Raw genomic sequence first — 136,458 nt, forward strand, 5'->3', positions numbered from 1 at the left:
GTTCTGACCAAGGAATTCCCTGATCTGACCAGGGAAATCTCCATGATCTAACCAAGCTCGTCAAATCACAACCTGGAGCATGTTCAGAAGGGCGAAAACAGTATTTGACAGTACATTTCATGTTTGATAAACGGGAGATGCACAATGATTGAGACAACAGGTCATGTCTGTTTCATGCATAATTCCAACAATACTGCATCTTTGTTTTAATTTATTTTTTTTGTTAATAAGCTACTGAGGTCAAGTTTAATAATTCAATGTAACTTTTAAAAAGAAAAAATCAAAATTTTCTATGGTAAAAATCCTTTACGCAAAGGGTGATTAACTTGTGGATTCCCCCTTTTTTCAGCTTATTTTACCCATCCATCATTCACATTTTCTTTAAAATTGGTGCACTGATTCCCCTTATCAATCATCAAACAAACTTAATTTTTATGTTTCTTGTCCTGAACATGCTCAAGTTTATGATTTAATGAGCCTGGATATGATTAGGGAAATATCCCTGCTAAGATCCTGGATGTAAGAATGGGGGTTAACATGCCATAGACAAATGAAGAAATGCATCAATACTGCAAACTTGGAATGGGCTAAAATGCACCACTGTTACGTAACAGAATGTGTATTCAAAACCGCTGAAGCGCGACCAATGAAATTTTCATAGAAGTTAGATCATGAAATGAGCTTTCTACTCATGAACATTTATTTGAGAATCCTTCCACATTTTAGAATTAATCCAGTCCTATGACAGAGGGACATTTTTTTTGGGACGCGCTGTATATATATATATATATATATATATAAACAAACTGGAAACGTTCTGCTCGGAGTTGGTCCAATAAATGTGTTAAATGGCTAATATGAAAAAAAGACATTTTTTCAACGCTCATTGACAATCGTGAGAAGAAATGACATTTCACTTGAAGCTGTTGTGTCATATCTGCTTGCGATTATGAGGGAGAAGTTGCTGCCTTTATAATCTGATATAGCAGTGTCAGCTTTAAGCAAGAACTGTATTTCTAATACAGTGCATATCAAAGTAAAGGTACTAAATTTAAATGGCTGATATGAAAAAAAGAGATCATTGAATGTTACAATTTACATTTATTGTAGTATAAAAGTTCATCTCCTTAATTTTGATACCTTAAGTGTACAACTGACACCACGCATGGCTCTATAATTGATTTAGCTAAAAAAGGTACATTTTCTATTTTTTCCCCCAAGTTTTGGTAAAATGGGTGAAATTAATTTGAAACTGATTGGTCAGGGCCGAATTTCAACCTTTTCAGCCTTGCGTTCACTAACATATCCAACCAAGGAGCTATTCAAGCTGACGATGTCCAGTGACAAAGAAATCACTCAGGTGAGGAATCAGTTAAAATGTAATCTCAGCCCTTCTTGCCAAAAATTGGAAAAATGGAATTGTACCTGACATTGTTGAGTCCTGAGTCGTCAATGGTGTAAGAGGTACAAGTAGTGTATTAATAGATAGCCGAGGAGTTGATTCTTTCATGTTTTGGTTAAAAGTCAGCCCTAAAAGTAACCTTTTTTTTATATGCACTCTATGTGATAATATATTTGGCATTAGTTGGTCATATTTCTTATTTCGTAATAAGACAGAATCAGGGTTTTACTATTTTTTTTTAGAAAATGGAATATGCAGGTTTAGATATGTGGCAATATTTTCATAATTTGGTTTAAACAGGTCTTTCCTTTTGGAATTGTGAGATGAAAGAAATTTGGTAAGACTTCTCCATTTCATTTCAGGAATGGAGAATCAGATAGAGAAATTGGCTTTAGAAAATGTGATCATTATGATTGATAAAAAAGGGATATTATGCTTATTCAGGGAGAAAATGGGTTGTGACTTCAATAAATTGTGATTGGTAATTTCATAAGGGGTAAAACCCTTGTAAGTTTTATTCTGAAATTTAACAAACAAATTAAAATGCTGTCACATAGATTATTCACTAGTTGAAAACCAAACAAAATGATATGTAGAGGAAGCTTTGTCTTGCTTTTAACTTGTGCATATACGCAAGATGAACTGTAGTTGTGTAGATTACAAACATTTCTATTGAACAAATTAGCAATATTTATGGTGAAAAATTATTTATGTTTTCTTGAAACTGAATTTTTATTTTTGCTTTCATTTTGTCATAGTTCTAATATAGTTAACTTTTATATCACTATGTTTTATATGTCTTTTTGTGTAGTCAAATATGTATAACAATTATGATGATTTATTAATGAATTTGTAGATGAGGGGTATATGTTTTTTTAACCTCTATAAACAGAGGAGTATGCATTTTTTGGTCTATGTTATGTTTAGAAATATAGAATGGAGGATCTGTACAGACTATTAAAGTGTGTTCTTTGGTTATGTTCTTGTTCTTGTTGTTGTTTTAAAAGGGAGAAACTAGACATTGCAAGGGTGGACTGGGAGAAACCAAAAGGTGAGAATTACTGAAGACAATTCAGAGGATTAGTTGTACAAACAGGATTTAGAATTAGAGAGAAAATGAAAAAAAGATGTGAATTTTAAGACAAGCCAGAGATAAAGACAGGGTTGGTGAGAATGATCATGATTTAGAGAGAGATAAAGGAAGGAAAAGAGAGGTAATTGAGTGTGTTAGAGAGACGAGGAGAGAGAGGGGGAAAAGGGGGCAGGAAGAGGGAGAGAAAGAGAAAAAAGGGGGTAGGGTGAGGGAGGGAAAGAGGGAGGGTGGGAGAGAGAGAGGGGGGGGGGGTAGTTGAAGAAACAGGCATAGGCTACACCTGGTGGATGTTTCATAAAGCTGTTTGTAAGATAAGAACGACTGGTTTTCCTTTCTTTTGGTAAATACTATATTGGCGATGGTATAGTGTGTAAGAAAGGTTCACCAGTCATTCTTATAGTTGCTCTTATCTTACCAGGGACCTGGGAATGATTTTTTCAGTGGGGGTGCTGAAATCTCTCCTCAACGGTGGGGGGGGGGGCACCATTGAGTTTTCCATAATTACACACACACACACACATAAATATATATATATATATATAGATTGACTAGGTTGAATACTATATATATGTATATGACAATAACAGTTATTTCTTATCTTTCTTCTTATAAAAGAACATAGATATATAATAAGAGAACTCGAGCGCGAAGCGCGAGCTTTTTTTGGGGGGGGATATTAGGTGTTTTGTCCTGAAAATTGAACATTTTGAGAAATGTTTGTGGTCCTGAACAAGATGCGTTTGTAACAAATAATAACTGCGAACGTGATCAGCGCGAGCAGATATTTTTCATATACGCTCTGGCCTGATCGAAAGGGACGTGTTACAAGGACTGTTTGCAGTTACCCATCAACAATGAAATAATGCGAGCGCGAAGCGCGAGCTGAAAATTTTGACATTCCGACCTAAATACTGGACATTTTAAACACTTTTTGTAATCATGATCAGGATAGATATATAACTATACATTTGATGCGATTGCGAAGCACAAGTGGGAACAAAATTGAGATTTCAGACCAAAAAACCCCGAGACATTCTAAGCATTTTTCTAATTATGAAGAGAATAGGTATATGACTATTCAACTGATGCGAGCGCGAAGCGCGAGCAGAAATAAAAATGAGATTTCAGACCTATAAAAGGGACAGCTTAAGCACGTTTCTAATCATGAACAGGATAGGTATAGAACTATACAATGGGTGCGAAGCGCGAGCGGAAACAAAATTGAGATTTCAGACCAAAAAAGAGACATTCTAAGCACTTTCCTAATCATTAAGAGGATAGGAATATAACTATACAATTGATGGAAACGAAATTGAGATTTTAGACCAAAATAAGTTCTAAGCACTTTTCTAATCATGAAGAGAATAGGTAAGTAACTATAAAATTGATGCGAGTGCGAGCGGAAACAAAATTGAGATTTCAGATAAAAAAACAAGACATTCTATTAAAGCACTTTTCTAATCATGAAGAGGACAGGTATATAACTATACAATTGATGCGAGCGCGAAGTGCGAGCGGAAATAAAATGAGATTTCAAAACTGAAAACAGGACATCTTAAACACTTTTCTAATCATGAACAGAATAGGTATATAACTATATACAATTGATGAATTGATAAGAATAAAGATTTTATCAAAATCCGACAAGGAAATCAAAGTTATTGTATTCTAAAGATTAGCATTATTCTGGTGAAATATTTTTAAGCATGTCTTCATTAATATCCAATGAGCAAACTGGTGATGTCATATCCCCACTTGTCCTTATGTATTTCATTATATAGAATTAGGTTTATTCAATATTTTCCCTTCAAGAACCAAAAAACAGTTGATTGACAACTGATTTAGTCAATTAGATTTTCTTTGCTGCAACTTCATTATAAGGGAGACATATCATTCAGACTGGTTTGAAAAAAAATGAAATAATGTTGATTCTATGTAATAACACAAGAAACAGGATAGTGGGAATGTGACATCTTCAAACCTGGTTTGAAATCCCAGAGGGCACAGGGGGACACAATATCAAATGTCCCCCTCCTATTTTGGGTCTTTCATTATGGAGAAAAATACATCACTTCACAATCGAAACAATACCTGTATTTTTGACTAAATGACCTTACATTTTGGGTGAAAACCTTTTTTAGGGGGTCTTGTCAAATTTTGTTAGGGTTAAAATGACCTAACATTTAGGGTGATAACCTTTTGTGTTTTTTTGCTTGTCAAATTCTCCGGGCCCCCTACATTTGGGGACAGATTTCCGCCCATGTCAACCCACCTTTTAAATATTCATGATGACATGCATATCACCATTTTCATAAAATATTGCTGAAATTTAGAATAAAAAAAAATAACTGAACTATTTGTTATCAGATTTGCATAAAATTTATTCATTTTGATAAAATGTATTTCATATAAATATTTTTCAGCCTGGAGTACCCCCAAAAGCTGCGTATATGAATAAACATGCTTGTGCGTGTTTAGAGATAGACCTAGTATCTGGGCATTCTAAATCAATAATGCAAGCGCGAAGCGCGAGCAGAAAATATTTGATATTCCGATCTGAAAAGGGTGAATCTAAACACAATTTTAAGTACTGTGTCGGAAAATTCTGAAGGGAGGGGTCTACAAAACGTTCATTTTCATTACATTAATCATTTATCATACCTACCACTAGGTTTCCAGGTGCTGCCTATGGAAAATGACATGCATCACCACCAAATTTGGGGGATGCTTCACCCCAGCCCTCCCCCCCTGCAACCCCGCTTCCCAGTACCATGGGACCAGGGTGAAAAAGACTGTGAAATTTGATTTCTATTGTCTGACTTGTAATTGTTTATACAAAACACGGGCGTTCGGGTGCGCAAACACTGAATTCGACATAAAACCGGGAAGTTTCAAGTCCAGCCACACCCATGTGACTCTCCCTGCTATCGAGTAGTGTGTAAACCTTTGGTGTAAACTTATCGGGGTGCCCAGCTTGATTGAGTCGCATTATAGGCATGATATGAGCGATGTTATTGGAATATGTGAAAGACTATGTAAATGATTTGCGATTTTTGGATGTGATAATTATGTACAATTTAACATATTAAAAAATATACAGGGGGAACCTGATTTCGTGGGGGTGCTGCCTATGGAAAATAATACACGCAGCACCCCCAGGAAAATTTCTGGGGGTGCTTCAGCACCCCCAGCACCCCCGCTTCCCAGGTCCCTGTATCTTACGAACAGCTTTAAAAAACACCAACCAAGGGGCCGTTTCATAAAGCTGTTTGTAAGTTAAGAGCGACTTTAAGAATGACTGGTGAACCTTTATTATGCGCTAAACCATCGCCAAGGGTGTATACCATTTACCAAAAGAAAGGATCACCAGTACATTTTCCAAAAGAAGATTTTTATCAGGCTGGTTTTGTCAGCAATGTGCTGTTTTCCAAAGGTCATGAATTCTGTTCTACAATTAAAAATGGAATACTTTTCAAATTTGGGTGATGACTGAAATAAGTGTATTTTTTACTTAAAAGTTTATTTAAACCAAACAAGAGACACATTACAGTGTTTAAAAAAAATAAGAAGACATGATATGTTTGGGACCCCATAGAAGCAGAGCTTGTGAGAGGGCCCCTTATATAGATTATTACAGCAAGAATGTGATGAAAAATACGTACAAAGATAGTCTAGAGAGTAGGTAAGAAAAATACAAAAATAAGTAGGCCAAATTCTGCCTATCAAAAGTGAATGAAAATAATCATTCATTATTTTCTCTGTTGTATAATACGACAGTTTCCGATTATTGATCAATTGGGTCCCTGACAGGCCCTAACCTCGGTCAGCTTATTTTGGATGTGGAATTTCATGTCAAGTCTGGATATATTTTTGGTTAGTAATAACTTTGAAAGTCATATAATGAAGGTGATAGTTGTTCATTTTAAGGTGATCGATTTAACCACCATTCACTGGAAAGTACTTCTCTATTAGAGGAAAAAGAAAGTTTTATGATGTTAGGGTTGAATCATGCAAATCTTCAATTTGACATCTGACAAGTTAGCTGTAGTTGTCAGCAAAGTCTGTTTCTGGATATAACGCTGACGGACCCGCCCACTTTTCCAAGATGATAAAAAATATAATCTTCATTTCATCACTCATGAATAGTGGACACAACCCTCAGCGGGCCCATAACCCATGTTTCTTGTTGTTTTTAATCTCTATTCTTGGGCGGGGAAATGAAGATCATTATTTTCCCCATGAAAGTTGAAAGTGCCCGCCCAAATATAGGTCCCGAACGACGGTAAACGACCGTTCCGCCCACTTTTTATTTTCGAGAGGCGATGCTTAATCTGCCGTTTTTATTCTATCGATCGGCTCAAAATCTAGGAAAAATGGCTGCGCGCAACAAAGCTCTCTGCTGTTTGGTCGTTGTGCTGTTAGGACTAGGAATTTACGATGTTCTTACAAATTTTGAGAGCAACAGATGTGCCATGTCGTTTATGTGGGAAATACCAGAATATATTGTGAGTATGCTGTCTAAATTATTATAAATTTTACCCATAAATAGGAGGAACGAAACGTATTTCACTCTACTTTAGTCCCATTAATACATTTGGACGTAACTGACCGTAACCCATAGCGCCCCTGGAATTCTCGACAACGCCAACGGCTCAAGCCGATAACTCGGGGAGCTCCCCCGCCGAATGTGGCGTAGCTCTGGGCCTAGATGTGGTGAAGTATAAAGTTACTATGTTTCATTGAAAAGATACAAGTTCAACAAAGGACTGGACTGCTATCATCATACCTTCCCATTGCTTGATCAATTCATCAATTCCATGTCATGAATCTGTTTCCCCCCGGCCATGGCCATGAAAAAAACAAAAAATTGGCATCCAACACTCATGGTTTCAAATCGTCTCGTGTGTGAAGGATTCATATGCACCTGGTGCACGTGAATAACTATGAATAACTATGAATAACTATGACTTTACATCATAGCTAAGAACTCTACTTGTTCTATAACACTTACCGAACCATATGGATCGTTCGTTGAATTCTCGTTGCTGTTTTTTTTAATAAAATAAGAGCATTTTTCATGATCTTCACGTAGATAACTTCTGCTCAGCGTGGATATCAATTTTTGCCTAAAGAGGGCGCGCGATATTATTTACCAAGCCGGTAGGCACTTAAGAACCAAGTTTGAAAGGATACTCGTAAAATTATGTCACTCTCGCCGATGAATATTCATTAGATCGTGGTCGTGCGTACTGTTCAATACACACTAAGTGCATGCATGCAGAGAGTTTGTATTGAACACGCACGACCACGATCTAATGAATATTCATCGCGACAGTGACGTAATTTTACGAGTGTCCTTTCAAACTTGGTTCTTAAGTGCCTACCGTACCTTTGTTTACGGTCTTGCAAGCTAGCTGCATTCTAGGCGATCAGCATTATTTTCTTGCTCGTTCAATCCACTTTCATCATCATCTTGTCAAAAGATGGCGAACTTTACCAATAAGTATATACATGAGATGCAACCTGTTGATTTTTGGTACAATTTCCTATTATGCGCTGACGACTTGAATTGAGAATGTTCGATACGAAAAATTGCTTTTCGCTTGTTGTTTGCGTACTTTCCACCGCAGTATTAAGGACGGATCGAACGGAGTATCCTGGTTGAGACTTGGAGGTAAGCGATAAAAACACTTTTATAAACAATTTCCAATTCATTTTTAAAACAAACTTAAATTATTAAAATAATAATACGATAGTGGAGAAATACTGAAACGTTTGGCGTTTTTCATTCCCTCACATTCGTGTGATGAATGAAAACGTCAAAGTTCACTATGAAACCACATGCGTTGTGCGAGGTTAGTAAATACCTCGCATGTTGTGTGAGTGGGCATCCAATCTTGTGTCATGAGTGAGCTGAGCTGAGTGTTGTCTTGTCATTTTTACATTTGTGAGTTGTTGACTGTTTGTAAAATAAAAGTTAGTGTTGTGTTGAATCTGGATCTGGATGTATACGATGCAGGGCCCTCCTGGACATAAACCTATCAGGTGACTTAACCTGAATTTTGCTGGGACCAGCAGGTGGAATAAAGCCAATAAATACACCGGGTGGCACTCATTCAGTGAACAAGGTTATGATATAACCTTGTTCTCAGTTACATCCCCATGTGTGGCAAAATAATGGTGGCAATGTTTGGATTAATTTCTCTTTTTGTATGGGACAAATGCTTGATTTTCTTACACTGTCAGTTTTCATTACAGCTATTCATCATATAGACAGGAATAACCGTCGTTTCTGGGGATTTATTCAACAATTTCTGACATTTTACTGTAATCCCCATTTACCGACGGTAAAGTGTCCGTGTGGGCTCCCATTCGTTATAACACCAGCACCTTTGTCCGACCAGAGTCCAAACTTTGGTGTAATATTTCACATCGAAGTTACAATCTAAGGATGTGAAAACTACACATGCAAAATATTTGATTCTTCAATTTTCAGATTATTTAAACGATATAGATGAAAATGCATGAAAATGATACTTTACCGATGTTTAGTTGAGTACGACCCAGGAAAACAGGTCAAAATGGCAGCCAAACTATGAAATATTTACAAACGAACGGAGAGGGCGTCAACAATGTACGAATGTGATATCGATATTGCATTCCACCAGCACACCTACAAGGCAATAATACGAAGACAAACGATAATAGTTATAATCGCGATATATCGAGACATTAACGATAATGACGTCATTCAAGATGGCAACTTGCAAGATAAACCGTCAGGTCAGGAAAAAATGGCTTAGATGACAGATTTCTCAATCATCCAGTGGATTTTTTTTTATATCTCTGGTCCAAGGTATGCAATTACTTAAATTGTTTGTATTTCCCTGATAATGTATGTCATTATATTATAATTTTCACTCAAAAAACAGTTTTAAATCGCGATCTATAAAACGCTAGTTCACTATACGTTGTCTGTAGCCACGGACCCCGCAGCTTTTCAGTCTATGTATGGTGAGTGGAGCCAACGCAGTTCAGCGGAACAACCAAAATACAGAGACTCAAGCTTTTGGTCTATTCATCATATAACTTGGCACTTATGTAAATTTAATTCTATAAATTATTTTTTTCTTAATTAAAAAAAGAGATTGAAAAATGAAAATTTTCTTGCCATATTACTTTCCACCAATAGAGGGCGTACACAAAAATATGCCCAAAATTCAAGTTTTTGAGCGCTCTTGTGAATACAAAAGTCATTCCCAAGTTACTTATGAAAAATAAATTGCAACTGTATGGAAATTAGTAATTTTGGTCACAAAAGTGATATTTTAATGATTTTTTAAAGTGTGTGTTATGTACAGCATTGGCATACCATAGTCCTACCTGTAGATTCCCCACAGGCAGGATGGTTGCAGTGAACAAGTGCCGGGTGGACACCCTACTCTTTGACGAGTAGAGTATTTTTTAACATGCATATGTTTAACCCAGAGCACTTGTTCACTGCTACCACCCTGCCTGTGGTGAATCTACAGGTAGGACTATGGTATGCCAATGTTGTACAGAGCACACATTTCAAAAAATCATTAAAATATCACTTTTGAGACCAAAATTACTAATTTTCATACAGTTGCGTTTTATTTTTCATTAGTAACTTGGGAATAATTTTGTATTCACCAGAGCACTCAAAAACTTGAATTTTGGGCATATTTTTGTGTACGCCCTCTATTGGTGGAAAGTAATATGGCAAGAAAATTTTCATTTTTTGATCTCTATTTTTAATTAAGAAAAAAATGATTTAAAGAATCAAATTGAAATAAGAGCCAAGTAGTATGAATAATAGGTGTAATGAAAACTGTCAGTGTAAAAAAATCAAGCATTTGCCCCAAAGAAAAAGAGAAAATAAGCCAAACATTGCCACCCTTATTTTGCCACACATGGAGCTATAACTGAGAACTAGGTTATATTATAACCTTGTTCATTGAATGAGTGACCCAGAGCGAGGAATGAAATGTCCAAGGCCCGGCAAGAGTCCAAATATTTTTGCCGAGTTGACATATAACTTTTCATGAGTTAACTTGGCAAGATAACGTATCTCGCCATGTCGACATACAACCTTTTATAAGTCGACTTGGCGAGATAACGTATCTCACCATGTCAATAATATTAATAAGGTTATTATGTTAACATGGCAAGATAAAGTATCTCGCCAAGTCGTCAAGTTGATGGCCCTTTAAAGGCTCCGTATTTTTATAAGTACAAGATTAAAAAACCATTGGAGGTTTCAACTTCAAACTTGCATTAGAAACGCATTAAGATGGGTATGACAATGACCCAGATAGATTTTGGGTCTTTAGGCCAAAGGTCATTATATTCATTGAAATATCTTCTAATTATACTTAAAGAAATGCTTGAGTGATCAATTCCAAACTTGGCTCATATGCATTATGAATAGAGGATTTTTTTATATTTCTTGTCACAGGGTCAAAGGTGACAGACATAACTAGTATTATTTGAAATGTTAGAAGTTAGGTTTGTAATTTATTGTTGGTCTGGCAGTGGAAGACGAGGCATAAATTCTAGTTTCTTTCTGGAACTGTATGAGGTGATGAATAATGAGAATATGAACCTTGGAGTTTGCTGATCATAATTATTTTCAGATTGTGCTGATAAGATTCTTTGTTTTAGTTGTTGGTTGAGCACCAATGATGTATCATTAGGTTTTGATTAAACACAATAAAGTTGATTTGAGTTCTCTGCATGATGGCAGTCCAAAGTGTGATCTTGTTTGTCTAGGAAGTTCTAGCCCAAGTGAACCTGTGAGTGATTAATAAAACTTCATTTTCTGCAAAACGTTGATTGCTTTATCTTAAAGAATTTTGCCTTGTTACAATATCCACTGCAATCTTCTGATTTTGCATAAATTTATATGCCATGGTAGTTAACACATTTGAGATGGGAAAGTAAAAGACAATGAAGAGAGGGCAATCGTTGATTCACAGATCATGAATCTCGTGTAGATCCTAAGCAGGGGTGGGGTCAAAGATGGGAACAGAACAGGGCAGTGGCAACCACAAGTTTGCATAAAAAAGTACCAATTACATTTTTTTTTCAATTGATATCATCATCATCCGTGAAAGTACCGTCTACCAGGGTAAATCGTCATACTTGCAAAATTGTGCAGGAGTATAATTAAAAACAAAACTTAGGGAGAAAAAAAATTGGCATAAAAAACCATGACTAAATGTGGTTTGGCATTCGGATCTTTGAAATTCTGATTGTCTCGCATTCAGGGAAAATAATGTATTTTTAATGACTATTTTATTTTGTAGTGACATTTCTCCCATTGTTTCTCTAGGATGTTCATAATATGAATGAGACTCTACAGAAGAAGTACCCCCACTATTCATTGACTGTGTATGGAGAAGGAAGATATGCAAAGGATCTAAAGTAAGTTTTTTGAATTTCAATCTCAGAAGTGTATGACACAAATTTTTATCTACAGTGTAAGTACATCAGTTGATCTGCTAATTTTTCTGTGGATAAAAAGTGAGGGTTAGAGCCCGGGGGGGCTCAAAATATATTTTGATGGGGGTGTGCCTTACGAAACCCTGAAGTGGGGGTCTAAGGAACTGAATAAATAGGAAAAAAATTATCAAAATTTCATATAAATTTTACAATCTATTGAAAATGAATAAAACCAGCATTAATGTCATGAAGAAGATTTTTTTATTCATTTTCAATAGATTGCAGAATTATATGAAATTTTGATCATTTTTTTTCTTAGCTAATGTGATTAGTCTACAGTTGAAAAGTGGCATTGTGCAATTGTGATGTATATTTGATACATGTCATACATACTGAATATATTTTTTGAATATTGAATTAGGATCGATACTTATGTTTACAAATTCATATTCTCAATAAGCAGAAATTATAGATTGAATAATTTATTTCATTCTGATATTTCTTTTTATTTTCTTTGAATAAATAGGAAAATGAAATTGACTGGCATTCCTGTCTTATTCATTCCTGGGAATGCTGGAAGTCACAAACAAGGTAAGATCATGAAATTGTATTTCAAATACATACCTCAGGGCTCCACACTAATATATTTTTTCTACTGGTCCAACCTATTCATGTCGGACCAGTAGATACCCAGGTTTTCAAATTTTTACTGGTCCAAACGTAAAATCTACTGGTCCCAAAAAATAAAGAAAACATTTAAAAAAGGCGCAAGTTTATTTTTCTAGCCTTTTGTTACCCCCCCCCCCCAAATAAAAAGAAGGAATGAAGGACAAAAAGAAAGCAAGACAGAAACGAAGAAAGGAAGAAACAGAAAGAATAAAAGGAAGGAAAGGAAGGAAAAGAAATAAAAGGAAAGAAATAAACGAAGAAAGGGAAGGAAAGAAGCAAGCAATACAAAAAGAAAAGAGTAAAAGAATAGATAAAAGGAAGAAAAAAGACTGAGAGACAAAGAAAGGAAGGAATGAAAGAATAAAGGAGAGAAAGGAAGCAAGCAGTCAAAAAAAGAAAGGAAAGGTAAAAGAATAGATTTAACAACTTCTAGGGAAAAGGAAAGAAAAAGACAGAAGAAAGGAATGAATGAAAGAAGGATGAAATGAAAAAAAGAAAGGGTATGATGGATGGAAGAAACAAAGAAAGTAACAAAGAATGAAGGAAAGAAAAGGGTAAAAAGAAGGAATGAAAGAAAGGATGAAGAGAAGGGATGAATATAGGATGGATGGACTCAAGAATGAGAGAAAGGAAGGAAGGAAGGAAGGAAGAAAGGAAGAAAGAAAGAAAGAAAGAAAGGAAGAAAGAAAGAAAGGAAGAAAGAAAGAAAGAAAGAAAGGAAGGAAGGAAGAAAGAAAGAAAGAAAGAAAGAAAGGAAGGAAGGAAGGAAGGAAGGAAGAAAGAAAGAAAGAAAGAAAGGAAGGAACGGAAGAAAGAAAGAAAGAAAGGAAGGAAGGAAGGAAGGGAGGAAGGAAGGAAGGAAAAAAAGAAAAGAAAGAAAGGAAGGAAGGAAAGGAAAAGGGAGGAAGGGAGGAAGGAAGAAAGGAAGGGGAGAAAGGAAGGAAGGGAAGAAAGAAAGAAAGAAAGAAAGAAAAAAGGAAAGGAAAAGGAAGGGAGGGAGGAAGGGAGGAAGGAAGAAAGAAAGAAAGAAAGAAAGGAAGAAAGGAAGGAAGGAAGGAAAGGAAAAGGAAGAAAGGAAGGGAGGAAGGAAGAAAGGAAGGAAGAAAGAAAGAAAGAAATAAAAGAAAAAAAGAAATAGAAAATTGTGCTGTTTTCGGAAAAATTACTGGCCCGACAATGATATTTTTTACTGGTCATGTCGGACCAGTAAATCTTCCTATTTCTGAAAATCTACCGGCCCGACAGCAATTTTTACCGGTCTGGGACCGTCGGACCGCCGCTAGTGTCGAGCCCTGCATACCTAGTACTGACATAGATTATTTTAAAAAGATCTTTACTGAATTAAATGTACAGTCCGACCTCTCTTATCCGGACACGTTGGGACCAGCACCAATCCGGATAAGGGATTTATCCGGATCTGGAAGACCCAATATTGAATACACGCAGCTGCTGCCTTCCCGGCCCAACGGCGGTAGCTACACGTTATCTATTGTAGTGGGCGTACAGACAGTATTCACTGCAGTGTCAGTGCAAATTATAGGCGGTATTTTTACAAAAATTAAATCGATCAATGGCCAAAACTGTTGGATAATTTACCTGCTAAAATGATTGAGGTATACATCGAGCATACCAAGAAAGAAAAACTCGAAACTAAGTTAAACAATTAGATCATCGCAGTGGGTATTGCAGCTTCGCAATGTCAGCCATTGTTATACTGACTGTAGGCTCAGACATGATAGATGGCACTGTCCGTATTGATGCCTATCGTAAGCTAGCGAGATATGCGTTGTTTTTCCCGGGAAACAAAAAGAGAACGTGATGAATTAATTGCGCAGCGCCCTGATGTACTCGAAAATTATCCTGCCTAAGTTCTTTCGGTGATTTGGATGGGAAATTTTCATGAAAAATATTGTTGTTGTAGGTAGACTATATTGGAAAATATATGTAATCAAAGAGAGTTTGCGTATAGGATTGAGTTTAGATTGAAATCTCATTTCCTCACGTGAAAGATTGAATTGAAAAAAAAAAATCTCGGCAAGTGTGCGTCCGGATATTAGAGAGATCCGGATAAGGGGAGGCTGGATAAGAGAGGTCGGACTGTAAATGTGTATGACACACTTTCCCATTCCCCATCCCCTCCCCTTCCTCTCCCCTTCCTCTTTCCATCCCCTCCCCATCATTCCAAAAATATTTGAAACAGATTGATTTGAAAACTTTTAAAAGCAATTTTATGATCTCTTTGATATGGAGAATGAATTCAAAGATTCAAAGAGAAAGTATATGCATTCAGTTGTGCACAATTAAAACTGTCAGAAGTGCAAGAGAGGTCATGCACACAATGATCGTAGAACATTTTTCTATGATTGATTCCATTGACTACAATTCACAATCAATCGTGAAAATCAAGCGTACAATGTTTCATAATACTGTTCATGAGTTACGAATGACATCATTTGAATAAAAATGAATAAAACGGCTGATTTGACTTGCCGTAGGGGAAATATAAACTGCAGAATTATTGAGCTGTTTTCTCATGCTTTAGTATTGAGAAAACTCAGTCTAGGACAATATATGAATGATAATTATGATCATGGAGATAATAATGACAATGAAAATAGGAAAATGCTAACAGAAAAAAATAAAAATGACGCAGTATCCCTGCGAAAGGTGGAATAATAATTGAGCGATACTCTATTTCTTTCTCATTTCAAAGAGATGTAAAGTGAATTGCCAGAACATTATTAGAAAGTACAGCTTAGAGAAGGCAGATCTCCCTGTCAACAACTTTACTAAATTTATTAAGTACATTGTTTACACTCTCTACATGTATGTTATTGAAATCAGAATGTTAATTTCTTCCGGTACCATGCAGTCCAATTATTTGAATACATGTCACTTGTCAGATATTCATCACCACATTATTATAGAAAGTCCTTGTGGTAAAAATTTGACATTCTTTGCATCCACCTGCATATTTTTATTATATTTGTCACGTGACTTTAATGGAAGCCATAAAATTCATAGCCAGCTCATTTTATTAAATGACATTTTCAAGTCAGCACAATACTTAATTTACTCAGTTTATTACAATGTATCTAGGCTGTATTACTCTCGTAATAATCTTAATTGATTGAAAGACTAATTTTATTGCCCCTATGCCCTCGATGAATGGAAAAACGGGGACTTTGATGTATTCTATCGATATCAGTACACAGTACTGCTGTGACGAATTTATTTTTCGTTTCGTAGTAATGCAATTTGAATTTGATACTGTTTGTAACATTCTATTTCCTTTAATTGATATATGTAAACCAGTTTGTTTATTTTCCAGCATGAAACTTATATCACTCATAATCCATACCATTTATATAGTCTAATTGTGCTGTTCCCTGTGCCCATTGAATTTGAAATTTAAATAGTTTGATAACGGGTTTATTACATTCATCTTTAATGTATTGAATTTGATATACTATACACCATGTACATGTTTTTTTAGAGCTTGCAATTTAAAATAGATCACAGTGATAATTCTCTCTGTCTTTTTCCTACTTTGGTTCACTGAGCTTCATTGCATTGAGGAAGGCCAACACATTCAAATTCTATTTCAACTAATTTAGTGATTGCTCAATGAATACTGACAAGTACCTAGGGGACAATGAAAGAATAATATTGATGTTCAGGATGAATTTGATTATATTCTAATATCAGGCAACAAAAAAATAAATTCAGTATGCTGTGAAGAACACTATTTTTTTGTAAACTTGTTTATTCCCTGTAATAGTCTTAATTGATTTATATCCTTTTTAGGTCGATTGCTGATCAGTTAAAATTTAAAAATTTAAAATTCAAATAAAAATGTAAAAATTCTATTTGTGAACTATTTTATTACCTCATTCTTAATTTGAAATAATTTTTGTCACCTTGCAATTTGCATCATTTCATTCCATACTTGTATTTCCTAGTTCGTTCACTTAGCTCCATTGCACTGAGGAAGGCCAACAAATACAACTTCCATTTTAACTACTTCAGCGTAGATTTGAATGAAGAACTCAATGCGGTCTATGGTGGCGTGCTAGAGGGGCAAACAGGTACATGCAAGGGGGTGTTTCATAAAGCTGTTCATAAGTTAAGAGTGACTTTAAGAATGACTGGTGATCCTTTCTCTATGCGCTAAACCAAATGCCAATGGCGCATTGGTGCATACCATTGACCACAAGAAAGGATCACTATTTGTTCTTAAAGTCATGAACAGCTTTATGAAATACCCACCAGTTGACATAAAGGATCTTAACATGAGTTTGTATAAAATCCAAGAAAATGTCCACCCAAGTGTCTGTTTGAATAAGTAAAAAATATATGCCAAAGGGCTTTTGGAAGAAACTATGTCATTGCTGAGTAATTAGCAAATTGAGCATGGATATCGTTTTGTTTTGTATCATGTGGAAAGTGTAGTGTTTTTTTCCAAAAACCTCTTCTTTCCTAGTACCATTCCACACAAAGTCCACAAATTTTTATATACCAAATGACCAGTTTAAAACAACAATGGATAATGTTGGTAAGTGAAAGTTAATGCATGTACATTTTTTTGTGTTATACAAGTGGGATTTTTGTATGATTATATTAAACTGTTGAAACTTTCAGACGCCCTATGATGGTGAAGTTAACAGGGTATTTATGAGGCTAATAGGAAGCATACATCCATCAATTTGTATTTTTTCTAATCAAGAATATCTGTTCCAGGGGGCAGCTGAAGTGTATTGCTTTTAATAAACATCTGTATTAAAAGTGTTATACAAAATAATTTCCACTGGTTGACAGGCAATACATATGTGACACATGAAGAGTGTCACAAATATGTCAAGAACGTATAATAGGTCCTAGACAAATTTGTACTGGCACTTTTGTTAGTAATAGTGATCTATCAAATTTACCTTAGATTTGTCATTTTAACACATGTGGATAGATCTTGTCTAATGTTTATACAGATTCCACTTGTTTTATCATATGACAAGGATTCCTTGTCCCTATGTTTCATGCTAATGTATAATTAGGCTTTCGTTCGTGCTTCGGTTCAATTTTCTCCCTTTGAACAGAGTTTGTCCATGGCTGTGTGAAGCACATCCTAGAACTATACAGAAACAACAAGAACAACAAAAATCCTCCCAAACAGATAGTTATCATCGGCCACTCTAAGGTAACTTTATTCATTCTTTACACACGATATTTATAGGATTCTGAGAGTAATCTTTAATAGGATTTTGAATTTTGTCATAGTTATTATCTGGCAAATTCAAAGTTGATCTCAATCTAAGAAATGAAATGGAAAGAAATGGAATGGAAAATATGAAATGGAATTTTAAAAAAGATGAAATGAAATGGAATGAAAAAAAGATGAAATGAAATGGAATGAAAAAATGGAAAGGAATGGAATGGGAAAAATTAAATGGAATGAAAAAAAAAGATGAAATGAAATGGAATGAAAAAATATATTTGTAGGTACTGTAAATCAACTTAGAAAAAATGGGTGACTTTAACAATGCAAATGGAATGTCAATGTTGATATTTGGCACACAAAGTTATTCTTAATCTAGGAGATGAATGAACTGTAATTGAACGAAATGAAATGAAATGAAGTAAATGGCAATGAAATTAATATGAATTCTGGAGCCTAAAATATTTATAAAAACCTTTTTCCATTTCCCCCTTCTTGCCTACTGTAGGGAGGGTTGATAGCTAAGGCTCTCTTTGCCTTGCCTGACTTTGATGCTAGCACCGTTAACACTCTCATCACCATGGGAACGCCACACATGAATGCTGTCATGAAACCTGATATTTACATGGATCAGTTTACTGCAAATGTCAACCAGGTGTGTCTCCTTAAGAATTATTCGGGTTTTTTAAATAAAAAATGTGTAATTTTTTGTACACTGTAAAATCAGTCAGTCAATCAATTGTAGTCATCATGGCAAGCCAGTAGAAGGGCAACGCAAGTTCTGGAAGATTACCTAAACCACTGTTGGTAATAGACCTTATGAATTGATGTCATTGCGCTGCCATCTTAGAGGTCAGTGCCATTGACCTGCATGTGTTGCTGGATCTGCAGCTGGTGCATCACTGACAACTCTATTTATGCATTTTCTTATATCCTCTAAGGGAGGGCGCTCTGATATTTTGACATCATATGCATAAGGTCTCTTATAGTTTGTCCTATCATTCTCATCAACCATGAATATTTGCTTTGAAATATATTAAACTACATTTACAATAAGTATTCAAGTAATGTAGATTATTTTCATCATTTTATTTTTTTTTAAATTGTTTTCGTGTGTAAGTGATTTCCATTTGGTATTTGAAATGCCGAGTATTTTTCTGACTTTTTTTCAGATTGACAATTTTTACACAAAATAAGGCCAAGTCAAGAGAAGGGAAGAGATTTCATCAATATTTTTGAAGCCTGTTGGCAGACAAAAGTGGAAGATTACAAAAAGCTTTATTCAGAACACAATTGTTTATTTTACTTTTTGGAAGTATTCTAAACAGGAATGCTGAACTCTGTTAATGGTGAATAAATAACTGCTTTATAATGATATTTCATTACCCATTTAACAGTTTTGGTCAGAAAATTGGAACTCTGCTATTTTGAGGGATCTGACTGTACTGTCCATCGGAGGTAGTTACCGTGACAACATGGTACGGTCTGGACTGGTTTCTATGAATGGGATGGTGTCACCTGATAGAGGTCTCAGTGTTGTGGTAAGCTGGAGTCAGATTTTAAAAATGATTAGCTAAATTAATTGCGTTCCAGCAAGCAATGTTTCAAATCAAGGTTTATTGTCACCATATCATCATAGATCTAGATCTGGAATATATTTGCATCAATTTTAAGTCATGAAATCTACAAGTGATCTGAAGAACAATCCTACTGAAGATTGCCATTACAGATAAGGACATGTGGGTCAGTGTATTATTAATTTTGATTGGAAAAAGAACCAAGATTTGGTGTCATTGCCATTACTCTTTACTTAAGCAAAAATTCCATCTTTACTCCTTTCAATGAGGAACTTATAATGTGTTTTTGCAATTTTTCTATATTCTTTAGGTTGGTTCTATACCTAGAGTTTGGCTCTCAACTGATCACAGATGTATAGTGTGGTAAGCATGAAAATCCTGAGTTATTTCTTTTACTCTGAAAACGGTTTAATGCTATTAATAAATGGGGCGATTAGGGTTAACCGACTGGGTAAAAAAAAAAAACCTTCTCTAAGTTGAGTAATTTCGCATTTCACATCTTTACATCCATGAAAGAGCCATATATTTTCCATGTTTCCGTGAAATTGTTTTTATTTAGTTAGAAACTGTCAAGAAAATTAAGAATATTCCTTCTTTCTTGACTCTGAAATTGATTTCACACTGGTCAACCTGCATGAAAATCTACATGCAGGACTACAATGGGTGATTTCAAGTATGGTGTTGAAATCAGGCTGGTGTTGGGATTGACCTCGAAAAATATGACGTATTTCCGGCAGTTCGTGTTGAAGAATGGTGTTGAATATCGTCTGCTAAACCCAGCACTGCGGCTGGTGTTGACGATCTACGTGCAATTTCCCCATTCACCAACACCAACCCCCAGGATTGGGAAAATCATGATTTCAAGTTCGGTGTTGGTGTTGGCAATCTCAAGCTCGTGAAGAGGTGGCGAACACGATGAAACATCCCGGTAAAATTAGCTTTTACAGTTAAGATGAGTACAAATCATTTGAGCTTTATATATTTTGATGAAGAATAATGTTCACTCTTTCGAATTCTTGAATTAATTAAAGCATTGGTATTCTGTACGATGAGAATTTAATGCATTTCTCTCCGATTTCATTTTTATCGTCGAGACTTCTTGCCTGAAGTTGAGATGATTTAGCAGCGCAGCGCAGAGGCGTGAGGTCGTGTGCTATCGATAAACGCAACGGGTATCGTTCCTCTGAACCCAGCTCTGTGTTGGAGCTTGGTTCAGCGAACTTTTTACGCTCTCAACACCCAACACCGAACAGCGTACTTGAAATCACCCAATAATGATGTTACAACATTCTGACTCTGCCCTAATAAAATAGAAAGTGCTAATCTCCATTCAAATAACTGGATTTATTTTGACTTCATTAAGCTGTGGTATGATAATTTGTTTGATGCTATAAAATTACTGACCCTTCATGTTTGGTTTCATATTACTGTACATAGTGGATCATATTTCTTCCTTCGCGATTGCTTTTCTACAATTGTTCATTTTCTTTTTAGGTGTCTAATGCAACATGCTATGAGAGACCGACATTGCATTCCATCTGCTTATTTACAAGGCAGTTCAAATAACTGATTGCTCTTGTTTCAATCATAATCATTTATTTGTATATTTTGCTTGTTTGTCCAGGTGTAAGGAGTTGGTACTTGCAACAAACAGAGCCCTCTTTGACATGGTTGACAAGCTAACAAAGCAGGTGAATAATAAATCTGAGCCCCATTTCTTAAAGACTTGTTATGAAAAATGCATAATTTCCATAAAAAATTTACTATCAACCAACCACATCAAATGATTTCAAACTGTTAATGCAAATTAGTTATAACGAGTTTAATGTAATAAGCCCTTTTGATTAATTACCACATGGGGAGCATTTCATCAACATTTTTTGTCCAGCGAATTGTCAGATCTGACATCTTTCCTTGATTTTTGATGGGCTGAGAGCCACTCTTACTATTTTAATTGTTGAATAAAACGGGACTTGTTGATAAAACTTCTGACAAGTCCTTTCATGAAACGCTCCCCTGGTCTCCACCAACTTTTGTCTATTTTCGGTTTGATCTCATTTCTTATCCCATTTTGTTTACAGCTAGTTTGTCTACTAGCCATTTGATCTGATTGCTTCTGAGACCATTTACCATTTCATGCAGTTCCAATTTATTAGCTATATCCACTTTGTCAATAATCTCCCTGGTCTAACATGATTAGATGACAAAAATAATTGAAAGAACATAACATTTTAATAGGTTGATATTGTATCATTCTTTTGGAAATGACATAAACTTTTTATCAACAAAATTTTTATTGAATAAAATGCGAAAAAGGGATTAGACTATTGGAAATTAAGACTGAGCATTAGACTAAATGAAAGTTAACCCAAGTAAAGTATTAGACCAAGTGGTAATTAGACAAATTGATGTAGAACAAATGGATTAACCCATTGCCTACTGGAACTAGGTGGTCTCCTGTACAAAGTCTTTTAAATTACAGAATCCAGTGCCAAGGGGGTTAATTTAAGCCCATATGAGATAATCTGAGGAGTGGCCCAACTAATGAAGGCTTTATGGAAACTTGTTTTAATCAGTGATAGGGATCTAGGAGAAAACTTAGTCAACAGCTATTGACCCTTTGTTTCTTTTTTTTTTAAATACACATTGTATTCAGAATGAGGCTGTTTTAAAAAGATTCAGTCTTATCTTGAATTGAGTATATAATTCTTGTACATAGATAAAGATAAGAATATATTCACCTAATCTTTAAAGTTGAGTGAACAAGTTATCCTTTGTCCATCAGTAAAGTGAATTTAGATTGTATGTTTGTATTGAAGTAAAGAAATAAAGGATACATATGATGAGGTTGGTTTTTGTTATTTGTTTTTTACAGATGTCGGTAAATCCTGACTATCGGATGAAGGTCCTCAATCATCATTTTGTCTCTCATGACGGCCAATCTAGTTACACTCCTAATAGTGAAGATGTAGTAGGATTTGCAGGTAAAAATGTTTTTCTTTTATTTTTATGATTGCATATAACCTTGGGAGTGTTTCATGAAGCAAATGGTCAGTTATTTTGATTGACTTATTTGCTCTGAGCCAATCAGATGCAAGGATTTCAGTAGCTTATAATAATTTCCAGTGAAACGTCACTGAGTGTTTGTTTCATGAAATGCTCCACCAAGCTTCATAATATGAAGGTTTGCAATTAATTGTTAAATAGCAATGGCCAATCAAGATCATTGTTTCAAGTGCATTTTGTTTGAAACACTGATGTGGAACCAATAAGAATTGTTCATTTATATTTGCAATCAAGCACAAAATTTTGCTGTGCAAGGCCTATATATTTTCATTCCTGATAGACCTGGGGACCATTTCATGAAAGTTGTTAGCAATGAATAGTTGTCTTTCTCCGACAGTTACCATAGTAACAGTAAGAGACCAGGTGGGTGTTTCATGAAAGTTGTCAGCACTGACAAGTTGTCTTTCTCCGACAGTTACCAGAGTAACAGTCAGAGGCCAGTGCTTCTTAGCCAATCAAAACCAAGGATTTCACTGAAAGAGACAGCAATGACCATTTAGTCAGTGCTGACAACTTTGATGAAACACCCCCCAGTGTCTCTCAGCCAATCAAATCCAAGGATTTCACTGAATTAGTCCGCACTGACAATTTTGTCAGTGCTGACAACTTTCATGAAACACCCACCAGCTGTGCATTTGACAGAATTTCTGTTAGTGTGTGTCATTTACAAGGGAAATCGGGTTGTTCTGATGCATATGCAGTGCCTTGCTCCATCTTTTCATTTAATTTCTTTATCTTATCAATGTTGATGATTGCAAGCATGATTTATGTGTTATCTTCTATTTTTAGCTCATCCGGCCCGAAGGGCAAGATGAGCTCATGCCGTGGTGTGGCGTCCGTCGTCTGTCGTCCGTCCACAATTTCAAAATGCTACTACTTCACCATTTCAAGTCCGATTTCTATTCTGTTTTCTTTATATGATAGCACTAGGTGGGGCATTCAAAACTTTTACACAGAATTTTGAAATTCATTAAATATGCTAATTTATGTCCATTTTTCAAAATTCACAAAAAATGCTACTTCTTTATTTGTTGACCGAATTTGATTTTTTGCTTCCATCTGGTAGAGCTCTATGAGGTTCACCAAACTTCTACAAAGAATTTTGAAATTTTGACCAGAACAATTTTTATGGTAATTTATGCGAAGTTAATTTATGCATATTTTTAAAAATTCACATAAAATGCTTCTTCTTTTTTATTTGTTGACCGATTTTGAAATTTTTGCTTCCATCTGGTAGAGCTTCATGAGTTTCACCAATCTTCTACACAGAATTTTGAAATTTTGACCAGAACAATTTTTATGCTAATTTATGTGAAATTAATTTATGCATATTTTTAAAATTTCACATAAAATGCTTTTTCTTCTTCAATTGTTGACCAATTTTTACTTTTTTTTCTTCTTCCATCTTGTAGAACTTTATGAGGTTCACCAAACTTCTACACAGATTTTTGAAATTTTCAGTAGAAAATTATCTATGCTAATTTATGCGAAATTTATTCAGAAATCACAGAAAATGCCTCTTCTTTATTTGTTGACAGATTTTGATATTTTTTCTTCCATCCAGTACAACTTCATGCGGCCCACCAAACTTCTACACAGAATTTTGAAAATTTTCAGTGAAAATACTTATTCTAATTTATGCGAAATGTATTCATAAACCACAGAAAATTCCTCTTCTTCTTTATTTGTTGAAAGATTTTGATTTTTTTCTTCCATCTCGTAGAGCTGCATGAGGTTCATCAAACTTGTACACAAAATTTTGAAATTTTGTCTGGAAAATTATTTATTCTAATTTATGAAAAATTTATTCATAAATCACAAAAAGAGTTTTTTCTTCTTCATTTGTTGATCAATTTTAGTTTTGTATGCTTTATATGATAGCTCGAGGTGGTGATACAAAATGTAAACATAGAATTTTGAAACTCATTGAATCTGCTATTTATTCATATATTTTCAAAACTCACAAAAATTGCTTACTTATTTGTTGATTGATTTTGGTTATTTTTGTTCCATCTGAGAGCTACATTAGGTTTACCAAGGTTCTACACAGAGTTAAGAAACTTTGACTAGATGATTAATACTTAATTCATATGAAATTTATTCATAGGTCATAAAAATGCTTCTATGTCATTTCTTCATCAATTTCAATTCTATATCCTCAATTTATGTCACCAATATAATTCACTACAGTGTCAACTTGGCTGAAATTAGAATTGTGTTAAATTGTGTTGCGAGATGCCGGATGAGCTCCACATCATTGATGTGCTAGTTTTTAACTCTCATTAGACTTCTTCTTCATTCAATCAAGAAATTATGTGGGATATTGCTGATTAATTTTGACAGGTTACGTATCATTTTAAAGCACACAGGCAGGCTGGAAAAAAGGCCTTTTCTCATAGCGCTGCCATTCTTTGAAATCAGCTAGACAGTGGTAGCTGTAGTTCAGTTTTTAGGCAATCCTTCTCTACATCTTATTGGAGAGCGAGAAACTACTAAATTAAAAATAATTTCCGTTACCCCTATCTGACTGATTCCAGGGACGAGCAATCAAGTAAACACAAAATTAATCAATAAACATGATCTTAGGGAAATATACTTTATGGACTTGCATATGCAAAATACATGTACATGTATATACATATCTGTTGACTTTTGTTCTACATATACACATGTATTTCAGTATGTCTGTGTGTATGTCCTGCAGGTTGCCTGTCTCTTTGAACATATTTTCTTCCTTGTTTAATACCTTTTCATTGTTTTTATGTATTCCACATATGCATTTGTTACTTGTATGCAGACCCCCAAGAAAAACAGTGCTTAGTCCACTGATGGGGTTACCCTGGGTAAATAAAACAAAATAAATAATGAATAAATAAAGCTTAGGATGCACTTTTTCAAGCTCACCAAAAATCTTGAATTCCTTTTGGGTGATTTGAATTGTTGATTTGGGGGTGCCAGATCACATATTTACTTCTTTCCAATCTTTTCCCTTTCTATATCTTCAACAGATGATAACTTCAAAGCGATACCCTCGGGTTTCCACCACGTTGCTGGACGTCACGTCGAGAAGGCTGTCCACTACACGTTCCCCATCAATCCCGATGACCCGAACCACGACCTCTTCACTATCACAGCAACCGTACCCTCCACCAGCCCCTGGCTCTATGCCTGCATACGATCCCACGAGGATCGATGTATAGAGGGCGTCGACATCACCAGGAGGGCGCGGCTTATGCCCCCGCTCAAGTCGGACATGAAAGTGGCCCACCTGGACCTGAAGAATCTAGGGATTGATAACTTGAAGCAGATTGTCGTCAAGATCCCGAGAACAAATAAGGTTTGTGATATGAGTTCTCATCTAGGTAATTCCTAAAGTATGCTGTACCCTCTGTACATGGGATCTTCCTAAAATGATATGTCTTTGTTTACTGTCTACTTGTGCAATATTATACAAATAATGAATGTTTATGAGTGCTATGGACAGAATACTTCATGAGGTGAAAGATGAAATGATCCATTCAACGAGGCGTAGCCGAGTTGAATGGATCATTATTTCATCTTTCACAGAATGAAGTATTCTGTCCATTGCACAAATAAAAAACATTCATTATTTGGTTTATGTGACACCTAAAAATTATTTTTTTTGTATGAAATTTATGAACTTTGATGCAATACAATCATGCTCATGCAGTGCGAGTTTGGTCTGTTGATTGTTATGTCATTACAACATGCGCACTGTTGGTGCATGAGCTGCAGTCTCGGTGCTCGAGTGCAATGGACAAAATCGTATGGATCCAAAATTGCACGGTTGATGACGTCATTGCGAAATGGGCTGAATGAACGATATCAAACAACCAATCAAATTACAAGGATCTATCTAGGTATAATATAATGTATTATGGCTTGAGCAGTCTTATCCATGCAGTGAAGTATAATTTGAGAAAAAAAGGGGGTCAGGGCCTCGTTCCATAGAAGTTGCTACCTTTGCCATTCAATGGTAAATACCATGGTTACGCTGATCATCAGCCAATAAAAATCAAGGATTTCATGCAAGTTACCATTGCATGGCAAAGTTACCGTAATGGAATTTTAATGCAACTGGGCCCTGGTGTATTTAAAATCTCAATTATTTTTACGTTTTACTTAAAGGACAAGTCCACCCCAACAAAAACTTGATTTGAATAAAAAGAGAAAAATTTAACAAGAATAACACTGAAAATTTCATCAAAATCGGATGTAAAATAAGAAAGTTATGGCATGTTAAAGTTTCGCTTCATTTAAAAAAAAACGTTATACCGGTATGCACATCTCGGTCGGTATGCAAATGAGGAACTGTTGACATCACTCACTCACTATTTCTTTTGTATTTTATTATATGAAATATTTTTATTTTCTCGTCATTGTCATGTGAAATGAAGTTTAATTCCTCCCTGAACACGTGGAATTCCATTATTTTAACATTTTGTGCTTTAGGCGGTGCTAATGCAGTTTCGCACCGGCCGATTACTAATACTAGCACACCTCATCACTCATACTTGCTTCCAAATGTCATGACAAGTTTTTTAGGCACATTTCGATGTCAATATATCCACCATTTTTCAAAATATTGTGATCAGGAATGGCTGTATTTCGGCTTCGATCTCAACGTCGTTGCTGTACACGGCGTGAAACTTTGAAATAATGCTGTAACCGATTTTTATTCCAATTCCCGATCCGATCCGATTTCCCCCTTTTTTCTACATTTTTCCGAACTCCGATTTTTGACCAGTGGGGAAAAAATCGGATCGGAAAAACCAAAACATAACAAGACAAAAAAAAAACACGTGGCGACATGTTTGCCGTCAAAATGCGCTGGTGATTTGTTTTGATCTCAGACAAAAGCGGTGGAAGGAAAAGAAGATAAAGGGGAAGAAAATTATGATTTGTTTTTATCTCCGATATTAGCGGAAAGGCAGGTGGAGAAGAAGATTATGATTTGTTTTGATCTCCGACATAATCGGGGAAGAACAAAACGATGATGATGATAATTGGTGATAATTTGTTTTGATCTCCGACAAAAATGGAGGAAGAAAAACAACGAAAAGACGATATGTTTTGATCTTAAGCGGAGGCAAATAAGATTTAGTTGAACACGCTGACATGCGCGGTAATATTTACGACTATCCGTCCTCTAAGAGTTTACGATTACCTCCGCTATCACTACGATGTTGTAGAGAAGGTGAATATCACGGTAAACAACTCTGGATAATAATGCGTCTTTTTCGGGAGGTCAAGCGACCTTTAAGAGTTTACGATTACCTCCGCCATCACTACGATGTTGTAGAGAAGGTGAATATCATGGTAAACAACTCTGGACAATAATGCGTCTTTTTCGGGAGGTCAAGCGACCTTTAAGAGTTTACGATTACCTCCGCCATCACTACGATGTTGTAGAGAAAGTGAATATCATGGTAAACAACTCTGGATAATAATGCGTCCTTTTCGGGAGGTCATGCGACCTTTAAGAGTTTACGATTATCTCCGCCATCACTACGTTGTTGTAGAGAAGGTGAATATCACGGTAAACAACTCTGGATAATAATGCGTCTTTTTCGGGAGGTCATGCGACCTTTAAGAGTTTACGATTACCTCCGCCATCACTACGATGTTGTAGAGAAGGTGAATATCATGGTAAACAACTCTGGATAATAATGCGTCCATTTCGGGAGGTCATGCGACCTTTAAGAGTTTACGATTATCTCCGCCATCACTACGTTGTTGTAGAGAAGGTGAATATCACGGTAAACAACTCTGGATAATAATGCGTCTTTTTCGGAAGGTCATGCGACCTTTAAGAGTTTACGATTACCTCCGCCATCACTACGATGTTGTAGAGAAGGTGAATATCACGGTAAACAACTCTGGATAATAATGCGTCTTTTTCGGGAGGTCATGCGACCTTTAAGAGTTTACGATTACCTCCGCCATCACTACGATGTTGTAGAGAAGGTGAATATCATGGTAAACCACTCTGGATAATAATGCATCTTTTTTCGGGAGGTCAAGCGACCTTTAAGAGTTTACGATTACCTCCGCCATCACTACGATGTTGTAGAGAAGGTGAATATCATGGTAAACAACTCTGGACAATAATGCGTCTTTTTCGGGAGGTCATGCGACCTTTTTGAGATTACGATTACCTCCGCTATCACTACGATGTCGTAGAGAAGGTGAATATCATGGTAAACCACTCTGGATAATAATGCGTCTTTTTCGGGAGGTCATGCGACCTTTAAGAGTTTACGATTACCTCCGCCATCACTACGATGTTGTAGAGAAGGTGAATATCATGGTAAACAACTCTGGATAATAATGCGTCTTTTTCGGGAGGTCATGCGACCTTTAAGAGTTTACGATTACCTCCGCCATCACTACGATGTTGTAGAGAAGGTGAATATCATGGTTACCACTCTGGATAATAATGCGTCTTTTTCGGGAGGTCATGCGACCTTTATGAGATTACGATTACCTCCGCCATCACTACGATGTTGTAGAGAAGGTGAATATCATGGTAAACAACTCTGGATAATAATGCGTCTTTTTCGGGAGGTCATGCGACCTTTATGAGATTACGATTACCTCCGCCATCACTACGATGTTGTAGAGAAGGTGAATATCACGGTAAACAACTCTTGATAATAATGCGCCTTTTTCGGGAGGTCATGCGACCTTTATGAGATTACGATTACCTCCGCCATCACTACGATGTTGTAGAGAAGGTGAATATCATCGTAAACAATTTTGGATAATAGTGCGAGTTTTTCGGTAAGTAATGCGGCCTCTAAAAGTTCACGACGGACTCCGCCATCACCACGATGTTGTAGAGAAGAGGCCTATCGTTGATCGGCGGTAGTGTCGCGCGCTGGAACGTCATTATCTTATTTTCCTTCCTCCGATTATGTCGGAGATCAAAACAACTCATCATCTTCTTCCTCCGCTTTTGTCGGAGATCAAAACAAATTCTGCCATCAGTGTAGCGTGTCGCATTTGTCCACGCGCCGGCCACATACAAATTTTAATGTATTTTTTTGTTTTTGAATATCTTCCGATCCGATATCCGAACCGATTCCGATTTTAGGAGCAAAACTTCCGAACCGAACTCCGATCCCGTAATTGCTCTAACTTACAACATTACTTTAAAATGTCATAACTTTCTTATTTTACATCCGATTTTGATGAAATTTTCAGCATTGTGCTTGTCTGATTTTTCTCTATTGATTCAAATCAACATTTCTCTGAGGTGGACTTGACCTTTAAGTGTATTTCCTTTAGAACAGAAAGCAGCATTATTATTGTGATGTAACTTCTGTTACACACTGCTCTGGCAAATTATTGTTGTACTCCTTGTCTTTGATATGTGCATCTAGGAGGATTTTTGTCAAAGAAGCAAAGGCCCGTATTCTGAACTCGGGTTTGAATTAAACCCTGGTTTTTAAGTTGTGGTTTAACTATGGAGAGTCAATTGGGGCACGAATCCCCGACAGTAAACATTCAATTTATTAACTCATATGACACCCGAATCGTTCATAATTGTCTGGGAATGATAACTGAGGTATTTTTCTTTGTTATGAAAGCAAAATAAAACCAAATGGTAAACATAAGAAATATACAATAAAAACAGAAGTTTTAAATTTTTGTGCTACCATAATTTTAGCACAGAGTTAGACCGTGGTCTAAGTTAAACCTGACTTGAGAATACGGGCCAAAGAGTCCTTTACTCCTTTACATGTGAAACAGTTGTAAAGGAGCATGATGAAATATATATATGTTAATATATTATTGATAGACTTTCTCTCTGTCTCTTTCCCCCCTTTCTTTTTCACTCTCACTCTCCCTCTTTATGTCTCTTTCTCTTTCACCAAATACTGTGTTTCATAGTAAGTTGCCTTGCGATAATTGCACTACAATTTATGACCTGAAAAAATGTATTCTATCATTTCATTTCATTATCAAAATATGATTATGTAAAGCTCTGATTTGATATTAGACGATTATGAAGAGATATTCTTGATAATGTCTTCATCTTTCTTCTGTCATCTGCATACAATAGGTCAATGTAATAGCAGATTTGCATGGAAGAGCAGGGAGAATTTTCAATGCAACTCTACCAGGTTTCTTCTCATATAGTAAGTATCCACATGTCATGATAAAATTGCGCATGCGTCATGTCCTTGCCCTTATGGATTGTCAGAATTGAGTACATGGCTGTCTTTATTTTGTAGTTGTCCAAATAATAATAATGATAATGAAAGCAAAGGAGTAAGATTTTTTTTAAGCCTAAGATTTGAGGTTTGAATGGTATGATATGAAATAATTCATTCATTTATTCATTTTTCCAACAAAATTTATAATGCAATAATTACAATAAATAAAATATAACATCAGAAAATACAAATGACATAAATATTCAAATAAACCAAATATAAAGAATATACACCTGATACAGAAGATAATATATCCAAAATGTTGGAAAAATGGAGTGGCCCACTGAAAAGCAAAGCTTGTAAAGTGTGGACCACTCAAGAAGATGATTAATGATTCATAGAACCGATTGTTTTTGGTCGATAAAAGGATTATCATAATTTTTATCATTTTCCCCACTCCAAATCAAGGGAGAGACAAAATGAGAAATGTATTTGTACTGCCAAAGTAAATTCTGATTGCTTTTAAATCAATTTGAATGTTCTCAGTATTCTTAGATTCCTTTTGTGCTTGGTGTAAGATGAAATGTTTTCAATGTTTTTTTTAAATTATTATTGGTATTGATTGATTGATTTATTTTATTTTTTATTTCTTTAATTTTTTTGGGGGGAATGACAGGTGGGGATGGGTTATTTCTACTAAATATGATTACTTGTGTGATAATCTTGTTGTATTGTATAACCTAAATCAGAAAAGTAGGGTCTTATTTTATAAAGGACCTTTCGATTATGGAACTTTTGCCTTTACAGCAACTACCATCATGATAACACAGCCAAACTGGCAATTACAATGAATATTCCAAACGTTAGTTTGTCAAATTTAGCATAGTGGCATGTGTTTGTGAAATGGACCCAAGGACTGCCATCCATTGCCTAAATAATACTAATACTCTTTTTTATATCTTATTTTTTTCTACTTCATTATAGAGCCAAAGACAGTGATGAAGCAGCACGATTCACATACTCTATTCTTCAACATCTCCTTGCCTGACCTAGACTCAGTATGGAAGGCATACACTGCTGTACTAGAGCCTGCCCATTGCACTGATCCTGTCAGAAAAGGTGAGACATCTTAAATGTCTTCAATTTTATTTCTTATCTCCTTAAAAGACACCGGGAGGGGGGAGGACACACAGATTTGATTGTGACTTAGAAGTCAAGCTCAATATGCGTAATCTTGTTGATTATTACGCAGAAACACCTCCAGAATATTAAATAGATGATCCGTGCCTTGTCCACACATGGGCCCCATTGTATAAAGAGTTTTTTCCATTATTGTAGCTACCATGGTAACAGTACTTGGCAGCCATTAGGTACATGTACCAAGGTTTCCATGGAAGTCACAATAATGGCAAGTTTACCATAGTAAGTCTGTAATATGGAGCCCAGGCTGGGGTCTGTTTTCGTAAAGACTTGTTATAATAACAATGCTTAATTTAGATAGCAAGCATACTATCCCCTGATCAAATGGAATGACTTTGGTAGCGTTAAACTGTTGTTGCTAATACAAGTTTTATGTAACAGGCCCTTGCACTAAGTTGTAAAATTTGACTTGTTAAAAGGTCTGGTCAAAATAGTCCATGTCAGTAGCTGTACAGAAATGATAAACTTATTCAAACATTTATTGTTTTTTCTCTTGAACTTTATGTGCTATTGTTGTACATAAGAATTATCATTCTTCATGGTTACTCTTATTTCATTAGCGATAAATAGAACAGAATGGAATTTACAGTTTTTTCTTGAATTTCCTTCTTGACAGTCCATTGCAAATGTGGTGAATTAAAACTACTTCCTCAGGTTTATAAACAATTCTAATGAAATTTGGGACACACATTGGTTTTGAGGTAAAGATGTGCAAGACACATTTTTTGCATGTATCAGAAATTGTCTTGCTTTAAAAATATTTTTTGGCAAAAATTATGTAAAAATCTTGCAGATCGAATAACTTATGTTTTTTACCAATGCTCATGAAATTAGCACAAACATTGGTCTTTGGGTAAAGATATGCAAGACCCATTTTCCGAATTTGTTGGCAATTGCATTGCTATGGTAATGAAATAGGGCAGGGATATTAACCTTCAGTGATAATTCTAGGGAGGTTTCCTAGCTTTAAAATAGTACTGGTATTTGAATACAAAAATAAAATCTTTATTTTTTTCAGATGGAAACACCACACTCCATCTCCATGTCCCCTGGTTTCAAGAAGATGAATGGTCTGTTGCCAAGGCAACGGAGAACAATGTGATGTCTCTTAAACTGCAGAGTGGCCGACCAGCAGATGACGATCGCCCCGTTCAACTTCATGCATATGTTTACTCTAGATGCCACTATAGGTTGAGGATTGCCGTCTCACACACTGAGATACTTGGTCAGGTAAGGGAATTTCAATAAAATTTTCTATTTTTATTTGAGTTATTTCACCCTTTAAAAATATGTATTATCAGGGCTTGTTGCCAATAAAAGGAGTTGTGTGAAACAACTGCTTATGATGACAATCCTTTTCCTGCTAATTTTGAATGTCATAATAATTTGTTTATAGATCATTTTTTCTGGAATGATATTTTTTGTCCATTTTATGGCTTTCATATCTTATTAGGATTGTTTTTTTTTAATATGTGTGTATCTAGTTATTATTCAAGGTCATGGCTTTGAAACTATTGTTGCTTATATATCAAAGTGGTCCTGAATTTGTGGCACATTAGGCCTTGCAAAGTTTGCTATGAAAAAAAAATATGTTGACTCGGCAGTTTAGGGATAATTGAAAGGCCTCATATTCTAAATCTTTTATCTCTTTGCTGGGCAGGGGGGGGGTTACTATCAACAGGGGCTTTAAGTAGACCCTTGGACCCCATACTGTGAGGATAGTGCTGGTTAATATTTGATTTCAATTCTAGTCAATTATCACCAGCAAACTATCGCTGATGATGTATCGCCGAATCTTAAAATTCATTATATACTTTCATCATGAGCTGCAATCCTATGAGAGAAGGGAACAAAATTAAGGCCTTTCATCTCTTTTAGTCCATGAAAATGTGCATTTGGGTACCATCTTATGAAGCTCTTAGTAGGTTTAAAGCAATACAGAGCAGCGTTTCTGGTCAATAAATAGTGATAAGCTTTTCATAATCAACATCTTGGTCATATGTTACCGCAATATATCATAAAACCGCGTTCAAATATTCAATATTTTTTCAATAATGCACAATTTTATTAATATATCGAAACATTGTCCAGCATAACTGTGAGATTTTCTGCTCATGTTGGAGAGTGAAAAGTGCAGATTTCCAATAAAAAAATGTGGTACTTCAACCCCTGCCATGTATTTGAATATGTGAAATTTCTACAGTGGTGGTGATATGCTTGTATTAGATTTGTATCTCCTTGTGTGGGTTATTATACCCAAGGCCTGTATCTAGGATGCAATATTTTGTCACTTATATTGCAAAGTAATATAAGTTTCGAAATTATCTGAATAAGAAACTTTTATAATTTCCACTTATAACTCATTCATCACATTTGTAAAGAGGAATAGATCATAAAATATTTGCAGTTAATATTGAAATAAAAGCTGTCATATAACTGCAAGTTTCTGAAATATATTTATTGTTCATTTAAACAGGTAGATAAAGAGAATTGACCACTATGTATGAATGCTATGAGAAAAAACAGGAGTACTGTAAACATATTTGTAACTTATCTTTTGCTGTTTCTTTGATGCCCAATGTTACCATAGTAACATTAAGCTAACATGTTTGTTCATTGCTATGACACTTGTTTGGTAGTTATCACATTTTATGTAAACTGATTATCTTTGAACAAGGGCAAAGGTCCAATACTGTATATTTGAATAGTAGTCATACAAGTTTTACTGATAGCATTGTTGATCAATTGAAAACACACCCATGCTTGTACATGTGACCATGTAAGTTATACCAATTTCTTTATGTAGTGCAGTTGTTTGACATTTTACATGTAGGGTGATTCCATGTTGACAACAAACATGAAAATGAAAGAAAATTTCCTAGATTGATGGTGATCCTCCAGTAATACCAGAAGGAGAGCAAGAACCAAGACTTGACTCGATTACCTATCCTTTACAAAATGAAAAATAGTGCTGTGTCATACGGTAAACAAAAACAAAAGAAATTACAAAGATAAAAAAGAAAAGAATGGAATTGCCCTTAAATGTTTTAATAGATGACATAATGAGGCAACAATACACTGAACAACACCTGGTACGAGATAGTAAGTAAACAAAATCTTTTACAGAAGTCATTTATCATCCTAAAGAATGTTAAACATGTTAACCGGTTTGTTTGAAAAAAAATAAGTATTAGATATATTTAAGCTTTCTTCTGAAAGTATTGAAAGAAAATCCATGAAATTAATTGTGATATTATGGGGGTCACAGATTAGCACTGAAATACAAATACTGAAAAGAAATCATTGCAATGATATGTTACTTCCACTCTTTACGGAAAACATTTACAAAGGAAATTTGAGAAGAGGGTTCTTGAAGATGTTTTTAACCATGGGGCAATTCCATAAAATCAAACTTTTTGTATGTCCGACCCCAATTTTTCTCAAGTCTTACCTCACTTCATAAAGTGATTAAGTCATGGAAGCTTGAGAACATTACTGACTGTCAAAAAAAAACAGAAATCAGAGACATAAAATTTCATGAAGGCCCCACATATAGGGGGTTGGACGTACATATTTTATGGAATTGCCCCATGAGAAAAAAAAAATCCTTCAAAAAATACACAATCACAAACATTCACCTGTTTTTTGTGTCTGTATTATTTATTAAGGAACTTTGATGTACCTTTTTCAGTAACATTTTTTACCATATTTATTATTTCTAGATTTGTAAAATTTATGCAACTCTCTGAGTGTTTGTTACTTGCATGATCTGTTCTGTGCAATAGATTGTGTACCAGTCTACCAGTTATTGATATTGTATAGTACAGAGGACATTACTCAAATAACAATAAGTTGACAAGTAAATTGACCGAATAAGTAGATGATGTCTATCATAAAATGAAGGACAATAATTGATATATTCCAGTTGCAGCTCAGTTGGAATAGAAAGTATATATATGATCAATGAAAAAAAATTTGACTGAAGCACAGATTACCTGTAGTTCGAAAATCTCTTTTAAATCAGTGGGTTGACATTAATTCAAACCAGCACACATATCTCAAAGTTTAGGAAAATTATTCATTTCAAAATGACTAGATGATTAATCAGCAAATTTCTTGTGTGACTACAAGCCATCTATCTTGCTATAAGAAATACAATGACCATGCCATGAAACGATCCAAATAATAGATGTCAGATTATAGGCCATCAAAAACAACTATTTTTGTGGACAATTTAATTTGATTCAAATCTGATTCCAGGTTTGAATGGATTCGTTCCAGACCCATGTTCTGGGGCCCGTTTCATAAAGGATTTGCAACTGTTGTGCCTTTGCCATAATGGCAATTACCGTGGTAACAGGGCTCAGCAGCCAATCATAATCAAGGTGTCCATGGTAGTTGCCATAATGGCAAAGTTATAACAGTTGCAAGTCCTTTATGAAACAGGCCCCAAATTAGTCAGAATATATGGTGCAAGATGTTGATAATATTAAGAAAACCAGTTTCCAGCTTTCTATGTAATTTTGTGACTGGAAGTTATGACTTGAGCAGATTATGAAACAAAACACTGAAGATCTCCTAAAAATCGGAAGAGGAATTACAAAGTTATGAAATTTCAAATATTTTTATGTAACAGTTTTATGCATGTCTTCAAGAATATGCAATTTCATATCCCCATTTATTCTTTTTGCATTTTTAAAATAAGATATGATTATTTTTAGTTTCCTCCATTAAAGTAACTGTAGGGTCAACTGCTGATATACTGCCTGAGATGATCAATGATAGAAACACTTTACACATAGTCACTTGTTTATGAAAATATAAAATAATTATGATTTCATGGTACTGGTAAAATAAGGAAAGGGAAGGTGGTAACATTCTGCCAAACATTTAGATTTCAATAACTTCTTTCATTTTTATCAGAACTCAATGAAATTTTCAGCAGTTGGTTTGTTCCATTTTATTCTGTTTATTTTATATATTTTCAACCTGGAGCACCCTTAAAGCATAATTGTATCTGAAATTGCACTTACATTTCTAGCAGCATGGCAGTAATATATAAAATGAAATAATATTTTGTTGCATGTACTGGGTACCGTACTCAAACCACTCAACAGTAACATGCCAATTATGAATTTTAGAATATAATAAAAAATATACTGCATGCGTTGTGTATATTATAGCAAATATATATGACATTAAACGTGACCTGCCATCCCTAAACAAACAATAAGTTACTCAAGATAAAATTTGAGATATTTCTTGAGCTTGTAAAAATAATGTATAGCTTGTAAAAATTGATAAAAAAAGCTACAAAAAGACTTGATTGATTGTAGAAGAAATACAGTTAATAAAGCTTCAAAGAATAAGAAGAATACAGGGGTTGAAACTTGGGGTTGGTTCGAGCATGAGATATCCAATAGGTCAGGAAAAAATGGTGTCTCAGAGAAATTCTTATATCTCATCTCTTATTTTGACAATAAGAAGAAGAAAAATAAATCTGTCAGATTAGATACGTATGTAATTTTCTTTTTTTTCTACTTTTTGAAAACGAAATTACTTTGGGGTATTTACAGGGAACCTTCCCAAGTGACTTATTGTTGGTTTTGGGGTTGCAGGTCGCATTTAGAATATATTGGGCATATTTTATACAAGAATTTACAAGCCAATGAAGCAACTTCTGCGATGAAGTTCCTCTAAAATTACTTCAGCTCTTGAGCTTGTAAGACAGGCTCAGCCAGTCTTAAAGGTGCAAGCACAGATGGATTTCCAAGTGACATTGAACGTTTCCTCCTAAACTTTGTTGATGCTGGAGCTGTAGTTGGATCGGACTGTCTCAGTTTTGCTTGTGCCAAAGGAGTGTCTGTTATTCCGCTAGTGGTCCTTCGTACTTCGGGGAAACGTGGCCTCATGGCCGTCAAGACATGATACTGCATTTCCTGCGTTCCTGCTTTGTTTTGTGTCATCTGAGGCTGTGCACTGCTTACAAAACGATGATGGTGAGTGGGCTGGCTTGGGATCAATGCATTTATTTTAGTTTGCGTGTTTGTCCTTTCTAGTCTCTTAGGGTTGGAGTTTTGGTTGAGGTCATGAGCGATAGACTCTCTTCTGCTTAACTGTCGTTCAGTTCTTTGGCCATTCTGGTTATGTTGTCCATTGAGTCCTGGTTTGCTGTCTCTGCGCTTCAGATGGTTTTCACTGCCTCTCCTCTGTAATCTCCCTTTACCTCGCATGCTGTTGGCTTGAGCCTGCCGTTGTCGCTCTTTCTCCATCTGGCCAAAGTCGTAGAGGTCCATCTGTGGAAAGAATCCCTGGTAGGCACTGTCGGTGACATGCAGCCGTCGTAACCGCCTCTTCAGCATGATGTCTTCAAGTTCTTCCTCTTCCTCTTTATCCCCATTCTGTTGGTCATCGTAGTCATCACCCATCAATTCTTTTTCCATGGCTATTGCCTCTTGATGCTTCCTCCGCTCTTCGATCATCAGCTCCCACTTCAGCATATCTCGACTCTGCTCCCTCTCAACCTGATCCCGCTCACTGTACACCTTCCGGCTAGGCACATAGTCATAGTAGGAGAGAAGCCGTTTCTCTTTTGACTTATTTTGTTTGAGGATAGGCTCTTTGTGGCTGAGAAGTGATTGGTAGGCTCGGGACACCACCGGATCTGGCAGTGGCTTGCAGCCTGCAACCAGGTACTTCAGATGGTCCCTGTCCCAACCCATGATAGCTGGACAGCTTGCTCTTCGTCCAATTGGAAACCGACTAACACCTGCTGAAGTCAAAGTACTGAAAACACCAGTATCCTTTTCAATTTCATTCTTGTGGTTTTTACCCTGATTATTCCTAATCGGAGGCAACGACTGATTACACGCAAACTCTATAGATGTGTCAGAGTCACTCACAACGGAATACAACTCTGACTCGGTTAATGATTCTACGTCTTCATCGCTCTCCTCTTTTATAGCAGCCATTTCGATTTCTTATCAGTCTTTGTTGTCTAACAAAAGGTTACAAGAGTAGTAATTTGTAGCAATCACTGTGCAAAACAAACATTTCAGAAATATTTGTACATGTTTCACAAGTTAATCTCTTCTAATGGCTTCAAAGTTCAGCTTTGCATGTCAACAAGGAATTCATCCAGTGGTTCCATAATAAAGACTTTAAGATCCATTTCTATCACATCCATTCATTGTTTGTAATTAGCTCTTATTTCACAAAACAGAGTCATCGAAATGACTGCTTTAAATTAAAGATATGTATTCTTGAAGGTTTGATCAAAAGTAGAATGGCGCTCCCTTCCTTGTCAAGTCTTTAATCACCTCTGGATCAAAGTTAAAGTCAACTTGCGTGGATATGGTTCTCCCAACAATTGTTCCCATAGTGATAGGATCATCTCATGTGTTTACTATATCTAAAACATTCCTCTGTTTGCAAAAGAAGGCCTTCCAACAGTAAAGAATTTACTACTTCCTGAACTGTCATACAACATAGCTTTTATGTTTACATGAATGTTCCTTCTGTCTTGCTGTAGATCAACATTTACAACCTGGTGAGATTGATGGAGGTGCTGGCCATCGTCGTAAATCTTTCCTAGTTTCTCACTCAATCTCTCTCTTAAATCTATGCAGTAGTGTAATTGAGTCTGTCCCTGGTTTAAAAAAGAACAGTACCTAGAACATAATGAAGAGATCAAGGAAACATGATATAAAGTATGAATATACATGTAAGCATATATTTTATAATTTGCTGTTGTTAGCAAGATAGATAAGTAGCATTCATACTGTTACTTCTTCTATGAATTTTGTTTTATTTACTTATTTTGGTATCAATTTATTTATTTGATTTTTGGCAAAGAAACAAATGAAATACAAATAAAACCTATTGCTTTCATATAGTCAAGGAAATAGAAGGTTTTCTTTTAATTGAATACAAATAAGAAACTATTGCTTCCATGTAGCCAAGGAGACCAATTAGGTTTTCTCTGATGAAATACAAATAAAAACTATTGCTTTCATGTAGCCAAGGAAACTAAAGTTTTCTTATGCTAGTCAAACATCAGTTTTCAAATGATTGAATTGTACAATCATTCCATCCTGTTGTTTTTTTTAAAGTAAATACTATTCTAATTTCTTTGCAAGTTAAGTCACCCTGTAGATGTTTGTCATGTGTTGCAGAGAGAAATCATAACTCATAAACATAGAAGTACTCACCATTAATTGATAGGTAACCAGTCAACAGATCAATTGGCAGACTCAACTCTACTTGTAGTTTCCACAGTCCCTCTGAAATGTTGAGCTATCAAATCCCTCTTGGTTCATTGTGTTTAATCCCCTCCTCGAGATGTCCAATTGTCACCAGGGCGCTACCCAGTGGCGATATAAATACTTCATCCAAAGAAACACTGATTATTCAAGCTATTTCTGTCACCATTTCAAGCGCCATAACAGCCCCTTCTGGCTCTATGCTGTGTGTTTGCCCGAGCAAACAAATCACGTCTCAATAAGGGAAAGTTTTCAGTTGAGTGAGCACATTAGCGTCTCTTGCTTTGATTTCACAGTTATATGCAAGCCTTTATAATTACTATAACCAATAGGCTGCGGGCTGTCCCTTTTCCCCTCCCACTTAAAAGTGCACTGATAATTCAGGATGGAAAAATAGGAATGACAGAAATATTTGAATATAGGACTACCAGTCCTATATGCAAGCTTTATAAGAAACATAACCTGTAAATTTGGAGGCTGTTATCCCCTCCCGCTGTTATTGGGGGGCATAGTGTATTGATAAATCAGGACAAAACAGCTTAAGGAAATAGGTTTAAGATGACTGGTCAAGAAGACCAAAGTGTATTATGAAACATCTTGCCAGTGATTTTCACTTACAAATCTGTCCCGAGCCAATCAAATACAAGGATTTCAGTAGCTTATAACAGCTGTCGGTGAAAGTCACTAACATTTTGTTTTTTTACTTTGTTTTATGAAAGCTCTCACGGAGTTTCCCCACTACTTTATCATGACGGGAAGACAAAACAATACATCCAGGATTTTGTGTTCTTTTCTTTTTACCCTGAAATTTTCTATTAGCTTTTAAATCTTATAAAAAATGGCTTTTCTTCTTCAATTAACGAGATGATATGAAGACACAGATCTCTGTTGAGTTTATAACAGCAATGCTCTCCAATGTTTCTATCTCTAACCATTAGTTTCCATTTCTTTTTTTTTGTACTTGCTCAATGGGGAAATGGGTTTTCACAAAGTTGAAGGGTTGCAGTCTTCTGTAATGAGTGAAATCATATAAGTACTTCGGATGGGTTTTCAATGCAATGTCACCATGAAGTTTGTGTAAAGAGCTTTATAAGCAAGAGGTATAGAGAGGGGGAAAAGGAAAGAGAGAGAGAGTGTCAGAGGCAAATACAGACATGCACATGTAAATATCTCCTTTATGCACAGTGTAAACTAGTATTATATAAATATAGACAATATTTAATAATGATCTTTTTAATAGTTTTTTTTTCTGGGGGGGGGCTTGTTGACCATTTTACTTGCTGTAATTGATAGCTGTTCTGATAAATTGTTGAAGAAGTCTTTGACCGTTGCTCTTGCTGATCTGTTTTTTTATGCTTTACTTCCTTAAGCTTTACTGGTAGGGTTTCCCAAATTATGCAATTGCAAGTAATTCTGTCTAACAAGAGACACAGAAAACAAATAAACACATCAGTTATTTGACTTCCATCCCTATTGTCGAATTGAGACTGACACAGACACACACACACTCAAAAGTGAATATACTATGATTTCTGGTAGGAAGTAGAACATGGTCCCATTTTATAAAGACTTGTTATACCCACAATTATGCACATTTTCTATAACAACTTTGCTATCAGCCAATTAACTAAAAAAAATAGGTAGCTTTAAACAATAAATAGCAAATAAATAGCAATAAATAGCAAATTTGTTATTGTAACATATTTTTTAAAAATGAAATGAGCCCTTAAAACTATGGTAAATTTGCAATTCAATTCAATTCAAGACTTTATTCCAGACACAGCTGCATATGCAGAGGTCCATATCAAAAAAGAACAAATTAAGTATAAACAGTCGAAAAGGAGAAAAACAAATCACACTAATAACTAGGAACAAACAATGAATACCTAAAACAAGTGGTTAAGCAATAAGTGAATAGTACAATGGAAATATTTACATACATGTATGGCAAAATGAGCTGAGTAACTTGTCTCGAAAAAGACAAAGATACAGACTATTATTAGTAGACCAATAGTTACTTATGAATCTGCGAACAAATTGTCATACCAATGCTTCCACAGTTATGGTAAATACCATTGTAACCCTGATTGTTGTTGGTTGCTGGGCCCTGTTACCATGGTAATGACCATAAATGCAAAGTAACTCTTTGTGAATCAGGGTCCCTTCTCATGAATGTTTAGATAATTGCCCCTGGATAAATGTGGTATAAGAGTGAGGTTTACTTGATAAAAGCCCTGTGGATGTCATCATGTTTGATCTTCTTGTTTAATGTTTGATGACAATAAAATGGCCGTTTAGATTGGATGCTTGCTTTTCCAATTACACTATGACAATGTTGTGAATAACAATTGGGTAATGAGAGAACATGTGCTAAAGACTAATGGAGAGAAAGATTATACCTGATGGTGGAGAACTCATTTACTGTTTATGCTAGTAATTGTATTATCATTGACTTGTTGCATTAAACATCCCATGAGCTGTAACTATATTCAGTGGAATATACCATGTGAGTAAAAAAGAAAATGACACCTCATTAATCCATAATTTAAAGGAAAATATGTCATGAACACATGATTATTATATATGGCCTGAAAGAGTATGTTTCCCCAATAATTTGATAAAATATTTATGTGGTATGTGTTAATTAATGCTTGGATGATTAGGAGGTATTCTTTGCAGCAATATAAATTTCGATTTGCACCAAAGTAAGGCATGACTGCAATGAATGAATCGAGAGATCAATGGCATAATCCTACAAGAGTTGCATTAACACCCATTTCAAAACACCTTTCAATAATTAACATTGCGATTGTTTAAAAACACTTTTCAAGTTAATTTCATTGAAAAGGAGTTTGCAAATATGTTGACTATTAAACTCATGCAGGATGATGACATCATTGACCTCTCGATTCATTCAATGCAGTCATGCCTTACTTTGGCGCAAATCAGAATTTACATTGCTGCAAAGAATACCTCCTAATCTTCCAAGCATTAATTAACACATACCACATAAATATTGTATCAAATTATTGGGGAAACATAGTCTTTCAGGCCATATATAATAATCGTGTGTTCATGGCATATTTTTCCTTGAATTGGGGATTTGCGAGGTGTACAGTTTTTTTTTACTCATATGGTATAATATCAAAAGTCATCAAACACTAATTGGATGATGAACTTCAGTTTTAGTATGTTGTCTGTATATAATTCATTTTTTGATGAATTGCCTTTTATTGATAAATGAAATTATTAAGATAAAACAGTCATGAAACTTTGTTCTATAAAACAAACATGATACAGGACAACATACAATTGATACAGATGGCATATCCAGGAACAAACATAGATCAAGAGAAACGTGAATATGAAATGAGTAGATTCAAAGCAATTAATAATAAAAGAAAAGATTGGCATATAGAAACATGCTTTATGTGCCTTATTAGCTATTTTCATTTTGTTAATTATAATGTTTGTTTACATTTTATTTGTGATTTCATATTCATTTAAAGTCTCTATATTTTATCTATGAATTTTTTATATTGTTTTTTAGTTGATGCGTTTCCATGGTGCCCTGCTGCCCAGCTTTGTGGTGGATGTAGCTCTCCTGACTGTCTCATTTATTTTGAGCAACCTTGCAACAAAGAGTAAGATTCTTCAATCCTATCTTTAGTTTTAGTAATTACCCCCAAAGTGCATGTAACTATTTCAATTCATTACTCTATGAAATGAAATTGTGTGCCCTAAGACAGATATAATGTAAAGAATGTGAAATATATTTGTGTTTCATTGGATAAATTACAAATTTGACATCAAAATTTATTTTGATTGGGTGCCCAATCAAATAAAATATCTGAATATTTTTGTCTTTGTTTTATAAGACCCTTTCTTAAGCATGAAATAGGTTGAAAACTTTTAGGATATAATCCTTGCGTGTTGCTTTCCATTGTTCAGTTACCAATTTTATAGATTAGGTGCTCAAAGGGCTATTTTGGAATAAAAGTGAAAACATTACCAAAAGAAGGGGCTTGATACCAAATTTGAAATCTTACAAGAAAAACACACTCTATGACCGAAGCATTGTATTGGCTATAGAGCCTATTTGAAAATTTAGTAAAAGTAAATAATATGAATTATACAAGGATCATCTACCATGTTGATTTGAATATTTGGTTTTTGTCTCACCTGCGAAGCATAGTGAGACTGTAGGCGCCGCTTTTCCGTCCGCGACGGCGGCGGCGTCAACATCAAATCTTAACCTGAGGTTAAGTTTTTGAAATGACGTCATAACTTAGAAAGTATATGGACCTAGTTAATAAAACTTGGCCATAAGCTTAATCAAGTATTACTGAACATCCTATTAGAGTTTCATGTCACATGACCAAGGTCAAAGGTCATTTAGGGTCAATGAACTTAGACCATGTTGGAGGAATCAACATCGAAATCTTAACCTGAGGTTAAGTTTTTGAAATGTCATCATAACTTAGAAAATATATGGACCCTAGTTCATGAAACTTGGACATAAGGTTAATCAAGTATCATTGAACATCCTGCTTGAGTTTCACGTCACATGACCAAGGTCAAAGGTCATTTAGGATCAATGAACTTTGGCCGAACTGGGGATATCTGCTGAATTCCCATCATAACTTTGAAAGTTTATGGATCTGATTCATGAAACTTGGACATAGTAATCAAGCATCACTGAAAATTTTGTGCAAGTTTCAGGTCTCATGATTAAGGTCAAAGGTCATTTAGGGTCAATGAACTTTGGCCGAATCAGGGGTATCTGTTGAATTACCATCATAACTTTGAAAGTTTATTGGTCTAGTTCATGAAACTTGGACATTAGAGTAATCAAGTATCACTGAACATCCTGTGCGCATTTCAGGTCACATGACCAAGGTCAAAGGTCAATGAACTTTGGCCGAATTGGGGGTATCTGTTGAATTACCATCATAACTTTGAAAGTTTATGGATCTGATTCATGAAACTTGTACATAAGAGTAATCAAGTATCACTGAACATCCTGTTCGAGTTTCAGGTCACATGATCAAGGTCAAAGGTCATGTTAGGTCAATGAACTTTGGCCATGTTGGGGTTTTTTGTTGAATAACCATCATATCTCTGTAAGTTTATTGGTCTAGTTCATAAAAAGTGGACATAAGAGTAACCATGTATCACTGAACATCTTGTGCGAGTTAGAGTAGTATTCAAAGTCAGCACTGCTGCTATATTGAACCGCATGATGCAGGTGAGACAGCCAGAGGCATTCCACTTGTTGGATATCTAGTGTCCTTTTGGTAATATTTTATGTGGCCCTCAAATACTTATTGTTTTTAAATTTAGTGAGTGGATATCAGAACGCCAGAAACAAAGATTATATCCTGATTTTTTTTTTGAATGAATAGATTTGAGAATGAATATATAATGGAAAGCTTTTTGAAAATCCAAATTTTTGAAGGTTTGTAAAATTCACATTTCTCTTTTTTGTTTCCTTTTCAGAACCTGTTGAGTCTTTCATTACAACACAGTCCACACATTGCAAGCCATACATTGTTGTTCCATTTGTTTCCATTTTGAGAAAAATCATTCCACATGTGTAAGTAGCTACATGGGCATGATATCTTAATATGCATAGTAGACATTTGTATTTATCTCTGTTGGATCTTCACATGTGCATCAATATTTTCTTAAAAGTTTTATACACTTTCTTTCATAATGTTCTTAGAACAATGTAACTTGAAGAAAAAGAGTGAAATGAAGATACTTCATTGTTCAAAGCATTTGTGACCTTGGCCCCCCCCCCAAAAAAAAGAGGAAGACTTTACATTCCTATATCAAAGTATATGTGTTCTAACATCTAATAATTGCATCAGTAAATTTCTTTAAAAAAAAAGACACCAAACACCCCCCCCCCCATTATTTAGATCATTTTCAAAAGGTGTGGATGTATTTCATCTTTCATGTTTTTTTTTCTTCTTTATAGAAAACAAATCATGTATATATTTATTTTTTGCAGATACACTCCTCTCGCAGAGGCTGATAATTTTAAAATATTGGATGACCAGGGTATAAACTTTGCAGTACTACCGATCTTATTCTTTATCTTTGGTTATGTGATCTTGACCATCATAACTGCACTGATGGAGCTGGATGTTCTTTTCTTTGGAAAACTTCTCTCTCTCTTCAAAGGGTAGGAAATAACTCTGAAATCCGTCCATTCTCTGAAAATTTTGTATACTATGGAAGGCCAAACATGTCAAAATTCTGTATACATTCTTGTGTTCTTCAAGTTCACTTTTCTTTAAATTAAACCAGAGTTTAGGATATTGGTCTTGTCTTTTTGATTATCTTTATAGCAATAATAATTGCTTCCTTTCCTGATTTAATTGGTAGCTTGTGAAGAAAAAGGAATGTGTACGGGAATGAAAATACCCTCCTGCGATATATGACTTTTTATTCAAATTCCATAGCATGATTACATTTATAGGTGGCTGCATGTACCTCTATTACAGTAGCTTGCACCTCCTGAGAAATATAACATTATTGAACACACAAACAACCTACTGTACATGTATTTTTTTAAACTCTGTTTTACAGATCTTCCCATATTATTGTGGATACATTTCCGGGATGCTAGCATTCTCACAATAGACGTGACATTGAAATTTTCTTGCATATAGAGTTCATATTGTATCGTCTTCAATCCTATCTTTCCAATTTGTACATTCCTAGTATCTGAAAATGGAAATTATTTTCATTTCTTACTCTTTCAGAACCAGTATCAATGTAGACAGCGCCCCTTATACCGGTAGCCTTGGGTACTCTCTGTTCCTCTATGCAATCTTAGGGGGTCTCATGGCTGTCTGTGTAGGCTCCTGTGGGGCTGTGGTTCTTGTGCTTTTGGTTGTGCTGTATTTACTCAAGGTCATCGCACTCCAGGCGAGGGTGAATGTCTTGAAAGGATGCCTCAATCTGGTATGTACTCATTACCTATTTGGAAGATAATATTTATTTTAATTTTCTTTGAACCCATCCAACAAAGACTAGACAAAGAATAGACAATATTCAAGAATGCAACTTCATTCTATAGTCAGCATTTGGATTAATGATTTACAAGAAAGAGGGGGAGGGATGCTGAAAAGCCCATTCCCCCTAAAAAAATAGATAAATAAATTCAATAAATAAATAAAAGTAAAAATAAAAATAAAGGTTATCATCACTTGCAGACATAATATCTCTGAAAAAAATAGAAAATAATTCAAGATTCAAGATTCAAATATTTATTGTCTGTAAAAACACAGAAATTCGGCCTCCGCTGGCATTAAAATTTACATGACAACACTTATTCAACATTACATACAAAATACATACATAAATAATCAGTACAAAAATGACATTATACAATTCCACCAATTTTCAGCATTCTCTAGCACGCCCACACCACTGCAGATGCGCATAACAACAGATTTAGCGAATCCGCGCCACAGCACCAGTGCGGCGAGCCAGAGAATACTGAAAAATCCAGATAAATAATGTAGTACGAATAAATTAGATTATGTGACGTTAAATAGAAAGCAAGGAATTCTGTAACTGGCACAGGAACAGAAAGTCATGGGACAGTGACAGAATTCCTTAAACAAAAAAAAAAACAGCAACAAAAGAAATACCATTCCATTCTGGAATGTAGCACATAGGTATTTTCAATATGATTAATTATCTGAATAATAGGCGAGTTGAACTCCTAAACTACTAAAACCACATTTTCCAGGTACAATTCCTATTATGATTACCGGTGCATTATTCTGTAATCAAAATGTTAATTTCACTATTTTCTGATCCTCTCAATATTCAGCCTAAGGATGCCAATGAAAAGGACAAAGATGGGAAGGAGAAAGAGAGTGATACCAAATCTCAGGAAGACAAGTCAGCAGCCAGTACCACAGACACGTCTACGCCTTCACCGTTAGATGTGGCCCAAAAGACTCTTTATTTTCATTTTGCTGTCATGATCCTCACCCTTCTCTTGGCTCTCCTCAATATACCGTCCCTCGCCTTCTGGGTGAAGAACATGCAGTAAGTATTCATATTCAACTTCTTCTGTTTGATTACAGTACACTTATATTCATTTGTCAAGAGTCCGAGAACAGTTTTTGTCTCACCTGCGAAGCAGAGTGAGACTATAGGCGCCGCTTTTCCGACGGCGGCGGCGACGGTGGCGTCAACATCAAATCTTAACCTGAGGTTAAGTTTTTGAAATGACGTCATAACTTAGAAAGTATATGGACCTAGTTAATAAAACTTGGCCATAAGGTCAATCATGTATCACCAAACATCCTGCATGAGTTTCATGTCACATGACCAAGGTCAAAGGTCATTTAGGGTCAATGAACTTTGGCCAATTTGTGGGTAACTGTTGAATTACGATCAAAACTATAAAAGTTTTTGGATCTGATTCATGAAACTTAGACATAATAGTAATTAAGTATCACTGAACATCCTGTGCAAGTTTCAGGTCACATGATCAAGGTCAAAGGTCATTTAGGGTCAATGAACTTTGGCCGAATTGGGGGTATTTGTTGAATTACCATCATAACTTTGAAAGTATGTTGGTCTAGTTCATAAATCTTGGACATAAGAGTAATCAAGTATCACTGAACATCCTGTGCACATTTTAGGTCACATGACCAAGGTCAAAGGTCAATGAACTTTGGCTAAATGAGTTATCTGTTGAATTACCATCATAACTTTGCAAGTTTATTGATCTGACTTTTGAAACTTGGACATAAGAGTAATCAAGTATCACTGAATATCCTGTGCAAGTTTCAGGTCACATGATCAAGGTCAAAGGTCATGTGAGGTCAATGAATTTTGGCCACATTGGGGTTATTTGTTGAATTATCATCCTATCTCTGTAAGTGTATTGGTCTAGTTCATAAAACGTGGAAATGAGAGTAACCAAGTATCACTGAACATCTTGTGCGAGTTATAGTAGTTTTCAAAGTCAGCACTGCTGCTATATTGAACTGCGTGATGCAGGTGAGACGGCCAGAGGCATTCCACTTGTTTCTCTTAATGGGCCTTGTGATGTACATGTATCGTGCTAAAACTCATCCTTCAGAATATTGTTGACTTTTATCTCAGTATATAAAACTGATATAATAAATATATTATTGAAATGTTGATATCCTCCATTTATCACAAAGTATGATTTCAGCATGATTTCAGTATGATTTCAGTATGATTTTCAGCAATGCTGCTATGTTGAATCGCGTGATGCAGGTGAGACGGCCAGAGGCATTCCACTTGTTATGTTTTTTAAAGAATGCATCACAACAAATGAATTGAATTTAATGTAATGTAATGTAACGTAACATAACCTAAACTAACCTTGTGTAATTTATGTAATTAAATATCACCAAATTGAAGAATGAGGTACTATTACAATTATTTTAATGTATTTCATAAAATGTAACTTATTCTTTAATTAGGCATGAGATATACAACCTTGAGAGAGATCCAGCCCTCTACCCCACCCTAGTAGTCATAGCAGCTTTGACTGTACTACTAGATCCAGCATACACCATTCCAAAGAATGGGTAAGTTTATTTTCTTCATGTTCAGCTTTAGAAAATGTATACTTCATTTTCAATTAATGTGTATTAGAAAAAGAGTATGGAGATCTACACACTTTCACCTGAATTATTTGGTTTATACTGGGATTAGGGCTGAGCCATTACATTATTTTTACCGGTGACTGCCTGTAATTTTTCGGTGGAGACCGATGGACCGCTTTGAAAAACAGTGTATAGGATAGCCAAAAAGCAAGGTAAACTAACTCTTCATTTCCACAAATGGAGATTTGAGCTGTATTTTCCTGTTAATGTTCATAGTTATTTTTATTAATCTCTATTTGATGAAATTCATGTCGCTCCTATATTCCTTTTCTTTTTTATTCAATTTTTTGTTTATATTGTAATGCTATGTGTGATATTCCATGTAATGATTTTCTTGATTGTTGTAGAATTATTTGATCTATAAAAACGGAATTATAAAAAAATGAAGAATTATATAAGAAATTAATTGTTACCAAAGACTATGAACGACGATTAAATGTGAATGTACATGTAGGTTGTGTGTGGCTTATAACAGTCATCAGTTGCAATCTTTCACAAATAACTTCAATCCCTTTTCTTTGGAAAAAGGTGAACAGCTTTTTAAAAGATTTCATTCAAAATTTATATTCTTAAGAAGTAAATAATTTCAAATATTTAAATGGTCAGATATTCCCTAATTCTAGCTATCTATATCCTTTGTTACAGAGTCTTCACCCGTGCTTTCTCTTGGGTCGTGTATGGCTTCACGTTGGTTACCCTTCTGTATGCATCCGACGCCATGTATCGCCTCTCATATCTACTTGCATCAACTATCTTCCTGATTGCTATCAATCAAGCAATGTTATGATGATGGGAGGTTCTATAGAGGGGATGGGAGATAGGGAGAGGAGGGAAGGAGAGGTTAGGGAGGGGGGAAGAAGGGATGGGAAGAAATAAGAGGAAGAGGAGAAGGAAAGGGAGAGAAAGTGAGAGGAAGAAGAAAAATAAGGAAAGATCAAGATGGGGAGGGGGGGTATATGGGGTGATAAAAGCATCTTTTCATTTCAAAATCTTTACCTTTTTGTTCTTTCTTTTTTTACTATTTGTGCCCTTGATGGGCTAACATGTCATTGAGAGTAATTTGGTTGGTGCATTAGCAATATATTCCAGTATGCTTTTGTATTGAATCTTGGTGTATATGTTGATGTTTAATCACCATTTGTCATACTAAATTGAAATGACCTGTCCAGGGTTTTTTAAAAGATATTTCACAAACGTATTCAAAGTTAGTGTATACATCTGATACTAGTAATCTGAATCACATCGATGCCTGTTAATGGGGATTAAGTATTCCATTGCCCAATAAATACTGAAACTACTGTAGGAGAGTTATGCAGGTGTCGGTAGATCAAATAGTTTATAACAAACTGTCTTGAAATTGTACCGAATGAAAGAATATGAATGCTTTTGTAAAACAATAGTTATTTTTTGTGTAAAACAATAATTATCTTTTATGTGTTTGATATGTAAGTTTATATAAGATTAGATTTACCTTTACTTACCCGGGCCTGTATCACATATATAGGTTAGTAATTGATTGAAGGATGATGTTTTATGATTTATTACATTAACAATAATATACAATAAATCATTAAAATAAAATATGATCAATTGCTAACCTTTGTGTTACATAACATATGATCCTTAAACTATTACCGCCTCTTTCATGGCAAGTCATATCAAAGTTGTTTTTAAGACAATCTAACGATTCATTAATCCAATATTGAAAACATTCCTGCTTGACAGCAAATGCTTATTCATTTTTGTTACCCTGAATATATGTTAAATTAATGTGTCTACTCAAGTCTTTTCCAAAGGAATAAGGGATGTCACTATGCAACGACACCCCTTAGTCCTTTGTTAAAGATTTTTTTTCTTATCTATGCTGCATGCATTTTATAAATTTTTCTTTGTGTATAGTTTTACCCATTCTTATTCAATTTACAAGACGTTCTTCCTGTGATCCTCAGGGAAATGCAAATAAACTATTATAAGTTCAGCAATCAAGCCATGTTTAACCAAACCAAAAAGGATTCACTTGGTTAATACTTAAAGCAGAGCTGCCAAGTAGTACTGATTTTCAGTATTTAGTACTGAAAATCGAGAAGAATTCTGATGGTTTCATGCAAAATACTGATTTCTAAAGTTTTACATATTGTCCTATGGTATTCCTGTGAAAATACTAATTTCCTCACCAAAATACTGATTTTCAGCCTTGAAAATACTGAAATGTTCTTGTTCAGGTTGGCAGCTCTGTTAAAGGCCATGATGTTTAAAGGTAACTTATCCCTGAAATTGGTTGTAATCGCAGTAAATGAAAACAAAAATCTATATCATTTTCCGGCGATAAATATGGAGTTACACAATTTCGAGAAAACAGTACAGAATATTACACCCCTCCCCCTTTTCCAAGAGAGAGAGAGAGAGCAAGAGAGAGATATGTAACAATTGGCATTTTTGTCAAGATGAATTAATTGCCAGAATTAATATCTTACCAGCATGTTTTGAGCCAGTAGATTTATAGTGATATATAAATTTGTGACAAAAGATGTATCCGAATTTAAGCATTTGCAATATTGTTTTTAATGATCTAGATCTGTTTTGACCAAAACTAGAAAGCTATATCAGTAGTTTGCCAAAAGGTTGTTTGAAGTGGTAAAAGTGTGCTTTTGACTTTCAGATAGAAGTAGGATAGATTGTTTTTATGGCAGAGACGTTATGAAAAAAACAGACGTGAATTTCATACATCATAATAGCGATTGGAATGCATGATTTTATGCAAATTAAAAAGGTTTCTCTATTGGGTCTGATAAAAAAATTCTCAAAAATCTCCTTAGCTCTTTATGCACCTTGAGCACTCTACAGGTTATCATATGCTGATGTACCGGTTGTCAATTTGTTTTCTTCTTTCTTTTTTTGTATATGCAAAGCCTTGCTCAACATGCCGTAAATCATTCCGTTTTCAGGATTCTTGTGATTAGGAAGTTTATGTGATTGATATTATAATAATAATTTATATATGTATAAGGATCCTGTAATTTGACTGGTTGAAAATTGAGTCAATTTTTATAACCATGCCTGTTAAACAATTTACTATGCCCAAGAAAGCAACAGAATATTATTCCTTGTATGTGCAATGCAGCTATACATGTAGATGAAATTAAATCCTTATTCATGAAGTACTAATACCTCGGTCACATTTGCTCTACGGCAGCCATACGGCGAGTCGAAAACGGCCGTTTCAAGTCAACATTTTTGTACCAGCTACATAATAGGTGGTTTAAATAAGAATAACTATAACGGCTGTTTTCGACTCAATGTACGGGCTTTGTAGGGCAAATATGACCGAGGTATTACTGTTCACTTTCCTCAATGTTAGTGAATAGTAAATACCATATAATTCAAATGTGACTCTTAATGTTTTCCTTGCTTGGAAATGTTTGTAGTACATTTAATCAAATTATCAACTTCTTAGGTTTCTGGATATATCAAAACACAGAAGAGCTCTGAAATTCATCTTACTATATCCCTCAAATTGATCTCAGGGAATTAGTACTATTATAGTTTCTAGAGGACTTTGGGCTTTAGTTCTTAATGTGCCACTTACAGCGGTCTACATTTGAAGACAAAAATATGAATCATTGTAGCAGCTACTCTGCTATCAAAAGCCAACATGAATATGCTGGATTATTGTAGAGCACTTAAGAGACTTCGGACAAAGCAAGTGTAGTTTATACTTTGTATTATATTGTCTTATGGTGAGGAGGTACCAATAAAGAAGTATAATGATCTATTATTTGGATGTGACCAGTAATGACAAGATACGAAAATTTATAGTGGTTAGTCAGCATCTTTGACCTAACTTGTGATATCTAAATAGCCCACCATAGTCATTTCAAATATGCAATTGCCAACTGTACATTATTTCAAAATTTTTGGAGAGAATGTTGTGCTTGGAATGTACTACCAATTTGTTTGAGATGGTTTCATGAATACAGTAAGGTGTATTCAAATTAGAACTGCAAAATTAGCTGCCTTTATATGTATAAAATGGAATTATCAATGCTGGATGTATGTATTTCAAATGATTGATAGTGAATTCATGTCTACCTGGGAAATATGGAATGTTGTTGATTTATGAAATAAGAAATACAATTATATGCAATTTTAAAAACTGGAAATCATTTGTCGTTTTTTTTTTCATTCATAGTCCAATAGAGTATTGTGGTGTTTACAATAAAGTACTGAATTGATGACATCTCAATTTTTTTTTTGCATTTTAGAATGCTTGAAAACATATTTCAACAGAGCATGATTAAAAATACACAACCAAAATTTGATGGAAATCTTTCCATTAGGGGTCAAGATAGGACCTCATAAGTCACCCCATCCAAATCAATGTATTATTGGACAGGTCTAATATTATGAATGAGGCCAATAATACACAACTTATGTCTGGCTAATTATGTATTCATGAGGTCATATCTTGGGGCCCCCATGGACTGATTCCCCCAAACTTTTATTATGGAGGTATTTCATCATGCTAGTGTATCAAAAGTATAGTGAAATGCAAAAATGACAAATTGATGATGTCACCCTTCGGTACTCTATTATATGTTTGTGTAATTTATTCACCAAGTTTGAATTCAGACTGGAAAGATGAACTTTGTAATGGGTATTATTTTGAAACTTAAAGTTGACTAACTTGTAAACTCTGGGTTTCCAGTAATTGATTTCTGCATAATATCAAATTTAGAATCTACACCTTTAATGATCATCATTATACCCAACCCCATACAGCCTGCCATTAGGTATTTCAAAGATGCATACGAAATTCCATGATTGTATAACTCACATTTATTCATTTTCTGATAAAGAATATCTACAAAGCCATCAAGTTGTAATTGGATTACTGATTTAGAAAATACACAAAAAAATCTAAAGTATAATTATATTTTGATAAATTTTATTCTTTAAATACAGAATTGTTGATGTATGAACTTTATTGTAAAGATACACATTTCATATAAGTTGCTAAACTAGATATCAGAGTTGTCACATTGTTTCACAAAATCTTTTTTGGACACAACTGAGTCTCACAGTGAGAGATAGGAAATAATAAAATGTTCCAGCTTCTCGTGTAGTAGGTTTCACGGTACACCATGTATCTTTCTTGGGCAAGTGTTGGTACTGAAAAGGACCACCCAATCTCGACATTTCGACAGTTCTTGTCATCTTCAGAAGTGTGTTCTTGTCGTCTTCTCCTGAAGACGACAAGAACACACTTGTCGAAACATCGAATTTGGGTGGTCCTTTTCAGTACCAACATTTGCCCAAGAAAGATACATGATGTACCGTGAAACGTACTACACTGTTCTTCGTCATGGAAACCATCAGAAGTTACATTTTCCATCTTCTACCAATCTATTGATTTAGAGGGCAATGAATATAATCCAAGGACTTACATGTACCACCTCTGTCAGAGATGGTCGGTCAATGCACAATCTTAATCTATGGATTGGTAGAAATTTGGGTAATTACGTATGCAGTTTGATTACAATATATCGAAGTTCTGTTAATTTCACACACAAAAATGAACATACAGTATAATGATTGATAGATTAAACACAGATACATACATTTGGTATTTCATATGAAATAACAAACATGCTAAAATTCACATCAATCTATTCATGAATACATAGATTCCAATATATGATCACAAAATTCATTTCACATGGTTTTTATTTCGACAAATGCATGATTTTATGAATACACATTAAATGTAAACACAGTCAACAAGCAACGATTTCCAACAACAGGCATGTATGCATTACCTTACAAAATAAAAATAAGATATATTTCAGATTAGTTAGCTTCACTTTTATATAAACACCACATTATTATCAACATGTATTCAAATAAATCACAAAAAAAAGCTTTGCATAATTGCTGACATTCCTATCTAGAGCAAGACATCACTTTTATATATTCTTCTACTATTGCAATTCTAATAAAAACTACACAAAATTCAGCAATAATTACTTTAAATCTTTTCATTTAAGAGGAACATTTCATGGAAGGACTAGTTGAACAAGTCCTGTTTTATCTGACAGTTACCATAGAAACAGTGTTTCACAGCCAATCAAAAACAAGGAAAGTTGTCAGATCTGATAACTTGCTAGATGAAAAATAATGGTGAAACCCGGCCTCCCCAGGAGGCACGTGTTAATGAAAACATTAACTTGTAGGACATTTAGCAAGTCTATATACAATTGTCAATAATCAATCATGATTTGAAAAGATCTTTTCAAATGTTATCAATATAAAAAAAGGCACAATCATTCATTGCTACATGTATAATTATCAGAATCAGCTGCTTTAAATTTCATAAATCATGGTACTATTAAAAGTTATGAATCAACTATACATAAAATAAAATGATGAAATAACTCTTTGCACACTGAAATAAATTTTTTTGGGGGGTAATAATGATGTTTTATATTCTCCATGTTGCACCATTGAAAGTGATGATCAATGTATTGATGCTACCCCAAAAATCTCAATACAAATTCCATATAAAATTTACATAATTAGTACTGTCTAGTTAGCATTCCATTAAATCTGAAGAAAGTTCAAAGACATTAATCAAACCCTGGGTGAAAGCTGAAAGACAAATACAAAAAGTACTCATATAGAATATTTTTAACACTACATCACTAACTAAAGCTACTGCAAATGTTATATTCATTCTCCATGGATCATGGCAATCATATACATTTGCTTAAAATGTTAACCCCTTGAAACATGTTCCAATTTTTGAAAATGTTATTTATCTTCATTTTATTTTGTAATTACTAATATATCATTCTTATGGCATTATTTGTACTTGCTCCATACAAGCTTGTTGGTTTTTCTCTTTTTTTTTCAATATTATAGTTCCAGAATTTCAAACACACATAATATTGTACTTTGACAAAGTACTCTAAAAAAATGTTTTATTGAGGCCTGGAAATCAATTGGTAGCATTCAATTGGTAGTTTTATTTTAGAATATTTGACTTAACTCTCTTCAGTTCAAATTTCTAAGCAATGCTATTACCCCCTATCCTCCTTCCATATTTGTACACCAAAACAACCAAAATCTATCTTGATGTACTCCTTAAAAGATAAGTTAAGGTTAAAAATAAGCTATTAACTAGATCAGATTTGTTAAGATTATTTGGTGTAAGTCATACCACCCAATTACATCACAGAATTGTCAAGCTCAATAATAATGATTCTTGGATTCCCATTACTCAGACCAAAAGCTTCAGTCTCAGTACCATCAGTTGTCTACTGAACTAAGTTTGCTACACTCACATAGTACATCTGTTTCTGGGGATGGTAGTAATATGCCAGGATTTTTCATTTATATAAATTCCCAGAAAAGACGGTTATTCCTGTCTACCTATATTATTACCCAACATTGCTTAATTTCAGTCATTTTGGTACCACCTACCAAAGATGTTTGCTGCCAACAGAGGTTCCTTCAATGATCCTCCATTACTCCATACCTGATCCATCTTCTCAGAGTGATTCCATTCCTTACCCACCACGGGTAGTCTTACACCGGAGGTCACCACTACGGGAAAGATCCGCGTTTGTTTAGTCTGTCCCTTCATACTCAGCGTAAAGTCCTGAAAGACTGTTGTTGCGTCACTCGTTTCGGCTCCACACTGGTACGGATCAGAGTCGGACTTGCAGCGTACCAGGCTGCAGCATTGAACGTAATAGTCACCGTTTACCGTGTGCAGACCATCAAATGCTCCCAGAGCATACAGTGCGGAGTCAGAATTACGACCAAAGTCAACAGTGCAGGATATGTTGTTGTTGCTGACTGAGGCATGACCTTGAGTGCCATGAAGCAGTGTGAGGTTGTATGGGTCATCATTGAGCTTTGAGACAAAATATTTAGGAACTGGCCTCCCATTTCCCACTAAAGAACTAGCTGAAGACTCATTTTTACTTAGAATATTATTGAATTTCTCTTCTTTATTGTTGGTATTAGTAGTATCTTTTTGAATGCCAGAAAGTAGACCAGAATTTATGCCTCCATCGGTTCCAGTTGAATATTTGCCATTTCCTCTGGAGTGTTTTGACTTTCGATAGTCTTCCAGGTGGACAAACTGCCTTTGAGCTGACCCCTGATAGGTATTCTTGACCCTTGCCACCAGCATTCTCCCCAAGAATGACTCCATATCGTAGGTGTAATTAATAGCACCAGCCGTTGGTGAGAAAATCCCACTGCCGGTCATCTGAGCGAATGGGTAGTGTTGATTAGCAGCTAGGAGACTGACCCCGTAACTCATGCTCCAGGATTGTTGATACTCTACCGCGTTCAGCAATGGCAGCTCATTCATCCAGGCTGTCGGAAACACCATGGTGTCCACACCTAGCTTCCCGACCAGTCGCTCCGCAGGATATGGGAAGAGGATGTCAAAGCAGGTGAAAAGACCAAAATAGCCGAAGCTCGTTCTGAATGCTGCCACATCTGTTTGGTTGTATCCAGGATTGAATACCTTGGCTTCTCCTGAGTAGAGATTCTCCTTGTGGTACTTTGCTACCAGTTCACCTTCACTGGAGAAAGCAACATCGGTGTTGTACTGATAACGCCCATCAGGAGGGCACCGAGGGTCGGTTTTGTTATCACAACTTTGGACAGTCATCAAATTGGCAACAATGGTGATGTTATGCTTTTGGGCAATACAACTTAGCTTGTATTGAATGAAAGTCTTGCTGCTGTGTTTATCTTGACAGGGAATGTATGCATTTGATCGAAGAGATGGTGGATCTCCCACAGTTTCAAGAAATGGAACAACATAGTCCCTCTCTTCCTCAACAAAGCCTGTGATCCCATATTCAGGAAAGACCAATATATCTGCTCCCTGAAAAAAAAAACAATGAATATAAAAATATAATGAATATGAAACAGTATTAACATAATGAGACAATGAAACCATTCTTTTATAAATATGATATCTCTAATGTACAGTATGCAGGAACTTTGTCTTAAAAAAAATTACAGCTTTTACCATTAAACATCCTTATAACATTTATTGGACACTTCTAAATTGTAAAATATCTCTTTCATATTTTTGACTTCAAGTTTGTAAACTGTAAGTAGTAGTGAGGATTGTGATGGTGGTGGTACTAGGGTTCTGCCATCACCATAATAATTAATTGGTCAACTAATTATCACAGTACAATAATCATTGATTTTCAATAAGCTGCTGATGTTTTCTTCTCTCTTTTTTTTTTTTGGGGGGGGTGCGATTGAATAGTGAGTAAATTAAAAAAAAATTGGCCACTTTTAACATTTAATTTGACTTCAGTTCTACTATTATTGCTCCCACCTGAGAAACGGCTTCAGAAGCATGGACATTCAAGGCATCCAGATTGAGTTCAATGATCGCGAGGGCCTGTTCCTCGTTCACCATGGGTAGGAGCCAGGATATAGCCTTGTATTCAACCACTGCTGCTGTGTAGTCTGCTCTGGTGACAGGTGAAGCACACATGACTAAGACCAAAGTCAAGAACATTGCTAGACATACTTTCCAGAGCGACATCTTGATTGGAAGTGTCTCTGGAAAAGAAACATGAACAAGAGTGTCGTAAGGGTGAGCACATAATACGCCCGCCTGTAACACGGAAAATGGAGTTATTGGTCAAGCAAGAAAATTGAAAGGTAGCAACTACTTGACCTTTTGAACTAAATATCATTAGGCTTCGTGGGATCCATGCTGGTATCATACAAACCAAATTATATGAGCCTATGTTAACTTTAAACTAAAGTTATCTCATTTACAAGGACTTCAGAAGGGAAAGATGAAAACATGTCATTGTGACCTTGACCGTTTGACCTGAAGATCACTAGGCTTCATAGGATTCATGCTAGTATCATACATACCAAATTATAAGAGCCTAGGTTAAGTTAAACTGAAGTTATCGCGTTTGCAAGGACTGCAGAAGGGACTAAGATGAAAAGCTGGAGCCCAGGACTCGTCTGTGTAATACTAGGCAGACATGGGTACTCTCCAAAATGGGGGTAGAATGGGGTCGCAATAGCACTCCATCTAAAAGGGGAAAATATAAATTATGCACTTACTTCGATTATATGGATGAAGGTCTATCGTGACATCGAGGCACAAACTGGACCCTCAAAAAATTGAAAAGTTAAACCGCCATGTCGCATTCTTTCTCGGTATCGATCGGTCATTTTGTTTTAAATTTTGAAAGGAGAATGAACGAGACAGAACTTTTCCTTTTTTTGAGAATCAAGTTTGTGCCTGGATTTCAGGATTCTGTGTCACAATAGTATTTCATCCATATAATCAAAATAAGTGCAGAATTTTTTTTTTTTCCACTTTCATTTGGGATGCTATTGCGACCCCATTTTGGAGAGTATCCTCTGCCTAATATTACACGGACGAGTCCTGGGCTCCGGACCATGAAGCCAGCCAGAGCTACCTGGGATAGATCTAGAATACATGAAATTACATCAGTTCGTAAATTTTGGCTTTCTTTATAATAATAAATTTGATTTGGAACAAGTTTTTATTAACCGGGGGGGGGGGGGGTTGGGGCACTCAGTATATAATGCATAGTGGGTATGTGCCGCCGAGGGGACCCCCATTTTTACACTCAAATTTCTATTCCAAGGCATAGCATTCTAGTCTTTGAGAAAAAGAGCAAAGAAAGCCGCTCCAAAGCATAGCATTTTCTTCTTATCAAGAAAAAAAAAGAAATCCGCTCCAAAGCTAGCTTCACATAATTTCCGTTAGGCCATTCCGGTCGCATTGATCTGCTACAATGAGCTGCAATTTTGGTGAAAAGCGGCCGCAGAGCACTGTCTGACCATCACCTCTGCGCTAGCACACCCGGCGCCCATTCCGCCGGGCTAGCTGCATGCAAGTTCCATAAACATACTTAGGGATGCCTACGCACTCACACACAGCCACAGGCGACCTGTTCCAAGCCTAAAGACCCCTGTTTTCACAAACATTTGTAGTTCCGAAGCCCGTTTCGAGGACCCTCCTTTTTACAATAAGCCTGCTCCAAGGCCCCGTTTTTTGTCTCGCCCGCAGCACATACATAAACCTATACTACTTTTTTGGTCGAGTACCCCCACCCCGCCCCCCGGGTTATTAACATGATTAATTAAACACAGTTGTAACGTTTGTTGTAGTTTCACATGTAACTTTATTTTATTAACCGGGGGGGGGGGGGGCACTCCGTATATAATGCATAGTGGGTATGTGCCACGGAGGGGACCCCCATTTTTACACTTAAATTTCTGTTCCAAGGCATAGCATTCTAGTCTTTGAGGAAAATAGCAAAGAAAGCTGCTCCAAAGCATAGCATTTTCTTCTTATCGAGAAAAAAAAAAGAAGACAGATATCAGCTCCAAAGGCAAACCTAGCTTCACATAATTTCTGTTACGCCGTTCCGGTCGCATTGGTCTGCTACAATGAGCTGCAATTTTGGTGAATAGCGGCCGCAGAGCGCTGTCCGACCATCGCCTCTGCGCTAGCACACCCGGCACCCATGTTGCCGGGCTAGCTGCGTGCATGTTCCATAAACATACTTAGAGGGGCCTACGCACTCACACGCAGGCACAGGCGACCTGTTCCAAGCCTAAAGACCCCCGTTTTCACAAACATTTATAGTTCTGAAGCCCGTTCCGAGGACCCTCCTTTTTACAATAAGCCCGCTCCAAGGCCCCTGTTTTTTGTCTCGCCCGCAACACATATGGTGAGACTACCACATATGGACCACCTCTTTTGAAACCGACCACCTTGCGCGCGTTAAAATTATTGCGTATTACAAACGATACGCGCGGGAGAGTAGGCGCAGTGTCCATAGAAACGGTAAAAATCGATTTTACGAGAAAAAAGGAAGCAACAAAAAGTATAAATTGAGTAGAATTAATCAAAATTGTATTGACCAGACCCAAACCCCGCTGAAAAACCAAGAAATCCGATAGGAAACGGCTTTAGAACAAATTTCCGTCGTCAATCGTCGAATCATGTACCGGAGCTCGCAATGGAAGTAGTGAGACGATCATTTAGCATGTTGACATCATAGAACTGATTTGGAAGAGTTAAAATTCTTCGCCACCGCGACAAGAATCGGCCGTAAACTTAGTGTATCGCGGGTGGTCGGTTTCAAAAGATGGGTGCAAATGAGCAAATGTAAAATCGTCGTATTCGTTGTTCGTCGATATATACGCGGATCGAATCGGAGTCGCCGTGCGAAACATGGGAATCTGATCTGCTTAATTTTCTGCACAAATGAGACGAAAACTGGGTAAAATTGATGAATATTTTCGCAGATACGATGCTTAGAAGATTAGGTGGTCGATAAGGGGTAGTTCCAACCATACATAAACTTCCTACTTTTTTGGTCGAGTTTCCCCCCCCCCCTTCCCGGGTTATGATTAATTAATAGTTGTACGTTTGTTGTAGTTTTAGTAACTTTCAGGAACAGGTCGAGGTTCCACACTAGGCCACTGACTCAGTCCTAGCCCCTCCCCCAAATCATGTGCCCATAAATAATGCTCGCAAGCAAAAGGTAGCCATACTAGGGACCGCCCACCTCCCCCCCCCTCCCCCCCCCTCCCCCACCACCACCAATGTCCATGCAATGCAATGAGGTTGGCATTTTGCTGTCAAAACTGGTAATACTCACAACATACAACAAAGTCTTCCTCGTCTGTGCCAATTCGTTTTCCACATTCAAACATAGGTTGTTGTTTTTCCTGCGGGATTCTGATTGACTGTGCTTTTTTAACACCGACAATACACCAACGTCCGACTTGTCAGTCCAGCGCTGGGCGTCCGACGGGTAAACACTTTCGTTTTACGCTGAACTGTCGGCTTGGGAATCTCGCCGCGCCGAAGTAGCCAAATGCAACTGCGCTAGCGCTGCGAGCGATTGCATATCTGCGCATGCGTTTTGCCTTGCCACGTAAAAACAAGATTGGACGTGGATGTAGCAGCCGTCATCGGTTTTATCACTTTATTGACACGTCAACTAATCACAACGGTATTTGATAAAAGCGTAAGAATTTGAGAATATGTCAATTACAGATTTCAATTAGTGCCTTTTTAATAGCTTAGTGATCATTATTGTAGTTTTAGCCAATAATGCATCGAAGAAGGCGGAGGGTTCGGATTAAGTCAACAGCATGAAATTCATGATGAATAGATTTTTGTCTAGTCCCATCAATGTAATTCCATGTGTGTCTAAAATCTCGGCTAGCTTAAAAATGAATGAACGGTTAGGCCTAGAGCCCTAGACTCTATTGTTGTGTTTGCCTTGGCCTAGGCCAGATCTGGGAAAGAATTCCTGAAGGGGAAGGAGGAAATGTACATTAGGCTATCAGGTTAATCTGAAGATAAGTAGGTCCTAAGTAGATAGAGTGAGACAAGAGACAGGACAGGAGGTAATTGAGATGGGCAGTAGTCTGAGTAGAGGCGCTGGTCAGAAAATTGGGATCGTCCCAGTTTACAGGGACTGTCTCAGTTTATAAGGATTTCTTCACACAAGAAATCTAGGAATGTTCATTCACCTGTCAAGTGCCGACACCAATCAAGTGTGCTAGTCAATGTAAACATATCAGGTTTCATAACAAGATTATTGGAAGACGGTAAGTCATGAAAAATAGACGGTGAACTGGGGGGAATTGAGGTCACTGAATCTATTTTTAGCACTCTCAATTTCCGTAATTGCTGTCTTTGTCCCGTAGGGGGAAGTGAAAAAAAACTTCCCCATCAACAAGGACAGTCTCAATTTATCAAGACATGATTTGTCTTGGTTTATGAGGATATCCTTGTTTTCTGGGACAATCCCAATTTTCGGACCAGCGCCTCTACTGATGGACGAGAAAATGGAGAAGGGAAAAATCATTAAAGGGTAACTCTAGGAAAATTTTCGAGGAGGAGAGATGGAAGGAGAGCAAAAACATGAAGATGGAAGAGATTAGAGAATTCAAGAAGGGGGAATCAGAAAAGGTGGAAGAGAACAAGGGCAAGGAGCCCGGCATGCAAGAAGTAGATCCCTATATAGAAAGGTGCAATAGGCCAATGTGGGAGACAAACTCCCAGAGTCCCACATTTGAGACTTGCTTTGCAAAAGGACAAAAGAAAAACCAACACCACCAAAACATAATTTTTTCCACCTGTAATTTTTGTCTCACTGAGGTATTAAGAAGCCCATTTGTTTTGTGTGTTGATGACAACCAAAATGTGAAAAGGGGTAATTTTTCATTTGCTGTTAAGGGAATCATTTTGCAGCAAATGTAAACAAAGGAAATTAGTCTTCCAAACTGGAAACTGTCTCTGAAATTTGATACCAAAAGTTTTAAGTCTCTGATATTATTGGGGACAATCTCCCACATGGGAGACGGTCTCCCATATTGGCCGTGCACCTCTACTGGTAGACATAAACTTCCTTTGAGTTGTATTGTAGTGGAAATGTTACACCAGGTATGAATTCAAATATTAAACATTTTCTTAAAGATCATAAAAATTTCCATCATAACACAAATAGGCTTACCTACAATAAAAAAGACAGGAAAACTGACCAATTCTGAAACGTGAAATATTTCATTCACTTTCAAATTGTTATCATATTTACCAAATGTGTGTTTAGTGAGGGAGAAGTTGTATTGAATAGTAATAAAAGGCTCTATCATATTTTGTTAGTTTTTAGAAAATTAATAATTTGAGATTATGAGAAAAATTGATTCTTTGAGCATGCAATTTTTTGCCTTTATCATCATCCTATTAAAATTTCCTTTGAAAGGATGTTGCAAAGTTCTGAGTGTATGACATTATTTTCTGATGATGGGTAAATTCAATCATTCAGTCCTACAATTGTAAGGTTGAAAATTATAGGTTTATTAGTAGAAAATTATGAGTTCTAAATTGTAGCTCAAATCAATCATCAAACCAAATTGGAAACAAGTGAAACTGAAGTAGAGACACAAAATGAACAGAACTGCAACCGAAGGAGTCTTGTAGTGAACTGCTTTAATCTCTGGGCTACTTTGCCTCAGCTTACCTCAGAACCACATAATAATTTATATATATATTGAAATTAGAAATAACCAATCAAACTAAAGATAATGGAAGGATCGAACTAAAATGTAAGAACCCAATTTCTAAGATAAACCAATAAGGAAAGAGATGAAGGTGATAAATGATGTCTGGGGGATTATGTAATAATGGAAGTAGAAACTAAGGAGTCAGGGGAGGGATGGAATGAGTGGAACACCTGGAGAGAGAATAGAGAAGGAATGAAGATGACAAAAGAGAATCGGAGGAAAGGCATTCAGAGTAGAATGAATGAATGACAACTGAATATCATTAAACTCAAATAACCACAAATAACTGCAAGGGCAGTGCTAAAAAGATATGCAAATGAACTCAAGTCTAGGCAGAACAGAAATGTAAAACAGCTGAAGAAAAAAAAAGTCAAAGGAAATAAACAAAATAGGAAAATTACAAAATAACCATCCTACACAATCTTTCAGGAAGCTGCTTTTTAGGATTATTGCAACAAACACAACAGCTCTATGTGATTATCGTCATCGCAGAGGTATAGCATAAAATCGTTATGTTATATATTAGAAAAAGGAGAAGGCCCAACAATAGATTAAGCAGAACCAAATTCCCCAATTTTTTACCATCAACTAAAAATTGAACCAAAATAAAGGGTTTGAGTAATTTGTTTTACACTGTTTATCTATATTAATTGACTTCCCAACACTTAATAATGGGATGATATCATAGGAATTCAGTGAAATTTTGTGCATGGAAATTTATTTGATTTATTATAAAAGAAAAACAGCACAGCTTTGTATTTTCTTGATGTCCATTTCTCTCTCTCATTCTCTCTTTATTCTTTCTGTCTTTGGTTCTCCATTCTTCTTTTGTCTCCCTCTGTCTTTCATGCAGGCCGGCTCTCATGCCTGTTAAGAGATAAATAATAATAATAGACAATTCTTGTATAGCGCATATCACATTATGAATAACGTTTCTCTACGCTTCCAAAGAACTTGGATATTATTACCTCGGCTGTAGCTCAAGCAGCCTTCCAGCGCTCAGTGCATTTCAAGGAATAAATTCGTTCCAGGTACCCATTCACCTCACCTGGGTTGAGTGCAGCACAATGTGGATAAATTTCTTGCTCAAGGAACTACGCCATGATTAATCATTCAAACTTCAAGAAATACAATACAATAGTTAGTTACAAAAATGTACCATGGTTTCCACACACAGCTCATAAGAAATTTTAGATCAACTAAATCGCCAAAGAATGATGTGGCTTTGCAATAACTTTGTACATAAAAAAGGGGTGCAAAACAGGATTTTTTTCTTTTACAATAAATGACACTGTAATCCAGCAATATAGGATAATCATATGTCATTGGCATATCTATCAAATTTCAAATCAATAACTTACAACTAGAGAGTATGATTTATTGTATCATTCTGTGTGCACCACCCCTGTTCAATTTGAATGTAAATTGCTGAACTTGGTCAGATATGGCATCCCTGCTCAAAATCCACAATATTTCACAAGAAAAGTTTCTTGTATCAGTGATGCCAATTTGGCTTACCTTTAGAAATAGAATCCAATGTCGTGAATCGATTACAGATCTATGTGATATAATGTCTCGTATGTGCCTTGTTCTTACACCACAGGTAGTATCTACATGTATGTTCTCATAATCGATTATGACATTGGATTCTAAAGTTACTCCCAAGGCTCTGCCAATTTTCAGTAAAGTTCCTGAATATATTTTTTTACCATGATGAGCTGGATGAGATTTTATTTTAAACAATACAGCTAGAATTTGCATGTTTTGGCAACTGTAATCTTGTATCATGTTTTGTAATTATCTACATGTAGGTGAATCTAGAAGCAAATGTGGTGCCTTGACCTGAAAGTGATTGGACTATTGACCATGTGACCTTGTCCATATCACCTGTCATGTGAAAAACATCAGAGGATCCCCAAGTCCAAGAACCTACCAACCAACTAAAGTAGTTTGGAGGAAAGGTGTAACAGGGGTTGGAGGGAAACATACCCTGGACCAGATGAGAACTTTGATACAGACAGGGAAATACTGAAGCGTGTACCTCTCGGGCTATTTGGAGGTAGCCCCGATTCTGGGGCGAGTCGTCACCGGACCTGTTGGTCACCATAGATCCCTCTGAAGTCAGTGTTCCCCTGTCTGGTGTATCGGACATTGATCATTACACCAAGATGGGGCAAACTCCCTGGTCAGCGGTCATTAACCTCAGTAACAGCATCATAGGGGTCAGTGTTCTGGCCATGCCTTGGTGTTTCAAAGAGGTCAGTATCTTTGGTCTTATTAATAAAATGTCACCTGTTTTTTCATGTACAGTCTATTTGGTGAACTTTCAGAGAATTGGGTGCAATATTCCACGTTTCTGTAAACTTATGATTTACTACACAAGATGACATTGGAAGAAGAATTTCAGTTTGTTTTGATAGTTAAACATGAACATTTAAGAGCTCTCTTTCCTGATATGTTCCACAATGATTTCTTGGTAACACATTATTATATTATCATCACTGCTTACTAATCACTGGTAAATTTATTTAGATTCATAGGTTCTGTTCATAGAATAATAGTTTGTGTATTAGATACTTTTTTTTACCTCGTTTACAATTGTCTTTTAATAACAATTTGTAATTGATTATATCATACTCACTTGTGTGATATATTTTGTGGAATTTTATGATCTATAAATTGACTTTAAAAAAAATCATGGTTTAAGGGCAGACTTTATTCAAAACAGACATTGAATGTTCATTATTTTTTTAGGACAAGACCAATTTTTAATGATGCACATTGCTTTATTTGAGCAGAAATTGAAAAAAAAAATTAAACATGGCACAATAAGTATCCAGTGCAGTGGAGATGGGCAAGCATTGAGGCCAATCAGTAAGACATCAAAGACCATGGCATTTGCTGACATTTATATTAATTTAAGCCAGGGTTGGCAATTTTTTTCTTTATTAAAAATGTAAAAATTCAGATTTACATGATTTAAATCAGATTTTTTTCATTTAAATCAAATTTTTTCTTATTCTTTAAAAATGTAAACAATTTTTTTTTTCAACAAAGTGCTAACACCAAAAATATAATCTTTTACATTGACATAAACTTTAAAATCATATATTTCACTTAGGCCCGTTTCGGGTACACGTGTACACGCACGGTCAAGTCAGTGCACGTGTACTAAATTCCATCACCGTGTACACGGTAGCATCTGCATAAAGCTTGCGTGGGACTGTAAAGTCAGTGAACAAGCTCACAGCCTCACATTAATTCTTAGTTCTCAGACACTGCACATGTATTAATCACTAATATGTCAATATATTTCAATTAACCTAGAGTGAGTTTACTTCCAAAATCGCCGATTTAATCCACATTTATTCTGGAGACTCAAGTTTTTGTACCACACGAAATGGGTATGCTCCGGTCAGTGCAGGGCCCTAGTTAGCGCCGACGTTCGTTGGATGCGCATTTTGCATACTGTACCGTACATGCATGCACAGATCGCTGCAGGATTGAGTGTAACTGAAGTTATCGATTGATTTTCATTATTTTATTGCCAATTTGAGGAGCGTGTGTTTGTAGGCTTGTAGCACATGTGTATGAGCGTATAACACGTAACTGGAGACTCTCGAAAGAGTTCTTCAATCACTTTTAGAGCCAATTTGAGAATCACCAATTGCGACAGCGATCATTGCTCCAGTTACGTGTTATACGCTCATAAACATGTGCTACAAGCCTACAAACACACGCTCCTCAGATTGGCAATAAAATAATGAAAATCAATCGATAACTTCAGTTACACGGTACAGTATGCAAAATGCGCATCCAACGAACGTCGGCGCTAACTAGAGCCCTGCACTGATTTACTTTTGCATTCATTATTAATTTAATGCGCTGCTAAGCTGAGTAAACTTTTTAATTGCACCAAATTTTGTGGATTGATACTTCTAACTTCTCAGGTAAGCTTTAAAACCGTGACTTAGGCTACATGTAGGAAACACTGAAAAAATACCGTAACTCACTCCCGACCGCTACGCGGCCGGGAGCCCCCTGGGTTAACTCTCACTCAGTGTTTACAACGTGTACACGACCGAAAAACACGCCGTGTACACGTGCATCAAAAATGGACTTTCAAAACGGGCCTAATTTCACTACTGGGTACTAAAATCAATCTGAGGTTTCTATTTCATAATTATCAAGTCAATTAACGTCATGAAGATGTTTACAATTTCTTATGTGTCTGCGCCTTCTGTTGTAGAGAGCTCCTACTGACTGGTTCAATCCAAGTTGATGCATATCTTGGTACAGCTAATGCTGCATAGTTGGTGTTTTGTTCCTATTCAAAGCTCTTAACATGAAATGATGATCAGTTTATCTGAAAGAATTCCATGGCTCGAATTCACAAAGGTGGTTTTGAAAACCCACAGTTGAGTCCATGGTTTATGCAGATTTCCTGTATAAATTACGCTTGATTTAGCGCCTATTGGGCGTGTGTATAAAATGTGTCTAATGCTGATGCGCACTTTTGTCACAGTGCGCCAAATTGACGCCTGTTACCATGGTTATATATGCTATTTTATTCATGAGTCCACTGTTTGAAGAGTGGACTCATGAATAAAAACAGTGGACTCATGAATAAAATAGCGTGAATAACCACGGCAGGGCCTGTTTCAAAATTGGTAACCATCATGCTTATTTTTGAAAGTTGTTTTTAAACGATGTTTTCTCATTTTTTATTGATGATTCATATCTCCTCTTTCATGAAGTATAAGTATCCATTCAATTTTTACAACTTTTCTTGAATTTTTCGCAAATTTTATAACGTGATGCAAATTTGAAAGCATGTCGGACGGAATTCTTTCTCTGAAATTAAATGGTCCTAGGTAACACTTAATATCTTTGTTTTGAAACTGCATGTTTATAAATATTAACATATATATCAATCATCCTTTTTATACATTAACTGGAATCATATATGTAGAAATGAATGATTCCTGCAATTTTAGAAAAGGTAACTCAAAATTTTCTGTCCGACATGCAAAAAATTTCCAAGAAGTTTTCCCTCAGAAAAACCATTGACAATTTTATAGATTTTTCCCAGCCAAGTATCAATGAATTGATTGTAGTCTTAGAATGAATGATGATTTTTAAAATTTACCTGCACCTAAGTAGGAAAAAATAAGGATAACTTTTTTTCCATCCGACATGAAAGTGGCATGTCGGACGGAATCTATTGAGATAGCACACATTACACTTCTGTTCTGCAGCTTTCAGTGTACAATAACCTCATATATTACAGTTCAGATTCTGGACACACACAGTACACAAACTTACACACAATTAAACAGTACTTAGGTATGGTATTTTCCTGCAATCTGATTGGTCAGAAGTGATGTACACTTTCAATATGTAAAGCACATGGCTTAGGACCTTCCTCTTGCTTTCACCTTTCCAGTATGATGGGGTGTCCAAACTTCGCGCACTTTTCAAAAATATTCACCAGGCTTAATTTTGTCCACAAATTATTGATAATTTATACAAAACCAATTCAAGAAATAGTTACCACATTGACGGCAAGATCGTAAACTATAAAATCATGGACGAAAATGTAAAGTAGGTCACGGGGTTTCGCCGGTATCGCGATCTCAAAATTCTATTCCGATCGGCGAATGCGGGCTGTGCTGGAAACCGTTCAGAAAAAGTGTGACCTAACTTCGCGCACCAAAGCTTTTGTGGAGATTTAAACAAAGACTCAAGCTCAAAAAGTGAAATATTTATATCAGATTTATGGCAAAATGCTATGGAATCGGTTAGTACCACATTTAACTCACATTTTTTATGATTTCTGCTTGTAAAATGGTGATATCGTGATGCTTGTTGCTTTCTTCAAAACGGGCGCTAACGGTGACAAATTTGCTGATCTTTTGCCAATATTTTCATGAATACTGGACTAATCCTAAAGAAACTTTCAGCGAAGGGTAATTTTAGGTCGCTTTTCACATTGATGATGTCAGATTTTAAGGATATTGGCTAGTTTTGGAGATAATGACCGTCCGCGAAGTTTGGACACGCGCAAAGTTTGGACTCACTGCCATACTTGTGTTTTACTGGCCAAGGTAGTGTCCTGTTTTACTGTAGAAAACTAACATTATGTATTGCTTTAAGCATTTTCTAAATGAATAGTAAGAAGTTTAAAACTCAGAGATGCATGTGGGATACAAAATTTGCCCAAAATATAGCTGAAGAAAATGATAATCTACTTCATAAGATGCTCATGTTTTTGGATTGGGGAAGGGAGGACTCTGTGCACTTTAGCAACTCAGTGCATGGGCTATAGCCTATGCACAAATCTATCAAGTGTCTTGTGGAAAGTTAAAATAATACTTGACTGCAATATTGTCTGCTTGTTTTACAATTTAATATGAGAGTGCACTGTTTTACATCTGAATTTGTGAATGATAATAATAATAGGGTAAATAATAATGATAAAAATGATAAAAATAATTTTTCATAATACCTGAAATCAATTTTTGTTTCTAAATTTTTATGAAACTGTATCCCACAATTTGTTATAACATCCTAAAAATAAACAGTGAAAAAAGAAAAAAAATTCTGGATGTGTGCAAAGAACTTAAAACTTATTTAATTTACCATCCTGATGAATTTATTTCGCGAAAAAGCTATCGTGTTTTGGTTGTGATTTTCAGTGTCCTTGAAGTTGCAAGAATGTGGGAGCGTTCAAAAAATGCAATTAGATGCAAAAATTGGCGTGACTCCCTTGATGCTCAAGATCGAAAAGAAAAAGACAGAAATAGAAAACGTCAAGAAAGACAAAAACTTAAACAAGGAAAAATATGAGTCTGCTCTTCTGAAAGACAAGTGTGTAAGAGAATGAAAGCAAGAAATGCTTCCTTGTCTTCTATCTCAACTAGTTATCAGTCTGCAACTTCTGATCCCACTTCTAACTTGTCTGCTTCCACTGCCATCCATGCTCCTAATACAGCTAATACATCCTCTACATTCTCTGCTTCTACTCCTGAGCCAGCATGCACCACCAAACCATCTACCCCACCATCTAAATCCAGTCCATTCAGCATGAAGCACTCAGCACTAATTTCTGATATTAAAGATGTCAAACTTGAGTGAAAGTTTGCACCACTTTCTGTGAGGTCTTATGCAATCATTTTCTTTTTAATTGCATTGTTATTCAACTTTGACGGGAAGACTGTTTATTGTTCATTGTTCACCAAAAATACTATTGCGATTTGAAAGTCTCATAATTCATGAAATTAGAAAAAAATTGGGGTGATACGATATGCTGTAATTCTGGTAATTTCATTACTGAGAAATAATGAATCGGACAAAAATTGTACTGAACAGCTAAGTGCATTTTGACTGTGTGCTATTAATCATGTCGGACGGAACCTAGCATGTCGGACGGAATTTCATCAATGTTCCTATGGTAACAAAGTTATAAATAGATGTCAGATCTTTTTAACTATGAAAAACATTAGTACCCATGATGACCTTTCTACAAAAGGCAAGGAATTAATGATTTGGGCAAATTGCTAAAAAAGTAACATTTTCATTCCGTCCGACATGATTGGTTCCGTCCGACATGATGTGTTTTTGAATAGTTCCTGTTGCCATGACAACAATCCTTGAATAAAGATTTTTTTGAGAATTTAATGTTTGGTTGTTCTTCTGTTTATTTGACTGTGAATTACTCACTTATCACTTAAACTTTTGATAGAATAATAACTTGAATAAGAAAAGTCAAGGGTCCTCATTTCTATCGATTCCGTCCGACATGGACAGTTTTTGCCCTTTTACAGACAAATTTTGAAAAGATACTTGGGAAGTTACTTATACATGATGAAAGTCATGTAAGCTCTCCATGTCCCTGTACAGAAGTCTAAAGAAAACTACCTCTAACAAAAATGACAGCTTCTTTTGCTATCAAATTCCGTCCGACATGATTACGACAATTTTGAAACAGGCCCGGCAACAGGCGTCAATTTAGCGCACTGTGACAAAAGCGCGCATCAGCATTGGACATATTTTATACACGCGCCCGATACGCGCTAAATTAAGCGTAATTTATACAGGTAATATGCATAAACCATGGACTCAACCGTGGGTTTTCAAAACCACCTTTGTGAATTTGGGCCCATGACTCTTGAGACTCACATTCTCCAGAGAGAAATATTTTTTATTTTCAAGCCAAGGACTGAAGATCATATTTATGTTAAAGAAAACTGCATTTAATTTTTGTTTGTCTAATACTCCTTTGTTCTTTGAACCATAGTTGGAACTCTTTCAAAGCATTGACTTGCTAAGCTCTGAGCGGTTGGGAAAAAGTTGCAAGTTGATTTGAATGATTTTTCTACAATAAACCTGAATAGTAGTATTTGGAATTTCTTAGCATTTTAATAAAAATGAGAAAAACGGTTCTACAGCTACAACATATTAGAGTACTGTAAACAAATAAAATGTTAAACTATATGTTATCAGGACAATGCAGATTTTATGTATTATTGCACTCAATTCAACAAATGCACTGAGAAATATACAAAAATAAATGCTCATTTTTGGCATATGGCACTAAATGTATGGTTGTTGCCATGATTTTAGTGTCCTTTACCAAGAGCATGCTTACATTTTTTTTACATGGATTACTGAACCTTTCTCAGTGTACTTGCTATATGAAGCATAATCGTAAACAGAAAGTCTGAACAGGTCTTGGTTCAAACCTATTCTGGCAAAAATCTCTGATGGAATTCAGCCTTAAGTTCAGGGTTTCTTTTTTGAATTCCTCTTTTTAATTTTTTACATATTTTTCATTCTGAAGTGCTATTGCTATGGATAGATATGAACGAATTGTTAGTGATGGAGGGCAATATGTAGCAGTTCATGTGAATGATCAGAATAGAAGAACTGCTAATAACCCTTAACTTATTCTAATATTTTCTGTCAAAAGCTGCCCTCTAAAAACACTTATGGCTTTTGACATAAAGAAACAAGAACTTTGTTATCAACAAAGAAAATTTTTACAGCGATAATGTTGTAAGTCCACTTATAAAAGTGGAGTAGGGGTCTACATATAAATATTAATCGCTATAGGCTACATGTTCATCTTTGGTTTCAATGGAAGTGATTTAAATCAATGATTAAAAAAAAAAACCATACCTGTAGTGATTTAGATCAACATGATCATTGAATCCACCAACCCTGATAAAAAGCCTTAATGTAATTACCCCAAACGTGTTTTTTAAACTAATCTAGTAATGTCACTACTTGTCAATACTCTGTACACTGATTGTCTTGGTGTTTATTCTTATCTTCACAGTGTGGGGTGGTTCTTGCCATATCTCTGCTTATTATTACTGGTATCGTCAACAAGTTCAGTTGCAATCTGCTTCTGAGATCAAGTAAAGCTACCAGGAAAACTTCTTATGAAACTGTTGGTAAGTACACCGTAGCTTTATAGTACCAGGACCTTTCTCCGTTTCTTTTGATCTTATCTAGTTACTATCAAGAGTAGGCCTGTTTGATCAGTATCATTTCAAGGGAACGTCATGTGCTGACATAGTCTTCATGATGTAATAGGTTTTATCTCTTGAATAATTAAAGCTTAAAGGACAAAAAATATCAGTTATTTTGCAATGGCAGATAATAAAGCTGTTCAATGTTATAATTTTCATTCAATTGCCATAATGGGATCTTAAATGTTAAAGCATGCAAATATGCCCAAAGTTCTGTCTTGTTGTAATTTGATTAAGTCTAGGTTTTAGATGAATCAATTGATTGATTGATTGATTGATTGAATGGTTTATTTATTTCAACACTCACTGAAAATCGCAGCCAAAGGCTGAATTACATTCAGTTGACATATGGTTTATATACAGACATTTTAAAAATATACAAATTGGAACAAAATAGCCAAATATCAAAATTGTTCTACAAAATAATTATACATATATGAAATAAATTGAAATACTCAGCATATGAGAAGAAAGCCTCAGAGAAAGAATAAAGTACATAGGAAAACATGTTAGAACGAAAGACGGAATGAAAAAGAAGAAGACAGGGAGACAGGAACAAAGTTAAAAAGTTTGGGTATTTAACAAACATGGAAAAAAAACCCATCGGTAATAGTAATTATAATGCAACAAATGGAAAACTGAGGAAGAAACAAATTATATTGGAATACGTGTTTTAAGCCAGTGCAACTAACGTAATTCGGAACATTTCAACGATAACGAAAAATAACATCTTGAAGTATGAAATTATCCAGGTAGGTATGATTTGTCATAATGAAATTATTTTTTTTCCATAAAGGGCTATTTGGATTAAAAAAAGAGGTGCCTGAGTTGTTTAATTAATAAAGCATATAGAGAACAGAGTTCTTGAGTTCTTTAAAATAAGTGTTTGTATTTACCTATGTATAAATCAAAATAAACAAAATATGACTATCAAATGTACGATACAATAGACAAAATCGGGAACATCCAGTGGACATAGTGGAAACATTAAGTTGGGTGTGGAAAATGATTAAAGATTATTCAATAGTTTAACAAGATATGGGATTGCACTGTCTCTTAATCTGTTTGTCCTGAATTTGGGTAGTGTGTATGGTCTAGAATGCCTTGTTGATCGAAATTAAATTTATAAAGCCACAACAAAGCTGAAATAAACATAATTAAAATACACCCATGTATGTACATTATCCTCTATCTGAGCTGAATGAATGTGACTTTGCTTGGTATCTTGGTAACAAGCATGCATATTCAGTATTCAGTTACCTTTTGACTGATAAAGCAAATATTTATAAAGTAACATGTGGTTGATCAACAGTTTAGTCAAGTGTAGTTGATCCTGAATTGGTTTTCAAGTTATTTGATTAATCTTACAGTATTATCATTCATTTGCACCATTTGATAGCCAACAAAATTAAACAAACTTGCTCATAGGTAGCTTGTTTGCAGGTTATACATTTGTAGATCAATTGACTGTGCATACATGTCTGGAAATTCTAGTAATATCTGATGAATATATCAGGAAATTTTTAGTTTCATTTGCCCCTTTTCTACTTGAATGTTTATTGTTGTGGTTCCATATAATATATATTAGGCCTACATTCTAAAAAGATGTTTGTACAATGATAAACAAATTATATATTAATTTTTTTTTTACTTATTAAAAAGAGTGAACATGGTGAAAAAGCTGGAGATTAGACTTCTAAAAGTGAAATGAATTCAATAAAATACACATGTTGTATACCCATCAACTTACACAGCCTTAACTATTTATATTTCCCTGTCTTTTATGATGTTGATTCAATAATGTATTTTAATTGTTCATAGTTTAACACAAACAGGGACATTAATTATTAAAGGAGAATGAAACCTTTGGAACAAGATAGCTTGTGTGAAAACAGAAAAATCTAAGATTCAGATCAAGGAAAATTTGAGAAAACTCAAACAAAAAAATGAGAAAGTTATTAGCATTTGAACATTGCGATCACTAATGCTATGGAGATCCTCTCATTGGCAATGCGACAAAGATGTGTGATGTCACTTGTGAACAACTCTCCGCATTACATATTTCACCAAAATTGCGTCTTTTTATTACATCTATCAGTAGATCATGTGTTCATTCTATAGGAGAGCATGTAACACAGATTTTTAAAGAATATATCATGGATGAAGAGTTTGTATCACCATAAGAAAAAGCAAAAAGATACATTTTGGGGGTATTTTATAGTTGATCAAAGGGAAAGTTGTTCACATGTGACATCACAGATCATTGTCGCATTGCCAACGAGAGAATCTCCATGCAGCATTAGTGATTGCAATATTCAAATGCTCATAACTTTTTTATTATTTGTCCAATTTTTCTCAAACTTTCTTTGTTCTTATTCTTTGATTTTTCTGTTTCAACAGAAGCCTACGTGTTCCAAAGGTTTCATTCCCCTTTAACTTTAAATATTTCCCTTTCTTCTATGATGTCGATTTAATAATGAATTTATTTATTCATAGTTTAACACAAACAGGTACATTAATTATTAATTACAATGTTTCATTTTACAATTTACAGCTCACCATACCTTGGGTGGCATGGGAAAACTTTCTGTAGAAGTTAGGTAAGTAGAACTAAATAATTTTTTTTTATATTAGTTGTCGTTTTTTTTTCCTTTTTAATTGTTGAATGTAGAAATATGTTTTTTTTTTCATATTCAATGATCATCTACTTAAACCACATTGTGGTGGTAATTATTTGTTATGATAGTTGATGCATGTATTCAGTTAATTTTCTTGTTTTTACCATTGTGAAATAAGACTGTCATTGTAATATTTGGAATGTTTCTTTTAATTTTTCATTATGGAAAAAAAACACTTTTCTATCTGATTTCAGATCAACTGGCTTTATTTTACAAGATGCATAAGTATTTAAAATGTAATATGAAATAGGCCTATAGAAATATAAATTTATAATGCCATGATCTACTAAAGTTTATTAGAACAAAAATGCACAGGGACTGAATGGCTTTCAATTTACTTAATGATATTGATATATTTTATTTAGGTCCCAGTTATTTCTATGCAGTTTAAGTAGGGTAATTACTTGGTTTATTTAACTCAATTTCAATAGACAATAACATTTTTTTTACCCGTTCTTGTAATTTTATTCATTTTCTTTCCAGTGTAATCTTATTATTGATGTGTACATGCATAGCTTTCTTTGTTATAATTGGTGATCTGGGCCCATCGTTGGTGTCTAAATTTGCAGGTATTGAGGTAGGTCACCCCTTTCGACTTGTACATTGTGTTTCTAAGTATTGCAGTTGTCCCTAATTGTATAGACAATTATAAATTGCACCTGACTCACCTGAATTTATAACTGAAAAATCATTCTGCTCAATTTCAATCACAAGAAATATTTTGTTTACATTATACATGTGGCCATGAGTTAATTTCTGTCAGCAGCTGGATTTTTATTTATTCAATTGAAGTCTTCATTCAATATTTCTTTGAAACAATGTTCAAAAATGTAAATGATATTAAAATGCCATGATACATAAACAAAATAAAGAATTAGGAGGAGTTTGTTGTAAGCTTCTTTTAATGTAGATGTTGCTTCTTTTGAATAATGTTTGATAGATGCACTAATATTCCTCTTTCTTTATTTCTTCTTCAACCTTTGTTCCAGAACACCTCAAACCTGAGAACATTTATTCTGCTTGGAACAGCCGTCTTCATCATCTTGCCTTTAGCTCAGAAGCGGAATGTTGAGAGTCTGAGTGCTCTTAGTACGATATCCATCTCCTTTTATTTCTTCTTTGCCACAAGTGTGAGTACATCATTTGATTTTAACTTTAATACTCTTAGGCTTGCCTTCAGGGGAAATGAAAGGTCTCTTAATCATAAAACCTTAATAAACGAGTTTTCAACTTATTTCATCTGTTCAAGGGAACCTCTTCAGCCCCATAAAAGTTGGAAACTTTGCCATCTAATGGTAACTTTAATGTTTTTCTTGATTTTGTTTTGATTTTGAAACTTGTTATTATGGTAGTTTCCGTTGGATGGCAAAGTTATGATAATGATATTTTTCATGTAATGGGATCCTGTTATAATATAGAATCTAGATATTGGACTTTCTCTCTCTTAATTCTTCATTGCAGGTATTTGTTGACTGTATTCCTAGGTTAATTTCATTGGAGTGGGTGAATAATGTAGCTTTTTGGAGACCAGCAGGGGTTCTAAAAGGAATGTCCATCTTTGCCTTGTCTATGTGTTGTCAACCGTAAGTAATCTCATCATTTCACCTTTAGATATTTTTGTTAGTTTGTTATATTTTCAATTGTTAAAAGTTAGTCTTTTACATCAGTTACTTCAGTTTTTTGTGAGAGAACCATTTTTTTGTTCATTGCAATATACATGCATTTCAAATTTACAATATTAACAAAATGAATATAAAAAGTAAGTCTTGAAAAGTGGTGGGAGAGGAAAAAGCAATTGCCACGAGAGTGAAATGACTTTTTCATCCCCGTTCAATGGGAATGAAACCATAAAAGAATGTCTAGACCCCAATTGCGATATTTGGGCATTTGTTTCTTGATTTAGAGCAGAATTTCAATTTCATGCTTAAATGAGCATCATCAATGGAATCATACAATTTGTGAGAAAAAAAAATCAGCATCGCAATTTTTTGTCTCACCTGCATAGCAGAATGAGACTATAGGCGCCGCTTTTCCGGCGACGGCGGCGTCAACATCAAATCTTAACCTGAGGTTAAGTTTTTGAAATGACATCATAACTTAGAAAGTATATGGACCTAGTTCATGAAACTTGGCCATAAGGTTAATCAAGTATTACTGAACATCCTATTAGAGTTTCATGTCACATGATCAAGGTCAAAGGTCATTTAGGGTCAATGAACTTAGACCATGTTGGAGGAATCAACATCGAAATCTTAACCTGAGGTTAAGTTTTTGAAATGTCATCATAACTTAGAAAATATATGGACCTAGTTCATGAAACTTGGACATAAGGTTAATCAATTATCACTGAACATCCTGTGTGAGTTTTATGTCACATGACCAAGGTCAAAGGTCATTTAGGGTCAATGAACTTTGGCCGAATTGGGGGTATCTGTTGAATTCCCATCATAACTTTGAAAGTTTATGGATCTGATTCATGAAACATGGACATAATAGTAATCAAGCATCACTGAACATTTTGTGCAAGTTTCAGGTCTCATGATTAAGGTCAAAGGTCATTTAGGGTCAATGAACTTTGGCCGAATTGGGGGTATCTGTTAAATTACCATCATAACTTTGAAAGTTTATTGGTCTAGTTCATTAAACTTGGACATTAGAGTAATCAAGTATCACTGAACATCCTGTGCGCATTTCAGGTCACATGACCAAGGTCAAAGGTCAATGAACTTTGGCCGAATTGGTGTATCTGTTGAATTACCATCATAACTTTGAAAGTTTATGGATCTGATTCATGAATCTTGGACATAAGAGTAATCAAGTATCACTGAACATCCTGTGCGAGTTTCAAGTCACATGATCAAGGTCAAAGGTCATGTAAGGTCAATGAACTTTGGCCATGTTGGGTTTTTTTGTTGAATAACCATATCTCTGTAAGTTTATTGGTCTAGTTCATAAAAAGTGGACATAAGAGTAACCATGTATCACTGAACATCTTGTGCGAGTTAGAGTAGTTTTCAAAGTCAGCACTGCTGCTATATTGAACCGCGTGATGCAGGTGAGACGGCCAGAGGCATTCCACTTGTTTTGATTATGTCATGGACAACGTGCATGCCAATTTTTGGCATGATTGCGCAGTTGACGGCCGTGATCATGATTTTGGCCCTGAAGGGCCATCCCCGGCTTAATAAACTCCCTAATAATCTGGCCTAGTCCCTTACCTTGAAATATTCTTCTTTTATATCTGTTTTCTTTCCTTGTCATAGAACGTTATTTGCTATTTATAATTCTCTCCAAGAGAGAACCCCAAAGATGATGGAAGATGTAGTATCCAAGGGAGTCAACCTGGTTGCATTTGTCTACATGGTGGTATGTTATGTAACAAGGTGGCTCTTATTTTAGAATAGGGAGTTTTTGCAACTACAAGCATGGCAGATTCAAGAACAAAGTAAATGTATTGAAAATGCCTGTCAAATGACAAAAACAGCTGGGAGGTCTTTGTTGAAAATTGGTGAACCGTAACAGCTGTTTCGTCCAAAGCTTCAGAGCGGACAAAAAATTATAAGTATTTCGTTTGTCCAGATTCTAAGACTGAACTGCTGTTTTGATTAACCAATTCTTGACAAAGACTGCTTGGTTGTGTTTTGACATCTGACAATACGTTTTCTATGTTCTTGAATCTGTCATGCATTGTGGAAGCAAGAATCCCCTATTATCGATGAATTGAAAATCAATTTGCTCTACTTTGAGTCTTGTTTTCTTTTCTTTTTTTGATATGTAGGATAGGAACATGTCTAAATTACTTATGAATAAGATATTCTCTGTTGAAATTTGATACCTCAAGTGTTAGGGTTGGTATACAAGTAATTGCTTCTGTTCTTTTCTTTAGTATTATATTGACCTAACTAGATTTTGTGGTTGGGAGTTCAAAGTTTTAGGATCACAGAGTGATACATAACATATCCATTCTTTGTTAGACATGTGTATTTATTGAACCATTTGATGATTCAACTCATTACTATGTCCATGTAAGCATATGGGAGCAAACATGGTCTAATGATTATTATCCTTATTGTTATTTTTATGGGAAGGTGGTCAAAGAGGTCATTATATTGTATATTTAATGAATGAATGTAGGAGTGATGGTTCAATTAGATTGTCAATGTTTCTGAAGATGTCAGGTGTTAATATTCATTCAGATCTGGCAATGGCAGAGGCGTAAATTTCAATGCATGTAGTCAAGAATCTGTCTAGTTTATAGTATACAGATGATTTTTTCATGGTATATGTGCAGGAATGTCATCTAAAGTAAAAATGAATTTAGTTTAAATTGTTATTATAAATCAAAATGATATTTTTTATTTGTTTGTTATTCCACAGATTGGTTTCTTTGGGTACATCACCTACTATACGGAAGGTATCAAAGGTGACATTCTTCTAAACCAACCCCCTTCATTGATATCTGATGGGTTAAAGCTCTGCTTTGCCCTCTCCGTAGCACTCAGCTTTCCTCTGTGTGTGTTTCCATGTCGGGCAAGCCTCTTCTCACTGCTCTGCCCAAATGTGAGTATTGCCGACCTACTGATATTAATAAGATAATAGTAGAAGTGTACAAGTAGGAGTAGGTGTAGCAGTTGTAGTACATGTAATTGTAGTTGTCGTAGCAGCAGCACATGGACTAGTAGTGGGGCAGCAGTTAAAATGATTTTGATGAGTGATAATTGTAAAAATAGTGCCTTTTAATGATGGCGATAATGATAACAGTATTGATAATATTGATCATATATACTAGTGATCATGATAATAATGATGATGACAATGATAATGATGACAATGATGATGATGATAATGATGGAGGTGATGATGATGATGTTAGTGGTGATGATAATGAAGGTGATGATGATGATGATGATGATGGTAATGATGATGATGATGACGATGATGGTGATGATGATGATGATGAGAAGGATGATAATTATGGCAAGGCTCCACATTAACTTTTTTTTTTGGTGGCCCGTTAGTAAAGTTTGGTGGCCCGAAAAATATAAAGAAAAACAATAAATAAAAATGAATAAAACAAATTTCTGAAATATTAATTCTGCAGCCACTACCACTAAGTTACTTCCACTTTGCATCTTGTATGTAAATCGTGCTTGCAGTTATTTTACTTTGCTTATTGATTTGTGGTAATATATAAATTGTTCTATCATTGTAAATATGAAATGATTGAAAGAGAACAAAAGAATTGTATTGTTCCCAGGTATTATTATAGCAGGAGAAAATCACAGAAAAATATGCTGAAAAATTAGAACAATGCATAAAAGGGGGAAACAAATATAATTTTTAGAATTGTATATTGAAAAAAAGAAAACAAAAATTATAAAATAAATAAGTGAAATACAACGGAAAGAAAAAAAAGAACAGGAAAAAAAAAAGAAAATGAAAGAAAAATGAATAAGACAAAATTAATAAAAAAAATGGGGAAAATTGTTTTTATTATTATTCAGTAGAAACATATTATTTAATCAGGCATATTCAATGGGAAGGGGTATAAATGGTTTAGTCACTATAAAAAAAATGAAAGAAAAAAAATAAGAAAACGGCAAAAGTTATATCTGGAAAAACAGTGAGAAAAGTCCTTCCTATATTTGACAAAATGATGGAAAACTCACATTTCATATCAATGAAATGCCTTCCCAAAATATTTACTTCCTTTAAGAGTGGTTTAAGAAGTCATTTATAAACAAAAAAGAAAGAAGCTGTCTGTTTATTTTTGGCTAGAAACGACACAGCTTCGAAAGAAACAAAATATCAACATACATACAAATGCACACGTGGGACTGTGATGTACTCACCTATGAGTTTTATGTGTATTAATGCATTTGGAAATCGGACTTTTTGAGTCAAAAGAGAGGTCATAATTCCTCTTTTTAATGCTTGCTAATAATCAGGATTTAGTAATATGGACTGTAGAAGGGCATTTCATTGGTGTAAAATGTGACTTTGACGTAGATTTTCAAAGTTCTGTGGAAGATTTCTTAGCAGTAACATTTTGTATCGCAGAGCTCTGAATAGTCTGCTAGCGCACAGCTAGCTACATGTAGCTAGCTAGCTGCAGTGGTTTCATGCATGCAAGCTCACGTACGCCAGACGGCCGGCGCAGCCGGCTGAATATATACTGTATGCTGCAGTAGTGCAGTGGTAGGCCTCCATACTGTCATGACTATGCAATCTTTGTGTGTGTGTATTTGTGTGTAGATTGACAAAAATGGCGCATGACGAATTGGCTTGCAATTTCAACTGTAGAAAGTTGATAAATGCGTGCAAAATCGGGAGAAAAATTGCGCTACTTTGAAAATTATTGGTTGCCCGATTCGGGCCACCAAAACTTAACATTTTTTCAATAATGGTTGCCCGAGGTGAATTTTTGGTGGCCCCGGGCCACCGGGCCACCGCTAATGTCGAGCCTTGATTATGGTGATGATGAAGGGGATGGTGATGATGATGATTGTAATGATGTAGACAATGATGATAATGAGAGCTCCTTGGTGATGAAGGTGATGATGATGATGATGATGACAATGATATAGAATATGATGATAATGTCAATGATATAGAATAATTATCTCTCCTCTTCCTTACTGTTGAGCAGGCAGATTGTAACCCCATCACCGGTATGACCTACATTCCTCCTACAATGTTTAGAATCATCACAGTAGTTATCTTAGCCATCACACTTACCATCGCCATCCTTATACCAAATGGTAAGCTTTATACAGTCAAACTTGTCTTTAGCCACCTGTCTAGATGGAAAACATATCAACTCAAAATGATTTATAAAAAAATCAAACAATTTAGTCGATGTTAACTTGGTCAACACCATGAAAGTCTTCATGAGGGACCACAATGATGCCAATAGTTTTAATCCTTCCTGTAAACTTCCAAGGTGTTAACTGAGTGGAACATCGTAAAAAGAGTCTTTCAGAGTTAAGAAATAAGTGAATATTCTTCATTTTCTTGATAATTTTCAGCTAAATAAAAACAAATTTCAAGGAATTATGAAAAATAGATGGCCATTTAATAAGGATGCAAAATGTGAAATTTGGTGAATGTTTGTGAAGGTTTTTATTTTTTAACCATATCCTATTGCCCCTAAACACGTTCTTAATAGTGTCTAAACGTTTTTCATAATAGATATGATGACTCTGGCTTATTTTTAGTGAGAAGTTATGTTTAGAAAACCCTTTTTAACATTGACAAATGATAATATAATGAATTGGAATTGATTGAAAAGCATCTTTGGTGGTTGTAAACCTCTTCCATTTAATTAAGACATCAGATCTTGAGGGAGCTCTGCTATCCAAAGTCATCTAGTCATTAGGGCTGTACCTAAAAATCTTAAGAATTGAATTTTGTTCTCTCCTCTTCTAGTTGAGGTTGTATTGAGTTTGACTGGATCCACCATGGGTTCGTTGGCTTGTTTTATATTACCAGCTCTCATCTACCAGCATACAGTAGGCGTCCCAACAAGATTCATGCCAAAGGTACACTCGTTTTCTTTTAATTTATTTTTTAATTCTTGGGCACTTCAGAAATTTAATTACAAGTATAGTGTTATCTTATATTCAAATTCTGCAACATTTTGTAGCATTCCTCCCAGTATATCAATTGGCGGCCGGGGAAGATGATAGCAAACTTAATCACTGTGACCCGATGGTCCCTCCGTCAAACCAACCAATGTACTAGGAGTACTGATAAAAATAAAGCATGAAGAAAACTTGCTTTTCTCAAAAAAATATATATTTTAGCATCATCTGTATTAAAAGCTACAACTCAATAATGACACATTGCAACAGGGTTACAAATACACATAGGTTTCTTGTAAAAAAATGTACTTTTCAGGTGGACCAACTCAAAATTCTGAAATATAATTCATATCTTCTCTTTGAAATTTTGTTTACAGGAAGATATTGAATTCATTTGTGTGGTTAAGATGCAAGGTGTAGCCAGGTCTAGAGTTTGGTCTGAAGGTAGAATATTATCAAAGACCCCGATCTTAAACACGCGCATACACAAACAAAATTTAGTTTCAAAGATCTTATTACTTTATCTGAAAATACATCTTCAATATAATTTCATTCTGTATATTCATATCCAACCGTGCTTCTTGTAGGCACAGTGTGTTTCCACTTTAAAAAAAATGTTTTTTTTTTCTGAAAACCAAAATTCTGGTTCAAACTTTATCTTAAAGTGGAAATTCTGTTTTGTCATTTAAAATATTAACAGTAAACAAATGCATTCCATTTTGCAATGGTAAATTCAATGAATTTTTCACCTGGAATGTTAAGAACCAAAACATACTTTCCATTTTGATCTTCCATTAAACTGAGAATCACTTTCCCTTTACTATGGAATGGCCAGCTTGGATAAGGTCAGGGTTATTATAACACCACCAGTGTCTTGAGCACCTAACATAGTGGATACGTACACTCTGTGGCTCATATTTACAATAGTGGTTTCCATGATACAAAACCACGGACTATGCAGATTCTGTGTACTTAGTTACACTTTATTGCATACACTTACGAAAAGTCTCAATTATAAATGCACAATTTTGGCAAAGGTGCTACATTTATTATTGAATGAAGCATGATAATACAAGAAACCTGCATATTCCATGGTTTTCAAAATTGAAATGTTGTTTGTGAATTTGGGCTTAAAAGTAACATATTGATCCTACAGGTATTATTATATTAGTAGTACTAGTATTATTTATGGGCATATCTTGTACCACAGGTATTACTCATCATCGGCATCTGTTTCATGCTGTTCAGCACGTATGACAACGTCCGCCCCGCCCCACAGGATCCCAACATTCCTGCCCCTGTGCCGGTCTTTAATAAACCCGACGACATTCCAATCAATAAGCTTGATGAGGTTCCAATAGAGAAGGTGGCTGAGAAGCCGGGCGATGGCTTGGCCAATGTGGTAGATAAAATTGGATTACAAGGTATGCAAAAGGGTAGAAATGATGATAATATTATTAATGATAGTGTATATTGTAGAATGCATCAATAATATCTATTATTTGAACATATTAACTAACATACACTCAAATAGAACATAATATTATTTGATATGCTGTTGTGGTTTGTTTATTTTTCTTTTCAAATATTGTTTAGAAAATAAAATAAATAATGTCCAATATCGCAATCTAAACTTAATTTGTTTAGTGTAATATGGCATTGTTGACAACTTGCATGATGTTGTTCCTCTTTTTTCTGCTTAGGAGATGACATAAATAAAGAGAAGGATAAAGAGTTAAATGTTGCTGATATTATGGCTGTTAAAGATACAGGAGAACAATCAAAAGAAAAAGACAAAGGTGAGTCTAGGATATAATTTATCAATTTTATTTTGACAAGAAAATATTAAAATCAGGAGACACTATCTCTTTAATAAGCAAAGGTAGGAGATCTCCATTGGAAATAAGCCTGTCAGCTTTCATGAGTTTTCCTCGGGGGGGGGGGGGGGGGGGGGGGGGGGGAGACGGGCATTTACATTGACGAGTGGATACCATGCGCGACTAATAAAAAACGTAAAAGGGGGCATTTACATTGACGAGTGGATACCATGCGCGACATATAAAAAACATAAATAGGATGTCTTTTTCAAGATAGGGCACGTTACATACGTAACGTAATAAGGGTGTCAAAAACACTAAAATAATGAAAAAATGGTATCTATTTTCACTCTTAAGCTACGTGTTTAGAGTCAAATTGCGAGGGTGTAAAAAATGAAATGACTAATATGTGTTATAGAGGATGTACTTTTTGCCCCAAGAGTCAACACTTCATGTTTAGAGTACGATTTTGCACAAGATGTGGGAGATGCGGCTGTGCTAAACACAATAAGGTAAAGGTAAAACTGACGACAGTGACAAAGCAATAAAAATATTGTACTTTTTTAGGGGGTCGATTCAGGGAATACTTGCCAGGAGTATCATTTTGTTTCCAATACTTGTTAAGGGGAGGGTTTCCCATGCAAATACTTGTTAAGGGGTGCATTTTCAGAATATGGAAAATACGTGTTTAGGGTGCTTTTTGAGACCCCATGGTCGCGCATTGTATCCACTCGTCAATGAAAATGCCCCCCCCCCCTGGGTTTTCCTGTCAAGGTATTCTTTAATCTCATATAAACTGTGATGTTCTTGACAAATAAAATCAATCAAGTTCAACAAGTATGGCTCGTAGTGGTGTTAAAAGTTTGTAAATTCCCTTAAACTGATCTATTGTTGATTTTAATTTCAATTACAAATTGTAGATATTTTTTTATGTACCCACAAGGGCTTTGAAAATGTGTCTGTAGATCTTATTCTTTGATGATTTTCATTTTTTATAGCTTATTATGTTATGGTGTTTTTTTTCCGAAAATGTATTTCAACTTTTTAAACATTCTTTCATCATTTTCTGTTTTGATAGGAGATGAAGCGAAGAGGCAGGAACCGCCTATTCCTCATGCACCTATAGAGGGCGTTTTACCAGATACTAAAGACAAGGTATGCAAACATGATCATATTGATTCTTGTTGGTTTGTAACTGGGGTTGCCTTTGAATATGAGAGTTCTCTCAAGCAGACATGTTGGAGGAACAACAAGAAAAACCTGTTTATCAAAGTAATAAAACAGATTCTCAATGTTTTTATTCCCATTCAGTTTGAGTGGAAATCTTATCTTTGAGATTGGAATTCTAATTTTTGATATTAAAGCACATGGAGAAAAAATGGAATAGTTTAAAATACTAATCAGGTTAAGGAAAATTCACTCCCATTGACTGACTGAATGATTAAATGAATGAATCATTGAACAGACGAAAAAATGGAAGAACCTTATTTTTCATTTCCATTAAACATTACAGAAAGGAAGAGTGAACCTGAAATGTTAAAATGTTGAAACAAATAAAGTTAGGTTTTTCCGTAATATCACAAAAAGGGTCAACAGTCTTGTGTAAAGCTTCATAACACAAACATCTTTATGAAACGGTCTGTATGTATTATTTCCCTCACACTCATCCAGCTGAACACAGTGGGGATGAATTTCTTTGCTGAAGGAAATGTACTGCTCAGAGTGGGATTTGAACTCACAACCCACCGATTGAAAGTCAAGAGCCTGAACCGCTCACCACAGGTCCAAGATTTGTGTAATGAATTTTAAAAGGTGGAACGGGGAGGGGTATTCCATATATATATATATATATATCATGTATATATATATATATATATATATATATATATATATATTAGCAACTAATTTAGTCTGTAAAATACATACACCTTTACTTCTAATAAGTCTGCTTTACTTTCAGGCAAATGAAGATGTGAAAGAAAAGAATGAAGTTCAGTTGGAAGTTCCTGACAAAAAGGTGGAAAAGGACGAAGCAGCAGAAGAAGAAGAAGTTCCCAAAGAGAAGCATAAAAAGCACAAAGATAAGGAAGCCGAGGGGGATCGAGACGAACGTGATTTAGGTAAGCCAGGGGTGGGGATTTATTTATTTATTTCATTTCCAGGCAAGAAAACATGACAGCAATAGAAACATTACAAAAGAAATGTAAAATTGAGCACCAGCCAATGCCTGGGGATCACCTACAAGAATTGAAAATTCTGTTGAGAGGTTCTCCACATCGGCTGGTGCCTACATGGAATTACATAAAATAGCAATGAATTCAAACATGTGATTACAATACTTCTATATAAATCACATTGAAATCTCAGATTTAAATCAAGGGGCTTTGGAGCTTTTCCAAAGGGTTGATTATTACAATTTATTGCAATGTATCAAGCAACTTTTCAATCAATTTATTTGCTTCGTGTTGTGGGCCCCTTGGAGGTTCTCACTGTGAATCACACTCATTGGATTGTCCTGCATTATAAATCCGATTTGAAATTTCCCTCAAATTCACTCTCTCCTTCAAGTCCATGTGTGCCTCGGTCATAAAGTATCTCTTCAAGCTCATGGGCATGTTGTTCGTTCAAAAGGAATATTTGAAAAGTTAGTGTTACTTGGCGATGCCATACGTATATGTTTTTTTTCAAAGAAAGATATGATAACGTACTTGTTATTCTAATTGTTTGTGTGTTTATTTTGTATTATAAGGTGATGCTGATGATGCCAAGAAAGATTCAAAGGATAAAGAGGTAATATAATCTGCATAGCGATTGATCGTACGCTTGATTTGTAAGATTGATTGTACATTTTAATCAATGTAATCAATCGTGAAAATTTGTTCTACGATCATTGCTAAGCTTTGTGTTATGGCGCCTGATCATGAAAGTTCATCTGTGTTAGTAGAGGATATTGAAAATCTCAACTTTTGATCTCAATGCACTCGAAAAATTACCTCAAAATTTCCAGATATCCATGTTAGTGACACTAGCTTGGGTCAAATCGTTGATAAAGGCTTTAATGGATACCCCAACTTTTGAGGTAAATTTTTAACATGTATGTATTTAAGGATATGAATATTTAGAAGAGCTTAAAACAAAAAGTACCACAGTGCGTACAATACATTGCGTTTTGGTTTTGCGTTTAGCTGGGGATTGCCTGAATGCACACTAACGCATCACAATGCAATGAAACAAGCAAATAGTAGGTCAATACGCAAAATATTGCAGAGGCCGTTCCTTCTAGCTCGGTAGTGTGAAAAAAATTTCAGACCACAACTGAACGCAACCAAACGCAACCAAAATTATACAAGCACAGACTTATTAAAATCATTATCAATGTCATCATTGCCATTATCATAATCATCTACATCATCACTGTCACTGTTATGTATCCACTTTTCAATTAAAGCATCATAGTGTTTTGTTATATAAATTTCACCACAAAGTCTGGGCCCCGTTGCATAAGAGTATACTATTGAAGTAACTTTACCATCCAATGGTAACTACCATGTTGATTAGCCAATCAGAATCAAGGATTTCAGGGAAGTTACAATTGGATAGCAAGTTATTATTCTAGTAACTTTTTATGCAATGGGGCCCTTGTCAAAGCTTTTTCAAACTTCATGCCGAACCATTGTAATGCTTGAGAGATTGATCACTCTTTTATTTCTTTGCCTGCTACAGATTGCTGAAGAGACAGAAGAAAAGTTCAAGGTTCAGGAAGAAAAACAGGAAAAACAAGAGAAAAAGCTTGAAGAATTACAGGTATTATCCTTAAACATGCTTGATAAATCAGATTTCTATGAAATGTATATAATGTCAATGATTCCATGGTACTTATAGAACTCTATGCACATCTCTGAAATACACGCACATACAGTAAACTCTGCTGAAGTTAAACTTTCTCAATATTAATCCAAATACTAGCCCAAGTCATCCGACCAAGTGTAATTAAACATCTATTTATAAATCAAACAGATTTCTATGGTCTTGAAAGATTTGACCTGGATCTCTATTTTCTGTCCTGTTGTATTTTTTATCTTGATGTGCATGGATAATTTGCAATTGTATACTGTATATATGAGCCTTTTTTTCATTACTGTTTTGCTCTGTGAATTTTTTTAAAGTATACTTTATATTCATACTGAAATGGCTTTCAGTGTATATGTCATCTCTATGGGCCTCCCCACAGTTGCAAATAGAATTTTTTTTTATTTTGTTGGACTTCCAGTGTTGCGACGAAGGAAAATTGGAATGTGCATCTTGTACATTTTAAGCTGTATTTTGGGTCTCCCTGTCAATATCTGGTTAAAAGAATTTTGACTTTGATTCATATTTTTACAAATACAGTTGATCATGAATACGTCAACCTTCAACTAGTTTAAAAATTCTTTCTCAGATCAGAATATGCAAACATTTGGACTTTACATCTACTTATTTGGATTTTGCCAAAGTCAAGCTGATATTTTTGGTCCCAAGAGATTTGACCTGTTAAGATGCACCTGTATTACCTGTGGAAGAATTCTGTCATGTGGACAAACTTCAGCTTTTTGATGTGCACCCTAATGACTATCAATGTAAATTTACATGCAATACTAGTTCAAGAATTCTCAGATGATACTTGCTTGTCTTTGTCGTTTTTTTTTAGGCTCGTCAAGTAATCCAAGAGAGACTGATCGTCAAACAGGCCGAGGAGATCGATCAACTCAAGAAAGAACACGAACAAGAAAAACAAAATGACGAAAATGCAGCTGCCCAGTTGGCTGCTCAGCAAGCTGTAGGGCAAGTACCACAGCAGCCAGTTGTGGGTGGTGTTCAACAACAACAACAACAACAACCTGTGGCAGCTCAGCAAGTACCAGGTGGACAACCAGTGATTGGGCAACCAATAGACGGGCAAGTCGGTGATCAGCAAGCAGCACTTGGACAACTTGGGGTACAACAACAGCAACCCTTGGCAGGGCAAGTTCCTGTACAACCTGTGGTACAAGCGGCCGGACAACTACCAGTGGTGCAACAACCTGCTGGACAATTGCCCTTGGCACAGCAAGCAGTCGGTCAGCTTCCAGTCGCACAACAAGCGGCCGGTCAGCTTCCAGTTGTACAACAAGCGGCTGGACAACTTCCTGTTGCACAAGGGGCTGGACAACTACCAGTTGTGCAACAAGCAGCTGGACAACTTCCAGTTGTGCAACAAGCTGCTGGACAACTTCCAGTTGTGCAACAAGCTGCTGGACAACTTCCTGTTGTGCAACAAGTGCCAGGTCAACTTGCAGGGCAACAACAACAACAAATTCAAGGACAATTCGCACAACAGCAACTGGCAGCAGGACAGCAAGGTGTTCAGGTTGGTATGCAACCTGTAGCAAAGATGGTTAGCATGTTTCCGCAAGGTGGTGGTGGCATGGGGCAAAACTTGGCAATACAACAACAGGGTGGAGTAGTAGGAGGGCTCCAGCATGCTGGTGTAGAGGGCATTAATCAGGTAGCAGGCATAGATGGAGTACCACCACAACAGCAGCAACAACAACTGATGCAGGGAGGGGTGGGACTACAAGGTATCCAACTTGATGGTGCTGGCATGCAAGCTGCTGTGGGTGGTGGTGGTGGTGCACTTGGGCAAGCTAACATTTTACAACAAGCAAATGTACCTCAACAGGTTCCTCTTGCTTTACAGCAGCAGCAACAATTATTACAACAGCCACAACAACAGCAACAACTCCTGCAACAGCAGCAACAGCAACTCCTACAGCAACCACCACAACAGCAACAACAGGTACTTATGCAGCAACAACAACCAGTTCTTGTAGATCAACAGGTTCCTCTACAACAGAACCAGCAACCTGCTATGCAGGTCTTGCCCGATGCTGATGATGGTTTGCAGGGTGGTGTTGCTGCCATGGGACAGCAACCCCTACAACAACAGGGTATGGTCCCACCAGGTGATGGTATGGCCAATGCTGGATTTGTGAAGCAGGCCCAGGGTGGTGCCATGGTGGATGGTGGTGTACCGCAACAGCCGCAGCACGTAGAGGTTAGTTGATGCTCCTTGCTAACATTGCTTCCATTGGTTGAACTTTGATTGACCACTAACCAGTGAACCAGTGAACATCACAGACTCTGATCATCTCTTAATAGAGTATTTTACTTGCAATAGGTGACATCTGCTCAAAGATCACTTTCTATGCCTTTTTGTAATCTCCACTTTGCTTCATCATCATCATGCTTTTTATCTGTCCAGCATTCTTTTCTTTCCTGTAAAGCTGTGATGTTCTTTGTGTGCACTAATCACATTGTGATGCACGATTTATCTCAGAATATGTCATTGACAGGTAGGGTAACTATAATCTAGCCTTTACGTCATTATGTATGGTGCAATTTTGAAAGATGTCGTAGGACTTGCACTTGATTAGAGAGCAACAGAAAATGTCTTTACACCCATGCAGTAATCTTGCCCAAACTTGATTAATTCTTAAAAGGAATGAAAATATTTATATCTAAATGAATAGAGTAAAATTCACAGAGCAAAATGCTGAAAATTTCATGAAAATGGGATAACAAATAACAAAGTTATGGAATGTTTAAGTTTATCAATAGTTTGTGAAAATAGTTATATGCACATCGTCATGAATATTCATTAGGTTGGTTGATGATGTCACATCACCACTTTCCTTTTTCTTTTGTTATTACATGAAATGATAAGTGTTCAATTTTTTAATCATGTGTAAATGATGTGTCTCTGTTGTGATGAAATAAGTTGCGGCAATAAATATCCAATGCACTATCAGTTGTCAATAAATTTGTTATAGTTTTTGGTATAACAATTTTGAATAAACCTAATTTCATATAATAAAATACAAAAGAATAAGTGGGGATATGACATCATCAGCTCACCTAATGAATATTCACAAAGACATGCCCAGAAATGTTTCACGAAAATAATGCAAATCTTTAAAATTCAATAACTTCGTTATTTGTTATCCGATTTTGATCAGATTTTTCAGCATTTCGCGTTGTGAATTTTACTCTACATGTAGCCTATTTATATAGATGAAAATATCTCCAGCCTGGACCATGCCTTGAAGAATACCAACATTCTGGCATTGTTGAGGCATAAAGATATCTTGTGGGAAATAACATGGTTTATCTGATGTAGGGCCTGTTGTAGAAAGCGTTGCAGTCAAACACAACTCTAAAAATCAAACGTAACCTGATTTTCAACCAATGAAACATGTGTATTAGGAATTATTGATTTTTTTTCTTGTTGAGTTTAAACACTACTCATTCTTTAACAGGCTGCTGAACTGTCAAACATTCCTTAAGCTAAAAATTGTTTTACATTTTCTGTGCTTTGTTTAAGACTGAGGCCCCATAACATTGAAACATTGAGCTAAGCGATTGATCCTGGGCTGATTTTGACAAATAATTGTATTGATTATTGTGTATGATTCTATCATTATAATGAGCTCTACGGTCAATCGCTATTGTTTCGTGGCCCGATTGATCTGATCTATCGCAACTCTATGGAAATCCATTAGTGTCATAATTTTTTCTAAGAAAAATTTGCACAATGTCCTTTTTATGCAAAGAGAAGCACAGTGAATTTTCAAGAAAAAAATGAATGCATGAATATACATCACAGCTAGAAAATATTTTGAACAAACATGCATAATAGATGTTGACGTTGCTGGCCGTCCATAGTTGCGATTGATCGGATCAGTCGTAACTCTTTGTACAACCAGTCCCTGGTGTCATTGTCTTCCCTGAGAACATGTTCTGTTTATGTGAAATTATGGAGGAAGGTCTTAACACCATTCAGATAAGTTCAGTTGTCTGTAACTGTAGCTTTATGGCTCTCAGTAGACAGAACATGTTTGCGAATTTTTGATCCATGCTTTTATTCATGTAATATCGTGGAGAATTGATCATGATAATTGTCCCCAGGTTTTAGTCTTGCTTATGTTTGGATTTACAAAGTACCTTTGTCCATGTTGAAGAAAAAAATGATTAATGGTGCTTACAATTCATGGGGTAGTCATTTTTAATTATCATTTCATATGATTCACGCATTATATGCAGAGGTGTGAGATTTCAGATTTTTTTTTTTATAGCTAATTTCATCCTATTTTGCTGTAGATTTTCAGCTTATGTTAACTTTCCTCTGTAGAAAAGTATGGGAGCTTTTTGAATTTCAGTATTTTTCCAACATGTTTTAACTTTCTTCAGCTCTTTATTTGTGACCACACACACCCCTCTATAGATGTATTTGTGATTTCTTTTCGGTAATTCTTGAAAACACTTTAACAGGGTAGAATTTCAATGTTTTTTTTTAAGAGATGTATTTCTTTCTGAGAAGTTATCGAATTTTGGAAACATACTGTCCTGCTCAGCCATGTTTTTGCACTTTTGTTCATTCCATGTGGGCAATGTGCTGTCTTGGATTATTGGGTTGAGGCTGCTCATAATTCGGTAGGGTTAGGATGTGTAGCTGGTGCCTCCATGTCTGAACCCATTTCAAAGGATCATTTCAACTGAAAAAAGATATCAGCTATTAGGCATTTTCATTAAAAAATACACATCTAAGATGCACTTTTAGTTGCTAGTGTGGATGATATTCGTATCTTTCTTGATGATACAGTTTACCAATGTTTAAAGGGAATGATAAGATCTTTTGGAGTGTTATGGATTGACTGTTCAAGTGACCTTTCATATATTGCATCCTTGTTTTATTCTACCTTGTATAAGGCAAGGATTCCCACTACCCTCCCCTTCCCGTCTCACTTTCTGATCCCAATATGTGAATATGCAACCATGGACCCTCACATAAATTGCAAAGGTGTTTTAAATATGGCCCGTATTCTGAAGTCGGGTTTATGTTAAACTCCTGTTTAAAGTTGTGGTTGAAGTATGGATGGCCAATTGTTACATAAATCACTACCAGTAGAGATGTCATATTTCAGCTCATTTGGCTCTTAAATCATTCATAATTATTTAGGAAGTAAAATAGATGATTGTTTTCACCATCGATGAATCAGGAAAGAGCAGAGTCAACATAAGAAACGTACAACTTAATAAAAAATTTGATACTTTTGGCTTCCCATACTTAAACCACAACTTTAAACCTGAGTTTAAGTTTAACCCGACTTCAGAATATGGGCTATTATGACACCACAGAGCCTGTGAGTATTTTGTTGGATTACCGGCACTTTTATAAAGATGACATTTTGTCAGTGCAGAGGTCTTGTGAATGTTAGATGCTGTTTTAAAAACTATTGTGAGGCAAAAATGTTCTTTAGCATTTGGGTATTGCCAAATCCTACAGAAGAAAATGCTGCCATTACAATTGATTTTTTAAGCATCTAAACTTAAAAAACAATTATGAATTTATCTCAAACTTTTTTTTCCAATTTTACTAAATTTGCAATCATGTAAAAGGGATGCATGTGCCTTCTTATATAATTTTCATTATATTTTTATCTCTGATTAATTTTCTTTTGCATATTATATATTCTATTATTCATTTTGAAATGACATTCCATGACATAACTAGATTCTTGATAAATGTGTCTTAATCTGTGCACAAACGATTATTTTCATGTAGCATTGTTAAAATATCTAGGTTGCAAGTAAACTACATGTATACAGTTTTTGACACCACAAAGTTTCTCAAAACAGTTTTTTTTTTTAGATTCTAGAAAGAAAATATTTTCTCATGCTACATGAAGAAGCACTGTTGAATTTACATCTATGGTTAGTGTCAGTTGAAATAACTCACTCCTTGTCTCAATCCAATAGTATCATAATGGTCATTATGGAGAATTGATGGAGAATTTGTCAGTACTCAACATTAGTTATAATTTTTTTGTTGTTGACTTTCTAGGGTTGACCGGCCGAGTACTCTGAAATTACTTTGAAATTCAATTAATGGAATATATAACTAATGGGTCAGATGCACCAAAAGCAGCAATGGCTCATGCTAGGCTGTTTGATTCTGTATGCATGCATTATCATGAGCGAGCAAACGCTCTTGCTAGTAAGTTCAAGCAATCCCTAACTGACTGCCAGCATTTGCTTCACATTTAAGCTATTGATGAAAAGCGTATGCATGAAGTGAACATTTTGCTTGTGTGTTTAAGCTTTTGCTTGTGTTTTTTCAAGCTTCGTCAAAGCAGCTTGAGTGTTTGCTTGAACAGGGCAGGGCGTTCATGTTTTATAATCATGTTCATGCACCTGAGAGAGAACCCTAAGGTGTAAACTAGCCTACATAGTACATGTACATGATTTTTTTCTTGGTTAGTGCTAACAAAATGCCAACTATATACATTAAATCAAGTTAGTTTGAGACAACGTCTTTAAGAAAACATATTGTAGAGAGAAGCAGTAATTTGCACTGCCACACCTTTGTATCCGACTCCGGCCTTTTCTGTGAGAGGTGTTCGCACCAGCATGACGTCGCTATTGATCACTTCAAACAGCTAGAAATTGCTTTCTGAAGGCAAGAAAAGGGTTTATGCACTAGCAAAGGTTTATGCATGTGAAGTGAAGCAATTTGCTGATGCACAAACGTTTGCTTGGATAACAATTGCTTGTGCTTGAAGCTACTGCTTGCAAGCAATGGCTACTTTTTATGCATCTGACCCAACGTTAATGAATCAAATTCTACCATTTAACATAACTTCCAAGACTACATTTCAAAGTGATGCATCCTGGGTAAGGATGCAGGGTCATGAAATAGGTTAGGTCTTAAGATGGAGCTGTTTAAAGAAGTGGTTGTGACATAAAGGCTTTAAAACCAAACAGCCAAAACATATGTCTCCAAGCAGTGAAGAAATATATTTTGATTATGAATACTCTTCATAAACATGAACTTAAAAAACAAAAACATAAGAATCAAAACACATAAAAGAGATTGATAGCATGTAATAACATTTTTATGCCTCAGTTTTATTGTTGCTAACTTGTATGCTCTATAGCCTATTTTCAGTACTTGATTCCTAGTATTTAAATGAACACAATAATCAACAGCATCTGGGAATGAGTTTCATGAATTTAGTAAAAGTATCATGTCTCCATGTTTTTTTTCCCCTTTATTATTGGAAGATGTTATTTGATCTTCAACAAAGCTTTGTGTTTGAAGTAAATGTTTTTGTCTCACCTGCATTGCAGAGTGAGACTATAGGCGCCGCTTTTCTGACGACGGCGGCGGTGTCAACACCAAATCTTAACCAAGGGTTAAGTTTTTGAAATGACAGCATAACTTAGACCTAGTTCATGAAACTTGGACATGAGATTAATCAAGTATTACTGAACATCCTGCATGAGTTTCAAGTCGCATGACCAAGGTCAAAGGTCATTTAGGGTTAATGAATTTTGGCCAAGTTGGGGGTATTTGTTGAATTAGCATCATAATTTTGAAAGTTTATTGGTCTAGTTCATAAAACTTGGACATAAGTTTAATCAAGAATCACTGAACATCCATTGCAAATTTCAGGTCACATGACCAAGGTCAAAAGTCAATCAACTTTGGCCATGTGGGGAGTATCTGTTGAATTACCATCATAACTTTGAAACTTTATGGATCTGTTTCATGAAACTTGGACATAAGAGTAATCTCATCCCATCCGAGTTTCAGGTCAAATGACCAAAGTCAAAGGTTATTTAGGGTCAATGAAATTTGGCCATGTTGGGGGTATTTGTTGAATTACCATCATATCTCTGTAAGTGTATTGGTCTAGTTCATAAAACATGGACAAAAGAGTAACCAAGTATCACTGAACATCTTGTGCAAGTTTCAGGTCACTTGACCAAGGTCATGTCATTGAACTTTGGCCATTTTAGAGGTAATTATTATATTACTGTCATAACTTGCAAAGTTTACAGATAGGGTGTATAAAATGTGGATATATCAAGTATCATTGACAAGTTTTAGGTCACATGATCAAGGTCAAATGTCAATGAATGTAGTATTGTATCATATGAATTGTATATTTGTGTAATTAGTGAATAATTATTTGATAGTAGTTTTCAAAGTCAGCACTGCTGCTATATTGAATCGTGTGATGCAGGTGAGACTGCCAGAGGCGTTCCACTTGTTTTGTGATTCTTCAATGTTTAACATTGATATTTTCTAGCTTCATTCTAGGGTTTGTCTTCTTTTCCATATGAAGACATGTGACGGAAATGCTCATTTAATTATTGGACATTTGAATGTCCTTGCTCTGAGAAAGATAGAATCTCTTTTATATGAAGCTTTATCACCATGCTATGTGTCATTGTGCCGATGTACAAATTTGTGATTAAAATTTTTTATATGAAATTACAATTTTCCATGTTGATTTGTTCAGTTCACCGTGAAACACCTGTCTTGCTGCGATTCTCATCATGTGCATTTCTCGAGTCTTTTTCTTTCCTTTCTGTAGATTTCATAAAATTTCATTTCATCTTCTAATCTATATACAGTAACACCTTTCACTCCCTCTGTATTTACATTAGGAGTATTAGTCTGTGATGTTTGCTGGTTACATGCTTTCTTGAGAACAGAAAACTAATAATATTGCATTAGAAAGCAATAGAATGAGTGGCATTAACATCTCATATTGCTTGAATGATATTTGTTCCTTTTATTTAAATTTTATGTGTTATTTGTATAATTTTTTGTTATTATGATTAAGACCTATGAGGATGATAGTGGTGTTGACATTGATAAGGAGGATGCTGATGATGATGAGGATGTTAATGATAATGATGATATTTTATTGCTATGCAAGAGGATATTTCATTATGAAATAGAAATAATTTTCATCATACGAAACATCAATTTGAATGTAAATGAATATAACATGTTCTCTTAATACTTTTTTTTGTTGCAATTATTAATACTGAAGTAATTACTGAAGTAATTGAAAAGTGGTAAGTAATGTTTTACAATTGCACAGATCTGAGAGAGGCCTATGATCATCTAATTCAATTGCACACAATTCATATATAGCATGGAAGTAATGTCATACCCGTATGTATGAACATTGGGGAGAGGTTCCACTCTATATCAACATCATGTTTTGTATTTTCAGTTGGGATTTTGGAAATACCTTCCATACAGAGGCAATCAGGATTAGGCATTGGCAATATAAAGGGATGTCTTTTATCCTTTAAAACATATAAGATACCCTTCCACTTTTCACTGTCCTAACCTTGTGATGCCTCTGTAATATGGTCATTAAGTAAGGTTCCATGACATTTGCTCTGAAGACAATTGCTCCGATGAAAAATTGGCACGTTAAAGCCAAACATAAAACCCAACCTCCAAAACTGAATCAACCCTTAGGCCCCTTATCATTATATCTTTATTATTCTGATTCTGAACAAAAAACTCTCACAATCCTAACTCTAACCCTATGCCCTCAGAGATGTGTACACCAGAGCAAATGTCATGTCACCTTAAAGGGGAATGAAACCTTCGGAACAAATAGGCTTGTGTAGAAACAGAAAAATCAAAGAATATGAATAAAGAAAGTTTGAGAAAAATCGGACAAATAATGAGAAAGTTATGAGCATTTGAATATTGCAATCACTAATGCTATGGAGATCCTCCCATTGGCAATGCGACAAGGATGTGTGATGTCACTGATGAACAACTTTCCCTTTGGTGGACTATAAAATACCCTCAAAATGTCTCTCTTTGCTTTTTCTTATGATGATACAAACTCTTTATCCATGATGTATTCTTAAAAAATATGTATTACATGCCCTCATGTAGAAAGAACACATGATCTATGGATATATGTGATAAAAGAGGCAATTCAAGTGAAATATATACTAAGGTAATGGGGAGAGTTGTTCACAAGTGACATCACACATCTTTGTCGCATTGCCAATTTGCCATCTCCATAGCAATAGTGATCGCAATATTCAAATGCTCATAACTTTCTCATTATTTGTCCGATTTTTCTCAAACTTTTGTTGATCTGTTTCTTTGATTTTTCACAAAAGCTATCTTGTTCCAATGGTTTCATTCTCCTTTATGCTAAGGCTCCATTTTTCTTATATATCTTATGTACGATTCTGAACTCTGGTTTAAATTTCATCTGTGGTCTAAAACCGTGGTTGAACTTTGGTAGCCAAATGTGATGCAAATCACTAAATGTAAGGTTTCAAATGTATCTGCACACTATTAGAAGCTGTTGGGATAGATATCTATGATATTTTTCATAGCCATTTAGTATTAGACAAGTGTCCAATGCTAGGGTGTAAACATTTTTTAAGGGGAGGGGGGGGGGGGCATTTGCGGATACCCCTAATTTTAGCATTAAGGGAATTAAAGATTCATGATCAATTGCAATTATTGAACAATTGCAAATTGGTTTTTAACATTCACCCTTTTATCATGGATGTAATTAAACTAGAGTTGAGAATACATGGCATTAATGTGCCCTTATTGGTGAATGGTCATTTTTAAAAGTATTCTGTTTCAAACCATGGGAATAATTCATGGTGTGCATGAATGTCATGAGGTTTCTACTTGAAGGATTATGTTTCCGATAAGTTTTAAATCACACACAAAAACAATTGTAGTATTTTGAACCAGGATATAGACCATATGCTGCAACACACCTTCTACAAGTAGAATTTCCCCTAATTTTTTTTTTCAAGTAAGAGCAAATGATAAAATAAGATTTTCTGCTGTCCTGACTTCCTTTTAGTCAGAATAGCACTAGAGATGTCAGTGATGATAACCCTTAAAGTTGCCCAGTCCAGTGATACCCAGGCCAAACTATTGTAAAAGGCAATTGTATTGAGATGATTAATCCATAAATACTTTTTAGGGTATATCACCTTATTTTTTAAAACATCACTGGATAAATTTCAAACTTTATTGCTTTCAGCCAGCGGATAAGATGATTAAATCGGTGGATAAAGATGCCGTTTTAGAACCTGGGAACGATCTGAACCTGGCTGGCATTCAACAGAGAGTCCTCAATCAAGCCGAGGCTGATGGAGAGAAGGAAAGCGAAAAACAAGCAAAAGAAGAAAGAGAAGAGGAGAAGCATGGAGAGAGTGATGGTGTGATACAAATTGTAGGGGAGGAGGAGAAGGAGGAGGAGGATGAAGGGAACGGAGGAGGGGATGGTGATGCAGTCCCAAACCTGGAGGAAGCGAAGGGTGTGGCCGTTGAAGAGGAGAAGAAGGTCGAAGACCAGGATCTATTAAGAATAGAAGATAAACAAAGGGAGGGTGATGCGGAAAGGGACAATGACGGAGAGAACGAAAACAAAGAGGAGGAGGAAGAAAATGAAAGGAACAATAAAGCACCTGAGGATGAATCAGAACACGAAGCCCAGATCGAGAAGGTGGAGGATAAACTCTTGGCGAACCATTTGAAGATGGTTGAGGATAAAGAGGAAGAGTTTGCTGATCAGGAGGATGTTTTTGACGTCAAAGAGAAGGATGGGGATGATGAGGGCAAGGTCGAGATGAACCAGGAACAAAACGATCTCGCCAAGGATAAGAAGAAAATTCGAAGTAGAGAGGTAAGGTGATGAGACACCAAATGATCTTCATATACATGTACATGATTTTCCAAGAATGAAGGTACAGAGATTTCATATTATGAAATCTGTGTACCTTCATTCTTGAACTTCAAGTTCAAGATTATTCAGCCTTTGTTCCTCAAATTGGCAACCAATATTGGCAACTATTTCCACATTTTCAAATCTGTTACACACTTCAAAAAAAAATAAAATATGTATATAACACAGGTCAAAAATGAATGATAGTGAATGAATGTTCCAAAAGTTGTGAATTTGCCTATTCAAAATCAAATTACGATGGAAAAAATAAATCTATTCATCTGGACTTACTTTGATTGAAACAGAAAACAGTTTCACGTCCGATCCGGGACACTTCTTCAGCTCTTACAAAATCGTTTTGTACTTTCATCACATTGCCAACTTATAGAGTAATAGCTCAATTTAAATAGCTCTTTTTCAGGTAATGCACTGCATACTATGCTATAAAGGTTCCCATTTATTTTCAGTACATTTTTTCTTTCTATTTGCATCCGGTCATTGCTAGCAATCGGGATAAGGAAAAATAACTGTAAGTCTCAAAGGAAACACAGCCTGCATGGATTAATGGGAACTCAAGTTTGAAAATGCATCATTTGACAATGCAAGGTCCTAAATATTTCAAACTCAAAGAGATGCATACAATATCTTTTGAATATCTAATTTTCTTGTGTATTATAGTGATGTTGATAATTAAATTACTCTCTGTGAATTTGGGACTCTTTTACAGATACATGTAGATATATAAGGCCTATATATACATTAGTGCAAAATTACTAGCATGAAAGCATTATGCCTGATGCCTACAGTAATTAAGAAAAAAATGGTTTACTGTGTAGAAATTATCATTCACTTTTAATACCAATTCTTATCTTGATAATGAATTTGATCTTTGATTGGTGGTTTGTTAAGCATCTATGATTTTATCATTACGCATGCATCTTTTCATATTTTATCAAATGCAATGTAATCTGATATTTTTTTATTACTCCTGCATGTAAATAATGATCTATTCCTTACTCTTCATAAATTAATTTAATCACTGGTGGATGTGGAATTTCCCTTTTATTATTAGATCACAAGAAATATGAATGCACATTCTCTTGGCTAAAATACATTCTTCCAATGCATTTTCAGTACATTCCTTTTTTTAAAACAGTTTTTGGATACTTTCATCACCTTGTTGCTGCTGTTTTGTAGCAATGTTGTAAACTGTATTTTATTTCATTTCTTTAAAATGTTCCCCCTTGCCCAATTAGGGCATTTTAGCAATCACTTCACAGACGCTTTCTGTAACACAGATAATCTTGTGTCAGAACCCCTTCATAACAAAGCAGCCTTTGTCGAAAATCAGTGAATGAAAACAGCAGTGTCCTTGTGGACTCTGGACAAACGACGTATTTGCAATCGTTTATCCGGTCTGAATCTTGAGACGATGTGCTGTCCCCGGTCTACCAACTTTCGACAATGACCATTAATCTGTCCATTGTGATTTGACGGGCATTTTCAGTAGATTCTGAACGTTGAAGAAAGCATCTGTGAGTGTATGCTAAAATACGCTATTTTGCCTTCGTAATTTGACAGTTTACTTTAACCGAACCCACATGTTTGATGTTTCATCCCTTTTTCTCTGTCCCCCCTTTTTCATCTTTTTGTGCCCCGGTCACAGGAAGTCTAGGCAGACAGAGGATAAAATATGAAGATATTCACCACACTAATCAGGGACCAAATATGCAGCTGTGTGACCTTCAGATAGCAAACGTTTCACCAAGAAAGAAGAAAATAACAAAATCCTTACTTCTATTTTTCTATTCAAATTTATTATTTTTGTTTTTAATGTAAATGTATATTTCTTGGAAGCATCTTGCTTTCTATTTGTCTCTCATTGAGTTTAATTTTCAATTTCTATTTCATTTTCAATTTCAACTTCAATTTTATTATTTTATGCCCACATTTCTGTAATGGTGGTGTCAGACCTTGGCGTTTTAGACAGCGTATGCCAGACGTATCAAAATTTCTCTAAAACGTCGGCATATGCTGAACTTTGATTTTATTTTTAACTGGGCGTATACTTAGCGTATTCATAACGAGTTGGACGTATACATAACGTATTAGTAACTTATATTGAACGCTTCGTTAACTTATAAGTAACGTATTCCAACGAATGCTTAGCGTATTGCTGGCGTACACAAATTATGCCCTACAATAGCCTAACTTACGCATAGCGCGTACTCTTAACGTATGCAAAACTTACCGGTAACGTATTCGACGTACGCCAGCGTATTCGCCAAATTCCTCATATGTCGGGCGTACGCTGTCTAAAACGCCAAGGTGTGACAGCGGGTTAACTGCACTGAGTGTAAAATTTTGTAAAATAATGTAATACATGCAAAAATTGTTAATTCTGATATGACAACATTCCCGCTGACCCAGGCATGCGAATAATTTTGATTGAAATGTTTTATGATTCAAGTGCCATATCAGAAGAATGATTAACAATTTGCATGTTTGTGATGATAGAAGTTTTCATGATTTTGTCATTTGATTTTTCCCAGGTGGAAGAATAAGTGCACTTTTATAAACAAAAACATGCGGCAATATTATCATAATTTCTTTGAATTGCCAATTCTATGTTTTGCACTCAATGTTAACTTGCACATTCTATTAAACATGTATAAGATGATGAAACAGATCCCAGTTGATTGATTGATTGAGTGCACCCTTATGACTAGACATTCCTAACATTAATTTACAGATGGCCAGTAATAAGGGGTCGTTAGTAGAATCGAATGACTGGTCTTGATTTAGAGATGATGATGATGGCTTCACTAATAACAAGGATCCACACTTATACCGTTTTTACACATCGACTCGGCTGGCGTGTTGAATCCGCGAGCCGGGTTGAAGACTGCGAAGAAGGGATCAGAGATCGCGTTCATACGTACATATGAAAAGGCGAGTTCAACACGGCTCGCGGATCTCGAACGGAAGAATTATGATGTTGCAAAGGCGGGAAATTCACCGCCGGAATCGAATCTTGTCCGTGCGAACAACAACAATGCCAAAAGTGAAAGCGCGCGCAGTGACCTAGGTCAAGAGAGTTCGACACGGCTTTCTGTTTACACACGAAAAAATTGCCGAGTCTGACTCGGGTCACGGGTTGAAACCTTCGATTTTGTAGGATCGATAAAGCTGTGTTCGACACAGCTTGCGGATCACTCTGATCGTGTTTACACAGCATAAAATTGCCGTTGAGCACGGCTCTCGTATTCAACCCCCGAGCTGAGTCAATGTGTAAACACGGTATAAATAATGCACATCATTTTGCTTGGGTATTAGTGTAATAACTCACATTCATTACTTCTCAAATGATCATGGACATATCCACAGAGGATTATCTTATTGCTACTGGGGGTGCTGTGACAATGCTTGGCACCCTCAGTAACAATAGACTAATCCTCCTTGGATAGGTTCCTGCAAATGATCCAAACTAGTCCAAAAGTTACATATGCGTATAATTTTACCAGTGTCCTCGCTAATGGGTGATATTTGTTTACCTTTTTTAAAATTTCGATATGAATGAATATTCAATCAAGAAATTGTGTGTCTGCTGAAATGATTTTTTGCCCAACTAAAAATGAAAGGAAAAAATAAGTGGTTACACTTTGTAATTCCGAAGGTTCGTAATTCTGAAACACGTAAATTGCCTATACCTTGATGTTCCTTAATTTAAAAAATGAAAAAGGCTTCGCTAATCCAAAAACGAAAAAGGCTTCGCTAATCCGAACATTTGTGACGTAATTCCGAAGGTTTGTTAATCCGAAAAGGATATAAGTCGTAATTCCGAAGGTTAGTTAGTCCAATAACGAAATGAGGTTCGTAATTTAGAAGGTTCGTTGATCAGAAAACGAAATGAAGTTCGTAATTCCGAAGGTTCGTTAGTCCAAAAACGAAATGAACAACGAACCTCATTTCTTTTTCGAATAAACGAACCTTCGGAACAACGAACCTTATTTCGTTTTCGGATTAATGAACCTTCGGAACAATGAACCTCATTTCATTTTCGGATTTTCGAACCTTCGGAACAACGAACCTTATTTTGCTTTCGGATAAACGTACCTTCAGAATTACGAATGTATACGTCATATGAATAGAAAAAAAAGCATGTGTAAATTAAAAATCTCTGATAGTTGTACTGTTCAAAAACATATTTTAGCTCATAAAACAATTCTTATTGCCTTTTATAAGTCTTCCTATTGTTGAATTTTGTGTCTTTGCAATATATTTGTATATACTGTTATGTGTGCCTGTAATTTCTAAGTATCTAGTGTATTTTCAAAGTTGTCGGGATATGCTTATAAAATATGTGAATATCAAAGTCTTTAATCTTTCTCTAGTTTTGTTGAATATCCATATACACTGATGTCATGTAATAATCATTGTATAACCAACTGATCATGATTAGGCCTGTAGCCAGGTTTTTCAATTTGGCAGTTCGATCCTTTCTCTTTCCTTCTCTCTTCTCCTTTTCCTCCCATTTTTTCTTGCTTTTGGAAAATTTTAGAGAGTTCAATCGAACCCCCTGAACCCCCTGGCTATGGGCTCGATGATATATTCAGACTCAAAGGTCTGAATTCATGTGAATCCATGATTTTGAACCATGGCTTATGCAAAAGTCAGGCTGGTCAAATGAATATGCACTTAATTGGCACCTGTGTTTACAGCACTAACGGGCCCACTGTTTTGAGTCCACTCTTGTTTTGTTCAGTTATTTTGTATTTAGAAGTTTTTGCTTTAATTTAACCAGGTAATGAATGTGCACTAAATTGGCACCCATTACGAACTGAAGGTTACAGCATTAATGAGTCTGTTGTTTTTGTCCGCTCTTGTTTAGTGAAGTTATTTGTTTATGCAGATGTTTTTTCTTTCATTTAGTCAGCTAATGAATGTGCAGCACTTGTTACTAACGGAAGGTTACATCATTAATGAGCCCACTGTTTTTTGTTAATTTTTACATTAACAGAAGACTCAATAATACAGTAACCTTAGTATGAAACTCATGTCAATTTAGCATGATGTGATTAAGAGTGGTCATTCATTATTCTCAAATACACACACTATGAAATTGAGCATAATAGTGGATGAAATCGTCATAAGCCATGGTTTGAGAACAAGGTCCCGTTTCATAAAACCTTGTCATAATATTCAAATGAACAACTTTGATAACAAGTTTATAATCAGCCAATCAAATTGAAGGATTTCAGTAGCTTTAAACTGTTATTGCAAGTTTGTTATAAAAAGGTTTTATGAAATGGGCACCAGAGGCACATTTCTTAAAACCTGTTACAATAACAGTTTTAAGTTACCAAAATTGAAATCATTTTATTTGATTGACTGATAGAAAACTTGTTATAGAAATTTGGTATTTGTTATTAAAACAATTCTATATGAAACTGACACCAGAGGGATCAAAATTACATTTGTGAATTTGGGCCAAAATGGTAGCTGTTTGATCACTTGTTTATTGAGTAAAAGTACACAGCAAAAACTGTGGTGTTAACCGGTGTACATAGCGGACCACACCAGTTATTTTGCACCGGTGTTAAATTGGTGGTGTTAGTTTTACACCTATAGGTGTTATTACAACACCTTTGGTTGTTACATTTACACTCTTTGGTGTTATGTTCAATCTTTAGGGTGTAATTTAAACACCTCAGGGTGTGGTCCTCTATTAACACCAGTTGGTGTCAGTTTTAACACCTCAGTTTTTACAGTGTACAATAACAACAACAACAAAAGAGGTGACCAACTTTTGTTTTTGTATATAAAGAAATATATTGACCAGTTTTTATCTTTTTGTAACATGTAATTTATGATACTATTTTTAATTATAGAAATGTTAATATTGGTTAAACATCTGAAAAATATCACCACTCCTATAGATTTATCATAACTCCATTGGATGGGGGAATAAAAAAAATTGGAAAAAAAGAAACAATATTAACAGTCAATTGTAACTTGCATGGTTTGTCAGTATATGGAAGCGTTGCGGTGACTCGCCTTGTAAGACGTTGTTCCGATATATTAAGTGCTATATAAAAGGGATTATTATTATTGTTGTTGTTATTATTATTATTATTATATGAATGGCATATCATGCCAGTTCAGCGGTGTCAACTGTGAATCATACAATTATAGTGTGTTTGTGTACCAGGGTCCTTGATTAACGTTATTCCAGGGTCCTATTACTATAAGTGTTTTATTTGGCAAATTAAATAGCAATAGAATGAATTATTAACTAAAAAGTAACTCTCAGTATAAGTCAAACCTTTTGGTTCACAGAATTCAGTTTGTTAAAAAGACATATTACTGAGAAAGCGGTATCTTATTTGACATATTTTCCTTTTCTTCCCTTATCTCTCTTTTTTTCTTGGTCATTACTTTATTATTGTTGTTATTTTTTTTATTAATTTTTTTTGGGGGGGTCCATGACTCCAAGCCCTCCCCCTTCTGTACAACAGTGATCTACTCATACAAAAACAAAATGTAATATCACTCATATGCCAGAAAATATTAATGTGCCTGTGGTAGAAATATCAGTTGTTGAAGGGGAAATTCACCCTGACAAAAAGTTTGTTGTAAAAACAGAAAAATTATTCAAAAAGAATATTGCTGAAGGTATGAGCAAAATCAAAGAATAAAATTAGAGTTTTAATTATTTGATTTGTGACCCCATATGCGAGCATGGTAAAAAAAATCAAGGAAATGTCATATTTTCAGAAAATTAAAATTGGTTTTATTGTACCTTCGGTATATCAATAGACAAACCATTTCATGCCCGTTTCTAAAAAGAAAACAAAAATATAGAAGTCGTCACAAACAAAAATCAACTTACCTTTAATGACAATAAATATTACATAGTGATTACTCAAACCTGTTATTTGTACTCCTGATTTAATTTCACTTTCACTAAGTGAGTCAGAAACAAATTAAATCAACGTGTGATTGACTGTCAGGCATAACTCTTGTGGGTTGAGATAACTTGTGTCATCTGCTCAGTCATACGTGTACATAGAATTTTTTTTACTGTTTGACAGTTAACATATCACAGTTAAAATCCCCAAGTATAATAACATTGCATGACTTTGCAAATACTTTCTCAAGGTTTTGTTCTAAACTCTCAAAGAATTCTAATAGACTATCAGGTTTCCTGTACAATATACCAAAGAACGTGAGCTGCTATGAGCACGCAGCAATTCGAGCCCACATATTTCTAATGTTACAGGTTCAAGATCTGTTCTTCTCACCTAGGAAGTATTTTCAGATATGCAAAAACACCCCACTCCTCCACTGGTGCCGCTATCCAGTGGCAGACCTTGACCCGGAGGACACAAAGCATTGGAGGGGTGCTGTATTGTTTGTGAACAATGCTGTGCCCCTCCAATGCTTTGTCTCCTCCGGGTCAAGGTCCGCCAATGCCCCTATCTCTTCCTTCAAACCTATATTCTTTAACAGAATATTAACTATCAGAATATTCAGCTGTCAACCATGTTCCAGACAAACTGAATATATCATATTACTAAGCAAATTTTGTACATCAGCAATCTTATTTACCAGACTCCTTGAATTGAAATGAGCAAGTTTGATGCCTTTAACTGTGTTTAATTTGAAATTGCTATTCGACTCTTCTTTAATGCACTTGCTAACATCTCACTGCATTTTACTTTGATATCGACATATCCTTTTACTTCATCAACATTATTCCAAAAGGGTAGCTGCTGCATCAAGTACATAAGGACAGAGCCAGTTTTCAAACATCTAAATCATAAGTCCTTTTCAGGACCTGTCCTCAAGGTATATGCACCCATTGTCTTTTTACCGACTTACTGCAAATAGAACTTAAGTATATAATCATTATTTATAACTGTGCAAAGACTTGCATTAAATATTGATGTCACTCTAAGTAGATGCATCATAACATGTAATTACAAATAACTTAATGTAGTGCAAGTGAAAGGATAATATGCACAAGAGAGTGCATCATAATGATAAACGTCAACTATAATCTTTAATGGATTTTCCTCAAACTTCGCCAATATTTTTAATATTTTTCCTGCTTTTTTACACCAAATTTTTCTCCTTAAAGCAATTTTTCATTAAATTATTGAAACACTGATATATAATTTGTCGACGATTGATAATTATGTGTACATTCTGTGAATGTGTATAGGCCTAGTTCCAAAATACAAAATTTGGTTTTTGAAATTAAAATGGTTAGTAATGGCCAGACTAATTTATGTAACGAAGTCCATATTCTATTGTATCGAAAATAAACTTAGACCTATAAACCTTATTTTATACCTAAATTATTGTGTTGTATGGATGCTATATATACTTTTGGTAATAGTTGATTTGGTGGGACAGGTATATAAGCTAGAAGCATTTGCATGTGACTCACCGAAACGATGGTAATAATGAGAGTAATGATTATGGTGATGACGATAGTGATAATTATTTTAATAATAATGATACAAATACCGTATATCATATTATGAAAACAAAGAACGAAATACTAAGTATTGTAATAATGAACAGGCTATATTTATTTTATTTACAAATTAATACTTCATGAGTTATTTATTTCCATTTCTACTTTGCACTAAAGCAAATTAGTTGTCAAGAACACGTTTGTTTTTTTTACACAAGCTATGGAGAAGCCTATATTTGTTTTTTATAACTTGGTTGTTTTTGCTTCTGGTTTGTATGATTCGAATGTTTATTTTGTTAACCTTGTTTCTCTCGCTATATAAGTTACGTCTATGGAATGGGAAGTGTTAAGTAGTAAAGAATTTTGTCATATCGAATGCTTTGTTGAAGCACTGAATAAAAAGGTTGATATATCGATATGTTCGCATTCGTGTTATTGTGTAATTCCAAATTACAAATAGGGGACCCTATGATGGTTTTGAACATTTTGAATGGTTACAATATCCAAATCAATTTTATCGTGTAACGAGATCCGTATTCTATTGTATCAAAAATAAAATTAGGCAGTTTTTACTGTGCATTAACGAAAATTACACGTCATATTGCTGCGTTTATATTGAAAAAATAACGGGGGTTTTGGGTCATTTTCATACAATCGGTGGAGAAGCATGTCTTGCTAAAACTTGGTGGTTGCGTGTTTCGCTCCGTCCTGTAACAATGCTAATATTACAGGCCTGCCAACTACTCCTTTTTAAAAGGAGTTACTCCTTTTTTGGAAATTTTTAATATCCATTATATCATAGGGAAAGAAAATTCCCCCTTTTTTTGTCTATATATTATGTACAGTCATCTATGGGAAATATGCTGTGACTCCTATTTTGTAAATGAATCACTCCTATTTTGTATGTTTACAGGTTGGTAGGCCTGATATTATTCGAATGTTTTTTGTGAACCTTGAGTTTCTCGCAAAATAAGTAACGTCTAAGGCTGCCAGAAAGGCTGCCAAAAGGGCTTATATATCCAAAATGATGCCCAAATAGAGCAAAAGAGAGAGAGAACAAAAAGGGGAAATCGGTTTTAATACAGGAGCGGAATCAGAAAAAAAAAAATCCGAATCCTCTTAAGGTCTTAAGGGTTGCCTTGACGAAGAAGAACAAAACATCAAGTAGTTATTATGACGTACTCTCATGCATCATTCTCAGAAAACTTACAAATATTTTTTTTAAATGCACAAATGCCGAACATTAGATAATGCCGAAACCAAATTAATGATAAGTAGTTCCAGGTCAAGTCCATCCCAGAAAAATGTTGATTTGAATTAAAAAAAATCACCCCCCCCCCAAAAAAAAATCATAAAATGTCATATATTTCTTATTTTACATCCGATTTTGATGAAATGTTCAGTGTTGTGCTTGTTGGATTTTTCTCTTTTTATCTAAATCAACTTTTAGTTGGGTGGACTTGTCCTTCAACTAATTATGAAGAAAATATACCGTGTTTTCATGTGACATAACTTCACATTCTTCTTTTCCGCACCCTTAAAATCGCGCACTTAATATTGCGCTATTTTGATTTTCGGTTTGAACAAAAAAAAAAATGAAGTAGACCATAAATTAACAAGCCCCTTCCCCATAAGTCTTCACTACCAATTGATGGTGATTTTATATCGTGAAGAATAAAAAATTAAAAAGTCCTTACTTGCATAATGCACGACATATTCCCCCTAACACTAAATGCTTGTTATGGCTCTTATGGGGGGGGGTGAGGGTGGGCACGGGTCAGATGTGTCCCTTCCTAAATCTGCCGTTGTACAAATCATTAAAATTCGAGGAGTTCGTAGTTACCTCATGGACAATTTTGGGCAAATGACCTTTCATTTCTTTCACTATGATAGGCAGATTTCAAGGCAAGATATTACGTAAGCATGCCTTACATAGCCGGATGAAGAAATTGAATAGACCAGGTGACTAGAATAGCACACCAATGAACATTTTATGAAGGTTTTTGTTGCATTCGGACTTTGAATGCATATCATAGCATGTTGCACAATGTACTTGGCAAACTGTAAATACCAGTCGTTCGTGGACGCATTGTTGTTGTTTTGGGATGTAAATGAAAAACACAATTCAAAAGAATATATGAATAATCAAGCCATCAAAGTTGGTGCTTATCTCATTAGATTTTAAACCACCATGTCCATGGGTGTCGATCACGGGGGGGGATATATCCCCCAATATTTCAAGTGGGGGTGGCCTATATTATCATCCCCCCAATAATTTAGGATAGAAATAATTAATGATGATGAAAAAATGAAAAGTTTGATCATGATGATTATAGTGATGATTATGCCATCAATCAGTTTTGTTTCCCTCGCAATTCGTGTACATTCTTTTCCAGGAGTTCGGAGGTTCAAGATGAAAAAGAATGAAATGTTTATGTATATATTTTTAACACATGACATAAAAGGACCCCGACGAAAAACAACCTTTGTTGAGAGGGTGTTCCATCCCACCAGTGAGGAATGAATTCATTTTAATAAATCAATTAATTCAAAAGGGTGGGAAAATAAACGGGAGTAGAAGGGTGGCAAGATGTACGGGGAAAACCCCACGGACGTAAGAGGGGTAGATCTTGAAAAAGTACAAATAACTTTTCTCAGATTTACCCCTCCCCACATCCAAGTGCATGATGTTTGTCCCATTTAATCTACAACCCTTTTGAATATCACTTCATTTTTGTTATGTAAAATAGTAAATCACCAGGCATCGCTGTCATAAAAAGTTATTGTAACCAAATTCCAATGCGTGAAATTAACAAGCTACCAAGAATTTCTCTTTGCGCATATCTAACAAAACGCGCTGATCATAAAACATGTAAAAGCTCTTGAGCAAATTATCCTGATTATAATCGCGGACATATCTGAGGCTAAAAATGGATTCAAAGCGCAAAAGTATTCCAAAATAACAAACTTCTTTCAAGCAACCCCAAGCAAGAAATCAGAAAAAGAAATGAGAAAGGAATCTGAAAGTCCGCTGCAAGAAAAAGAAACGGTTAGGGTAAGTGAATTAGAATGTTTGTTTTTGTTTCATGCACCTATAAAGCATTTAAAACAAGGGTTAAAATCGTCTAAGGAATGACGGTAAGCCTGATGGCGCACGAGAAGCCACACAGTTTGTAAATTGTTCTAGTCCGAATCTGCATTTTATCATCATGCATAAAGAAGAAAAAAAATATTGCCAGTCGGGTTAGATTTAAGAGAGAAGTTGTATAAATCATGCTCAATAAACAGATCACTTTTTACATGGTCCAGACAATTTTTGTCATTTTTTCTTTCGTATGAGTTTAGAATAGGCTTACTTGTAACACAAATTGAATTTTCTAAAAAAAATTGTATAAAAAAGTACAGTACACTGCAACAATGAAGGAATTTCCAAGAACACCATGCATATCAACCACTCCCAAATATCCTAACTTGTGATTTTAGTGGGGGTAATTGAAAGATCCCCATCCACAAGAACATTTGTGTCAATCATCCCCCCCCCCCCACCAAGAATACCATGTCATTTTAGTACAAGTGACCTTCCTCTGATCATGCGCAGAATCTTTTGATCATGCGCAGAAAGGACGGAACTGGCATATTGGGCCACAGGCCTAAAATGCAATAAACCAGTTCGTAGTTCCACTCTGCGCATGATCAGAGGAAGGTCATTGGTACTTAAGTGATATATGGTGGTTTAGAATTTAATGAAATATGCACCAACTTCGATGTCTTGATTATTCATATATTATGTATATTATTTTGAATTGTATTTTACATCCACAAAAAAAACTAACCCGTCCACGAACGAGTGGTATTTCACAAAGTACATTGGACAACATATGCATTCTAAGCAGAAATGCAACAAAATACCTTCAGAGAGTGTCCATTATTTGGTGTGCTATTCTAGCCTATTCTGGTCTATTCAATTTCTTCATCCTGCTATGTGAGGCATGCATAAGTTTTATCTTGCTTTGAAATCTGTTCATCATAATGAAAGAAATGAAAGGTCATATGAACAAAATTGTCCATGAAGGATACGAACTGGTATATTGAAAATACTCGTGTCATGAAGAAAGCCTTAGCAACGACACGAATGCAGCAGTTTATTCGCTATTGGTACAGGCCTGCGCTGCGGTTTTATCAGATTTTTGATCCCTCGGGAGAGAAGGAGGAGTGAGGTGGTTAGAGACAATCCTCCTTTGTAGGATCTAGGCCCATATCGGACGCTCAAAGAAAACAAATAGATGGACTTTCGTCACTTTTTCATCCAATATTGGGTAATAACTGTAGTAACGTATGACTGGTTTGTAGCAGACCCAACCCCCACCCCCCCCCCCTCAAAAAACAAACAAACCGGCAAGACAGCGTATTAATCATATTCATTAAATCACTCAGAATTGTCTTGGCTATTTTGATCATGCATGGAGCCAAGTAGCTCTGTGATTTTGATGGCACGGATCAGTTATCCACGCTATATCACAACAGTTTGAATCCGTGCAAGATCCGGCTAACACAAAGACTGGTTGAATTAATTAGCCTTATTGATGCCATACAAGACTTTTACTTTCTCATGAAAACAGCTAGAGGTCACTTCTAAAGTTCATTGTGCATGCGTTAACACTTCTGGGAGGCTATTTAGGCTATTTTGCTATACTCTTGGACTATTTTCTCCCCACGAAAGTGATCGGCTTTAATAGCATTGTTGTTTAAAATGGCCACATCCACTTCTTTAGTATCATGCACTGTCCACATGACCAAAAATAGTTTCACGACCGAGAAAATACGGAGAATATGAAAGGAAAGAAAAATAAGTATTTTTCAGAATATTATGGCAAAATTTCGAATATGATATCGAAGTCTATATATTGAAAAAATGAGTTGTTGGTATTGAAAAGGTAAAACTTTTGGCTCGCTTTGCTTTCTCGCAGTCTTATTTCAGAACTTGCCCCGTACGCCATGTCTTGCCACTAATTTCCTTCACTCATTTCGCTTCTGCTCTTGCTGGTAGGCCTATAGTCAGTATATTCACTTTGCTCTGAGTTCATGCCCCTTTAAAGCAAATAAAAACCCAGGATACAAACCAGGAGCCACCTCAAGTCCTCACATCTGACCAGGTTCATAACCCATCATGCATCATTCTCAACTGTCTAGTCTTGTAATATAAACCCACTTGAATGGTTACACGCGAATTATCTACTCATTGCATTTATACTGCAATAATAATGTTACCAAGTAGCTATAAACATTCTTTTCCTAGAATGAATTCATTAACTTATTCATACATTATTAATATTTATCTGGAAGGTACATTGTAAGAAAAGCTATTCATGCACACAATATTTCATCAATTTCTGCTATAAGAATACGTTATAAAGGACAAAACATGTAGAATAATTTACCCGATACTTTAAAATTGTCTGTTACATTCTCATCATTGAAGTTAAGATATAATTCCAACTGCCTATTTAAGGGGAGGGGGTGATTTCGATATTGTTCGTGTCTGTTTATTATTTTTGCCACTATTCTATTTGTGTTTTCACACGTACGATCATATAGTAATCAAGGGAGTCGGCTTTGACAGGTCACTGGCCTTTCCGACTTCCTACATCCGCTACATTTTCCTTTCATTTCTTATATATTTTTGTTTTTTATAGCTTATACTGTGATTCAAATTATTTCACCCCTTTGTTTATCATATTAGACTTGTATATATGTTTGTATATTTTTAAGGATGTCAATAAATGAACTGAATTGAATAACGAAATTGCGAAAAATCATCAGCACCCATAGTAAAGTACAAGGCAAAAGCAATTTTGTGTCTCGCCCACTTATGAAAATAACCAGAAATATCGTGATTTGCGAGGGCACGCAAGAGAATTACATCAAAACTTCATTGTGAAATGACTGGGATGGAATAACACTTGCCATTAGAGCCTTGCACAAAAACTTTAATGTTGACCTGAAAATTACCTTTGACCTTACCATGTGACCTCCTACTGCAGCATAACATGCAGGTCGCCTAAGTACATCTACCATCCAAGTTTTGTTGAAAAGTGACTTACGGTTGCGGAGTTAAGTGTCATAAGAGAGTCTTGCATGTAAACTTTATGTTGACCTGAAATGACCTTTGACCTTACCATGTGACCTCTGACTGTAGCATAACATGCACATCCCCCAAGTCCATCTACCATCCAAGTTTGGTTGAAATGCGACTTTCGGTTGCGGAGTTAGGTGTCATAAGAGAGTCTTGCATGGAAACTTTAACGTTGACCTGAAAATGACCTTTGACCTTACCATGTGACCTCCGACTGCAGCATAACATGCAGGTCCCCCAAGTCCATCTACCATCCAAGTTTGGTTGAAAAGCGACGGTTGTGGAGTTATGTGTCATTACAGGTTTGTGACGGACGGACGTATGGCAAGCCGTATTGATATATATTGTGATTTTGTGATATCACGAATTCGAATTACTGATATCACGAATTCGAATTACTGATATCACTAATTCGATTTAGTGATATCACTAATTCGATTTAGTGATATCACCAAATCGAATTAGTGATATCACTAATTCCCATATGTTTTTCACACAAATCCCTTTTTTGATATCAAGAAATAGAATTATTTTGTGATATCACTAATTCGATTGAATGATATCACTAATTCGATTTAGTGATATCACGAATTCTATTTCTTGATATCAAAAAAGGGATTTGTGTGAAAAACATATGGGAATTAGTGATATCACTAAATCGAATTAGTGATATCAGTAATTCGAATTAGTGATATGAGTAATTCAAATTCGTGATATCACAAAATCACAATATATATCAATACGGCTTGCCATACGGACGACGGATAGACGACATTTGGATCCCCAAGTCTCGCCTTCACCTCTGGTGGGCGAGACAAAAAATGGTAATAGATTTTATAAGCGATATTGGCTTATAAAAGAATTTTCGAACTTTTCGAATCTCATCCTTGTCGTTCGGGCTGCTTATGGTGTAACACCATGGTATTTTCAGGTGTCGCCTCTTCTTCTTCTTCATTTCATCCTCCTACTTCTCATTCTTCTCCTTCTCCTCATTCTTCTGTTTCTCTTTTCTTCATCATTTTCTCCTCCGTTTTCTTCCTCTCCTCTTCTTTTTACTCCTACTTTATTTTTTTCTCCCTTTTCCTCATCATTCTTGTTTTTTCTTCCTCACCTCCTATACTGTTCCCCCTCCCCTCTTTTTTTCTTTTCCGTCTTCTTATTCTTTCTTCTTCTCCTCCTTCTTCATCATCACCTTCTCTTACTTTCTTCTTATTTCATCACCTCCTCATCTTCCTCATCCTTTTTCATCTCTTCCCCATCTTCTTTATTTTCTCCTCTTCCTTTTATTGCTGCTTATCCTTCATCATCGTCATCATCAAGATTTTTTTCTTCTTCTTAAAGATAATCCTTCATATTCTATTTATTATAGTTCTCCCTTCATCATTATAACATTGTCGTTGCTCTACTTTTCCATTCTTTGTCGTCATCTTTTCCAAATTCTCTATACGGCCGTGACCATGTTTCTTCGTAACTTCGTTCTTCTTTTGTATTCTTCTCCCTGTCTTTCTTTCATTAGTCTGCTTCTTGCAATTAACCTCAAATCCACGACCCCGTGTTTTATCAGACTTTTTCATGCATTTCCGCACCCTGCCATGCAATTGTGGGGTGGGAGGCGAACCCGTTAGATTGAATCATCTTTGAATGAGCTCGCATCTGATTGGTCAGTGCGTCATGCGGCAGCTGTTGCGGGCTAGAATTGATTTTCATCTGTTGAATATATAGCGTCTTTAAAGAAGCAATTCAGTATAAAACACGCGTATCTCAGCGTGATTGGAGCCTGTTGAATCGTGCTGAGGAGTCTTAGGAGTATTAGGTAGGTTGTTGGTAGGCTGACACCTGTGCCTTCTTTCAACCCTCTCTTATCTTTTATTTACTCCCTTCGCATACACTGCAAGGAAATGCTCATTCCACACTCTCTGTTCATGATTTCAGCACGAGGATTATGAACGAAAGTAACCGAAACATGAGTCAGACTTTTTTTCCAGGTTGGGACTTTTGAAGTTGAGTTGAAAACAGGGAGAATATCATTCCAAACTTTTCCTGCCTCTTCAGCGATCTCCTTTAGATGTGAACTTATCGACCGTCTTTATAACTCTCCTTATAGAGACAGGGACCAGATGCGTTGGTCAAGATGAATAAGACAGAAATCGTCAGCCTCTCTATAAATGTGATATTAATGCTGCTCGGACTGTCGGGAAACGCAATCATAATCGCTGTGTATGGTCGTAAGAAAGCCAAGAAAAGCACCGATACGCTCATTCTATCCCAGGCCATTCTAGACTTTACGGGTGGCATTATCGCACCAATAGATATCATCCGCACACTCGCTGACCCTGTCAAAAGCGATGCCCTCTGTAAGTTTACCATCTTTATGCTCCGGATCGTGGCGTATTCGGCCCTCTACCTCACCTCCGCTATCGCCGTTGATCGGTGTATACTCGTAAAGAGGCCGTTCGATCGCCGTACCTCGCCCAAAACGGCCTTCGTTGGAGTGGTGATTTCGGTGATGTTCGCTGGCATTTCGCAGTCCTACAACTTCATTTACATTGATTTGGCGGACTTTGGAGTTTGTGTAAGGAATGGCATGCCAGCAGCCATTGAAATATCTGTCTCTATCTTGACCACTGCCTCCTTTGCAGTGACACTCGTTCTGGCAGTTGTTTGCTATGGCTTGATCTACGCCTCGATTCGTTCTCAGGCTCGGGTACGTGCGGCCATGCTGGAATTGCCTCAGTCAACAGCTGGAAACAGTGCCTCTGTATGCGAGAATGCTACAAACTCCGATTCAACCCACCACCAAAGTACATGCAATGGACATGACAACGTATTCATTGCAGCAAAACACAAGGATAACTTGGAAGCGTCCATTTCTAATAAAGACAGAATCGCCCATCCCGTACCCCAGGGGAACGACGAAGTATTCACGATAAGCAGTGGTGGGCCTAATTTGGGCGCAACCACACCCAAGGAAAACCCTCACCAGTCACCCAAGAAGGAAAGATTGGTGAAGCCACGAAGAGACCACAAGACAACCAAGATGCTTCTTTTCACCACCATCATCATTCTCCTGCTCTGGTTACCTTCCACTGTCCTCAACCACATACCCGGTGACGTCCTCATCAGGTTCCGGAGACAGTCTGCGGGGAAGAATGCCCTCATCTATTCATGCTTTGCCATGAGAAGCATCAATCACGTCGTCAACATATTTATCTACCTGGCCGTAAATACGCGATTTCGTGGGGAATGTAAACAGCTTTTCAAAACAGTACGGTAAAAGCAGAAAATTCTAAAGACTGTTACGGCGTCAGCCATAGGCGGCGGAAGCGGGGGGGGGACGTGTCCCCCCCTAAATTTTAGGTGGGGGGACGGACCCCCCTAAAATTTTTTTGCTAACCTTTTTTTTTTTTTTGTGCTTGTCAATTTTTTTCCCTGCGTCCCCCCCTAAATTCACGTGGACCCCTATTGAAACGTGTGTTGTCCCCCCCTAAAATTTAGGTTGATTACAAAAATTTTTGGAGCACATGTCCCACTTTTTACATGTGTCCATCCCAAAATTTCAGGTAGACACCCCCAAATTTTTTTTCCTTCCGCCGCCAATGGCGTCAGCTGCTGTGGACCGGGGGGGGGGGGGCTGAGTATATAATGTATAGTGGGCATGTGCCGCGGAGGGGACCCCCATGTTTACACTCAAATTTCCGTTTTAAGTCATAGCATTTTTGTCTTATTGAGAAAAAGAACAAAGAAAAGAAAGTCGCTCCAAAGCATATAATTTTCTTCTTATCGTCGCATATTTTCCGTTACGCCGTTCCGGTCGCATTGGTCTGCTACGATGAGCCGCAATGTTGGTGAAAAGCAGTTGCAGAGCGCTGTCCGACTATCGCCTCTGCGCCCGTGCCGCCGGGCTATATAGCTGCATGCACGTTTGCCCGTTCCATAGGGATGCATACGCACTCACATGCAGGCGACCCGTTCCAATGACCCCCGTTTTCACAAACATCTGTAGTTCCGAAGCCCCTCCTTTTTACAATTAGCCCTCTCCAAGGCCCCCTTTTTTTTTGTCTCGCCCCGCGGCACATCCCTACTACTTTTTTGGTCGAGTGCCCCCCCCCTGGGGGATGTGGATGGCCTCGTCTTACAATGGACCTGCAAACAGATGGACGATTGACGTGAGCCTTAATTTTTTGATGGAATGATAATCACAGCCTCATGATTTTGTGCACCTTGATGAGAACATGAATACAGGTCTTTTACAGGTCTTTTAATAATGGCGACTACCAAGGCGTATCTGAAGTGACTATTTATACATAGGAACCGTTTCCAGGTCTTGCACTTTATTGGTTGATATTTTGTATCAGAATATTTAGAGCAACGAAATTGAACACCAAACGATTATGTGTAATATGAAATGTGAAATTATTCTGATTTACAGTGACCTCATACGTTGTATTTCATTTCTTGAAAAATGCAGACAGTTTTCCCAATCGATAATATGGAACTGGGATTACTAATTTTAAACCAGAGTTGCACATTGATTGCCGAATTCGAATCTCTTGAGGCCAAAGAAATCATTTCGACGTCGTTCGGTAAAGTTCGTCTTAGCAAACGAATTAAACGGTTCATTTTTTTTTAACGTTCTGGACGAGAGAAAAAAAATGATTCGACTAAAAACTTGTTGAAGGTTGACTCACACAGCTGTTGCATCTAGCTGCATGGGCCGCACGTAGGCTAAGGGTCGGGGGGATTCAGAGAAATTCCAATCTGGCACCGAGTTGGTTCTGAAAAGAGATATAAAAAGAGAGAGACGCACAATTGAAAGCACGAGGACGATCCATGAGTCAAGATATGCCGTTTATTGATTCTGAAGACTCTCAACACCCTCTTAAAAAAGGATTTCCTCAAGTCCAAAAAAATTTGATCAATTATTTAGATTAGCTTTTGCACATTTCGTGTCGATGTCTCAATTTCTTTTTTTCACATGATATATAATCTTTAAATCGCAGCACACAATCTCTGGAACAGCATTACAGATAATGCTGTTGCATACCCGGTTATCTTGGCGTCTCCTCCCCTGTATGTTGATGTTTGAAGGCACATAATTGTTCGTAAAGGCTATTTATCTATTGTTGTCTGTTCTTCATTCAGTGCTCATTTTTTATTCCTTGTGTATCGAGAATACTATAAATGTTTGTCCCAAACAGCATTTTCTACATAAAATAGGCCTAGTACTAAAATTTCCTTATCAATTGGAATTCCTCCCGTAACATTTGAATTCCAAATTACTGATTAAAAACATAGATTAACGATTAAAAACTATAGAAAATATTTCAATGTGGCCTTCGTTAACGCTATCATGTTAAGCAGGGCCCGCTGGGAGAGCATTTTTCAGAACTGAAGTGACTACCCTTGGTAAAATATGTCGTTACTATTATCATTCTTTACCTACATAAAAACCTTAGACTTTAGCAGTGTCTGCTTAAAAAGGAATACTAAAATGTGGTAAAATTTATTCAGTTTTAAGAACTGTGATTCTGAAGAACTTCCAATTAACCCCAAATCTACGACCCCGTGTATTATCAGACTTGTTATACCTCAATGATCTAGTCCAGGGCTTCAAATTTTCATACTTTTAACCTCTAAAGTTTAATAATGGCAAAAAAATGTCATGCTTTCGAAAATAAGCACGTGCATAAAAAAGGAACCATTTTTGGTTTGATTTGAGAAAGTATGCGGTCATCATTCACGTAAAATCTCTGAAATCCGTACACTGTAAAAACTGCGGTGTTAAAACTGACACCAATTGGTGTTAATAGAGGACCACACCCTGAGGTGTTAAAATTACACCCTAGAGATTAAGCATAACACCAAAGAGTGTAAATGTAACAACAAAAGGTGTTATAGTAACACATATAGGTGTAAAACTAACACCACCAATTTAACACCGGTGTAAAATAACTGGTGTGGTCGTCTTTGTACACCGGTTAACACCACAGTTTTTGCTGTGTAAATTTTTATTTAGGACTGAGACGAGATGTCTACGTTAAGTAATTTGATACGTGAAAGGTTGGTCGGATGTTTAAATTTCTCAGTCATTTAAGGAAATACACCGAAAATGATAAACCAGAATGCTATTTCGCCTAACTTAATTGTGGTGATATAATATTTTCCTTTGACAATTAGGCCACAAGATACAAAAGTTGCAAAATAAGACATGTAGAGTTGTTCTCATTGTCAAGACTTTGGCCCTGCGTGTTTTTCTATTAGTTCAATGCATGAATTACGACGACGGGAAACTCTGTAATATATAGACAGAATTCATTTAGATTGTCAAATTATGACGTTTATTTTTAGAAGATATTTTTCTACTTCTACTTCACGACGAAATTGGCGACGAAATTCACGACGTCGCCAATTTCGTCGTCAATATTCAAACTGGCGACGTCGTGAATAATTCGCGACTAGATTGGCGACGAAATTCACGATGTCGTGAATTTCGTCGCCAATTTCGTCGTGAATATTTAAATTGACGACGAAATTGGCGACATCGTGAAATTCGTCGCCAATTTCGTCGTGAATATTCGCGATTTGGTCTATTTGCGATGTCCCTTCAGGGCCACCATACCCAAGATCTTATAATCCACGAGGTATTAAACTGTCATTTCCGAATGCTCGAGGAAATCACTGAACGCACATTGTCTAGAGGGGCTAAATATTCGACCTTACATCCGTATTTATGGGACAAAGTTTATATAAAAAAGGGTCGAAAGTGAACGAGGCGAGCGAGTACAAATGTTGAGCTTAGATTTTGACAGTGCATTTTACCATTTTCCATTTCCTTTTCTTTCGTATACTCCCATTCCCTCTTTCTTTACACAGGTGGCATGTATTGGTGTGACGGGATATTGATTTTCCACTCGTCTCTACCCATCTGTTTGTCTCTTCTTCTAGGCCTTTTTGATGTTATACAATATTGTACATTATTTGTGTAAATATTTCTCTTATCATATTTGTATATTAATTTTGTGTATCTAAATTGTGTTAGGTTACCCTTTCGCAGGGGCCGCGGAAGCGCGGGGGGCTGAGGGCTTCAACCCCCCCACTTTTTTCCAAAACCGTATACAAAAACGTAAAAATGATCATATGATTGTGATTTTTTGCATGGTCAGCCCCCCACTTTTGGCTCAGCCCCCCCCCCCCACTTTGAAAACCGTTCCGCTGTCCCTGTTTCGTATGTTCATATAATAATTGTTAATTCTTTTAGGATGGAAAACAAAGAAATCTCCTTTGAAGAAGATTTTGATGACGGAAGAATATTTTATCCTTTGTCATGCTATTTTAGGTTACTCGGGCCTACTTACATCTGGCAGGCAACAAAATATTCATTCGAGCTTACCCATTCTCAATTTTTGAATTTGATATTGCTGATTGACAAAAATGAATGGATAGGGCCTATGATTGACAATCTAACACTGACTCTAGGAAGGGTAATTACAGTAACTGAACTTCCTTTTTCCAAATTGGGAAGATATATCACCACATTGGAACTTTTTTTAATGGCAGAAGAATTAGGGCCCTTTTATTGTCTCAAGTGATGAATTTGAGCCTGTCAGGTGTATACTGGTAGTAAATGTTTAACCCTCGAATTTCGTCCTTATTTTTTATGATTTTTTTAAAAGTGCCTATGGGAAATGTTTTAGGCCTGTGATACCTTTATCATAATGTCTTATTAAAATCATGTAACTGTGTAATGTTGAGTGTTCATAAGAAACTGGGCTTACCAGGGGTCCGTATTTTTTAACACATAGCATAGTAATCATCGTAGAATATAATTAAGATTGATATTGCATAGACTAAAATGCACGATCAATCGTGAAAATCAAACTTACAATTAATCGCTATTCTTTGTCTTGCAGGAACCTGATCTTACCTTGAGATATGATTGGGTACTAAAAAAAAAGAATCAGTTTATTGATTTATTTCGCCTTCCTATTCCGGCGTTGGCAACAAATTTTTGTTTTCTTTTTTTTTCTTTAGTTACTTGAATTATTGACTGAATGTAATTGCGCTAAATGAAAAAGAAGAAGATACTCAATGAAAAACATCAATGACAAAACTCGATTTCATAACGTCTGAATCTGAAAAGTTTAATGGTGATTTTATGATAACAAATAGTTTTGTTATACAATAGACATGATAGATGAAATCATTTATTACTTGTTTTGCTCTGCCAAAAATTGGCATAATTTAAAAAAAGTTTTTTTTAATGACTGATGATGTACATTACATTTACGTAAATACTGACGTCAATGTCCGCACGTAAACAACAAATTTTTGTCAATGTTTAAAATGATTATAGGCTTCTCCTATTGATATCTTTCCATATTAAAATCGATATAAGCGCCAAGAAATTTCTTGTTTATTCATATATTTCTTTTTCTTCCAAGATAAAGAAAAGTAGGCAGCAGAAATTAGTAATAAATCGTGTAGATAATTATGTTTTAAAAGTCTGCGTGAAGATTGATGATAAAGATTATCATGTAGCTTGGGGATTTTCAAAAGTCGGATTCTGGAGAAAGCTGCAGATCCGATTTCACATATTTACAGAACCCACAGGAAGAGAATCATATTAGGCCATTATATACGTGTCTCCACTGTCAATAAATTGTAAAAAAAAATATGATTTTGGTTTTGTATAACAAAATGACGCCAACACAATTGTGATAATTTTGAATCTTTTAGAAGAGATGATCAGATGGCAAGATCTTGGATCCGAGATCTTGCCATCTGATCATCTATTCTAAAAGATGTAGACATGGCGAGATCCAAGACCTTATAATCTGATCATCTCTTCTACAGGATGTAGACATGACGAGATCTAAGATCTTGTCATCTGATCATCTCTTCTACATGATGTAGACATGACGAGATCTAAGATCTTGTCATCTGATCATCTCTCACACAAGATGTAGACATGACGAGATCTAAGATCTTGCCATCTGATCATCTCTTCTACAGGATGTAGACATGACGAGATCCAAGATCTTGTCATCTGATCATCTCTTCCACAGGATGCATGACGAGATCCGAGATCTCGTCATCTTATCCCTTTGAGACATGACGGGATGATTATATGAACATCTGGGCGGCACTTTTAAGCTTCCATACTCTCTCCATCTTTTTTCCTCGTCTTCCGTCTCCCTCGTCACCTTTACAACAAGTTTTTTAAACTTTAAACAATTGTTTAAACTTTTTTTTATTTGTTTAAACATTTTCAACATCTTGTTGAAAAAATAAACAATTTGTTTCAAACAAATGATATTAGAGTGACGGGCTTGAACAACCTGCTTGAAATTTTAAACAGCGTTTTGACAAATCCTCCTTCCTTTCTCTGTCTGTTTCTCTCTCTGTCTCCCTCTCTGTCCCTTTCTTTATATTTCTCTCTCCCCGTCTCTCCCTCTCCCTCTCTCTTTATCTCTCAATTTTCATTAAAATCCCCGTTTGAATCTCTTCATCCAAATCCCTGTCATCCCACCATCATCATCCCAGGTGGCGTTTCATCGTCGTTACCAAAGGAACATTTATCATCATTATCATCATCATCATCAATATTATTATTATTATCATTATTATTATCATTATTATTATTATTATTATCAATCATTATTATATCAAATCAGTTTCAAGACTGAAAGTTTATTTTCAATTCTGATAAACTCCGGGAATCCATCATATTCAAGGTAAATCTTCTCAACACCCATAATCATGGGATTAAATTGCACCAGATCCATTGACATTTACCTGTATGCTTTTCTATAGAACAATTACGCTAATGAATTCATTCTTTTTCAAACCTATATCGAACTAAACGAGATCAAACCCCATCGTGACTTGCATATCTTTCTCCTTTTTCCTCCTCATCTTTACAGCCATATGCGAGACATCACGTGGGCAATATGAAAATAATTCAATTTAGCTTCATCTTAACCAGCATCTTAACCTTGATCCTTGATTGTTATTATGCCAGTACATCGACAGACCGAATACATGCAGCTTCATCAGTGTAGATATTATTTTGTTAGTAATAACAACCACGTGAAAGGCTCGTGACAATTAAGATACTGTCTTATTATTTGTATTACTTAGGACGAGTATAATAGGGTTGCTCTTGTGACGCGTGTATAAAAGTAGCAAACTATCACGTGTGACGTGTTTTGATGTTGTATCCAACCGCCGCTCCTATACGCCATAAAACCCCATGAAGGGCGCCCCATTAAAATGAAACTTACATTACTTCAGCGATACTATCATTACAGTTGTTTGCAAACACGACCGTTTTTGCAAATGCTAGTAAACGTTTGCATAAAAATGAATTCTCAAAGAATTAAGAACATGTTTCAACTTTCTTTACGACAAGAAAAATTATTTGAAACAACGAATCTCTTAGAGGGTGTCTCACTATAAGCGGCCAATGCTTGCGAACGTAGAGAATTTGATATTTCTCCAGGGGCCAGTTGCATAAAACTTTTTACCTGAGAAAACTCAGGGTTGTTTTTATTGGAGTTTTTGCCCTATGTTAAAGTTAATGGCAGATATCAGACTAACCTTAGTTTTCATTTTTTTTTTACCAGAGTTTTCTCATGGAAAAAACTTTTATGCAACAGGCCCCAGGGTTCGCTAATGCTTGCAAAAGCTTCATAACAGTTTACAAAAGTGTTTGTGAACAGTTTTAATTGTTAGTTTTCTAATTTATGAATTTATTTGCGAATCTATCCGCAAATATTTGCTTCCTTTTGCAAAACAGTCGGAATTTAAGCGTTTGCAAGCAGTTGTAGTTCCCACCGTCACGAGTTAATGGTCTACAATCCAAACGGCGTATTTAATCGTGATCTTATCAGATCGTATCAGATCAATCAGAATTTATCCACTGTATATGATTATGTTAATACCATGAGTATTTGTACGATGATTTGTATTATAAATAATTATTTGTCTTTGTGAACAGTGTTTTGTTAATATTGAATTATAATAGTTTATAATGTACCGTACCATCACTTTGATTTTGAACTGAATAATTAATAAATATTATCACAAAACAAAAAAATTGTGGCAATCGTATCGATCGTAGAATTTTGAATGGTTCAACGATTTTACGCGATCAGTTACGAAAGACCATCGTGGCTTTCGTAAAGGATCGTATGACGTGAAACGAGGTAGACGATATCGATGAAGCTGTCTTTTAATTTGCCAATCATATAGCGACCAAATTACCACATGGCTCCCGTCATAACCAAATGATTAAGAATGTGCGTTAAACGTTTGTCAACATATTTTTTTTTCGTTTTGAATCAGTTCGCAAACATATTTGTGATATTGCAAACAAACATTTGTACTAAGAGTTGGCAACACTGTACTTGTAAGAAAAATTGACGAATCCAACTTCGCACCGTTCGTAAGCATTCGCCACTCATTGATCAATGAGCTACTCATTAATCATGAGCCACTCATTGATCATGAGCTATTCCCTTTACGACAAGAAACACTGTTTGAAACAACGAATCTATTTACTATTTTTTTTTTCTTTTGCAACAATTTACGAACCTTTGGAAACCTTTTACGAACCCTATTGTTTGTTTGTTTGTATTTATTTCCATATAAAAAAGATGAAATATATACATAATCAATTAAACATAACATACAGATGGAGGATGGCCCATTTCAGCGGTATTTATAAGATACCACTGTTCTTCCATGGGGTCCTATCAAATCCCCCAATTTATTCGCCACTCATTGAGATACCACCATCACTAAATAGGAGACGTTCATGATTAGAAGTCAGGTGACGACATGCAACCGGTACGATTAGTTTCAAAATAGATTGTTGGCAAATTGTCGCAAACAGTCACCAACCAGTTTGTGAAAGAGCTTCATCCTACTTGGTGTCACCATCGCCAACACTTTGACCTGGGCTCGATCCTACGTCACATGCTTGACCAAAAGGTTGCAACGAGGTTGCACATCGTGATGAGCCGCAATCAACACACTAAGAAATAAAGGTTCAAAATTGAACCCCGAAAGGTTGATGCAAAATCAGCACCCTATGGGTTCAAAAATTGAACCCCTGATTTGGGGTTCAAAATTTAAATCAGGGGTTCAATTTTTGAACCCCTGATTTTGCATCAACCTTTCGGGGTTCAATTTTGAACCTTTATTTCTTAGTGTGAAGGAAGAGTCAAAGAGTGACATCTTTCCTAAATTGATTTAGATTGGCCGAGAAGCAGTTTTACTGTGGTAAATTTGTCGGATAAAAACAGGACTTCTCGGATAAAATCTTCCCAAAAGAAAGAAATTTTGTTTGTCTCTGGAATACCTAAAAAACATTGTGAGCGCATCACATTTCAATACTCCACAGTGGGTGAGGGATGTGCATACATTGCGTGAATCTAATTACCGGTGCTAATAATAAGATTTAAGTGCCTAGATGCGTACAATGTATGCCATGAGTGCCTATAACCAGATAATGAAACAGTAGTTTTTAAAAGGAAAATTCAATCCGCACAAAGCAGTCATCCGTCAAAGTCGGTAGGATTGGCAATTACATCTCATCATGGATTTACTTATTAATACTGTGGGGTATTACTATTTATCCTCATGAGATCAGGCACAGTAAGAATGTGATGATATCGGAGGTGTATCCCTGATTTCATCGGCGGGTGGGGGAGGCATATATATATATATATATATACATGCACACGAAATAATTACATAGTTTACAGCATGACTGAGAACTAACAAAATAAAGTGTACACATATTGATTTATAATTGTGTTTTATACTTTATAGACAATAATTTGCAAATGTCAGCGAGCGAGTAAAACTTAACATCCTCTCAAGGTTCCTAGCATGTAATTTGATTTCTTTTCACACGGTCTTATAGCTTAAATTGGTGAGGAAATTCAATGCAAAGTATGATTTTATTTTTAATTGCAATAGTTTCTAGAACTGAAAGGAAAATTCGATCCGTTCAAATCAGTCATCCGTCAAAGTCGGTAGGAATGTAAATTACGTCTCATAAGGGATTTACTTATTAATACTGTAGGGTATTTAAATTTATCATAATGAGATAAAACTCAATATCCTCTCAAGGTTCCTGGGCCCCGTTGCATAAAAGTTACTTTTATGGTATCTTTGCAATCCAATTGTAACTACCATGGTAACAATGCTCATCAGCCAATCAAAATCAAGAATTCCATTGGATGGCAAAGTTACCATAAAGGCAACTTTTATGCCACGTGGCCCTGGCATGTTATTTGATTTATTATTTTTTCCATATGGTCTTAGTTAAATTTTCAAGGAAATTCAATGCTAATTATGATTTTTTTTTTCAATGCAATAGAAAGACTAGCGTACGTACGGGGGGGGGGGGCAGGGGGCAGTCTCCCCCCTGACGAGTCACAACCCATGCAAAGGACGTATCCCTGCCCCCCTGACGAGCTTGAAGACCCCCCCCCTTTTTTTGGCTTGTCACTTTTTTTTTTCTTTATCTGTGATTGAAGACTTTTTTTTTTTGCTTGTCAATTTTTTGGGCGGACGGTTTTGCCCCCTTGTGGGAAATCCTAGGTACGCCACTGAATAGAAGGTTTATGAAAATATGCCCTCTCTTACTAATTCTAAATGGTGACTTTTGTTGGTTAAAATTCAAGTTTTGAGGGCGGAACGACATTTGCTCCTACGACAATTGCTCCGGGCTTAATTTCGTCTTAGATAAAGGGTTAGGTTGCAATATGGCGTTATCTTAGGTTTAGGGTAGGATACGTTAAACCCTGGGTTGAATTTGGTTATTCGATTATATTAGTGAGTGGAATTTATAGCGGAGTAATTGTCGCCCGAGCAAATGTCGTGGAACCGTTTTAAGTGCATGGCGAGACAAGCGAGAAATTAGTGTTCTTAGTGGCGATTGCCAACAAAAAGTTGTTAAAAAGCTCTCCCTTTATAATTTCCACATAAGTACTATGTGCCGTATGGTCGTACGAGGAATCGATGCCTTTTGGGGATAGTATTTCATGAAAGTTGTCAGCACTGACTAATTTGATCAGCTCTGACATCTTTATTGAATTCCTTTGTTTTGATTGGCCGAGAAGCATGATCTCTTGGCTGTTAATATGGTAACTGTCGTAGCTCACAACTTTCGTAAAACACCCCCTTGGACTTGGATACGTATATAGCAGGCTGCAAGATGATAACAATAATAATAATAATGAACAAAATAATACTAATAATGATAATGATAATAATAATAATAATATTATAATAATAATTATGAGAGTAATAATAATATTAAACCGTTCTTTTATAGCGTATCACATTATGATAATAACGTCTCTAAAAACTTGGATATTATTACCCCGGCTTTAGCTTGGCTGCCGTAGTTACTCACAGCGCACACGCATTTCAAGGAATGAATTCCTACTAGGTACCCATTTACCTCACCTGGATCAAGTGCAGCACAATCTGGATTAATTTCTTGCTGAAGGAAACAACGCCATGGCTGAGATTTGAAAAACCAACGGCCATCAATGTAAAACTCCGGATACTATTATCTTCTTGGCCACAAAGCTCACAAGAATAGAGAAGTAACCCCCCACCCCCCACACACACACCACTAACACCACCATCACCCTCCCTAACAGCCGTACGCAGGATACGGCGAGAATACACAACATAGGTGAAACATTATCTAAGCAAGAGAGCGAAGCAACCCAGCTTACAATGAAAATGTGCTTTTCAAAGGAGGACTTAGCCCACCATTAACATGATTTTAGTTTTAATTAATTGCAATAACAATAATAGACTTGAAACTTATGGATGCAACCGATTCCCCTGTCCCCAGCTGCATATATCCCCCCTCGGTTGTCGTTGTACGTTTTTACTATAGTTTGCATTTTGTGAACACGGAGTCAATAAATAAAAAAAAAAAATTCCATTCATTGTGACAGGCCTATGTCCTTTTCATAAGTAAGCACAACTCACAATCGACATCAGAGCAAATTATAAGGGTTTTTTTTAATGGTAATTAAAAATGATAAAATATGATCTTCGTTATACCGGTTATCTGTGGAGACCATCGAATCATATTGATTTAGCTTATCTGTAACATGGGGAGACATGTAATTGCACAATAAAAGAAATTTAGCTATTGTTAAATTTTAGGACTTGACATCGGCATTGCGAGTGTAAAGAACTCTAATATAGGGTTTGCAAAAAAACTTGCAATCAATTGCAAGATGTCCAAATCAGTCATAAGTCTAGTTATTTATTGCAAACTCGCACTTGATTGCTTGTTTTCTTCTCGCAACAAGATGTAACATCTATTTGGATATAGTTAAAATTGATATATCAATTGGTAATTCGCAACAGAAATTTGTAATTGATAGCAAACGTGTTTTTTTTTCAACACTTCATTAGTTTATTCCTCCTTCCTTCTACACTGCAAAAACTCCGGTGTTGATTTAACACCAGCCCAGAATCTATATCTGTCCACACCAGAGAAGTGTTAGATAACACCAGTTTGGTTTAGGTCTTACACCAGATATGTGCTTATACAACACCAATTAGTATTAAAACAGCATCGGTTTGATTCCAGACTGGTGTTATTTCAATACTTCTTTGGTGCGGACAGATATAGATTCCGGGCTGGTGTTAAATCATCACCGGGGTTTTTGCAGTGTACCATTGTCTATTGGAGGATATCTAATGTATACTCAAACAGTCTGAGAACATTGTTATGTAATCGAGTAATAATTATTTGCTGTGAATATTATCATGGCCGTAAATATACATGTACATACATCACTGTAATGCTGTAGTAAAATTTACAGCATTCAAATAAAAATTCCAAAATCTTTTTTTTTTTCAAATTATTAAGACAAAAAATTCACACTGAATTAGCGTGGAATTTTTTGTTTCCAACAATAATTCATGTGATTACCAATCATTTTCAAAACACTTATCATTGGTGGCTGCCACTGCTTTGTTAAAAAGTTTTCCTTATTTTTCACAAAACAGTGATATGCACAATTCAGTGGCATGCAAATGAAACAGTCGATGATGTCCCTCATTCCCTATTTTTTTTTATTGTTTTAATTTTACAATATTTCATTTTTTCTGATTTGACAATAAGGACCAACTTGACTGAACCATAGTATAGTGTAAAGCAATGCTAATTTCACAAGTTCAAGGAGTAATTAATTGTTCTTTCACTTGAAAATCGAGAGAAAATGAGAATATTTCATATGATAAAATACAAAAGAAATGATGAGTTGATGACGTAATCAGTCTCTTCATTTGCATACCGACCTAGATGTGCATACAGTGAAATTAAGTGAAATTCAAAATGTCATAACTTTCTTATTTTACATCCGATTTTCATGACATTTTCAGTGTTATGCTTGTTGGATTTTTTTGTTGGGGTAGACTTGTCCTTCAAAGATTCTAATGCAACTCGACGTATAGTTTTATTTATAGAGAGTAGATTTAGAATATTATGAGTGAAAATTCATTCTACTCTGGATATAAAACAAACAAAAAAATAATATTTAGAACCTGCTCATAAAACCAACTATCGTGAATTCTCTTTGCATTTCTGAATCCTTTGAAGAAATTTTTCTCAATATAAAAGCATCTGACCTATTTATTTCTATTTCGTTTTCCAATACGCATCCTACTTCCTGCTTCTTTTTGATAAAAAAAATGCTTCGAACAGTCAATCGATATCCCATTAGGGTTATTCCGAAGCATAACAGCTTCCAAACATGTAGCTCAATTAAAAAAACAACAACAGGAAAATCAAACGTTAGAATAGTGAGCAGACATTGAATTATTATAATAGACTCCGTATATCACTTGAAAATCATATTGACATATTTTGTTCCAAAGGTTTCGGAGACAATGCATCGCTGAACATTTAATTGGTTCACTTGGCCTAAATTATGCAAAGGGCTGGTGCATCACTTGCATTCACTGCACGAGACGTGGTCGACACTGAGACCCGCACTGAGAATATATATTAAATCAATGACTATCAGACATCACTTAAAATAAGACTTATTAGCAACTTATCAGACATTGTTTGGCAAAAGTGCTTGAGTTTCATATGTTTATTTTGTTCTTTCCTCGCGCATTAATTGTGAAGAAAAGAATTTTAGTGATTATTCTCTGACAATTAATTCAAGAATAATTTGGGTGCAAAATGAGCTTATAAATTGAGCTTGCACTGTTAGAGATTTTGTCACAGTAAGCTATCCATAGTCAATAAACTTTAGATCAAAGATTAAATCAAAACCGAGTTCAGCATACGGGCCTTTGACACCAGTTCTGAAGATAATAATGAGTTTAAACAAACACAACATTATAAATGTATATTTCATCATTAAAATCCCATTGGCCTAAGCGAGAGCACAATTAGCACCAAAATGCTACTTTTTAAGCCATTAATTCTATATTATTATATTGAATCATCATAAAGTCCCTCGGGGAAAAGAAGAAAAAAAATCAGATCCTTGGTTGTTTTGAAACCAACTTAAATCATTTATGCTTTCTTCTTAGCCAAACTTGAAACAGATGATTATTTCGTAAAACTTATTTCAAATCAAGTACTTCATACGTTATACAATAGAATTATTTCCTAAATATTTCCTTTAAATCAAGTACTTTGTCCTGTTCGCGCCGTCTGAGATACTTGCACTTGATAAGATCTTTAGTCAGTTGTGAAGCATCAAGAGTACGAGAGTCCGGCCTGTAATATCGCACTGTTACATACTTGTCAGTCTTTCGTGGGGTTTGGTCATTCCCTGTACCCTTTTTCTTATCTTTTGTCTCAATTTCATCTTTTGATTTTTCCTGAGACTGATTTGTTCCATCTTCTCTGCCTTCTTCTTCATCTGGTTCTTTCCATGCAGGTTTTCTTGGGCGTAGTCGTAGGACGCGTCCTCCAGGCATTTGGTAGAGCCCGGTGACTATGTTTGGCGACCGTACCGACAACGCTTTTGTCCAGGATTGCGAGGCGGTTGACGACGACTCGGTCTTTTGAATGCTTTTCGGTTTGGCACTCATAGACATGACACCAGTTGCTGCCATCTTCAGCGATGGTTTGAACTTGGGTTTGATTTGAGGTGGTGTCGGTGATACTGTTTCTGTTGCTGCTGGTGCCACTGCGGAATTCCTGAGACGATTGTTGCCTGCTGACTGCTTCCTACGTGTCGCAGAAGAACAGCTTGCTCTACTAGATGATCTAGAAGATGAGCACATGTCGGCCATGGCGTAGAACTCTTTCAAAGACTTTGGCTGCAGAAGGTAATCCATTTCATCTGCTGGCAAATCTTTTAACTGAGTCATAGTTCTAGGTGTTTTCTGTGGAATCGCCAGACGAAGGTGATCCGGTGATAACGTTATAATCGTGCTCTTCTTCACCGTTTGAACCGACTTTGATCTTCCTCTTGGTTTCGCCAGTTCCTCAAGACGGCTCAAGCTGTAGGATCGTCGAGGTCTAACTTCGGCGTTCCCGGTTGGTCCTTCTTTATCCCTTTTTGTTCTGAACCCGACACTCGAGTTTGGGCGTCGAGCTCCATTCAACAGCCTTTGAGGCACTATATCTATCTCGTTACCCGTATTCCGTTTGAGCCCGTCATCATCCGAATCATCTTCAATATCCTTTGAGAAGTTGTACTTTTGTCTCAGGGCCAGGATTCTATCTTCAAGACGTGTTTGTTCTCTGAGGATAAGTTCCTGGGCCACGGTTCTATCGAGAAAACGAACCCGTTTCTTCGACATGTTTCCTTCGTTCTTCATTCCTTCTCTCGTCACTAGTTTCCCACTTTTAGATATTTTGTTTTTCTCGATCGGGACCGTGACGATTCCACCTTGAAGATCAATATCCATAGCATTAAGAGAGTTTAATTTCTGTTACGTATATGAGCAATATCTCCCTCCGTTATGACCAAATTATTTAAATGAAACCGATGGACACCGCGTCTTGCAAAGATTAGTAGGCTCTCCTTAACGAACCGTAGTGTTTTAAAAACTAATAATAATCCTTCGCAGATAGGTGTCACAACTAGCCTTTTGGTTCGTATGTCAGGACCGTGATTATTTTCACATTGACCTGTTGATGAAAGTTCTGTTGGACAGTTTTCCTGTTCCCTTTACTAAAAAAAATCTCAAAATGAATTCTTCAATTGCAGAATAATGTCACATAGTGACTAGGTGAACATTAAACTGCATGCCACTATTCCTGCTAGCAGACCATATACATGTAAAACAAAAGCTTTCCTTCTGATTCATGTACTTCAAGTTCGGTGAGGTAGTTCTCCATCATAATTTCGGTATTGTTCACGTAAGTGAAATAAAATTAATGTTGTCCAAAACGGTTCGTTGCACGCAAACGGGAAGAACTGAAGAGCAAAATTCACAAATGTCTGTAATAATGTTTCAACAAGGCAATAAACATATCATTTTAGTGATATGGGACAGTCATAAAGATAATATCAAGAGCTTCAAAGTCCTTGAGATTACAGATATATGGATTGATTCACTAGTTTGTTTAATCCTCACCACAGAGAAGCTCCAAGTTCACCGTGGGTGGAATGTGTGTTAACAAGCTTTACTCTTTAATCACCGGAATTCACCAGGAACTTAATGAACC

The 136,458-nt window shown here is 35.8% G+C and overlaps 5 protein-coding genes and 1 long non-coding RNA gene across 11 annotated transcripts; 4 read left to right on the forward strand and 2 right to left on the reverse strand.

The window, feature by feature from the left end:
- Positions 1-6,831: 6,831 nt before the first annotated feature.
- On the forward strand, positions 6,832-47,133 carry LOC121422690 (GPI inositol-deacylase-like). The gene is made up of 18 exons (XM_041617856.1): positions 6,832-7,000; positions 11,851-11,942; positions 12,487-12,551; positions 16,592-16,717; positions 17,723-17,823; positions 18,350-18,496; positions 19,239-19,382; positions 19,729-19,781; positions 21,043-21,109; positions 22,294-22,402; positions 25,493-25,821; positions 30,574-30,649; positions 31,652-31,786; positions 32,886-33,097; positions 43,679-43,772; positions 45,628-45,724; positions 46,145-46,318; positions 46,902-47,133. Exons 1-18 carry the CDS (start codon positions 6,869-6,871, stop codon positions 47,131-47,133), a joined length of 2,385 nt encoding a protein of 794 aa, XP_041473790.1. The 5' UTR covers positions 6,832-6,868.
- On the reverse strand, positions 36,673-40,831 carry LOC121423131. 2 transcript variants are annotated; one of them, XM_041618425.1, is made up of 2 exons: positions 40,078-40,831; positions 36,673-39,515 (listed from the first exon to the last, which is right to left on the reverse strand). In XM_041618425.1, exon 2 carries the CDS (start codon positions 38,836-38,838, stop codon positions 37,570-37,572), a length of 1,269 nt encoding a protein of 422 aa, XP_041474359.1. In that variant the 5' UTR covers positions 38,839-39,515; positions 40,078-40,831; the 3' UTR covers positions 36,673-37,569. The 2 variants fall into 2 exon arrangements, with proteins under 2 accessions (XP_041474359.1, XP_041474358.1); XM_041618424.1 differs by having other exon boundaries at positions 36,673-39,537.
- Positions 47,134-51,963: 4,830 nt separating the features above from the next.
- Positions 51,964-53,942, forward strand: LOC121423134. The gene is made up of 2 exons (XR_005971241.1): positions 51,964-52,960; positions 53,132-53,942. It is a non-coding gene; the product is annotated as an uncharacterized LOC121423134 (long non-coding RNA).
- Positions 53,943-56,854: 2,912 nt separating this feature from the next.
- On the reverse strand, positions 56,855-63,009 carry LOC121423133 (pantetheinase-like). 2 transcript variants are annotated; one of them, XM_041618431.1, is made up of 3 exons: positions 62,909-63,009; positions 59,176-59,405; positions 56,855-58,707 (listed from the first exon to the last, which is right to left on the reverse strand). In XM_041618431.1, exons 2-3 carry the CDS (start codon positions 59,386-59,388, stop codon positions 57,259-57,261), a joined length of 1,662 nt encoding a protein of 553 aa, XP_041474365.1. In that variant the 5' UTR covers positions 59,389-59,405; positions 62,909-63,009; the 3' UTR covers positions 56,855-57,258. The 2 variants fall into 2 exon arrangements, with proteins under 2 accessions (XP_041474365.1, XP_041474364.1); XM_041618430.1 differs by lacking the exon at positions 62,909-63,009 and adding an exon at positions 62,510-62,631.
- Positions 62,779-103,839, forward strand: LOC121423132 (putative sodium-coupled neutral amino acid transporter 10). 4 transcript variants are annotated; one of them, XM_041618426.1, is made up of 20 exons: positions 62,779-62,881; positions 66,740-67,186; positions 74,269-74,386; positions 77,019-77,064; positions 77,626-77,719; positions 78,132-78,272; positions 78,604-78,725; positions 80,406-80,508; positions 81,520-81,702; positions 83,792-83,903; positions 84,571-84,683; positions 85,936-86,149; positions 86,429-86,524; positions 87,621-87,697; positions 88,503-88,662; positions 89,292-89,332; positions 90,266-90,346; positions 91,230-92,615; positions 101,464-102,108; positions 103,814-103,839. In XM_041618426.1, exons 2-20 carry the CDS (start codon positions 67,097-67,099, stop codon positions 103,820-103,822), a joined length of 3,831 nt encoding a protein of 1,276 aa, XP_041474360.1. In that variant the 5' UTR covers positions 62,779-62,881; positions 66,740-67,096; the 3' UTR covers positions 103,823-103,839. The 4 variants fall into 4 exon arrangements, with proteins under 4 accessions (XP_041474360.1, XP_041474363.1, XP_041474362.1 ...); XM_041618429.1 differs by having other exon boundaries at positions 91,230-91,928; XM_041618427.1 differs by having other exon boundaries at positions 62,784-62,866.
- Positions 103,840-118,896: 15,057 nt separating this feature from the next.
- On the forward strand, positions 118,897-120,039 carry LOC121422691 (oxytocin receptor-like). Its single transcript, XM_041617857.1, has one exon. The coding sequence runs from the start codon at positions 118,897-118,899 to the stop codon at positions 120,037-120,039; it is 1,143 nt and encodes a 380-aa protein (XP_041473791.1).
- Positions 120,040-136,458: the final 16,419 nt, after the last annotated feature.

This window comes from Lytechinus variegatus, chromosome 10 (assembly GCF_018143015.1).
Source record: "Lytechinus variegatus isolate NC3 chromosome 10, Lvar_3.0, whole genome shotgun sequence".
Taxonomy (NCBI): Eukaryota; Metazoa; Echinodermata; class Echinoidea; order Temnopleuroida; family Toxopneustidae; genus Lytechinus; species Lytechinus variegatus.

What these genes read in the sequence shown, in the direction of transcription:
- LOC121422690 (XM_041617856.1), top strand. Translation starts at nt 6,869, where the DNA reads ATGGCTGCGCGCAACAAAGCTCTCTGCTGTTTGGTCGTTGTGCTGTTA. An exon ending in GGGAAATACCAGAATATATT is followed by an intron (nt 7,001 to 11,850) that starts GTGAGTATGCTG and finishes TTGTTTCTCTAG; the next exon opens with GATGTTCATAATATGAATGA. An exon ending in ACACTGAGATACTTGGTCAG is followed by an intron (nt 33,098 to 43,678) that starts GTAAGGGAATTT and finishes ATTGTTTTTTAG; the next exon opens with TTGATGCGTTTCCATGGTGC.
- LOC121423131 (XM_041618425.1), bottom strand. Translation starts at nt 38,838, where the DNA reads ATGGCTGCTATAAAAGAGGAGAGCGATGAAGACGTAGAATCATTAACC.
- LOC121423133 (XM_041618431.1), bottom strand. Translation starts at nt 59,388, where the DNA reads ATGTCGCTCTGGAAAGTATGTCTAGCAATGTTCTTGACTTTGGTCTTA. An exon ending in CTTCTGAAGCCGTTTCTCAG is followed by an intron (nt 58,708 to 59,175) that starts GTGGGAGCAATA and finishes TTTTTTTTTCAG; the next exon opens with GGAGCAGATATATTGGTCTT.
- LOC121423132 (XM_041618426.1), top strand. Translation starts at nt 67,097, where the DNA reads ATGGGGCAAACTCCCTGGTCAGCGGTCATTAACCTCAGTAACAGCATC. An exon ending in CTAAATTTGCAGGTATTGAG is followed by an intron (nt 77,720 to 78,131) that starts GTAGGTCACCCC and finishes CCTTTGTTCCAG; the next exon opens with AACACCTCAAACCTGAGAAC. An exon ending in AAGATTCAAAGGATAAAGAG is followed by an intron (nt 89,333 to 90,265) that starts GTAATATAATCT and finishes TGCCTGCTACAG; the next exon opens with ATTGCTGAAGAGACAGAAGA.
- LOC121422691 (XM_041617857.1), top strand. Translation starts at nt 118,897, where the DNA reads ATGAATAAGACAGAAATCGTCAGCCTCTCTATAAATGTGATATTAATG.